The sequence below is a fragment of the Oncorhynchus kisutch genome, linkage group LG28 (assembly GCF_002021735.2).
Source record: "Oncorhynchus kisutch isolate 150728-3 linkage group LG28, Okis_V2, whole genome shotgun sequence".
In the NCBI taxonomy this organism is placed as follows: domain Eukaryota; kingdom Metazoa; phylum Chordata; class Actinopteri; order Salmoniformes; family Salmonidae; genus Oncorhynchus; species Oncorhynchus kisutch.
The window spans coordinates 16,818,892-16,962,578 of record NC_034201.2 but is presented as its reverse complement, the minus strand read 5'-3'; the positions used below and the strand labels follow the sequence as shown (position 1 = coordinate 16,962,578).

The following is a 143,687-nucleotide window of genomic DNA, read 5'->3' as shown; positions in this document are numbered from 1 at the left end:
AGGTTAATTAAATAACAAACATTACAATGGTAAGGGCCAAATAAAGTAACAGGGCTGACTGTAACAGGGTTGGAGATTTCATGTTAATTCAGCCATAAAGCCCCTCGTGACAGGAGGAATGGAAGCTTGTGTGCAACACTGAGTGGCAATTGAATGCAAGTTTCAACCCCCCCCCAAAATATTGCTAAAACATCTCTAGTCTATCTAATGTTAACAGGGTTGACGTGCTCGACCCACTCAGTTTTCCACCACAAAACATCAGAAAATGACCAAAAAGAGTAGAACCAGCTCACCTGCTTTTACACTGTGATTATTAGACGTTCAATGTTTCTTTAAACATTTTTCTTTAGGTAATAGTTTCACCATATTAAAACAAGAGTTCAGTTCATGTAACAGGGTTCACCTTAAATGAATCACTGGGACTTTATAAAGCAACAGAAATAACTAGGGCTGATGGTGAAACTTGTTGAAATGTTTGGATTCCATGGGTTGAAATATTCCTAGACGTGGCACAGGGTGGACGGAGGGACGTGTCAAAATGTATCATTTTGTCACTTTAGCAAGCCTTTATTCAGATTTATTGAACTATCCATGTGGTCTTTCTACTTTTAAACTCGGACAAAACAGAGATGCTTGTTCTAGGTCCCAAGAAACAAAGAGATCTTCTGTTGAATCTGACAATTAATCTTAATGGTTGTACAGTCGTCTCAAATAAAACTGTGAAGGACCTCGGCGTTACTCTGGACCCTGATCTCTCTTTTGAAGAACATATCAAGACCATTTCAAGGACAGCTTTTTTCCATCTACGTAACATTGCAAAAATCAGAAACTTTCTGTCCAAAAATGATGCAGAAAAATGAATCCATGCTTTTGTCACTTCTAGGTTAGACTACTGCAATGCTCTACTTTCCGGCTACCCGGATAAAGCACAAAATAAACCTCAGTTAGTGCTAAATACGGCTGCTAGAATCCTGACTAGAACCAAAAAATTTGATCATATTACTCCAGTGCTAGCCTCCCTACACTGGCTTCCTGTCAAAGCAAGGGCTGATTTCAAGGTTTTTACTGCTAACCTACAAAGCATTACATGGGCTTGCTCCTACCTATCTCTCTGATTTGGTCCTGCCGTACATACCTACACGTACGCTACGGTCACAAGACGCAGGCCTCCTAATTGTCCCTAGAATTTCTAAGCAAACAGCTGGAGGCAGGGCTTTCTCCTATAGAGCTCAATTTTTATGGAACGGTCTGTCTATCCATGTGAAAGACGCAAACTGGGTCTCAACCTTTAAGTCTTTACTGAAGACTTATCTCTTCAGTGAGTCATATGATTGAGTGTAGTCTGGCCCAGGAGTGGGAAGGTGAACGGAAAGGCTCTGGAGCAACGAACCGCCCTTGCTGTCTCTGCCTGGCCGGTTCCCCTCTTTCCGGCCAGGCAAGAGGGGGCTGAGTCACTGGCTTACTGGGGCTCTCTCATACCGTCCCTGGGAGGGGTGCGTCACCTGAGTGGGTTGAGTCTCTAATGTGATCATCCTGTCTGGGTTGGCACCCCCCCTTGGGTTGTGCCGTGGTGGAGATCTTTGTGGGCTATACTCAGCCTTGTCTCAGGATGGTAAGTTGGTGGTTGAAGATATCCCTCTGTGGTGTGGGGGCTGTGCTTTGGCAAAGTGGGTGGGGTTATATCCTTCCTGTTTGGCCCTGTCCGGGGGTGTCCTCGGATGGGGCCACAGTGTCTCCTGACCCCTCCTGTCTCAGCCTCCAGTATTTATGCTGCAGTAGTTTATGTGTCGGGGGGCTAGGGTCAGTTTGTTATATCTGGAGTACTTCTCCTGTCCTATTCGGTGTCCTGTGTGAATTTAAGTGTGCTCTCTCTAATTCTCTCTTTCTTTCTCTCTCTCGGAGGACCTGAGCCCTAGGACCATGCCTCAGGACTACCTGACATGATGACTCCTTGCTGTCCCCAGTCCACCTGGCCGTGCTGCTGCTCCAGTTTCAACTGTTCTGCCTTATTATTATTGGACCATGCTGGTCATTTATGAACATTTGAACATCTTGGCCATGTTCTGTTATAATCTCCACCCGGCACAGCCAGAAGAGGACTGGCCACCCCACATAGCCTGGTTCCTCTCTAGGTTTCTTCCTAGGTTTTGGCCTTTCTAGGGAGTTTTTCCTAGCCACCGTGCTTCTACACCTGCATTGCTTGCTGTTTGGGGTTTTAGGCTGGGTTTCTGTACAGCACTTTGAGATATCAGCTGATGTATGAAGGGCTATATAAATACATTTGATCTGATTTGGTCTATATTAAAGGGCATTTCATTTAATATAACAGGCTTTTAAAATGTAATATTCGTGCACAATTTCTACTTAAAATATCAAAGGGACGCAAAAGGCACCCATTTCGTGGAACGACCCAGCTCTCTTTCCCACTGAGAGAGGAGCTGAGAACAGTAGTGTGTACTTAGGCTGGAATGTGAACCATTAATTTCCCCTAATATCTCCAACCTTGAGTTTAGTCTCCAGTAGCTCTGCGCTGGTGATCAGGTGTGTGGCCCCACACTCATTAAGCCCAAAGGCCACCGCTTCCTCCCCCAGGGTGGCATACAGAGTGACCACTGCAACACAACCAAACATGTTGTTTATATGCAAACACACAGCACAATGTTATCAGAAATATTACTGTTCTATTACTCTATATGCTAGTGTTACATCATTAAACAGGGAGATGTGTTGCAGTCAATGCCTACATGGAAAGTTGCGTCTGAAGCAGGCCTGTGCAGTGATCATCCACTCTGCCCGTGTCTCACAGAAGATGGCGATGGTACTCTTGGGCTGCTGGCCCAGGGCTGCCAGTCCACTACCTAGATGGCTGATGATCTGGTCCACCTCGTCATAGGACAGCCACCTGTACTCCCCCAGGATCAGCTGCAGTAGAGGAGAGAGCACAGGAACAGGATATTAGGGTTAGTTCTACTAAGGGCCTTCAGTTCACTGGGGAAAATATCCCACTGGAGAGTCAAATCAAGTTATTTCCTGTGAAAACGTTTATGACATTCGATTCAATTACTTCACAAGAGGGGATTTAATCTAGGACAGTTAGATGTTATATGAAGTTATACAAACCTGCTTCAGGTCGCATAACCGAAGTAACTTATTTCACAGAACCTTCACTGCACTCTAATTCCTTTCTGGTGCGATGGAGTGTGTGTGATCACTCTACCTTCTTAAAGATCTTGCCGCTGGTTTGCATCTCGTTCTCCTCATTTAGGAGCTCCCTGGTACCCAGGCAGTCTGTGTTGCCGAAGCGCTGCACTGCATGCTCAAACAGCTTGTCTAGAGTGTCCTTTCCCTCAAAGTCCTCCCGGGCCAGGTTGTCAAAGTTCTCCACACAACGATAGGGGCCATCTGCTTTGCCTGTGGTGGACTTGGCTTTCTCTCTCTTGGCCATGGCTTTCTTCTTCCCAGCATCAGTGAGGAAATACCATGGGATAAACGTGATGAGAGTGTACAGCCACATCAATAGGTACACAGGCAAGAAGACTATGTAATGCATGTCAACTTTGAACATCATGGTTGAAGGTGAGGCAGAAGTGGAGAGAAAGAGAGACTTGAGGGAGAAGTGTCTGTGTCAAGGAGAGTTCAGACGGTTCAGCTCTCAGGTCGTGGAAAGATTGCCACGGCAGGTGGCAGTAATTACAGATGGGACAGGTAGCAGCACATGCACCCAGACGACTCAATGGAAAGGCTTGACACAAGAGGTCTGTGATGCTAGCTCTATAGACAGCAGGGTGATTGGTCGAGAATTGTTCAGCATAGGGGAAGAAGAAAAAAAATGGATAGAAAGAGAGAGTTGGAGAGAGAGAGAGAGAAGCATGTTAGTCATATTGAAGCACTACAGCTAGGAGCTAGCCAGTAGCCACAAGTATGCACTGTGCATAATGCAAAATCTAATTTATAGACAAGCCACACTGAATGACTATTTGTTTTCAGAGGCTTTTTGAATGTGTTTCATGTCAAAGCATATATTCCAATGCATCAAACCTAGCTGCATTTTATATATATCATTATAGTTTTTATATTGCTGGACAAAATAGCTGAGTTTCAATGGAGTACTGCAATGGCTGATGCAGCTGTACACAAACATCTAGGCCCATGTTTGGTCAATGTTACTTAAGATTTGACAATCTTTTATCTTATCTATAATTGATGCTTGCAGTGTGCAATCATTTCCTAGCACTGGAAGAATGTTAGGTCAGTGTTTTAAAAAGCTGAATGAACACCTGTATTTATTTATTTATATATATATATATATATATATATATATATATATATATATATATATATATATATATAAATAAATAAATACAGGTGTTCATTCAGCTTTTTAAAACACTGACCTAACATTCTTCCAGTGCTAGGAAATTCGTCCTGTATTTATTTATTTATATATATATATATATATATATATATATATATGGGGCGGCAGCGTAGCCTAGTGGTTAGAGCGTTGGACTAGTAACCGGAAGGTTGCGAGTTCAAACCCCCGAGCTGACAAGGTACAAATCTGTCGTTCTGCCCCTGAACAGGCAGTTAACCCACTGTTCCCAGGCCGTCATTGAAAATAAGAATGTGTTCTTAACTGACTTGCCTGGTTAAATAAAGGTAAAATTAAATTTTAAAAAATGATATGCCAATTGGTGGTGCCTTGGCTAAGACAGAAAACAATTATATGGTAGAATAATCAGAATGAGCAACAAGTTGTTAATAAATAAATAATAATATGAATAACCATTTGGGTGCTTATATTTGCCCTATCATACACGTGTGAATTGGAAATGTGTTTTTGCATATCCCAACTCTCCCTGAGAGGTTGGGGCCACTGCCAGGGTATGCCATTATCAACGGTGACCCTGGAGCAATTAGGGTTAGGTGCCTTGTTCAAAGGCATATCGACAGATTTTCCACCTTATCGGATGTGGGATTTGAAATAGCAACCTTTCGGTTACTGGCACAACGCGTTAACCACTAGGCCTACCCTAGGAAAATACCCCTTGAGAATGACTTAGGCCTAAATGAAAAGACTGAAATACAAAGAAGACAGAGCTCAGCAGAATGGTTATAAAGCCAAAGAGGTTAGGCTAGGTTAAGTTAAATGGGAGATCGACAGCATAGCCTACATGAAACCTTACCGTTTACTAGTAAAATATTTTAAACATGTAAGTAATATCAGTAACGCATTCATTTACTTTCTTATTTCGCTTTTACTTTCACCAAATTTCTGGTGCCACTTGGCAACCCTTTGGACCTAAAGGTAACTGCCAAAATAAAGGAAATACAAGTATATCGAAAGCACCATGTAAGCCAAAGTATTTTTATTGCGCAATTATTTCATTGCGCAAGATTCTAAGATGGCAACTGGCAAGAGCAATACCAGCACACTAGAAAGTGTAAAAGTGTCACAGAATGTTATTCAGGACTTTATCCAAGCCTAAACAAAAATTGTATTTTAAGCCCTGAACAAAGAAAATAAAGAGTTGAGCCCTATCCTCAAGTCCATCTTCTTCTTTATATCCACTATTCAGTAAAACATTCAGACCAAACCATATCAAACCATGTAATACCATATAATACAATGAGAGCCACAATGTAGCCTAATGGAGGTCAGCTTGACATCAGAGGAACACAGTGTCAAAAGACCTACATTCCATTGAAAAGTTAATCGAATTGATCTTACTGCTGCTACTGTAACTAGTAGCTGAGCATGCCTCGACAGAATCAGAACTTGTACAATTTTTCATGTTGGAATGCTTGCATCATGATCTGCTATGTTGCCCTGATGATGAAATGCTTGTCACTTGACATCCCTCCAGACAGTCCCTGTTGATGTACTAATGAAGGCTCAAGTGCTTATCGTGCTCATATGCCACTGATCTGCCTAATTCCATTTACTACATAGGCACAACAACACTCAGGCATAACAACTCCGAAAGGAATCAGCCAGGACAAATTCCTTCTTCAATCAATATTTTTATTCAGTGAGAGAAAAAACATCTTCCTACCACTTTCAAATATCCATTATAAAAAGGCAGGTATCAGGTATATCAGCCCTTGAAACAGAATCAGAATTGTGGGAGAGCATCATGCATTTGGCAGAGGAAAGACCACATGCACACACTTCTGAAAAACACTACACCGGTGAAGAGCAGCCCGAAACAATGCAACCCTTTTGAGAGAATGAACAAGAGAAGAAATTGGTTACCTTACCTACTGTTCTAAGGCAAGCTAACAAAACAAAGGTCTTCCTCTTTTCCTGAACAAATAGCCTAGTCCAGGCAATGTTTATTGTACACAAGACGACTGTAGATTATTCACCCCTAGTTTCAGCTCTTTGGTAAACTCAGCTGCAATCACAGAGCTAACATACATTCTCCTGCTACCACCCACAACTGCTCTAATCCAATAGGAGATTGTATTGGACAGGAAGTGATGAGATTCCTCTCTACAGTCATAGAGGGGACAACAGGACAAGACTTAATTAGGTACTTTACACCACTGCGTAAAAGCATGTCATTGGTAAATATATTCACCTTGAGGTGATGTCAATGACCTTTCACACACTGAAGAATACTGTGTGACGCATGAAACGTGTGACCAAGACTCATAGCAAGGCTGTGTTGTAAGAAAGGATAATCAATGCTACTGCTGTGTCTATAAAAACACATGCCAGAAATAGACAAAACTAGCAATACAAGCCTTGTACTGTAGCTCAAGCCTTTAAACACAAGTCTACATCAAACATCAGTACGGATTGTAACACAAACACCCGATCAAAACAATTTAGGGTGATGACTGATTTAAAGTGTGCCCACCAGACTTTGCATTCATTTTCTCTCCTGTTATTAGGACTGGTACTGCAAATTCATTTATCGATATCACATTTTGTTCTTGGTGAATAAACCATATCACCATCACGTGTGGTGTATATATAACACATATATAAACTTGTATATAACCCACATCAAATAGTTTGTTCAAACGTTAATTAGTTGTATACAATTGGGAAATGTTACATGCCTTTGAGATGGACATCTATAAAATATACATTTTTTTTTTATCCAGTGAGTGAAGCCATATCCGTGTCTGACCGAGAGTAATCTCACATAGTTTCGTATCTGAAAGTCGTGCTATTAATCCCAACAAATGTACGATCATTGTTCACATAAGGGAAGAAAAAAAAAACGGGCAACTGTTATACTCCAATATACATATAATAATGTTTGAAAACTGAGACCCACGCGGCACTGTGCAAGACACCCATGATGTGCTTCATGTATTTGACATGAATAGGTGTCGTTGCTGAACAAAAATGTAAACCACATGTCGTAGAAAATTACTATGACGTTTTGTCGGATGCCTAGCAAATAAAACATACTAGCAACAAAAATGTCACATTGTGGCTTCTAGCGAGGCAGCGTGCGCTGGCCAGATACCATAGGCGCATCATCATAAACAAATATATGAATGAAGTTGGCATAGATGGCTTTCTTACATTGGATATAAAAAATATATATAAAATATTGCCACATGTATGTAAATAAGATGATGATAACAGATTATCTAGCAGTTTACTGAGCCATTTCCCTAGCTAGTATACTTACCTCAGAAACCCAGACGTCAGCGGGACCGCGTCAGGATGAATGACCGACAGTAACCTCCAACGAAGAGACTAACCCGGAAACTTTACGTCATATGAGTCCATCTTTCGGAGCCAATGAGAATGGGTCTGAAGACCATACCTATTTGATGCTTTGGTTTATTTTAGGTTTGATAATATTGTCACAATTTATATGCATAAGCATTTCAACCAGTTATAAGTAATTAATCTCATCTGACTCTAGTTTACACTTGTGAATGAGGTGAGTCATAATGTAATACAAGATCCCTGTAGACTAAGCAATACATTTTACTGTATGAAATATACATTGCCGTTAAATCGATATTCAGACATTACACTCTGCTGCATTGTGAATGAAAATACTGGTAATGGAGGATATTTCTCTCCCTCAAATGTTCAACATAGGAAAAGCTGCTTGAATGATCAATCTCCCACATATATTGAAAGCAGCCAACTTAAGTGTGTAAATTACTGAAAGAAATAGTCAATACTGGCAGAAGAGAGAAGTTGTATCAGTAGTCATTTTAACTTAAAGTTGTGAATGTTATGGTATCTGAAGACACCTTTGTGTAGTGTGCTAAAGATGACAACAGTAGTAGGCCTGAAGACCAACAATGACGAGACAGCCTACATGGAGGTGAGAGCCTTGGCATAGTGGTAGCAGGGAAATAACCACTCCCTCAAGAGCAACAAAACAAAGGAGCTGATAGTGGACTACAGGAGACAGAGAGCACGCCCCCATTGAAGGAGCTGATCATGGACAACAGGAGACAGCAGAGAGAGCACGCCCCCATCCACAGACAGGGCGCAGTTGAGTGGCTCAAAAGCTTCAAGTTCCTCTGTGTGCACATCCCTTGCGACCTGAAATGGTGCCTTCACACAGTGTGGTGAAGGCGGCGGAAGAAATTCAATTTGGCCCCTAAGACCCTCACAAACTTCTGCAGATGCACCATTGAGAGCATCATATTGGGCTGTAGCACTGCCTGGTACGGCAATTGCACCATCCAAAACCGCAGGGCTCTCCAGAGGGTGGTGCAGTCATCCCAACGCATCACCGGTGTCTCAGGAAGGCCAAGACGATCATCAATGACCTCAGCCTGTTCACCAACTACCATCTAGGTCTAGGAGACAGTACAGGTGCATCAAAGCTGGGACCAAGAGACTGATAAACAGCTTCTATCTCCAGGCCATCAGAATGTTAAAGAGTCGTCACTAGCCGGCCTTCGCCCAGTACCCTGCCCGTAGTCACGGTTAATAGCCGGCTACCACCAGGTATTTTACCCTGCACCGTAGAGACGGCTTTGCCCAATGTACATAGAGTAATTGATCGCTGGGTCACTTTAATAATGTTTACATACGGTTTACCCACTTTATATGTATATACTGTATTCTAGTCATGACTCATCCATTATAAACTAATGCTGGCCTCCCGAGTGACGCAGTGGTCTAAGCTGTCCCACTAGAGATTCTGGGTTCGAGTTCAGGCTTTGTCACAGCCGGCCGCAACTGGGAGACCCAATGGGTGCACAATTGGGGGTAAAAACAAAAATATATATTTTTTATATATATATATATATATATATATATATATATACATACACACACACAATACATTTGGAAAGTAGTCAGACCCCTTAACTTTATCCACATTATAGCCTTATTTTAAAATGTATTAAATAAAAAATTATCCTGAATCTACACGTAATGACAAAGCAAGTTAGACATTTTTACAATTACCTTATTTACATAACTATTCAGAGGTTTGCTATGAAACTCAGAATTGAGCTCAGGTACATCCTGTTTCCATTGATCATCCTTGTAATGTTTCTACAACTTGGAGTCCACTTGTGGTAAATTCAATTGATTGGGCATGATTTGGAAAGGCATACACTTGTTTATATAAGGTCCCACAGACAATACCAGTCAAAAGTTTGGACACACCTACTTATTCAATGGTCTGTTAATTAGTAAAAAAAATTACATTGTGAAGATGTCAAAAATATGAAATAACACATGTGAAATCATATAGTAACCAAAAGTGTTATATCAAAATATATTTTAGTAGCTTCAAAGTAACCACCATTTGTCTTGATGACAGCTTTGCACACTCCTGGAATGAGTAGATGTGTTCAAACTTTTGACTGGTACTTTAGTATATAAATAAAATGGACATTGCTCGTTCTAATATTGCTTAATTTATTGGAAACCGAACATGCTGTTTTATGGTGTGATATTGTCATCATTATACAATATATGGCTCACATAAGAGCTCAAGTAATAAGAGTTTTTAGCATCACAAAACATGTACATCAAACCAAAATAGCAAGCACTAAATGCCATTTTCCTTTGAATATTTAATGGGCTGAGTAATGATTGAAACCTCCACAGTGAAACTACACAATGAAACTTTAAAACAAATGAGATTTGTACATTATTTTTTACTTGCATTTATGAATTATATACACATTACAAAAGCATGCAAAAATACAAGAAAATAATTGATCAAAAAACATTTCTAACTAGCCTATTATTTTAACCATTTGTTTCAACATAGTTTTACAAGACAAACCTTTAAAAGGACACCCCTATCAGTGAGTGATACATTGTGTGTACATGTAGATGACAGCAATGAGTTCACACTTTTCAAAAATACTTCACTTTTTTTTTTCCCCCTCACCGAGCCGACGGTACAATTTAATTGTCATTAACTGAATTTCAGGATCACCACTTTTAATGTCAATTGCTTTCAAAAAGAAGTTCAAGGCATCATCAAGTTTCCCCTCAGAGAAAGATTGTTTTCCATTTTCCACATGGTTTTCATACATCTTTTCTTCAGTCATAGCTGAGGAATCACGGCTGTTGTTGACACATTCCACAGTCTGTAATGTGGCATCTTTTCCACTGGCACATTGGTCCATTCTTTCACTAGAAACAAGTTCATGATCACCGGTAGATTCCTCCAAAGAACTTTCTTCCTCCTCTCCCATTTCAGATTCTTCAACATGCATTGGCTCACTTCCACCTTCCTCACTTTCCTCTTCATTCTCAGTGTTTAAGGTTTCCCCTGTGGGTTCCTCTTCCATGAGAGACTCATGAAATCCAGTCACCTCACAAGATCCAGTCACCTCACTTTCCTCACTTGCATCATCAGTGTGCACCTGTAAAACCTCAGCTTCCATGTCCTCATCAAGGTCCTCTACATGCTCAATCACGGAATCCACAAAGGAACGTCTTGAGGCCACAGAGGTGTTCACTCCCAAGCTTTTCCTGGTTTTAAAGGAACTGGATCCAGATTTAGCAGATTTTGGTGTGGAGGAACCAATACCATGGAATTCTTCATCCAATTTCCTGTTCATCAAATGAGGCCTCTCATCTTCGTCAATGTCATCCTCCTCACTACTGTAAATTAAAGCTTCCCTTTTCTTTTTCTTGAAAGAAGTAATGAATGATTTTTCAGAAACAGGGGAATTGACATGAACATCTGCTCCATTCTGTTCAACAGCTCCAGTCACAGAAGGCTTGTCATCTGCATTGAAGCCAACATCCATCTCTAACTGGAAACCTGAATTTCCCACAATGGACTCGGATTCCTCTTCTGGGAACATATCACTAGCGCTGTCCTCTAACTGTAGATTGAAATTTCCTCCAAAAGACTCAAGTTCATCAACTTTGGAAGATGTTTCTGCATGACTTTCTAGGCTCTTGTTGGACATCTGTAGTAGCATAGAAAGTCTTTGATTCTTCTGGGATTTGACAGGTGAGATCTTCTGGTCCATTGTCAAGTCTTTGTAAAGTGACAAGTTCTGCCATTGTGGGGAACCATTGCCATTTGGCTGGTTGTCTTGTTCAACTTCAGAGGTAACATGTCCTACGGCAACAACATCATCCTTTGCTTCTGATGACACATCCAAATTCTCTTGAGCGGAAGTGTAAATTGGCTCACCATCCAACACCTCAAGAGACGTGTCTATGGGAGAAAGATGGTTGCGCTTTATGAACTGTTCCTCAGTCGCAAATGTCACAGTGGGCCCTATAATCTCAATGCTTTCATCTACAGCTAGATCAATGAATTTGTTACTCAGATTGTGGATATCTTCCTCATCACCAGACCCAGAATGGGTAAGATCCACCAACACAGGGGAGTTGAAGTTGTGGTTATGGCTAGGATAAGAGGGGCTGGGTTTTTCATTCTTTGGCTTCTTCTCAGTTGACCCCACTGTATAGTGTTGAGGGGGTTTCCGCAGATGTGCCGGCTCAGTGTTTGACTCAATGCGGTCAGCAAACTGCTGTTGCAACTCAGATTCCACCTTCATCAGCTCCTGAGCTTTCTGCACCCTGTTCTCTATGTACTTGTGAGCTTCCTGATCCCCAGGGTCATCTTCGTTGTTTGCTACTTCATGCGAGAACATGAGGTCATGATCAGATATTCCAAACATCTCCATGGAGTGAAGGTGGGCGATGTGTTCATCCAATTTAGGATCTGTGAGTCTTTGTCTCGAGTGCAGTGACTGCAGCTGCAGCTGTGTTGATGAGGATCGAGTGTCTTGTAGTGTGAAGAGTTCTTTCAGGTCTTGTTTGCTGAAGTACCGGAATGGATTTTTCTTGTCCCCGGTGGTCTGTCTGATCAAGGAGTCTTTGAACACCTGCCGTCTGTAGATCTTCTCCTCCACTGTGCCACAAGTGATCAGTCTATAGATGACAACGTTCTCCATTTGTCCAATGCGGTAGGCCCGGTCAACAGCCTGGGCATCAGTGGCTGGATTCCAGCTGGGGTCAAAAATAACTACTCGGTTTGCTGCGGTCAATGTGATGCCAACTCCTCCCACTTGGGTGGTTAGGAGAAAGACTGAGTATTGCTTGTTGGTCTGGAACATTTGGATGCGCCGCTCTCTTTCTGCGAGGTGTGTTACTGTGCCATCAAGTCTCACAATCTTGAAACGCTTGTTCACTAGAACCCGTTCAAGAATGTCCAACATCTTCCTTGACTGAGAGAAAACAAGTGTGCGATGGCCTTCTTCCTTAAGCCTTTCCAAAAGTGCAATGAGAAACATCATCTTTCCAGATTCTGATATTAGTGTTTCATCAGATATGTTGTCGATTCTGTGTGCAGCAGATTCATTTTCATCATCATGATAGTTTGCACTTGTTCCTTCTTCTAGGCCTAACTGAGCGACAGCCCTGGCGGAAAGAAGTCTTGGGTGGTCACACAATTTCTTCAGGATATTCAGTTCAGCCAACGGTGACCTGGTGGTCATGAGCAGCTCCTTGATGTTATCTAGGGATAAGAACTGATTGTAGATTTCCTCCTGAACTGAGCTCAGATACGTCCAGATAATTAGATCATTCTTCCTGGTGAGGTTCGGCATTTCTGCACCACCACCACCACCACCACTACTACTACTACTTGGGACTTCGTTTTCAAGGTCCTTTTCATAGGCTTTCACACGGTTTTGTGTTTTTCTCTGTACTTCTGCCTTTGTCCTCCTTAGGAAGTATGGATTTATGATGGCCATGAGGTTCTCCGACATCTTGAGCCCCAGGGCTTTCTCACCTGGGGTGGCATCCTTCTCTCTTGCACGGGTGATGGGACTTTCATACTGTGTTTTGAAGGTTTTAGAAGTACCAAGAAGTGCCCCTTGACAAGCAAAATCAAAAAGAGCCCACATTTCTCTCAGGTTATTCTGTACAGGTGTGCCTGTAAGAAGTACACGATTCCTGGCAGGAATCGCATGTGCACTTTTGGCTGTCTTGGTTGAGGAGGTTTTGATCTTGTGTGCCTCATCTAGGATTACATAATCCCATTTGAATTCTCTACCATTGTAAGACGAGAGAAGTTCCCAGTTAGTGATCAGCATTTGGTATGTAGTGATGATGACACCACCTCTTCTTTGAATCTTCTCCAAGTTCCTGTTGCGTTCCACTTTGCTTGTGCCATGAAACTCTTTGACTCTCATTCCAGGAGTCCATTTGGCAAATTCCTTGGTCCAGTTCTTGATGAGTGAGGTTGGCATGATGAGCAGGGTATGCTTTACCAAGTCAGCATCATACATACCAGAGAGAAACGATATGACCTGAATTGTCTTCCCTAAGCCCATGTCATCTGCTAGGATTCCTCCTTGACGACCATCTCTGTGGAGACCATACAAAAAAGCAACCCCCTCTTGCTGATGATCATACAGTTTGTCATACATTTCTTTGAAAAGCATTAGACCACTGTTGTTGACATTGACAAAATCTTCATCCTCACTCTCTGAGCCTTGCTGTGTCATCTCTTTTATAGCCTCCTGAAGTTTCTTTATCCTGCTCCAAAGTTTATCACCAGGGTGGATGTCATGGGCCAGCTTGAACAGTTCCAATGATTTTGACATATTGCCTTGTCTGGCAGCATCTTTTCCATCCCTGATGTACCTTTAAAAGAAAGAAAACACTTGTAAATGTTTGTTTTTTAAAGTAATAGAATTAGACAAGTCAGTAATCTATATCATAATAGGATATCGTGTATGATACAGCTGTTGAAAAACAACACAAAAAGCATTGCTCCGCAGCAGTTAAAATCTTGGTATGAAAGAATGTATGACAAAATGTCTGCAGTGCAGACATTTCCATCTCGTCATTAAGACCAGTTTCCACTTCTCAGCCTAGAGCCGGAAGGATATACCGTAAATTACCGACATTGCCTTCCTCTTACCTAAGCAAAATGGTTCTGATCTATAATTTTCGTTGATTATGCTATAGAAAGCTCTTGCAGGTTTGTTTGCTCAAAAACCATTATTTGGTCACCAGTAGCCTTGTGCATCATATTGATTCCTGCTATGAAATTATCTGCCTGTCGAAGGCTAAATTAGAATTTACATTGAAATCGCAATATTGACATGTAATATCTATATAGCAAGAGATTCAAATTCCATGCAATATTTTGAAACACCACCAAGCAACGTGTGACAGTATAGTTTACTCCGTATGTCAGCCCTCTCCTCTTGAGGCTGCTTTCCACACACACACCAAGCCCCGCCCCCTGTCAATCAAGCAGCGCAGTTCCTTCTCCTTGCTATTAGATTCACTATAAATGTGCATGCTGTTAGGTCAAATCCAGTCAAAAGATTGTTCCAAACAAGAACAATGCTGCATTCCACCTAGCTTCCTAATATAAATCATTCCATTTCAATGATTCCAACAGTGCACCCAAGTGTTTTGATCTATATCGCAAATAAAAATCTCAATATATTTTGCCCTTATCATGCCCTAAGCTGGTCCCTGTTCCACTGCTGTGTGAGCGAGGTGCTGTGCGCACAGGGAGGGAGAGATACAACTACTGTTGTTTTTGTTAGAGGTACATATATGCCTTCGGTGAGTATATTATTTATTTCTCAACATTAAGAAAATGGCACCACCTTACAATCTGAGTAGGCTTGTTTTGCAGGACATTTACGGTGACTACATCTAGTAACACAGACCTAGCGCTGGAAAGTTTTTGTAGGATATTAGAGATTAATTAATTACATGGTTCGTATTTAAAGTTAGCAAAAGTTCCCACTTCCTCAGGCGGTTAATTATGTAGCATAGCCCTACACCTGATTTGCACAAAAAGCAATCTGACCATTCTGGATACTATTTTGACAGGTTGACAAACAAAATATCAATCATGCATTCCCTGGATTATGTTAGATGAAATAGCCATATTTTTCAGTTGTCTTACCTAGCAATGGTGGAAAAATTGTCTGGAGCACTGCAGCAAAACCTTGAGCAAGGCACGTAACCCCAATTGCTCCTTTAAGTTGCTATGGATAAGAACACCCGCTAAATGACTCAATTGCATTCCATGAAAAACATCTAAATTCCTCTACAAAGCCTTATACTGTATTGTCTCTCTTCCCCCTAATATATATATATATATATATTTTTTTGTATTATCTCCCTCTTACGACTGAAAATGTCCTCCGAAATGCTGCGTTCTTTTTAAAATTATAATGCAAAAATATTCTAAGTAGTAAAAATATATAAATGCATATTCACTTCCAGTTCAGGGCTGACCCTATTTAGTCCACTGGTCGATTGTTTGGTCGCACGAGACACCTTTATTTGATTACCCTTATTTTATCAGGTAAGTTGACTAAACACATTCTGATTTACATCAATGACCTGGGGAATAGTTCAAGAGGGGGGATAAAAGAGCCAATTGGAAGCTGGGGATGATTAGGTGGCCATGATTGTATGAGGGCCAGATTGGGAATTGAGCCAGGACACCGGGGTTAACACCCCTACTCTTACGATAAGTGCCATGGGATCTTTAGTGACCACAGAGAGTCAAGGCACCCGTTTAACGTCCCATCCAAAAGACTGAACACTACACAGGGCAATGTCCCAATCCCGGGACCAACCAGGAACAACCCTGCTTAGCTTCAGAGGAAAGCTAGCAGTGGGATGCAGGGTGGTATGCTGCTGGCTCACCTGTCTGCTGGCTCACCTGTCTGATTCACACCTGTGACTAATCCATTACGTAAGCCATGACACAGTCAATCATTCTAAGACGTGTTATACTGAAATTATATATGGTTATATGTCAAAATAATTGTGCAAGACTAACAAATATAACACTATTTTAAAACCAACGCGCTTTCTCCCGCATTAGATAGTAGTCGCTGTCCTCTGTTCTGAAACAATCTTCAGTGTACCGTTGAATTGGCACCTTTCCCTATTTTGCCATGCGCAAAATAGCAAAGTTAAGCCGCATATTGGTGTTAAGAACAATGCGGGAGAGGCAGCAGCAGAGTGAGGAGACGAGGAAACCAACTTAAATCAGGTCTATAATCAAATCAAAGTTTGTCACGTGCGGTGTAGACAGGTGTAGACCTTACAGTGAAATGCTTACTTACAGGCTCAAACCAATAGTGCAAAAAAGGTGTTAGGTAAGTATAGAAATAAAACAGGCTATTTACAGTAGCGAGGCTACATACAGACACTGGTTAGTCAGGCTGATTGAGGTAGTATGCACATGTAGATATGGTTAAAGTGACTATGCATATATGATGAACAGAGAGTAGCAGTAGCGTAAAAGAGGGGTTGATGGGTGGTGGGACAATGCAGATAGCCCGGTTAGCCAATGTGCGGGAGCACTGGTTGGTCTGTTTAAAAATTCTGATGCTCCAGATACTCAACTAGTCTAAAGAAGGCCAATAGTCTAACTGTTAAATGTGCCTGGCTTTATAAATAATCTATATACAGTACCAGTCAAAAGTTTGGACACACCTACTCATTCAAGGGTTTTTATTTTTTACATTGTAGAATAATAGTGAAGACATCAAAACTATGAAATAACACGTTTGGAATCATGTAGTAAGCAATAACAAAAAAATAAGTGTTAAACAAATCAAAACATACACTACCTTTCAAAAGTTTGGGGTCACTTAGAAATGTCCTTGTTTTTGAAAGCAGCATAGTTTTGGTCCATTAAAATGCAGGGTAGACATAGTTAATGTTGTAAATGACTATTGTAGCTGGAAACGGCAGATTTTTGAAATGGAATATCTACACATGAGTGATGGTTGCTGATAATGGGCCTGTGTTCCAATGGCAAGTTGTGTTAGCTAATCCAAGTTTATAATTTTAAAAGGCTAATTGACCATTAGAACCCCCTTTTGCAATTATGTTAGCACAGCTGAAAACTGTTGTGCTGATGTTAAAAAAGCAATACAACTGGCCTTCTAGAATGATTGAGTATCTGGAGCATCAGCATTTGTGGGTTCGATTACAGGCTCAAAATGGGCAGAAACTAAGCATTTTCTTTTGAAACTCGTCAGTCTATTCTTCTTCTGAGAAATGAAGGCTATTCCATGCGAGAAATTGCTAAGAAACTGAAGATCTCATACAACGCTGTATACTACTCCCTTCACAGAACAGCGCAAACTGTCTCTAACCAGAATAGAAAGAGGAGTGGGAGACCCTGGTGCACAAGTACATTAGAGTGTCTAGTTTGAGAAACAGACACCTCATAAGTCCTCAACTGACAGCTTCATTAAATAGTACCCGCAAAACACCAGTCTCAATGTCAACAGTGAAGAGGGGACTCTGGGATTTTATTTTACCTTTATTTAACCAGGCAAATCAGTTAAGAACAAATTCTTATTTTCAATGATGGCCTAGGAACAGTGGGCTAACTGCCTGTTCAGGGGCAGAACGACAGATTTGTACCTTGTCAGCTCGGGGGTTTGAACTTGCAACCTTCCGGTTACTAGTCCAACGCTCTAATCACTAGGCTACGCTGCCGCTGGTCTTCTAGGCAGAGTTACAAAGAAAAAGCCACGCACCATTGGAACACAGGAGTGATGGTTGCTGATAGTGGGCCTCTGTACGCCTGTGTAGCTACAATAGTCATGTTCAAAATTCGCAGTGTCTACACTGCATTTCGGATCAATTTTATGTTATTTTAAAATGAACATTTTTTTTGTTGCTTTTCTTTCAAAAACAAGGACATTTCTAAGTGACCCCAAAATTCTGAACGGTAGTGTATAACCATAATAAGCCAGTTAGCAGATGCTTTCATCCATGCGTGCATACATTTTACCCATTGGTGGTCCCAGGAATTAAACCCACCATCCTGGCCTTGCAAGTGCCATGCTCTTCCAACTGAGCTACAGAGGACCACTATCTTTGTTGCTTAAAAAAAATGTCCAACAGCCATTTTTATCTCAATATCAAATAAATTCTGCTAGGACTGTCTGGGTCTGGTTTGAGTGAGGGGAAAACTGAAACCTAGCCTCGATTGGCAGAGAGGTTTAGAACTCTTTCTTATTGGTCTGTTAACTAATTTACCGCCGGGTGATATCATCAGGCAGACCAGAACTCCATCCCACCACAACAGGCGGGTCTATTACTCAAAAATTGCATTATCATATTTTTCAGTATTATTCCAACCTCAGGAAATATATATAAAACACAGGAAACTCACATTTGACTGCACTGGGCCTTTAACCATGCCTTTTCTGTCTGTACCTGATTTGTTGCCCCTACCCTGGGTGTAGTTTACTTCAAAATCTTCACCACTGAGGAGGTATGAAGAACCCCGATGTGAAAAACATCAGTGATTCGTAAAAATAGTGGAATTAGCGGTTTGCCTTCAAAATAAGTCTGCCACTGAAACAAACAGATACAAATAGTGGAATCATGCCACAATTGGGCTCACTAGAAAATGCTAAACAGGGTCAGAATGGCGTTACATAATTAATGCACTAATTTTACAATAAAGCCATGCAAATCAAATCAAATTTATTTATATAGCCCTTCGTACATCAGCTGATATCTCAAAGTGCTGTACAGAAACCCAGCCTAAAACCCCAAACAGCAAGCAATGCAGGTGGAGAAGCACAGTGGCTAGGAAAAACTCCCTAGAAAGGCCAATACCTAGGAAGAAACCTAGAGAGGAACCAGGCTATGTGGGGTGGCCAGTCCTCTTCTGGCTGTGCCGGGTGGAGATTATAACAGAACATGGTCAAGATGTTCAATGTTCATAAATGACCAGCATGGTCGAATAATAATAAGGCAGAACAGTTGAAACTAGAGCAGCAGCACAGTCAGGTGGAAGTTGAAACTGGAGCAGCAGCATGGCCAGGTAGACTGGGGACAGCAAGGAGTCATCATGTCAGGTAGTCCTGGGGCATGGTCCTAGGGCTCAGGTCAGTTGAAACTGGAACAGCAGCATGGCCAGGTGGACTGGGGACAGCAAGGAGTCATCATGTCAGGTAGTCCTGGGGCATGGTCCTAGGGCTCAGGTCCTCCGAGAGAGGAGGATGTATTAACTGTAACCAATTTAAGGACTCCTGAGTGGTGCAGCGGTCTGAGGCATAACTACAGTCCCTGGTTCAAATCCAGGATGTATCACATCCAGCCGTGAATGGGAGTCCCATAAGGCGGTGCACAATTGGTCCAGCGTCAGCCAAGTTTGGTCGTCATTGTAAATAAGAAATTGGCCTAAACTGACTTGCCTAGTAAAATAAATTTCATTTTTGAGCTGTGGGGCAAGCAAAAATACTAATTATAGCATAATAAATTAAGTTGGACCCTTTGTAAGAATACTAAACCTTAGTAAAACATCTAGAGACCACACCAACAAATGTTTGCCTTTTGGTATTGAAGCAAACGGCAGGACAGGGAAGGGAATAAAACCCAAGACACCGGTACGAAAGGCAAACACCCTCCACATCGCACCAATAGTGTTGACATACTTGGTGGGAATAGTAACGGTGGCTCAGAATGGTCCCATTATCCCAACGGTTACACCAAGAAGATTTAACGACCGCTAGTTAAGTAACCTGTCATTTTCGTCCTCATGCTAACATGTTGTGTTGAGCAACAAAGGAGCTGATTGGAATCGCAGTTTCAGTCAAAATGGCTGCTGTGGCTTCTGCTACCTAGCATGAGGACGAAAATGACAGTTTTTCGGAGAAACAGACAGCTGTGGTTTGAGATGTCCGTCTTGCCGGTTCGTTTTGTGTACATTATTTCACTTATGTGTTGCCTGGATGTTGCATTGGGACTCAGCATTTCCTGTTCGTCTGTGCTTTGAATGCATAACAGTTCTCTACGCCACATATTTCAAACAAATCACGTTTTGATTTTGAACATGCGCTGTGTATTGTCAAATGGAAAGAACAACCTGCCAATGGAAAGGAACTTCCCGAAAATCAGCCAAGAGACAAAGAGGCAAAGCAAACTCCCACTACCATACAAAGGCTTCAACAGGTGAAGCAAGCCCACATTTTCTTCAGGAAATGTGCATATTCTATTTTAGCCAATTATAGGGCCAAAATAGATTATCAACCAAATTCAGTTTGATTTGACCAGGTTTGGCATTTTTCTTAGTATTTTCAGATTCACTTATTTAACAATAGACAAAGTAAGAGCTACGACACTAATACGTGTTAACTCTTCAGAATTGTGTTCTGTGGGTGTCACTGAGTAGACTGACTCAATTTCATGTATCCACAATCCATAGGTAATGCTGTACAGTGCAATATGAATGTTCAATGCATATAAATTAAGACTAATCAGAGGTGATTTTCCAGTCATAGTCCCAAAATAAAGCACTACTACTAGACACACATTATTTAGCTTTTCAGAATAGTGTTCACGCTCAAAGTCCCGCAATAAAAGCTACCACAGTAATATCTGTGTACATTTTTCAGAATTGTGTTCTGAAGACATTAACATGATTATCTTCCTCCCACATACCTCTGGTAGGTCTCCATCTCCTCAGTGTCCATTGACAATGACCTATAAAATAAGCATAATATTAGCACCTTAGTAGGGATGTGCATCTTTCCATTTAAAAACGATTGGATACTTATCTATATACATGGACCCGATACAGGAACAATACGTTTTATTGCGATATGGTTTTATTTGAGAATGAATTGATGTGATTCGATGCACTAACATTTATTTCAGAAACATTTACTTTGTTTACGCTACCTAACTAATTCTACTAGGAATACAAAATGCCGCTCACATTTCCACATTTTTATTAGCTTTGGAAAGCGAATTCATGTCCAAATCGAGAAAATAAGACCTGTGCAATGGTATGCGCAATCATGATACTTATTTGGAGTCTGTGGCTCAAGTGGTTTGAAAGCTATTGAGGTTTGAAATCGCGAAAATCTGTCGAATATCCAACTTAAAACTGTCTTTACCTCGGTTAGTGAATCGGCGATTGAAACATTACATCCCAACACATTACTCTGGATTTAGCCAGCAAATCTGTCCTGCTTGCTTAAAACTGCACTAGGTTTCTACAGGCCTTCTTTGTAGATTAAGACAGTCTGGAAAACGTACCTCAATTCGGGAATAAGAAATGTGTTGTACTCGAATTGTGCCATTATCCCAACTGTTACACAGAGAAGATGTAATGACTTTTTTTGTTGTAAACTATAGTTTTCGTCCTCATGCTAGCTAGCAGTGGCCATTAAGGAAAGGCACCTGGTGTTGAACAACAAATGATCCAAAACGGCTGCTGTGGCTTCTACCTATAATGAGGACAACGAGGTCAGTTTTCGAGAATAAACTAGCAGTCGTTCAATCTTCCCAAATGACACAGTTGGGATAAATGGGAAAATTCGGAGCACAACACATTTCTTATCCCTGGATTGACGCATGTTTTCTGAGCCATACTCAGTTGTGCCGGGTTAGCAGTGATGTAGTTAAGCTACACAGGAAGCCGGTCTGATCCTAGTGCAGCTGTAAACAAGTGGGTCGGCCATGCTGGCAAATAGGTGGGTTGGTCAGCTTTACAGTACTATCCGGATATTTGACTTCATGTGGCTATAGTGTAAAAAAAATGATGTATACTGATTTCGCCTCTTCCTCCCTGGCTAACGTATATAGCTAGCTAAAGCAGCTAAAATTTACGTTACAAACCATTTGGCCGTACTGAATTATTCAATACTTAGGTTAAACCAAAAAAGTTAATTACCTAGTAACAACTACAGTAACTAACAAAAAAAGAAGTTATCTAGTAACAACTACAGTAGCTAACAAGTTAGCAACATAATTGCTAGTGAGGGTGAACTTCTCTAGCTAGCATTGTATTGGACGGGATGCTAAACGTGCAGTAGTTAGCATTCAGCAGGCTTTTTTCTTTAGAAACTTACTTCTCCAATTTCTCCGACATCTTCGCAATTAGGTGATTTGAGTTGTCCATTGTTTTGCCAGTTCGTTTTGTTGGGATTATTTCATTTGTGATGCATTGGGACTCGCTTGTGCTTCGCTTTGACTGCGCAACGCCAACGAATCTCCCCGCCACATATTTCAAACGAATCGCATGTTTCGATTTTGCACATGCGCAGTGTATTATCAAATGGAAAATATTTTAAGTGGGAGGAACCAGCCAATATAAAGGAATTTCTCTATGAAAAATCACAGTCAAAAGGTAGGTTTCCATTCAGTTGGCGAATTGATTTTCATGCGAATATTCTAGAAGCTGCATATAGAAAATATGCCAATATTCCCATTAGTGGCCAGGTCGCAATTGTAAATGAGAACTTGTTCTCAACTTGCCTACCTGGTTAAATAAAGGTGAAAAAAAATGGTGTTTCCACCAAATAAAAACCAGTGCCTGATGGCGTAGTGCACACAACTTTAACATTTTCGCTTAAATGTTCATTTACCAAATACAAATCTAAAGTTCGTGTTTCCATAGCATTTTCAACCCTACTGATTGTTTTGTCACAAAAACTGTTGCATTAAATAGCAGTGGTGCCTAATCTGGTCTTGGCATGTGAGCTAAAATATCTTAATAGCCAACAACTCACAGATACAGTGCTGGTATGGCAATGCTGGTGGGCTAGTCTACATGATCAGATTATTATGGATAAGAGCGATAATATTTTTATTTGTCAAACGGCAGTCAGGCATTGATCATCATGTCATTAGAATAAGACCCTAGATATTTATTGGAAAGCAGCATCAAGCTCATCGCTGTGCACTTTACCACCCTGTGAAAAGTATTTGGTTTTAAATATACCAAAGTATCAAAAGTAAATGTAATTGCTAAAATATACTTAACTTTCAAAAGTAAAAAAGTATCAATTATTTCAAATTACTTATATTAAGTAAACCAGGCGGCATAATGTTTATGCATTTTTTATTTACTGATAGCCAGGGGGACACTCATTAAGTATTTGTGCTTAGTGAGTCCACCAGATCAGAGGCAGTAGGGATGACCAGGGTTGTTTTCATTTTAATTTATTATTTCACCTTTATTTAACCAGGAAGGCTAGTTGAGAACAAGTTCTCATTTAAAACTGTGACCTGGCCAAGATAAAGCAAAGCAGTGTGACACAGGCAACAACACAGAGTTACACATGGAGTAAACAATAAACAAGCCAATAACACAATAAACAAGTGAATGACACAGTAGAAAATAAAGAAAGTCTATATACAGTGTGTGCAAAACGCATGAGGAGGTAGGCAATAAATAGGCCATAGGAGCGAATAATTACAATTTAGCAGATTAACACTGGAGTGATAAATTAGCAGATGATGATGTGCAAGTAGAGATACTCGTGTGCTAAAGAGCAGAAAAGTAAATAAAATAAAAACAGTATGAGGATGAGGTAGGTAGATTGGGTGGGCTATTTACAGATGGACTATGTACAGCTGCAGCGATCGGTTAACTGCTCAGATAGTTGATGTATAAAGTTGGTGAGTGAAATAAAAGTCTCCAACTTCAGCGATTTTTGCAATTCGTTCCAGTCACTTGCAGCAGAGAACTGGAAGGAAAGGCGGCCAAATGAGGTGTTGGCTTTGGGGATGATCAGTGAGATATACCTGCTGGAACGGGTGCTACGCGTGGGTGTTGTTATCGTGACCAGTGAACTGAGATAAGGCGGAGCTTTACCTAGCATAGACTTATAGATGACCTGGAGCCAATGGGTCTGACGACGAATATGTAGCGAGGGCCAGCCGACTAGAGCATACAGGTCGCAGTGGTGGGTGTTGTTCTCTTGACAAGTACTTTTAGGTGTCAGGGAAAATGTATGGAGTAAAAAGTACATTATTTTCTTTAGGAATATAGTGAAGTAAAAGTAAAAGTAGTCAAAAATATAAATAGTAAAGTAAAGTACAGATACCCAAGAAAACACGCACAGTATTTTTACTTAAGTACTTTACACAACTGCAAATTAAGCATGTGTTTAGTGAGTCCGCCAGAGCAGAGGCAGTAGGGATGACTAGGGATGTTCTCTTGATAAGTGTGTGAATTAGTCAATTTTCCTGTCCTGCTAAGCATTCAAAATGTAACGAGTACTTTTGGGCGTCAGGGAAAATGCATGGAGTAAAGAGTACATCATTTTCTTTAGGAATGTAGTGAAGTAAAAGTAGTCAAAAATATAAATTGTAAAGATAATACAGATACTCAAAAAAAACGACTTAAGTAGTACTTTAAAGTATTTATACTTAAGTACTTTACACAACTGGTAAAATACTACTTGAGTAAAAGTCTAAAAGTATCTGGTTTTAGATTTACTGAAGTACAGTGATGAAAAAGTACTAAATTGACATACTTGAGTAAAAGTAAATGGTATACATCAAATTCCTTATATTATTTTTTATTTATTTTATTTCACCTTTATTTAACCAGGTAGGCTAGTTGAGAACAAGTTCTCATTTACAACTGCGACCTGGCCAAGATAAAGCACATTAAGCAAACCAGATTAAACAATTTTCTTGTTTTTTTATTTACAGACAGACGGATCACTCTAACACTTGGACATAATTTACAAATTCAGTATTGTGTGATTATTGAGTCCGCCAGATCAGACGCAGTAGGGATGAAGATGCATTATATTGATATGTGCGTGAATTGGACCAAATTGCTGTCCTGCCTGAGCATTCGAAATGTAATGAGTACTTTTGTGTGTCAGGGAAAATGTAATGGAGTAATAAGTACATATTTTCTTTAGGAATGTAGCGGAGTAAAAGTAAAAGTAGTTAAAAATATAAATATTAAAGTACAGACCCCCCCCCCCCCCCCAAATAGTCATGTAGTACTTCAAAGTATTTTTACTTAAGTACTTTACACCACTGATTTCATCTGTAGCCTAATAAACTGAATAGTTTCCCAATCCGACCACACACACCATATCACCATGTGACTCCAAGTTTACTTGGATATGATGGTTATTATATCAATTTCTGTGCATAAAAGCATTTCCAGCGCCATTTCTAGGATTTGCACAAGTTGCTTGAGGTGCTTAAAGTACTTGAATTTGGCACTCTGAAATGTAAATATAGAAATACCTATATTTGAAAAGTACTTACTTGAAAAGTACTTGAATTAAAACGAGGAGAACAGAAAATAATCAAATATGTTAATATGAAAAATATTAGAAAAATGGTCCAGGCAGACTACCAAGTTATATTTCCTCACGTGTTTCGCATGCTGGTTCCTAGGCAAGCTCACTCATTCTACCAGTGGTTTAGTGGTTCCTGGAAAAGTGGGTATACATCAAACAAAAAAATGTCATTCCAAACGCTCCGCCACGCTAAGGAAAGACGCCCTGTGTGAAGAATTATAAGAGAAACAAACTCTGCATGAACTAAATGACAAATCCGATATTGGTCTTTCACAGTCAGGCCAACCCAAGCTGTACTGTGTTGTACTGTGAAAGTTGTTTAAAAGCGAGTTTATGCTTGATCCGAAAATGTGGCCATATCACCGTAAATGCTGCACAGCCAATATACGTCAGATTGACCATGCAAGGGCCTTTAGGCCTACCATTGAAACAGATATATATTTTTTTAAATCACGGGTTTCAGATTTTCAGTCTCAAAGTCACACTTTTTAACAGAAAACCACGAAGGAAAATGGAAACCACACACTGCTCTTGATAGTATCACCGATATTTAATAAGCTTACGCATCCGCCACACGGCCTTCGTCAAAGCTTTTGTGATAAAAAAAAAAAGAAAAGTGCACCCCTATGTAGACCGGGCCCCACCCACATCCGTTCTACACATCGAAGGGGGTTGGAGGCAAAGGAAAAACAAATAAGTGCTACCAAATATAACAATATGCATTTCATAAATATTACAAAAGTGTATAAATAAGGCGTATTGAACACGTCTGTAAATCTCAATGAGGCCATAGTACATTTTCAAGTCCTTTAGGAAATAATGTCTGGAGGGTGAAAATCCCAAAACATTCTATTTTACTCAGAGTATTATCAAATGTCTCCTCCCCTGTCTGATATCTTAACTTTCTCTATGCCACAACATCTAAAAGTGGAAATGTCATGCTTCAGGTCATTGAAATGTACAGCGACTGGATAATCCCTGTCGTTTCTCCTGATTTAACTTTTATGTTCACTAATTCTCTGTTTGAGAGAACGGGTTCTTTTACCGAGATAACAGAGTCCACATGGACATTTAATAATGTAAATAACATGGGTGGTGTAACACGTAATAATGTCATTTATTTGGAACCGTTTTCCTGTGTGTGGCAGAAATATGGCAGAAATATTCACACTTCATCATATTGTTGCACTGTGCGCTTCCTCTGCATTTATAGCTACCATTTGGTAGAGGGCGTAAAAGAGCTGGCAGTTGGCATGAACCAATTTATCGCGTAAATTGCGACTTCTCCTATACACAATACGTGGTGGATATTTAAATTCAGCCGGCAAAGCTGGGTCCGATGATAAAATATGCCAGTGTTTCTTGACCACACCTCCCACTTCAAAAAGACCCATAGAGGTTAGCATAGCTCGGAGCAAATGTAGAGCATCGATGTTCCATTCGTTTGGAGGTAGTATTCATCATCAAACCATAAATAGTTATACGTCAAAACATATTCAGCCAACTCTAGAATTAAGTTTGTTGGTGGATATTCATTAGCATCTCTGTCTCCCAAATAGTGTGCTAGTGCTGCCAGCCCCCCTAGCACTGTTGTTTGGTTAGCAGTTTTTCTGTAGCACACGAGTTGGAGTTTGAAATATAAATGGCTACTGGATTGATGCAAATTATTATGATATCATTCTGACAGGTTGCTAGGCTGCTTTGTAGCTACTGTAGCTAACATTTAATAGAGAACATTTTTGGGAAAGCCTTTCCATCTACCAGAAGATGGTTAGGCCTACCATTATCATAGCTGTATTTTTATATTGCTTAATTATTTGAAACCTGGACGTTTTACTTCATATTATGAGGCATGTCTTTCCTTACCTGAATGCAGCCTATAGCAAGAATCTCACCATAGAAGCAAGGATTTTTTATGAAGACTTACTCATATGCTTTCTCCTGGTCTATTGATCATCTTTCAACTTTCTTTCATTGTCTAGCAGCCAAAGGCATTATCGTAGTCATATTAGCAACCCATGATAGTTGTTGCATATTTAAATCTCCCCTCTTCCTAAATTTCTAACGGATATTTCCATCTCTGTTCATGAAACCGCTCGTATGTGCCGTGCACATTTTAAAACAGCGTTTTCCCGCAAATTGCATTTTGGAACATTCCCTCGAAGTTCTACCGCCGCTGCTACGTTGCTGCGCCGAATAGTTTATAAAAATTACAAGCTAAACATTCTGATCTGTTCCAACAAACAGCCTTATTAATTGAAACTGCGTATACCTCCACTACACTACTTTGGTACGTATCAGTGTGTATTAAGAAGTGAGTATACGCAATGCCCACGGAAAAATATGCCCTGAATAGTTATAATGCCGGGAAAATATATATGTTTTTGTTTATTTGTGTTTAATAAACAAAAATAAACAAATATTTGTGTGTGTGTGTGTATATATATATATATACTGTGAGGAAACTCACATGTGGTTTTACTACCCCAAGGAGAAGAAGCTAGTAGGGACAGATCTGTCTACTGCTCACTGGGTTTGAAAATGTTTTATTGAAATGAGAAAGAAGTCTTATACCAGTATATATATATATATATATATATATATACAAAGATCCAATACTGTCTGGCAGATTATTGATGTTTATGAATGGTTTTACCAGACACATTCTGGGATGTAGTGGAGGGTAAACGCTGTTTACGCCCCTTTTTATTTGTGAAATGGCGTTTACTCGCCTTTTTGTTTAGTTAATGATCGTTTAGACAGTTATTGTTGCATTCCCAGCGTTGTTCAACGTTCTGAAGGCTTCTTGATCTGAGTTCTAATCGCGCCTACCTCTGCGAACGAGTGGAATCATGAACAATTCATGTGTGCTCGTTATGTTCGCCTGTTACAGCGGATTTGCACGGTTAGCAGCGCGTTCATTACAACACTGGGAAACTCCGACCACGACAAAGACGGAGAGGTGAAACGAACTCAGTCTAGAATAATGTCTAGGACATTTTAAAGTCAACTAAGGGCCTTTTACACTGTCAGAATTTACTTTCATGTGTTGGGACAGACTGTGGGACCTAAAATGTTGTGAAATATAAATACAATTTAATAATATTACCATGTACACTGAACAAAAAGATAAACACAACAATAAAAAAAATGTTACTGAGTTACAGTTCATAAAGGAAATCAGTCAACATCATCAGTACTGACATACCACTCGTGTATGTAGTGAAACATGTATTATTGACTATAACTTACTTGTAAGGTATTGATGAATATAAACTCAGCAAGAAAATAAACGTCCTCTCACTGTCAATTGCGTTTATTTTCAGCAAACTTAACATGTGTAAATATTTGTATGAACATAACAAGATTCAACAACTGAGACATAAACTGAACAAGTTCCACAGACATGTGACTAAAAGAAATGGAATAATGTGTCCCTGAACAAAGGGGTGGTCAAAATCAAAAGTAACAGTCAGTTTCTGGAGTGGCCACCAGCTGCATTAAGTACTGCAGTGCATCTCCTCCTCATGGATTGCACCAGATTTACCAGTTCTTGCTGTGAGATGTTACCCCACTCTTCCACCAAGGAACCTGCAAGTTCCCGGACATTTCTGTGGGGGAATGGCCCTAGCCCTCACCCTCTGATCCAACAGGTTCCAGACGTGCTCAATGGGATTGAGATCCGGGCTCTTTGCTGGCCATGGCAGAACACTGACATTCCTGTCTTGCAGGAAATCACATACAGAACGAGCAGTATGGCTGGTGGCATTGTCATGCTGGAGGGTCATGTCAGAATGAGCCTGCAGGAAGGGTACCACATGAGGGAGGAGGATGTCTTCCCTATAACACACAGCGTTGAGATTGCCTGCAATGACAACAAGCTCAGTCCGATGATGCTGTGACACACCGCCCTAGACCATGACGGACCCTCCACCTCCAAATCGATCCCGCTCAAGAGTACCGTCCTTGGTGTCACGCTCATTCCTTTTACGATAAACGCAAATCCAATCATCACCCCAGGTGAGCTAAAACTCGTCAGTGAAGAACACTTTTTGCCAGTCCTGTCTGGCCCAGCGACGGTGGGTTTGGGCCTACAAGCCCTCAGTCCAGCCTCTCTCAGCTGATTGCGGACAGTCTGAGCACTGATGGAGGGATTATGCATTCCTGGTGTAACTCGGGCAGTTGTTGTTGCCATCCTTTACCTGTCCCGCAGGTGTGATGTTGGGATGTACCGATCCTGTGCAGGTGTTGTTACATGTCGTCTGCCACTGCGAGGACGATCAGCTGTCCGTCCTGTCTCCCTGTAGCACTGTCTTAGGTGTCTCACAGTACGGACATTGCAATTTATTGCTCTGGTCACATCTGCAGTCCTCATGCCTCCTTGCAGCATGCCGAATGCACATTCACGCAGATGAGCAGGGGCCCGGGGCATCTTTCTTTTTGTGTTTTTCAGAGTCAGTAGAAAGGCCTCTTTAGTGTCCTACGTTTTCATAACTGTGACCTTAATTGCCTACCATCTGTAAGCTGTTAGTGTCTTAACGACCGTTCCATAGGTGCATGTTCATTAATTCTTTATGGTTCATTGAACACACATGGGAAACAGTGTTTAAACCCTTTACAATGAAGATCTGTGAAGTTATTTACATTTTTACAAATTATCTTTGGAAGACAGGGTCCTGAAAAAGGGATGTTTCTTTTTTTGCCGAGTTTAGAATTCGTTTTTTTCTTCTCATGAGTTTGTGGCGATATTCTACCATCTGGTGGCGACTAGAAACACTTGCATTATAGGAACTAAAGTATTACAAATTCAGGGTCCTTGAAAATAAATATTAGTGCTTAAACATGTACTTGAAGGTCCTTGAATTTGATTGCGAACCCTGGATTTTGTGCCTAATTATTCTTACCGACACAAAAAGATCCCACAAACAAATGATCAGTCGGCATTTATAAAATTGTACTGAAACGTCCTGTTTCTATCACAGCTGTAGTGATTTTTAAAAATACGATGTGACTTTACTCGCATACAAACTGGATGGAAATGTGGTTAGTGACCCACTCAACAAGAAATCAAACAAACATTTGACAAAGTCTTTGTTACACAGTACACATTCCACCTCTTGGCTAACATCAGAGAGGATACTTCCCATATAGGTATTAATTATAGTACTTCCAGGAATCACTGGCTAATCTAGCTAACTGCTTACTGGTAAACACAATGTTTTGACTTTGGAACATCTGGCCAGCTATCTGACCGCAAGATGACTCTATTATTTATTGTTATGGTATGACACTGATTTCTCTCTCTCTCTCTCTCTCTCTCTCTCTCTCTCTCGCTCTCGCTCTCGCTCTCGCTCTCGCTCTCTCTCTCTCTCTCTCTCTCTCTCTCTCTCTCTCTCTCTCTCTCTCTCTCTCTCTCTCTCTCTCTCTCTCTCTCTCTCGCTCTCGCTCTCGCTCTCTCTCTCTCTCTCTCTCTCACACACACACACCCTCTTCCTCAATACAGTACCATAATTTCCTAATTTAGACAGAGAGGAATGTTCTCAACTCTCTCATGTCACTCACCAGAGAAGAGGGAAGAATACTATTAAGGTTGGTGAGTCTAAACTTCACTATTGCAAAGGAAAATTACTTTTTTGGGTATATATTATCACTCCAGTACATTGATATTACTGAGCATTTGTCATTGCATCGCCAACATCTTATGTACAAAGGTAGCAGTTCAGCAGAGAGTTACAAGAGTCTAAGAGCTACAGGTAAGGTCACAGATTGCCCCTCGCTGCTATGCTTTACCTGCCTGCTGTATTCGCAAATCTGCTTCTATAATAATCATATATTTTCTGATGAAAATTGACTGTCATGAATGCACTTTCAAAAACAAGTGGTATTCTTCATAGAATTCAAATGAGTTATATTTCTTATAATATACGGTAGAATTTACAGAAGATACAGTACAGGTCAGACTGTACAGGTTCACCTGTCTCAATATGTCAATTATTATACTTTATACTTTCAATTATTACTCCTATGCCTGTGGTCCTGTGCCATGACATGAATTAGGAGTCATGGAGAAGCTGCTGTAAATGTCAAATAAAGTCTGTTTGTTCAGGGTTATTGCAGTTTCATGAGGAAGATTAGTCTCTCTGATGCCAGTTTCTTAAGCACACTTCCTGTTATAGCTGCTGTGATGAGAGGGCCATTGTCACAGGGATGAGGCTCACCATCCCAAGCAGGTGGCCAGATTACAGTACCCATTTCTTACTCAAACCTGTTAGTTCATCTATTTGAACTATTCTCAGACTTTGGGAATAATTATTGAGTTATTGTATAAAGTTACTGTATTAATTTACTTCCTTTACCAGCAGTTGTGAGGTAACAACACATGTTCATAGTTCTGACTTTATGTTTGATTATTTGGTTAGAGTCAACATGCAGGGGTAATACGTGTCAAGCAGCCATTGTCTTTTGTAAAATGTAAACAATCGACTCTAGCTGACATGTGATGTATGTAATACAGTTTATTCAGTATCATCAGGTAAACCTGTCCGGGCACATTTTTTCATTGGGACCTGTGACGCAGCATAACAGAGAAACGATTCCTTTACTGTAATCCTTTGGCTTCAGTTGTTTGTCTCCACCTCTTTGTCACAGCTAACCTGTATAGCTGTTCTGGAGTTAAGAGAGGCCAGACACAGATGTCATGGCAGACAATGTAAGTTATACTGTACATCTGTATGTGTGGGTGTGTATGTACTACTTGAATGTACTATTTGCCTCTTCTTGTGTGTGATTACAGATGTTTAGAGCGATTGAGTGTTGGGCGTTTATGTTAGCGATTGTACACATGCCAGAGTTATTTTTGTACACAAGTTATTCAAGTGTGAAGGATGATATTTTGATCCATTGTTTGCATTTTGTATTCTGCACCATAGGAGGATGCATTGCGGGCCATGCAGAACTGTTTCCACAGTCAGTTTAGTGTGGATGAGGCTGAGTACGAGGACATTGAGGAAAACAGGTGTGTTTCTGTTTAACTGTTTTACATGCGAGTTTGTGTGTGAAGCCTTCGTCGACATGTTTTTGTTATTGCAAACATGATGAGACAAGGGGAACATTCATGTCCTTGCTGCTTATGTGGGTGTATAATATCTCAGGAGAACATCTGTTGATGAAGACAGTATCTATCTTGGCTGCACACTGTCACAATCCTTCAACCCTGATTTTCACCACTCACCTGTTATCAAGATGGGCTGGCTGCACAAGACTCCGCCTCAGGGGTAAGAGAGAAGGGTTTGTGTGCTTGTACATGCATGTGTGTGTGTATGCACGAGAGTGTAAGTCATCTCTGTTTTATCTGCAGGACCCTTGTTTTCCAGAAGCGTTGGGTGATGTTGGATGCACAGTACCTTCGATACTTTCAAAATGAGAAGGTCCGGACGTCATTCCATAGAGCCACACATAGGTTCACAGATCACACTGTCTACTGTTTAATACCTTACTTATTACAGCCCCTCCTCTTCTTCCTTGTCCTCTCTTCTTTTCATCAGGAGGTCTACTCAAAGCGGATCATAGCCATACTGTCTGTCACTAAAGTGCTTAATGTTGGAGGACAGAAGTTTGAGGTGGTGACAAGGAACAGGACTTTCTTGTTCCGTGCTGAGAACAACAGTAAGTGTTCAGCCTAAAGTAACAATGGTCACAATGAGGAAATATGAGTAATTTGTGGGCGTTATTGATGTAAAGTCGACACCAGTTGTATTGTGATTGCATGTGATAAATACAATTTGATTTGATGTGTGTGTGTGTTTTCAGCCGTCAGGGAGGAATGGGTGTCAGTACTGAAAGAGACTATTCAGCAGCATTGTAACAGCATGGAGAAGTCCCTTATGAACTCCAGTGATACGCGTGGACAGCGTGCTAGTAGAGTCTCGCTCATTAGTAAGCAAGGATACCTGGAGATGAGTGGACTGCGCTCCAAGCTCTATGTAGTCATCTGTGCCGACAGTGTTTTCCTCTATAGGAACGCTGAGGTGTGTATCCATGGTGCATGTGTGCATGCATTTGTTCTGAAATATATATTTTTTAAACGTGCATGAAAGTCCTTTATGTATTCTTAAAGGTGACAGGCAAAGGTCTCCATATAAATCATAACACTTAATAATAATGCTAATTTAGGCTTAACTAAAATAGCCTCAACAACATTTTTGTTTATCACAACATTTTGTCTGTCATTTCTACTTTTTGATGAAGATGTCATCTTCTGTCTGTACAATTCAAGGATGACTTAGCTACAGATATGGCTTTTATGAGTAATTTTCTGGATCAGAAATTAAACAAATTATACTGTGAGGAGACACTTATATATTTGGGGAATAAACATTGATATCAATAATGATTACTCATGCAGATAAGGATATAGATGATCTAGCTATAGCCAGTCAGTGAATTCACAATTTATGTGATGAGGCTGCCATTCAAACAGCTAAGACTAGCTACATTTTTGAGTTGATAAGAAATTTTAAAAAACTGTGATGTTCATGTCATCAGGAGCACAGCCAGGGTGTTGGCATCACCTCCATTGAGATGAATTTGGGTACTGTGAAGGGCACAGACAAACGGTCCTTCAACCTCACCACCATCTACAGGACATTCAGGTGAGTGAGACTGACCTATGACCCTTTAATGACATCCCACAGTGAAATCCCTGTGACCTCTTTTCTGTGTGGTTAGTTTTGTGGCCGAGTCGGAGCAGCAGAGGGAGCAGTGGGTTGAGGTCCTGCAGGCCTGTGTCAGTCACTCTCTGTCCAGCAACGCGGTGGCCCAGAAGATCTGGTCTGAGGAGGCTAACCAGCGCTGTGCAGATTGTGGCGCCCCCCACCCAGACTGGGCCTCTGTCAACCTGTGTGTGGTCCTCTGCAAATGCTGTGCAGGTACAGAACCATTTCCAGAGGTCAGTCCAGCCTCGGAAACTAATGGATCAAGACTCAAAAGCTTTGATTAGATTCTATAATGATCATATTCAAATATGTCAGGTTAACAAAAATTGTATCACATTGGTATGTTAGATAACAGTGCCTGGTAGAGGATATTGAAATCTAACTCTCTTTAATCCATTTCTCTGTGGTTTAGGGGTGCACAGGGGCCTGGGCCAGAGTGTGTCCAAAGTCCGCAGTCTGAAGATGGATGAAAATGCGTGGACTGAAAATCAGGTAGGTACAGTTTCTCATTTGTATTCTATTATATTATTACATGGATTAGTAACATTGCATTCTTACCACCCATATGACTGGCTTCCTCTGTTTATGTTCCTCACACTATGCTTTCTATCTTATTTGTATAATTGTATTATACACGTATGTTGTCTTTGAAAATTAGATTTTGTCATTGTTCACCCTGTTAATAAAATAACTAGTCTTTCAGGTCAAGGTTCTAATGTTACTCCCTGTTCACCAGCTGTTCCTGTTGCTAGGTAACGACAAAGTAAACCTTTTCTGGGCAGCTAACATTCCACCAAGTGAGATGCTCTGTCCATCAAGTGACAGTGAGGAGCGCCAGCGCTTTGTTACTGCCAAGTACTGCCAGGGGAAATACCGCTGCTACCATGCACTATTTGGCCAACAGGAAGCCCTCAACAAGGTGAGGCACTCAGATTTTCTCTAATTTGCTCTCTCTCTCCATCTGTTGCTCTCAAAAGTTCAGACTTGTCTTCTCTGCTCCTTGATTCTCTCTCTACCTCCCCCTCTATCTCTCGCTCGCTCTCTCTCTCTCTCACTTCCTCCTCTCTCTCCCCTCTCTGTCCTTTTCCCTATCTCTCAGGCTCTGTGCAACACCATTCAGACAGGTGATGTATTGGAGACTCTGTCGCTGGTGTTCTGTGGAGCAGATGTGAACTGTTATACAGGTGATCCAGAGCTGCCCAGCCCTGTGTCCGTGGCCCAGCACTATGGACAGACTCTTCAGGTGGAGTTCCTCACTCACAACCACAACACAGGTAGGAGCAATGAAACCAGCCTCATTCATCAAATTCTCTGTAATCCATGCCTGCAATGTTACATCAATCATATAGTTGTGTTGAACACAAATGTATGGGTTGTATTTCATTGTTCAGTAGAGGTGACATCATCAGTATTATATGTTTTTCCTCTCTCCAGAGCTCCCAGGGTCAAGGGCTGGAGATCACACAATCTTAGAGGCTGCTCTCCCCATCTCACACACTGGTTATCTGTTCAAGACTGCCTCCTCAACACGAGCAGTTACAGAGCGCAAATCTAAAGGAGGTGGGTCATTCTTGATATTCTGTTTGTAAACTACATTTTTTGTGAATTGTTTGGACATGCTTTAGATCTGAATTTCAGATGAACTAGTGAGCAACTTGCACATTTTGAACTTGATATTCCTTTTTGGTAAGTGACATTGTTTTAATGTAAATTCAGTTACCGTAAGCTAATTGTAGCATTTTGGAACATGTAGATTTTAGTCGTCGCTGGTGCTCTTTGAACCAAGGTAACTTCAGCTACTATGAGAGTGAGAAGAGCTCCAGCCAGAGTGGACAGATGAAGATGAGTGATGTCCTTTGTCTGGTGGTCAATCCCCAAGGGAAACATGGGTAAGACAACACGATAGATAGTGTTTTAATCCAAAACATTGTGAGCTTCAGAAGAATGTTTATATTTGCACAGTATATATTCTATTTGTGTTTCCTGCTGAGTCAGTTATGGTCATTCCTTTGAGCTGTACCATGACTCTGGGAGAGTCTACCTGTTTGGAGAGGATTCCCCTGACACGGTGAGGGAGTGGATCAAGGTCATTGGCAAGGTAACCATACCTCTTTAAAACTAGATTTCAATTAGTATTATGATAGATTGGTAAATGGTAGTTTTATGTATAGCTGCTGCCTTGTCGTGTTGTGTGTCAGGCCCTGGTCCCCCCTGTAGCAGAGGACCTGGTGGGCTGGTCCTTTGAGCGGGTGGGCCGGCTGCGCTACACTGTGGGCCAGAGCTTCCATTGTCCTTGCCTGGGCTGGTTCTCCCTGGGGGGCTCCAGACTGCTCCTCCTCCTCCACGGAGAAGACCAAGTGGATAACATCGACCTGCGAAAACTACAGGAGCTCTGTGAGTCACACCTTAACCTGGCACAGTGGGGCATACGGTGCATTCAGAAAGTATTCAGACTCCTTGACTTTTTCCACATTTTGTTACTTTATAGCCTTATTCTAAAATGGACTGAATAGTTTTTCCCCTCATCAATCAATACCCCATAATGACAAAGCAAAAACCTTTTTTTAGACATGTTTGCAAATGTATAAAAAATGAAACTGAAATATCACATTTATGTACAGTACCAGTCAAAAGTTTGGACACACCGAATCATTCCAGGGTTTTTCTTGAATTTTACCATTTTCTACATTGAAAAATACATCAAAAGACTTCGAAACTATGAAATAACACATATGGAATCATGTAGTAACCAAAAAAGTGTTAAACAAATCAAAATATATTTTATATTTGAGATTCTTCAAAGTAAACACCCTTTGCCTTGACAGCTTTGCACACTCTTGGCATTCTCTTAACCAGCTTCACCTGGAATGCTTTTCCAACAGTCTTGAAAGAGTTCCCACATATGCTGAGCATTTGTTGGCTGCTTTTCCTTCACTCTGCGGTCCAACTCATCCCAAACCATCTCAAATTTTTGGGGTTGACACTTTTTTGGTTACTACGTGATTCCATATGTGTTATTTCATAGTTTTGATGTCTTCACAATTTTTTTACAATGTAGAAAAAAGTGAAAATAAAGAAAAACCCTTACGTGAGTAGGTGTGAGTAGGTGTCTCCAAACTTTTGACTGTTACTGTAAGTATTCAGACCCTGTACTCAGTACTTTGCTGAAGCACCTTTGGCAGCGATTACAGCCTCGAGTCTACTTGGGTATCACGCTACAAGCTTGGCACACCTGTATTTGGTGAGTTTCTCCCATTCTTCTTTGCAGATCCTCTCAAGCTCTGTCAGGTTGAATGGGGATCATCGCTGCACAGCTATTTTCAGGTCTCTCCAGAGAAGTTTGATCGGGTTCAAGTCCGGGCTCTGGCGCAGTCACTCAAGGATATTCAGAGACTTGTCCCGAAGCCACTCCTGCGTTGTCTTGGTTGTGTGGGTCGTTTTCCTGTTGGAAGGTGAACCTTCGCCCCCGCCTGAGGTCCTGAGCGCTCTGGAGCAGGTTTTCATCAAGGATCTCTCTGAGAGTGTTTAGGTGCCTTTTGGCAAACTCTAAGCGGGCTGTCATGTGCCTTTTACTGAGGGGTGGCTTCCATCTGGCCACTCTATCATAAAGACCTGATTGATGGAGTGCTGCAGAGATGGTTGTCCTTCTGGAAGGTTCTCCCATCTCCACAGAGGAACTCTGGACTCTGTCAGAGTGACCATTGATTTCTTGTCACCTCTCTGACCAAGGCCCTTCTTCCCAGATTGCTCAGTTTGGCGCGGGCGGCCAGCTCTAGGAAGAGTCTTGGTGGTTCCAAACTTCATCAATTTAAGAATGATGGAGACCACTGTGCTTGGGGACCTTCAAAGCTGCAGAAATGTTTTGGTACCCTTCCACAGATCTGTGCCTTGACACAATCCTGTCTCAGAGCTCAACGAACAATTCCTTCGACCTCATTGCTTGGTTTTTGCTCTGAGATGCACTGTCAACTGTGGGACCTTATATAGACAGGTGTGTGCCTTTCCAAATCATATCCAATCGATTTAATTTACCACAGGTCGACTTTTATCAAGTTGTAGAAACATTTCAAGGATGATCAATGGAAACCGGATGCATCTGAGCTCCATTTAAAAATTTTAAAAATAGCTATAAAAAATTAAACGATTTTTGCTTTGTCATTATGGGTTATTGTGTGTTGATTGACAGAAAAACATTTATTTAATACATTTTAGAATAAGGCTGTAACATAAGAAAATATGGAAAAAGTCAAGAGGTCTGAATACTTTCCCTAACTGTAGGTTAAGGAAGTACTGCAGAGGGAGAAGTGTTTTTATTTTGGTGTACCAAGAATGTTAGTGACATTTACATAACTTTTTAATAGAGCTACTTTGGTTGACAATTGATGTAGACAGTGTGTGATGTAATGTGATGTGCTGTCCCAGCCGTGGAGCAAGAAGCTGGTGCTGTGGTGCTGGTGGACAGAGGCAGGAGGCTGCGTTTGGAGGGGGACAGGAGGCCTGACTACCAGGGCTGGCTGAGTGGCATCCAGCAGGGCTTAGGGAGAGGAGACGGCCCCCTGGACCAGCAGCAGCTTACTGAGACAGAAGTCCCTGTCATCGTGGACCGCTGCATTAGCTACATCACACAGCATGGTAAGTGGACCTAGCATGGCATCGGTTGGGACAGATACCTAACAAAAGATGTGCTCTTACCAGCTCCATTATTTGATTCTATCAGTGTCTTTGTAAGCCTGTGTTAATGATATAGTGGTTATGTGTTTGTTTATGGGGGGGTGGGTTTCCTCCCCCTTTCCAGGTTTGAAGTCAGAGGGCATCTATCGGAGGTGTGGTGTGAACTCTAAGATCGCCGCCCTGCTCCTCTCTCTCCGCCATGACGCCCGTCAGGTTCGTCTGAGTGAAGGGGTGTGCCAGGTGGATAATGTGGCCAACGTCCTGAAGAGATTCCTCAGGGAAGTTGGAGAGGGGGTTTTCAATGGCCATCAGGCCTCTCTGCCATGGCTCCATACCACTAGTGAGTCTGGCCTACCCTCATTCTAATACAGGTGGACCACAATGACCACAACACCGCTTTTCACTGCTCGTTTTGGTAGTCGTATCATTGGTAGCCCCATGACAAGGAGTTTTGTGCTGTAATGTGTAGGTGTTTTTCTTTTTTGTCCACCAGCTGTCAGTGAGAGAAGAGAGAGAGTGTCCCAGTACAAGGCCCTTCTCCACAGCCTCCCCCCAGTCAACAGAGCCACTCTGGGGGCTGTCATCAACCACCTCTACTGGTTAGCCTCAACTCTCCACCTCTGTCCGCCTGTCCTCTTCTCTTTTCTCTCTTTCTCTTCCCTCCATTCTGGTTTGTCTCTTTTATAGAATTTGTATTATTTATATATAGATAATTGACTAATTTGTCTTTGAAAGTTCAAGACATGCATCGCTGTTGAGAAATCTCTTGTACAAATCTGTCGATTCTGTTCCCAAAGCGTTCAGTGCTTTGCAGATGAGAATCAGATGAACATGCACAACCTGGCCATTGTGTTTGGTCCCACGCTCTTCCAGACGGACGGCACTGATAACAGTGCAGGACAGGTGGTAGAGGAGCTCATCCAGAACTACCAGGATATCTTCAATGTGAGTGGGTCTGTCTCACACTGATGACATCACTGATTTATAGGAGATAAATGGAGGGAAATGTACTGTGTTGTCACAAGAAGCAAAATTAAATGTTCTGATCAATTGGATGGATGTGTCTGTCTGTGTGGCAGGTGAATGCTGAGCAGCTTCAGAGGCAGCTGGACATGATCTCTCATGTCATCAAAGCACAGGAGGAACACGCCGAGGAGGTGAGCATACACCTATGGCATGATGACATTTTCAGAACCCCTTGCAGCAGTTGTTTCCCACCCAACTGAAATTATTAAATCCTTCCATGACCTGTCTATCTCTTACTATTTGCTGGATTGAGGATGGCTGTTAGCCTGATGTGTCTTTCTCTTCAATCTGCTCTGTAGGGGACCCCCTCACCTCTCACCATCTGTGGGATTTACCTGGAGAGGAAGGAGGAGGGCTCTGAGCTGCTGGTTCAGGTCAGCTCCATGTGCACTCTCACCTTTCACCTTAGAATCCAAATGCGACAGTATGGGGTGTTCTTCTGCAATGCTTTGTGCCCAGATGATCATATAAGTTCACTTGCTTGCTAAAGCTAACCCTGTCCGCTCCTAACGCTAACCCTGTCCGCTCCTAACGCTAACCCTGCCCGCTCCTAACGCTAACCCTGCCCGCTCCTAACGCTAACCCTGTCCGCTCCTAACGCTAACCCTGTCCGCTCCTAACGCTAACCCTGCCCGCTCCTAACGCTAACCCTGCCCGCTCCTAACGCTAACCCTGCCCGCCCCTAACGCTAACCCTGCCCGCCCCTAACGCTAACCCTGCCCGCCCCTAACGCTAACCCTGCCCGCCCCTAACGCTAACCCTGCCCGCCCCTAACGCTAACCCTGCCCGCCCCTAACGTTAACCCTCTCCGCCCCTAACGCTAACCCTGTCCGCCCCTAACGCTAACCCTGTCCGCCCCTAACGCTAACCCTGTCCGCCCCTAACGCTAACCCTGTCCGCCCCTAACGCTAACCCTGTCCGCTCCTAACGCTAACCCTGCCCGCTCCTAACGCTAACCCTGCCCGCTCCTAACGCTAACGCTGCCCGCTCCTAACGCTAACCCTGCCCGCTCCTAACGCTAACCCTGCCCGCTCCTAACGCTAACCCTGCCCGCTCCTAACGCTAACCCTGCCCGCTCCTAACGCTAACCCTGCCCGCCCCTAACGCTAACCCTGCCCGCCCCTAACGCTAACCCTGCCCGCCCCTAACGTTAACCCTCTCCGCCCCCTAACGCTAACCCTGTCCGCCCCTAACGCTAACCCTGTCCGCTCCCAACGCTAACCCTGCCCGCTCCTAACGCTAACCCTGCCCGCTCCTAACGCTAACGCTGCCCGCTCCTAACGCTAACCCTGCCCGCTCCTAACGCTAACCCTGCCCGCTCCTAACGCTAACCCTGCCCGCTCCTAACGCTAACCCTGCCCGCTCCTAACGCTAACCCTGCCCGCTCCTAACGCTAACCCTGCCCGCTCCTAACGCTAACCCTGCCCGCTCCTAACGCTAACCCTGCCCGCTCCTAATGCTAACGCTGCCCGCTCCTAACGCTGCCCGCTCCTAACGCTGCCCGCTCCTAACGCTAACCCTGCCCGCTCCTAACGCTAACCCTGCCCGCTCCTAACGCTAACCCAGCCCGCTCCTAACGCTAACCATGCCCGCTCCTAACGGTAACCCTGTTCGCTCCTAACGCTGCCCGCTCCTAACGCTAACCCTGCCCGCTCCTAATGCTAACCCTGCCCGCTCCTAACGCTAACCCTGCCCGCTCCTAACGTTAACCCTGCCCGCTCCTAACGCTAACCCTGCCCGCTCCTAACGCTAACCCTGTCCGCTCCTAACGCTAACCCTGCCCGCTCCTAATGCTAACGCTGCCCGCTGCCCGCTCCTAACCCTGCCCGCTCCTAACGCTAACCCTGCCCGCTCCTAACGCTAACCCTGCCCGCTCCTAACGCTAACCCTGCCCGCTCCTAACGCTGCCCGCTCCTAACGCTAACCCTGCCCGCTCCTAACGCTAACCCTGCCCGCTCCTAACGCTAACCCTGCCCGCTCCTAACGCTAACCCTGCCCGCTCCTAACGCTAACCCTGCCCGCTCCTAACGCTAACCCTGCCCGCTCCTAACGCTAACCCTGCCCGCTCCTAACGCTAACCCTGCCCGCTCCTAACGCTAACCCTGCCCGCTCCTAACGCTAACCCTGCCTGCTCCTAACGCTAACCCTGCCCGCTGCCCGCTCCTAACGCTAACGCTGCCCGCTGCCCGCTCCTAACGCTAACGCTGCCCGCTCCTAACGCTAACCCTGCCTGTTCTTCTCCCTCAGATCTCCCAGGCAGTGAGTGCTGAGGAGCTAGTGTGTGAGGTCCTGAGACGCGGGAACATCCCTCCACAGCAGGGGGACTATTGGAGCTGCTTCCTGGTCAACGACAACCAGGAGATGGGTATTTAGAACACCTCAGTTACAGTTGCCAAGTCCCTTTTTAAATGTATAAGCTGAAGTAGGACAGCAGTTGTTAATGAAGTGTGATATCTTTATATTGATGATGAACGCTAATGCTCAACTGCAAACTAGTGGTAAAATACAATGTGTCTTCTCTGATTCCCCCAACAGAGCGTCCATTGCACTACCAGGAACGAGCGCTGGCCATCTATTTCTCTCTGGGTAAAGACTGTCACCTGGTGGTCAAGCGGAACTGCTACATGGAGGCCATGTTAATCTACATAGGTAAATGCATGATTACCGTTGTATATATTATTATTCCAGTCGAGCACTTTTGAATAAATTACATATTGTAGATACTTTCTGTGAAGAATAGTATTAACAACAGAAAAGGAATCCGAAGGGAGGGAAGGGGGAAGGCAACGTGCTAATTAATGATATGGTCAAAAATCAGCACAGTGAAGTGAATTAGAGTTGTATGTCCCCTCTCACAGCTGCCATGGTAGACGTGTCCAGAAACAGCATGATTAAGTTCAGTGATGAGAAGGGTCAAAGGGGGAAGAGAACCTTCAGCAGACGCCTCTGTGTACTCGATGGCACCTCTCTCAGGCTCTACAAAGAAGTAAAGGTAACAGAGGATGGAAGGAGGATGTGTAGGCCTATTCTGTGACTATGAAGTACCTACAGTATGTGGCAGTATAGCTACAATTGTCCATTTTTACTCTTTACTAGAGTACTCAGCCTGAGAGGGAATGTCAAGTCCATGCTCTGAAAGTCTACTATGGCATCAAGAAGAGGCTACAGCCACCATCATGGTGAGAGTCAACCAGCAACCCTCCAATGACTCCTGGTCTATTTTCTTAACCATTTGGCTATTTGTTGTTCCATATCAGCTGTCAATACAATGTAAGTTCCCTCCTCTTCTTCTAGCTGGGGGATGACTGTAGTGTGTGAGCAGGCAGAACGAGACAAACAGCAGTGGTGAGTATCTTTAGTAGCAACTAAAGATGGGTAAACCGTAGGTACTAGTGCACTGAGGATCATGGTAAAGGTATAGCCTCTCTAACCCCGCCTTCTTCCCTCTCGCAATCTTCTTAGGTACCTGTGCTGTGAATCAAAGAACGAATTGATCAAGTGGCTGGCCACTTTTATGAACCTCCAGGTAGTGTCCTTTTGTGTGACTGAAACATATTCTACTTTCCTCAGCTCTTTATTTGATTTCTTTTTTTCATTTTCTTTTTTCATATAGCACAATAGTGACCTGTGTCCTGCAGCTTCCAGGCCAGATTCCTGATCTAAGGCAGAAGGGGAAATAACCTAATCCTGGTTTTCCATCACAGAAGTATCTTCCAGATACTTTTTCGCATCTTCAATTCTTCTCAAAAATATTTTTCAACAAGTTATTTTAAGTTAATAACCACAAATAATGTCTTTCTCTGTTATAATGGTTGATTTGACCCTATTTCTAACCCACAGCTACAGTATAGCCCTCACCCACACTCATTATACCTAGCAAGAGCAGAGACAGTTTCATTCTACAGTATAGCCCTCACCCACACCCATTATACCCAACAAGAGCAGAGACAGTTTCATTCTACAGTATATTGAAATGAAAACATACAGACCTGAGGGTAATAGTAGGGGAAGCAGTATAGAACTACACTACAACAACAAACTCAAACAAAAATATTAGAGGCACGTGAGAAAAATAATCTAAATGTCATGTTGACTTTGAAGCTCCTTTGATTGGGACATAATGACAAGGTTGGAGAGCTGCAGTCGTAAAACCATCTAAGTTTAGACACCGAGCATTCTGTTCATGTCATTATGGTAACAGTGGTGGTCAGTAATTATTGGAGAGCAGGATTTCAACCCTGTCATTACTCAAGACCACAGCTTGTTGCATTACAGTGATGTGCAGTTTATCACTTTTATTAATGGACTAATCCTTTAACAGTACCTTAACATAAAAATGAATCTGAGGGAAGGTTAGCTAGACACCGCCCTTAGAGCAGGGAAAGAAGACTGATCTTGTTGCTGTTGTCCAGTGCCTGGTTGGTCGAAGCCCAAGAGGTTTCTCTCTCTAGGCTGATTATGAATTGGTATCTGAAAACCTTATTGTGATTAAGCAATGTTGATATCATTGTATGTCATTCAACATTTAAACTGTCTTTTGAATACAATGTGTATAGTTTTTATATTTCTTAAAATCATTATCCTACCATTCCTTTGATGTCTGAAGTCAGGATGCTTTGGCACTTCAAACCTGCTCGACTTGTTTGGTTGATTTTTCTATTGTGTACTGTATGTTTATTCCATGTGTAACTCTGTGTTGTTTTTGTCGCACTGATTTGCTTTATCTTGGCCAGGTTGCAATTGTAAATGAGAACTTGTTCTCAACTGGCCTACCTGGTGAAATAATAAAAAGCCAAAGCATTGACGATTTAATATATCCAGTCCTACTGTAGAAGATGCTCAGAAATAAAAGGGCTGTCAGATGGAGAAATCCTCAAAAACTTTCAGAGCTATATCACCATAGAAACACAAAATTAGATTATTGGCACACCCGAGATCTCTGTTGGCAAATAGTTTGTTTTAGCCTTTGATATGTCTATGTGTGGAAATATGGCTTGCCTAAAACACTGTACTAGATAGTCATTATAATATTATTCTCTTAGGTTATATTGTAATGTTAATGTACCTTAAAGGGTTTAAGACTGGATCTCTGGCATGTTGCTACAGCACATTAAACCCCCCCACCACCACCATTCTCAATCGCCCATAAAGGTTTATTGGTGCTCTTGTGGGGCTAAGTGCCTTTCGCTCAGTAAAAGGGCTTTCTAATATCCTTTTATTTTTCAGCTGTATGTCGTTAGACATGAGGCTGTGTGGGTAATGGCTTTACATTAGGAACTCAGGGCTGGTGAAGTGGCTCAGTCACCCCTGGTAACAACCGTGCACTCCCATTCACCCCCAGTTCTTACATCACCACCCCCATTAAGCTTCAACGTTACCATAACCTGCACATACTTGACACACAAATGCTACGTTCATTATGTAATCTTAGATTTTAGAGAAACTTTTCTCACTTCCTCATCCTGCAGACATGTAGATCTTGCTGACTGGTCTGTCATTTAATTACCTGACATTGATTTAAAAATGTCTATGTTTAATAGAAGCCCCGCATGCCAATTGCAGGTCCAAAATGTTTTAGAATAACTTTTTCAGTGGTCATTCATGGGGCTAGATTAGAAACCAAAGAAGGAATATATCTCTCTGGTGGTGTTCTGGTGTCATGAATCTTTTAAGGCTATCTGAAGGACAAAATACGAGTGAGGTGTTTATCTAATGGCATGTTAACCATTTCCGTTACAATACTGACATATTCCACTCATAAATAACAACGTACTGTCCAGAATAGAGAGACAGTTAAATGTAATTTATAAAATGTTTTCTTAGCTTTAATCATTTGTATTGCTTGTCTAAATCTCATGTTTGGTCATGTCAATAAATTGCTTATTGCTCAAGTGAATATTTGTATTAACTCTCTGCTAGTCAGCTCTCATTCAGGGGTAATTGGTTTATTTTATTCATGCACATAATTTTCACTAAACCATTTAGAGATATGGGCCTTTCTATAAACAATGGGGCTAATGTGTGACATTGAGATAAACATTTCAAAATGGTTTGAATAAAAAAATCAAATGATTTTCATGCAGTTCCACATGTGTACCCAGAGGAATAAATGTGAGTATATACAAATTGGCCTCACCTATATAAACAACATATACAATGACTTATATACAGTAATCACCCCCCTTGGCATTTTTCCTATTTTGTTGCCTTACAACCTGGAATTAAAATCGATTTTACAGGGGTTTGTATCATTTGATTTACACAACATGCCTACCACTTTGAAGATGCAAAATATGTTTTCTTATGTAACAAACAAGAAATAAGACAACAAAACAGAAAACTTGAGCATTCATAACTATCCACCCCCCTATCGCAATACTTTGTAGAGCCACCTTTTACAGCAATTATAGCTGCAAGTCTCTTGGGGTATGTCTGTAAGCTTGGCACATCTAGCCACTGGGATTTTTGCACATTCTTCAAGGCAAAACTGCTCCAGCTCCCTCAAGTTGGATGGGTTCCTGCTGGTGTACAGCAATCTTTAAGTCATACCACAGATTCTGAATTGGAGGCCATTCCAAGACATTTAAATGTTTCCCCTTAAACCACTCGAGTGTTGCTTTAGCAGTATGCTTTGGGTCATTGTCCTGCTGGAAGGTGATCTCTGTCCCAGTCTCAAATCTCTGGAAGACTGAAACAGGTTTCCCTCAATAATTTCCCTGTATTTAGTGCCAACCATTATTCTTTCAATTCTGACCAGTTTCCCAGTGCCTGCTGATGAAAAACATCCCCACAGCATGATGCTGGGGATGGTATTCTCGGGGTGATGAGAAGTGTTAGGTTTGCGCCAGACATAGTCTCCCACATGCCTTTTTCTTTAAGCAGTGGCTTTTTTCTGGCCACTCTTCCATAAAGCCCAGCTCTGTGGAGTGATTTATTTGCCTGTCATCCAGGCAAAGGGTGGCTACTTTGAAGAATCTCAAATATAAAATACATTTTGATTTGTTTAACACTTCTTTGGTTACTACAAAAATGGTTTTATGTCACATGATTTTGGACAAATCCGCCAAGACACCAACCATGATAAATTGTTAAACAGGTTTTAAATCAACTTGTGAATTTCATTGAATATAGCTATGATCCCCCCCCCCTTATGTCTTAATGTAATGACAAGAAAAAAATTGTCAGATTGTTATCAATTACTTATCAACAGCCGTAAAAAGTTGTCCAGTGTAGGAAATCCTCACTGATACCCTAGTTTATAGAAAGACCCATATACTGTAATTCAGTTTTTATGCTTGATGGGAGATTGAGTTTATTTTATTCAGAGCTAATAGAATCACACGAGGCTATAAAGTTTTATTTGTCTTATTATTATTCCCCCTTTTTCTCACAATTTCAATTATGATCTTGTCTCATCACTACAACCTCCAAAAGGGCTCGGCGAAGGTTGAGTCAAGCGTGCTCCGAAGCATTACCCGCCAAACCATGCTCCTTAACACCCGCCCACTTAACCAGGAAGCCAGCTGGACTAATGTGTCAGGGGAAAAACTGTTCTACTGATGACTGAAGTCAGCCTGCACCCGCCCGGCCCACCACAAGGAGTCGCTTGAGCTCAATGAGCTACATAATGCCCCCCCCGGCCAAACCCTCCCCTAACCCAGACGACGCTGGGCCAATTGTGGACCTCCCTATAGAAATCCTGGTCATGGCCGGTTGTGACACAGCATGGGATCGAACACAGGTCCGTAGTTACGCCTCAAGCACTGCAATACAGTGCTTTAGAACGCTGCACCACTCAGGAGGCCCTTCTTAGTCTTATTATCTGTGTCTCATTTCAAAGTTATGCAATTGCACATGCTGGTGGATTTTTGGTTGTTTTCTTTGCTGTGCTTTTCAGTAGGTAACTGAAAATCGTTTCAGTAACTCTTGACAGGGGACAGGCCCGTTATGATATCAGGGTCTTTGTTATTTGCCCTCATTATCATATAAAGGACATTGTGTTGCATATTATTCCCCCAATGTTCTGTGTTCAGCCTTTGCCTATCATTAACCAAACCTTTTATCTGGAAAGTCATATGATGCTACCACCTCTTGACTGTTTTGTTGCTAATATGACTCAGAGTCAAATGGATCTTGTGTCAATAGAGATGCCTCATCATGGGACCAAACATCATCATTGATGACACATTGATGTAACAATCATCCTCCTGGATTATTAAAACTTATTTAATACCTTAATTTAATTACATTTAAAACCAACTAGTTATCATAGGCTACCTACGGTACTCTACAGACCAACCTGACAGTGCTATTGTAAGCTAATAGACTTGTGTGTGTGATAGAATGTTGCTCCATGAAGCCTTCTGTTACAGGAGCTTGCACAAAGGCAACCCCCACTGAGCCAGCAAGCCTCTCTGACCCTGGTCTGAAACAATATCTCTCTCACTCACCGGCACTTAAAGATCAATATCACTGTGTGTGTGTGTGTGTGTGTGTGTGTGTGTGTGTGTGTGTGTGTGTGTGTGTGAGCGTGCATGTGAGTGAGTGAGTGAGCGAGCGAAAGAGAGGGGGGAGAGTGAGATACTTCTGAAGGTATTTCCTCTTTGCTCCTCTGTCTGTTTTTGGAACCCTGCAGTTGTTCTGGAGCAGGTGGGGATGACATTGGGGATATTCACAGACATTCACACAAACATGCAGTTTCCATACAAGTGTGCACATACGGATTGCCTAAACCACATACACACACAACATAATAACCCCACTCACAGTATTATTATGACAGACAAGGGGGTGGGGCTGAGTGGAGAGAATGTTGGAGGGGAGGAGATTTGAAGAGAGTCTTGAGAGAGAGACAGAGTGTTAGACCGAGAGAGAAGCCTGGAGCATGCACAGAAATGTGTAGGCTTGTTTATGTACTGAGACTGTCTCCACTTACTCTGACAACCAGGAGAGTAATAGATGAAGAGAGCCAAAGAGACTGATAGAAAGATATTATTAGTGGCTGAAGGACAGAGACAAATAGAAAACGAAACACAGAGATAAAGAAAAAGGGACAGAGAGATAGGAGGAAGCAATAGAAACACAGGCATTATGCTGCGGTGGGTTCTTATTGCCCTGTTTCGCTTCTTCAGGGGAGCAGGACGGCAGGTGTTCCCGCCAGTGGAGGAGAAAGGGGCGTACTCAAACTCCGTACAGGTAAGACTCCTTATCTGTCCCAGCCTCACACCGTCTGTCTCCTGCCACAAGTATCTGTACTCCACAAACTTAAAGACTGGCTTATATCTGTCTCTTAGAGATATGATCAGTCACCATAGTGACAGCTGTCTGTCAAGAGCAGTGTGCTGGTTTCTTATTTTTTATAATGTTTCAACTAAAATCCGTTGCATGCAGTAGTGAGTAAATCTATGTCAGAGAAAGATGATTCCCACCAGCTCAGAGTTGGAAGTGTTTATAATTTCCATGCTCAGCTGATTGGTAGAGGCCTCTGGTATGGCTGTGCTGTTTAGACTTGTCAAATGCAGGTGGACTTTCCGATTCAACCAAATGGTTCATGTTTTATTGGTGGCAATGTGGAGCGTTTGTGTATTTGTGTCTTAGTCTGTGTGCCAGAGGTACGATAGCCCCCCCCCCCCTAAAATTCTACACATTTTGCCATCGGGTAAGGATAACAATTTGCAGTTTTATAGTTAATCTCATGCTATTCTACATGTTTTGCAATGATTCTAAAAGAGTTGTGCATTTTTAAGCTAATTTCCTGCAATTCTACATATATTGCCATGGGGCAGAGAGGAACACGTGCCGTTTTATAGCTAATCCCATGCTATTCTACACATTTTGCAATGAGGCAAAGATAATTGAGCATTTCTAAAGTTATTTTCCTGCTATTCTACATGTTGCCATGATGCTGAGAGAACATTTTGCAGTGTTACAGCAATTGTTATTATATTTTTATGACTGTTCGGGGAGGGGGCCTACCATAGAAGTCCTATTCAAATACTAGAGAGGCTATGTCATAAACCCTCAAAATTCCAGAATGGGGTGAAAATGGCAGCCATATTGGTCAGGGAGAAATCCAACCCAGTCTAATTGGAAAAAATGGCAGTAGAGGCATAATCCGGATTTGACTTATGCAGGAAAGTAAAACAAAGACCATTAATGTCCACATTTTTGTATTCTTGGAAAGCTGAGAGTTATTATATGATACAATATCAGTACTTGTCTAAGTCCTGTCATCTACTGATTCCAGCCAGTGTATGACTGTGGATTGATTGCATTGTTTTAATGGAATGTTGTCATAATGGCACAATATCTTATCACAGCACTGGCAAACCATGGTTGAACAACTCCCTGACCAAAATGGCTGACCTTTATCCCATCATTAGAAGTTTCATTGCCATTCTAGTATTCTAATTCCTAAATCTATGGGGGAGACCTTCAGGGGGACCCCAACACCAAATGTACAGAACCAATCAAAAGTTTGGACACACCTAATCATTGCAGGGGTTTTCTTTATGTTCTACATTGTAGAATAATAGTGAAGACATCAAACTATGAAATAGCACATATGAAATCATGCAGTAACCAAAAAAAGTGTTAAACAAATCAAAATATATTTTATATTTGAGATTGTTCAAAGTAGCCACCCTTTGCCTTGATGACAGCTTTGCACACTCTTGGCATTCTCTCAACCAGCTTCACCTGGAATGCTTTTCCAACAGTCTTGAAGGAGTTCCCACATATGCTGAGCAATTGTTGACTGCTTTTCCTTTACTCTGTGGTCCGACTCATGCCAAACCATCTTAATTGGGTTGAGGTCAGGTGATGCAAAACCATCATTCTCCTTCTTGGTCAAATAGCCCTTACACAGCCTGGAGGTGTGTTTTTGTTCATTGTCCTGTTGAAAAACAAATGAGTCCCACTAAGCGCAAACCAGATGGGATGGCGTATCGCTGCAGTATGCAGCAGTATGCAGCAGTAGCCATGCTGGTTAAGTGTGCCTTGAATTCTAAGTAAATTACTGACAGTGTTACCAGCAAAGCACTCCAACACCATCACACCTCCTCCATGAAACACGGTGGGAACCACACATGCGGAGATCATCCGTTCACCTACTCCGCGTCTCACAAAGACACGGTGGTTGGAAACAAAAATCTCACATTTGGACTCATCAGACCAAAGGACAGATTCCACCAGTTCCACATGTCCATTGCTCGTGTTTCTTGGCCCAAGCAAGTCTCTTCTTCTTATTGGTGTCCTTTCGTAGTGGTTTCTTTGCAGCAATTCGACCATGAAGGCCTGATTCACTCAGTCTCCTCAGAACAGTTGATGTTGAGATGTGTCTGTTACTTGAACTCTGTGAAGCATTTATTTGAGCTGCAATTTCTGAGGCTGGTAACTCTAATGAACTTATCCTCTGCAGCAGAGGTAACTCTGGGTCTTCCTTTCTTATGGCAGGCCTCATGAGAGCCAGTTTCATCATAGCTCTTCATGGTTTTTGCGACTGCACTTGAAGAAACTTCCAAGTTCTTTACATTTTCCGTATTGACTGAACTTCATGTCTTAAAGCAATGATAGACTGTCAATTATTTTTGCTTATTTGAGCTGTTCTTGCCATACTATGGACTTGGTCTTTTACCAAACAGGGGTAACTTCGGTATACCACCCCTTCCTTGTCACAACACAACTGATTGGCTCAAATGTATTAAGAAGGAAAGAAATTCCACAAATTGCCTTTTAACATCGCACACCTGTTAATTGAAATGCATTCCAGGTAACTACATCATGAAGCTGGTTAAGAGAATGCCAAGAATGTGCAAAGCTGTCATCAAGGTATTGGGTGGCTACATTGAAGAATCTCATATATGAAAGGTGTGTTCAAACTTTTTACTGGTACTGTATCTATTTTTTTTCTTATTTTAACCCCAAAGACTAGATCCAGCTCTTTTACAGCCACAGAAAAGTATTTAAAAAAAGTTACATTTTTGTTAACTTTCAGTGTTGGTAATGTTTTTCGTAATTTATTTCAGCTTTTTAAAACTTGTTTAATGTCGTCCTTCTCTCTTTCTGGTACATTTAGTGTAGAAGCTGCCCCTCCTCTTCCATATTGACTGTCTGCATCATTAGCCTGGTCCTTATTGCTGTGCTGAGGAAACTTGTTTGGCTAGAGGGCGTTCATAGCGGTCAGATAAGAAAGCAGCATTGGCTCAGTGTTTATGTGTGTCTGCATGGGCGATTGTGTTTATTTTAGCTTTATTCATGGTAAACAGTGGCTGGTTGAAATGCAGCGGTCAGTGTGATGAGGGATATTATTAGTTTTATAAACAGTGATAGTCAGACGGTGATAGCATCCTCAGTCCCTGGGGTCCCACCAGGCAAGGTGAAATCAACACTTAATTATCCATGACTGGCTGACAGGCTGTTATTATGACTCTCCCTACAGGATAGAGCTCATTGTCTAGGGAAGGACCGTTTGTATACCACAGAAGCAAGGATATTAGCATGAGGGCCACTTACACATGAGATATCTATTTGTGATTGAACTGGGTATCAAACCCTGAGAGCAAACATGTATTTACTCATGAAAGGGCTTACTATATATTGATTATGTTTTGAAGTATCCCAGTAAGTCAACAGAGCAATGGATTCATCTGTTCTCAGCCTCATTTCTAGCCTCGCAAACCTCTCAATCTCACAAGCTTACATGAATGTTCACTGCACAGTCTTGTAATTACAAGGCTACCTCATTTGGGCAATTATAATCATAACCTTTCCAACCCACCCTTGTATTACAATCTTTTAACTGGTCTGTCTGTTTTCTTGTTTTGGGAGTGTACACTGTTAAAATAGAAAGACTCACAACACCTACACACATTGTGTAGTAAAACCATAAAAAGTAGTGCGCCTATGGTGAGATCTGCTGTTTTAATGTAAATGTTATGATACACTGAATGTATTTAAAAATAGACTGGAAGTACTCTGAAACACCCAAATTGGTTCTTTAATCTGAATAGTTGTGTTCTTAAGTGAGTGTTGGGAAAACCCTTTTGGTGTTTCAGTGCATTTAAAAGGCAACATTAAAACATTAAAATTATGTTTTGGCAGACTGTCTCCCATACAATCAAATGACCAAATACTTATTTTCCACCATCATTTGCAAATAAATTCATTAAAAATCCTTCAATCTGATTTTTGGGATTTTTTTCCTTCTCATTTTGTCTGTCATAGTTGAAGTGTACCTATTATGAAAATTACAGGCCTCTCTCATCTTTTTAAGTGGGAGAACTTGCACAATTGGTGGCTGACTAAATACTTTTTTGCCCCACTGTATTTGAAATTTTACCCACAACCACACAGCCACATACCGTATGAGAAACTTGGTCCACCATATCAGAATACAAATGTTTAGATTAAGGGAAACATGTCAATTTCAACCATTGTGCTGCCATGCTGTTCAGAATTCAACACACAACAGCTTATTATGAAAAAGACACAAATTACTTTTTGAAATTCATGACAAGCAAACAAAAAAGTCCATTGTGTATTACACGATTTTCTTTCTTCATGACGTATTTGTGTACATTACATTAGCTAAACTAGCTAGGTGGCTAACGTTAGCTAGGCTAAGGGTTAAGATTAGGGTTAGGGGTGAAAGTTAGGGTTAGGTTTAGGGATTAGGGTTAGTGGTTAAAGTTAGGGTTAGGTAACATGCTACAGTAGCAAAGTAGTTAAAGGGTTAAGGTTAGGGTTAGGAGTTAGGTTAGGTTAGCTAACATGCTAAGTAGTTGCAAAGTAGATTTTTTTAAAGTAGTTGCAAAGTTGCTAAATCTGCCCATGATGATATTTGAACACCCAACCTTTGGGTTGCTAGACATTCACGGTATGCGCTCGACCAACCTCCCTCCCTCCAAAATCTGTCCACGAAAATAATAATACGAAAATAATAATAATAATAATTTTTGTATGGAGGTCAATGAGAGAGTGTTTTGGTCTGTTTTTGGGGGGACTTGTTAACTTGCTTCGTGAAGCTTATTTAATCGAATATAAGTTTTGTAATGGTTAGGTTGTTACAAATGCACTGACATAAGAGGACGCATGTAGCATTTTGTCAACTTACCCCAAAGCAACTTTATATCGGAATTGTGCTTGTTGTCATAGATAGACTCATCATTGCTCATTTTAGCATGGACATTGTCATTCAGGGCTTCCACCATTTTATAGTAGTCAACTGGGTGGGGATTCCTATGAGTTGGGAGCAATCAGCCAATGAAGGAATTGACTACTTTAAAATGGAGATAGAGGACTCATCTTTATGTCTGTGCCATTGAGGCTATCTCAATTGCCTGTTGTGGACATACATATCTGCCCTCTCATTGACTAGAATGGTCCCACCTGATCTTGCCTCCCGCCTTCCATCTTCGAGGACATGTTTTTCCATTGTTAATAGTAACACGACTATCTTGTCAATATAATAGAAAATCTTCGATGCTCAGATAAAACTGTCCACAAAAATCCATGTATGTGTCAATGAAAACGTGAGTACAATGTTATCAAATTGAGAAAGGAAACGGTAAAGGAATTCACTCAATAAGAATATTTGATTTGTGTAGCATTTCAGCCACCAAAGCTAATAATCCAAGTCAAACAGCCATTTTAATTCATTGATCAGTTTTCATGATGCTACATGTAGTTGTTAATTGCCAAATCCTTGCTTGCACCTTTTGTGCACCTGTTTTAAATTAAGGCCTGCTTTTTAGTTAATACTGCCGGCTTGTTTGCCTACTAACTTTATGAGCTGTATCTATTGTTTGATGTATGTATGTAAATAACCACTGCCAATTTAGCCTGCTCTAGCATTGGCCTACCATACCACACCATGTTATTGCGTCATACTATTGACAATTCATATTGTTATCTTGTTGCTATATTTGCATAGCTTAATCATGTATGCATTTTGCATATTTCTATTGATATGTTTCATAATTGTACATTCATATTGCAATTTATTAATATTACAATATTGAGAACCTAATTATGTATTTATGTCCTATCATTATTAATTGTTATTGTTAGTAATTTATGTCTCCCTGCAGAAAAACATACTGAGTGAGGTGCGTACTGGCGGCAGAGAAGTGAGGCGCAGTAGTGCGATAACTGATTTACAACGGTGTGGTTTAATATCCATAAACCACCATCAACAGAACAATACAATAAATGGGTCAAACAAAACCCGGTAAATACCAGCATACCATGCATAAGCACTACAAGAAACAATTACCAACAAACCCCGGCCCCAGCTTCCGGCTGCGCAGGCGGAGGGGCAGGTTTCGGGTTGAGAGCCAGACCCGGTCCCCCTGTGCGAACACCAGGGCCTTTTGGCGCATCACGGCCTGCTGAAGGTGAACATGGACAGCTTCCCATGTCTCCTCTGCACGCCTGAACCAGTCGTCCACCGCAGGAACCTCGGTCTGACTCTGATGCCAAGGCGCCAGAACCGGCTGGTACCCCAGTACACACTGGAAGGGAGAGAGGTTAGTGGAGGAGTGGCGAAGCGAGTTCTGTGCCTTCTCGGCCCAGGGCACGAATGCCGCCCACTCCCCCAGCCGGTCCTGGCAATAGGACCGCAGAAACCTGCCCACATCCTGGTTCACTCTCTCCACCTGCCCATTACTCTCGGGGTGAAACCCTGAAGTAAGGCCGATCGAGACCCCCAGACATTCCATGAACGCCTTCCAGACCCTAGATGTGAACTGGGGACCCCGATCAGACATTATATCCTCAGGCACCCCCGTAGTGCTGGAAGACGTGTGTAAACAAGGCCTCCGCGTAGGGAGACCGGGCATTGGGAGGAGATGACACGATCCACAACAACCAGGATCACGGTGTTACCCTGTGAGTGTGGAATATCAGTCAGAAAATCCACCGACAGGTGCGACCAAGGCCGCTGTGGAACGGGTAAGGGGTGTAGCTTACCTCTGGGCAGGTGCCTAGGAGCCTTACACTGGGCGCACACCGAGCAGGAGGAAACCCTCACGTCCTTAGCCAGGGTGGGCCACCAGTACCTCCCGCTCAAACAGCACACTGTCTGACCGATCCCAGGATGACCAGAGGAGGGTGACTTGTGGGCCCAATAGATCAACCGGTCACGAACAGCAGACGGGACGTACAGATGCCCAGCAGGACACTGAACGGGAGCTGGCTCTGCACGTAAAGTCTGCTCAATGTCCGTGTCCAGCTCCCACACTACCAGTGCCACCAGGCAGGAGGCGGGGAGTATGAGAGTGGGATACATGGGCCGCTCCTCTGTGTCATACAGCCGGGACAATGCTTCTTCCTTCACGTTCTGGGAGCCTGGTCTGTAGGAAAGGTTAAACACAAACGGGTGAAAAACATGGCCCACCTTGCCTGGAGAGGGTTCAGTATCATCGCTGCTCGGATGTACTCCAGATTGCGGTGGTCAGTCCAGATGAGAAAAGGGTGTCTAGCCCCCTCTAGCCAATGTCTCCACGCCTTCAAGGCCTTGACGACAGCCAACAGCTCCCGGTCCCCCACTTCATAGTTTCACTGAGCTTCTTCGAGATGTAGGCACAGGGGCGGAGTTTCGGTGGCGTACCCGAGTGCTGAGAGAGCACGGCTCCTATTCCAGCCTTGGACGTGTCCACCTCCACTGTTACGGATACAGTTATCCTGTGTGTGTGTGTGTATCCTGTGTGTGTGTTTCTTTTCTCTCCTCCCCTCACAGGTGAAAATCATCACTCCCCAATCAGTCAACAATCAATCATCAATCAGAAGACACACCTCCTCCTATTTCCTACCCTATCACAGTTCCTTCCCCATGGTTTAAAAACCCCATCATTTGTTTGCTCAGTAGCTCAATCTCTCTGTAAATGCCATGTCTGTAGGTCTCTGTGTTTCACTCTCGCTTTGTGTCTTAACCTCTCTTTTGTTTGAGCACCTCCATAGCACTTTGTCATCACCTGTGAGTATTGTTTTTGGTTATGGTGTTTGTTTGTTGCTGGTGGGAAAAGGGGGAAACCAAGACAAGTCGCCCATGGGCATACACTACCCGTAGGTGAACTTTGTTACTAACACTAGTTAGAACTGGGCGGACCACCCACTGTATTTTTGGTTAGTTAGTTAGCTGTTGTTAAAGTAGGCTAGTCTAGCTTAGGGGTGTTTTTGGTTAGTTAGTTAGCTGTTGTTAAAGTAGGCTAGTCTAGCTTAGGGGTGTTTTTGGTTAGTTAGTTAGCTGTTGTTAAAGTAGGCTAGTCTAGCTTAGGGGTGTTTTTGGTTAGTTAGTTAGCTGTTGTTAAAGTAGGCTAGTCTAGCTTAGGGGTATTTTTGGTTAGTTAGTTAGCTGTTGTTAAAGTAGGCTAGTCTAGCTTAGGGGTGTTTTTGGTTAGTTAGTTAGCTGTTGTTAAAGTAGGCTAGTCTAGCTTAGGGGTGTTTTTGGTTAGTTAGTTAGCTGTTGTTAAAGTAGGCTAGTCTAGCTTAGGGGTGTTTTTGGTTAGTTAGTTAGCTGTTGTTAAAGTAGGCTAGTCTAGCTTAGGGGTGTTTTTGGTTAGTTAGTTAGCTGTTGTTAAAGTAGGCTAGTCTAGCTTAGGGGTGTTTTTGGTTAGTTAGTTAGCTGTTGTTAAAGTAGGCTAGTCTAGCTTAGGGGTGTTTTTGGTTAGTTAGTTAGCTGTTGTTAAAGTAGGCTAGTCTAGCTTAGGGGTGTTTTTGGTTAGTTAGCTGTTGTTAAAGTAGGCTAGTCTAGCTTAGGGGTGTTTTTGGTTAGTTAGTTAGCTGTTGTTAAAGTAGGCTAGTCTAGCTTAGGGGTGTTTTTGGTTAGTTAGTTAGCTGTTGTTAAAGTAGGCTAGTCTAGCTTAGGGGTGTTTTTGGTTAGTTAGTTAGCTGTTGTTAAAGTAGGCTAGTCTAGCTTAGGGGTGTTTTTGGTTAGTTAGTTAGCTGTTGTTAAAGTAGGCTAGTCTAGCTTAGGGGTGTTTTTGGTTAGTTAGTTAGCTGTTGTTAAAGTAGGCTAGTCTAGCTTAGGGGTGTTTTTTGTATATTTATTGTTTCTTTCCTTGGGACCAGCTCAGCCCCTTTTCCTGCTCCCCCATTACCGTGTGTTTATAAATAAACTTTGAGTTTGACGGTAGATTTCAGTTGTCCTGGTTATTTCGTTCACACTTTTACTTTGTCACAATTATAATTTGCATGAGTTATGTTACGGGTCTCATTACCATCCCCCCTAGACTGTCGGGCCAAAAGGGATTCGTAACATCCACTATGAATGCCAAAGAGGGATCCGATGGGCCAGCACGGGAGCCGAGGTAAACAGAGCCCTCAGGTGAATAAAAGCCCTGTCCGCCTCAGCTGACCACTGCAAGCGTACCGGGCCCCCCTTCAGCAGTGAAGTAATGGGAGCCGCTACCTGACCAAAACCCCGGATAAACCTCCGGTAGTAGTTGGCAAACCCTAAGAACCACTGCACCTCCTTTACCGTGGTGGGAGTCGGCCAATTACGCACGGCTGAAATGCGGTCACTCTCCATCTCCACCCCTGAGGTGGAAATGCGATATACTAGGAAGGAGATGGACTGTTGGAAGAACAGGCATTTCTCAGCCTTGACCTACAGGTCATGCTCCAACAGGCAACCAAGCACCCTACGCACCAGGGACACATGCTCGTCGCATGCAACGGAGTATATCAAAATGTCCTCAATATACACCACTACACCCTGCCCGTGCAGGTCACTGAACATTTCGTCTACAAAGGCTTGGAAGACTGATGGCGCATTCATCAACCCGTACGGCATGATGAGGTACTCATAGTGCCCTGAGGTGGTACTAAAAGCTGTCTTCCACTCGTCTCCCTCCCGGATACGCACCAGGTTGTAAGCGCACCTGAGATCTAGTTTAGCGAAGAAGCGCGCCATGTGCATTGACTCAATCGCTGTGGCGATGAGTGGTAGTGGGTAACTATACCTCACAGTGATCTGATTCAGACCCCGATAGTCAATACATGGGTGCAGACCTCCCTCCTTCTTCTTCACAAAAAAGAAACTCGAGGAGGCGGGTGAAGTGGAGGACCGAATGTTCCCCTGACGCAGGGAGACATATGTTTCCATAGCCTCCGTCTGTGAGAGGGGATACACGTGACTCCTGGGAAGTCACCTTCTTTTTGGAGAAGGCGAGAGCCAAATCGTGAACAGGGAAGGGCACAGCCACGGGAACAATGGGGATCCCTAAACTATGGGCTAACGCTTTCTCAATAAAATTCTTAGCCGAGCCTGAATCGACGTGCGCCTTATGCTGGGAATGCGGGAAAAAGTGACATTCACAAACATATGTGCAACAGAGGGCTCTGGGTGAGATTGGTGCCGGCTCACCTGGGCTGACACCAGAGCGCCCTACCTGTTTCCTCGATCCCCAGAGGAACCAACCCGGCACCGACCGGCAGTCCTCCAGTCTCCCTGCATACCGTCCCTCCCAGCTCCATGGGTATTGGAGTTGGGGTGCGGGAGGATGGAACCACCAGACCCCGATCTGAACGTCCGCGGGTAGCCAGCAGGTTGTCCAGCTGGATGGACAGGTCCACCAGCTGGTCGAATGTCAGGGTGGTGTCTCTGCAGGCCAACTTCCTAAGGATGTCCTCACGCAGACTGCAGGGGTAATGGTCGGGCCCTGTTCCATCCTGGACATCATCTGAATATAAAGACTCAGGTCAATACATTAGCATAAAGTGTCACTGGTCACTTTAATAATGGAACACTAGTCACTTTAATAATGTTTACATATTTTGCATTACTCATCTCTTATGTACAGTACATACTGTATTCTATCCTATTCTACTGTATCTTAGTCTATGCCAATGTCAGAACATTGCTCATCCACATATTTATATATTCTCAATTCCCTTTACTTAGATTTGTGTGTATTGGGTATATGTTGTGAAGGTGTTAGATATTACTGCACTGTCAGAGCTAGAAACACAAGCATTTCGCTACACAATAACATCTGCTCAACATATGTATGTGACCAATACGATTTGATTTGGTGGATTGTATTGAGCGATCGTATTGAGCCCTGGGCTGAAGTTATGTACAACTTTTGTATAAGTGTTACATCTAGCAGTCATTGCCTGTATTTTTTTAAGGATGTTAATATGATAAATACATCACAGACCTTTGAACTGTCTTACTTTATCAATATAAACATTTTAGACTTGTTAATGTTTTCATTTGATCATTGATGAAATATAAAGCATTTGAAGCTTCAAAATGATTTATTGAAAAGTAATTTTGTACTCATTAGTTATTATTCTGGACAAACTGAGTTTTGTGAAAATCAATTAATAAATTTTCTGGTGTCCTTTGTTTGAGCATAATAATTAACATTTTTGACCTTTTGGAATTACTGATGAGTTTGTAAATGCACCATATAAGGTCAGGGAATATACACTGAGAAAGGGACTCCCATTTACAGTATTTGGAAACTCCAGAAGACAGGATCTGACTGCACTAGACAGGATGTAAAACACCACAATAGTTTTTAGAAGCTTTAGAAAGAGGAAACAGCACCAAAAGAGAAGGGATCTAGTTCTGCACTAAACAGAACTCAAAACTCAAATAGTGTTTTCAACCTTCTCAGTGTTCGTGCTCCCAGTCTCTGACAAGGTGCTGCACATGTTTGGATTATTTGGTGTTACAAAACACCATGTCATGTTTCAGAACACCTCAGGATGAATGTTTCAGTACACCTTAAATCTGTCCCTATACCCTTACAACCATGTGTTTAAATACTCCAGCAAAGTTTATGTTTAAGGTGGTGGTAGCTCATTTGCCACTAATTTTAGTGTTACAAAACACTTCATTTTATTTGTGTAGAACTTATATCAGCGACTTCTCTTCTTCCCACTCAGCACTGTAATTGCTGAATATGTCCACAGCATCTTCCCATGAGTCCTCTGACAGTTCCAGTTGATCTTCTATGCAAACTGACAGACAGACAGGCAGGCAGGCCTGTGTCTGTGCAAGGCATCAAGGCAGCTCAGCTTCAGAGATAGTCAGGGATGTTGTTGACCACAGAGCCCCATGATGTCTCTGCCCATTAGTGATGCCACAGTGGACTCTTATCTCTGTGATGCGTAGCTGTCTCTACACAGCACTTGTCAGTGGGGTGCCTTTCTACGTGGGTGATGCTCAGCTCTAACTATGATCCTCCAGAGCCTTGTTTGCTGATGGAGACAGGCCTGCTGGGAGGCTGGCGTTGGCATTTGAGCTGCTCGTCAAAGCACAGTTAGGGTGAGGACAGCGCTCAGTGTTTTTGACTGTCACTGTCAGTTCTCTGACGTACTGTGTGCGCATGCAATGGGGTAAAAATAGGGAAGGTATTTCTGGGTCACAACTAGCATGCTGCAAATCAATATGGACCAATTTACATCAGCAACCATCTGTCAGACCCCTGGTCTTTACCATCAAACCCCTCTGCTGTTTACAGACAGCAACAAACAATGTTTTTCTGACCACAGTGGAGGCTAGAGGCACTCTAATGTCCTGTCTCACTGTGTACATGTCACACCCTGACCATAGAGAGCCATTTTATTTCTCTATTTGGTTAGGTCAGGGTGTGATGTGGGGTGGGCATTCTATGTTTTGTATTTCTGTGTGTTTGGCCGAGTGTGGATCCCAATCAGAGGCAGCTGTCTATCTTTGTCTCTGATTGGGAATCATACTTAGGCAGCCTGTTTTGCCACCTTAGATGTGGGTAGTTGACTTTGTTAGTGGTCTGTATAGCCCTAGTAAGCTTCATGGTTGTTTTTGTTGGTGACATTCAAAATAAAAAGAAATGTACGCTTACCACGCTGCACCTTGGTCCGGTAATTTCCCTGACGACGTTCGTGACAGTACACCTCTCTTCTGTCTTCCCATTAAGCCTTCTACAACGTTGTTTACATACATTCAGACTTCCCTGTTAAGATAAAGTTCCTAACTCTGCATTGCTTGAGCACTGATATTTACAGTATACTGGACCAGTCAAAGGTCAGGACACACCGAAACATTCCAGGGTTTTTATTTATTTTTACTATTTTCTACATTGTAGAATAATAGTGAAGACATCAAAACTATGAAATATCACATATGGAATCATGTAGTACCCCAAAAAGTGTTAAACAAATCAAAATATGCTTTATATTTCAGATTCTTCTAAGTAGTCACCTTTTGCCTTGATGACAGCCTTGCACACATGTGGCACACTCTTCTCTCAACCAGCTTCACAAGGTAGTCACCTGGAATCCATTTTAATTAGCAGGTGTGCCTTGTTAAAAGGTCATTTGTGGTATTGCTTTACTTATTAATGTGTTTGAGCCAATCACTTATGTTGTGATAAGGTAGGGGTGGTATAAAGAAGATAGCCCTATTTTGGTAAAAGATCAAGTCCATATATTGGAAAAGAAACAGCTCAAATAAGCAAAGAGAAATTACAGTCCATCATTACATTAAGACATGAAGGTCAATCAATCCGGAAAATTTCAAGAACTTTTAAAGTTTCTTCAAGTGCAGTCGCAAAAACCATCAAGCGCTATGATGAAACTTGTTCTCATGAGGACCGTCACAGGAGAGGAAGACCCAGAGTTACCTCTGCTGCAGAGGATAAGATCATTAGAGCTACCAGCCTCAGAAATTGCAGCCCAAATAAATGCTTCATAGAGTTCAAGTAACAGACACATCTCAACATCAACTGTTCGGAGGAGACTGAGTGAATTAAGCCTTCATGGTCGAATTGCTGCAAAGAACCCACTATTAAAGGACACCAATAAGGAGAAAAGACTTGCTGGGGCCAAGAAACACGAGCAATGGACATTAGACTGGTGGAAATCTGTCCTTTGGTCTGAAGAGTCCAAACTTGAGATTTTTGTTCCCAACCACCATGTCTTTGAGACGCGGAGTAGGTGAATTGATGTTCTCTGCAGATGTGGTTCCCACTGTAAAGAATGGAGGAGGGGGTGTGATGGTGTGGGGGTGCTTTGCTGGTGACACTGTCAGTGATTTATTTAGAATTCAAGACACACTTAACCAGCATGGTTACCACAGCATTCTGCAGCGATACGCCATCCCATCTGTTTTGCGCTTAGTGGGACTATAATTTGTTTTTCAACAGGACAATGACCCAACACACCTTCAGGCTGTGAAGGGCTATTTGACCAAGAAGGAGAGTGATGGAGTGCTGCATCAGATTACCTGGTCTCCGCAATCACCCGACCTCAACCCAAATGAGATGGTTTGGGATGAGTTGGACCGCAGAATGAAGGAAAAGCAGCCAACAAGTGCTCAGCATATGTGGGAACTCCTTTAAGACGGTTGGAAAAGCATTCCAGATGAAGCTGGTTGAGAGAATGCCAAGAGTGTGCAAAGCTGTCATCAAGGCAAAGGGTGGCTATTTTGAAGAATCAAAATGTATTTGATTTGTTTAACACTTTTTGGTTACTACATGATTCCATATGTTTTGATGTCTCCACTATTATTCTACAATGTAGAAATTTGTAAAAATATAGAAAAATCCTTGAAGGAGTAGGTGTGTCCAAACTTTTGACTGGTTCTGTATGTATCCACAGTACATTCTCTCACAATGATATTTTATTCACATGGAATGAGGCTGAAAACCATTCAAATGAGCTACTTATGCTTTTACTACTATGCTATTTCTATAGGAACACCCTCAGATTACTCAGCCCCAGTGCTTTCAGGCAGTCCTCCAATGGCCTAATGCTGCACTCATCCCTGGACGTTTTTGATGTCCAGGGATGAGTGCATCTGGCAAGCAAATGAATACAGGCCAGAGTCATAGTGTTGACATTCCCAATGAGGATGGTGGTGAGGTTTTGGCATGTCTGTGTGCCACTGTTATTGTCTGTATGTGATGGAAGAGGTCTTTCACCACGTATACACTATACATCTGGTTTACAACTTCCCAGTGGATTAAGCTAGTATCCTACGTAGGCAGACTGTGGTATGGTGAATTTCCCCTTGTTTATCCTCCTGATGGCGTATTTAGATATAGGTGTAATGCACTCAAATAACTGTAAAATGATATTATCATAGCCATGTATATAATACTGGACAGTGTCGTGTCTTTGGCTATGCCGGATTAAGTGATATGACATGCTATTCTATAAAATAATTTATCCGTAATTAATATTACCTGATTGAGCTAATCATGTAAATGTAATTAACTAGAGAGTCGTGGCACCACAAAATAATATTTATAGAGCTGTTATCTTCCGAATAAACTCTTAAAGACCTAGTAATATTTTACATCAATAGCAGTCAATATTAATCATCACCTTTAATTCAGTCTCATCTGAAAGTTGTAAATTCTTGGTTCTCTTCACGAACCCTGGCTAACAAGTTGAATCAGCAATGCAAAATTGGGTTTAATTATTTATTCAGTGAATACCTAACTAATCACACAGAATTACACATACACATAATTAATCATAACTTGATTACAAATTACGTCATAAAGGAAAACATCCCTAGCGGGCGGAACAGATATCAAATCAAATCAAATGTATTTATATAGCCCTTCGTACATCAGCTGATATCTCAAAGTGCTGTACAGAAACCCAGCCTAAAACCCCAAACAGCAAGCAATGCAGGTGTAGAAGCACGGTGGCTAGGAAAAACTCCCTAGAAAGGCCAATACCTAGGAAGAAACCTAGAGAGGAACCAGGCTATGTGGGGTGGCCAGTCCTCTTCTGGCTGTGCCGGGTGGAGATTATAACAGAACATGGCCAAGATGTTCAAATGTTCATAAATGACCAGCATGGTCGAATAATAATAAGGCAGAACAGTTGAAACTAGAGCAGCAGCACAGTCAGGTGGAAGTTGAAACTGGAGCAGCAGCATGGCCAGGTGGACTGGGGACAGCAAGGAGTCATCATGTCAGGTAGTCCTGGGGCATGGTCCTAGGGCTCAGGTCCTCCGAGAGAGAGAAAGAAAGAGAGAAGGAGAGAATTAGAGAACGCACACTTAGATTCACACAGGACACCGAATAGGACAGGAGAAGTACTCCAGATATAACAAACTGACCCCAGCCCCCCGACACATAAACTACTGCAGCATAAATACTGGAGGCTGAGACATGACAGCTTGTTACACAAAAGAACAGGATCTGGGTTTGAGTGAAAGAGCGGGAAGACTGAGGAACAAAGAGCAAAGCCATGCTATCGTAAATACAGTATCTTATGCATTCTAAATTACTGCCCATTTGGAAAAGGAAAATGCAATAAATATTTACTCTGAGCTGCGCTTCGGTAGGTTGGTGGTAGATGGAAGGCCGTGTTGCCAAACCGAGTCCTTTGTCCTTTGAAGAATGTCTCTCAATTGAATACGTTGTAGTAACGTCGTTGTGTGATAGACGGGATACTCTGTCTGTTCCTTCCTAACCCTCGTTTGCAGCTGCTGTTGCTAACTCAACGGCTAGGAGGTATCACTGTAGTGAATAAGAGTTCAAAGTTCTTACCATTCGCATCCAAAGCTCACGCTGATGTTGGCTTCGTTCTGTAGTTATTATCTGAAGCATTCTGACATCAGACCGTCGTCCTCACATCCTCGGAACAGGAGGTTATATTGTCGTCAAGGCTTTATATAGGAAGGGAGAGGAGGGCGTGTTTGAAAAGTTTTATAGCCCATGTCCCTCCACAGGGGCGGGCCACTGATTGAGCAGAGCCCTATCTTATGAAAACCCAAATCTCACAATTCAGAAGCTAAAATCACATTTCATCCCATCACAAATAATTTCATATTCAAACATTTAAATTGAACAACAATTCCATGTGAATCCGATAACTCTGATGTGTCGACTTTTCACTGTAGAGTTTATGCCATCTTATCATTGATGAGAATGTCTCAGATGACAACCGAACTGACATCATATTCATTAAGTACCACCGCATATGTTCAATTGGTCGGATTACCAGAATATAGTTCATTTCTCCCCACCTTCTGATGTTCCCAGAATCTCTATGTTAACCAAGGGGTTTGCAAATGTAACATCAGTAGGGTAGAGAGAGGAAAAAGGGGGAAAGAGGTATTTATGACTGTCATAAACCTACCCCCAGGCCAACGTCATGACAACAGGCTCTCTCTCTCTCTTTCTCTCTCATCCTAACTTAGTTTTTTAGAACAAATGGGATCCCTCTCTGTCACCGCATTGTCTTGTGTTAAAATTGTTTCATCCGACACCTCTACCATCCAACTCAGTCTCTAGTAGCAGCAGTCAATAAATATGATTAGGCTTTGATGTGAATGTGTTGAGATGAAAGGAGTTTTTTTCTTCGCTCTACCTCTTTCATGAATGATTTGAAATTTGTTTTCCAGCAATGATAGTGTTTATGCTACCTATGAGAGACTTCAATTCTGCTCAAACTCGGACAGAGGTAACCTCCAGGCTGGCCTGCCGTAGCCACAGGTCGAAAGTCAGACATCAATTACCTCAGACGAGGCAGCTCAGGAGTTGAAGCAGGACTGTATTGTAAAGCAGAGAGGCCTGCCATATAGTGTAGGTGGAGTCCTATTCTTTCCAGGTGATGTGATTACTCAGTGCTTATATTCTCCGTAAGGTTACTGTGACCTTTAGCATAGATCAATTCACCCAGCAGACACATGACTCCAGATGCAATGGGTGCTCCGCTCCACATCCTCCCTCCCTCCACACACCCACCCTACTGGGGTAGCTCTAGGAAGAGTCGGGGTGGTTCCAAACATCTTCCATTTAAGAATGATGCAGGCCACTGTGTTCTTGGGGACCTTCAATGCTGCAAATTTCAACTGTGGGACCTTATATAGATAGGTGTGTGACTTTTCAAATCATGTCCAATCAATTGAATTTACCACAGGTGGGCTCCAATAAAGTTGTAGAAACAGGATGCACCTGAGCTCAATTTCAGATCTCATAGTAAAGGGTCTGAATACTTATGTAAATAATGTTTTTGCTTTGTCATTATGGGGTATTGTGTGTAGATTGATGTGCCTTAACTCACTCTGGTTTAGGGTTGCAAAGCTACCGGTCATTTACTAAAGTTACTGGAATCTTCAGTCATTTTGGTAATTAACAGGTAATCTATGGTAACTTTGGAAATGTATACTTGAATCACTCATATATAGTATTTATGTGTCCATAATTTTACTGAATTGACCATATGGTTCAAGAGAAAATAACCTAATTAATGAAAATAGCATCTAATTAACAATGGCATTATTTTCAATTAACTTTGGCAAATATAAACTTTTTTCACAACTGCCACCAGTTTGGCGCCAAAACATTTACAACAAAGAAATATTGAGTGTGTAAAAATGTATTATATATACACTACCAGTCAAAGGTTTGGATACACCTACTCACTCAAGGGTTTTTCTTTATTTTTACTATTTTCTACATTGTAGAATAATAGGGTGATTGTGGAGGTCAGGTCATTTGATGCAGCACTCCATCACTCTCCTTGGTCAAATAGCCCTTACACAGCCTGGAGGTGTGTTGGGTTATTGTCCTGTTGAAAAACAAATGATAGTCCCACTAAGCGCAAAACAGATGGGATGACGTAATGCTGCAGAATGCTGTGATAGCCATGCTGGTTAAGTGTGCCTTGAATTCTAAATAAATCACTGACAGTGTCCCCAGCAAAGCACCCCACGCCATCACACCTCCTTCTCCATGCTTCACAGTGGGAACCACACATTTATTTATTTATTTATTTTACCTTTATTTAACCAGGTAGGCAAGTTGAGAACAAGTTCTCATTTACAATTGCGACCTGGCCAAGATAAAGCAAAGCAGTTCGACAGATAAAACGACACAGAGTTACACATGGAGTAAAAACAAACATACAGTCAATAATGCAGTATAAACAAGTCTATATACAATGTGAGGTGAGAAGGGAGGTAAAGGCAAAAAAGGCCATGATGGCAAAGTAAATACAATATAGCAAGTAAAATACTGGAATGGTAGTTTTGCAATGGAAGAATGTGCAAAGTAGAAATAAAAAATAATGGGGTGCAAAGGAGCAAAATAAATAAATAAATTAAAATTAAATACAGTTGGGAAAGAGGTAGTTGTTTGGGCTAAATTATAGGTGGGCTATGTACAGGTGCAGTAATCTGTGAGCTGCTCTGACAGTTGGTGCTTAAAGCTAGTGAGGGAGATAAGTGTTTCCAGTTTCAGAGATTTTTGTAGTTCGTTCCAGTCATTGGCAGCAGAGAACTGGAAGGAGAGGCGGCCAAAGAAAGAATTGGTTTTGGGGGTGACTAGAGAGATATACCTGCTGGAGCGTGTGCTACAGGTGGGAGATGCTATGGTGACCAGCGAGCTGAGATAAGGGGGGACTTTACCTAGCAGGGTCTTGTAGATGACATGGAGCCAGTGGGTTTGGCGACGAGTATGAAGCGAGGGCCAGCCAACGAGAGCGTACAGGTCGCAATGGTGGGTAGTATATGGGGCTTTGGTGATAAAACGGATTGCACTGTGATAGACTGCATCCAATTTGTTGAGTAGGGTATTGGAGGCTATTTTGTAAATGACATCGCCAAAGTCGAGGATTGGTAGGATGGTCAGTTTTACAAGGGTATGTTTGGCAGCATGAGTGAAGGATGCTTTGTTGCGAAATAGGAAGCCAATTCTAGATTTAACTTTGGATTGGAGATGTTTGATATGGGTCTGGAAGGAGAGTTTACAGTCTAACCAGACACCTAAGTATTTGTAGTTGTCCACGTATTCTAAGTCAGAGCCGTCCAGAGTAGTGATGTTGGACAGGCGGGTAGGTGCAGGTAGCGATCGGTTGAAGAGCATGCATTTAGTTTTACTTGTATTTAAGAGCAATTGGAGGCCACGGAAGGAGAGTTGTATGGCATTGAAGCTTGCCTGGAGGGTTGTTAACACAGTGTCCAAAGAAGGGCCGGAAGTATACAGAATGGTGTCGTCTGCGTAGAGGTGGATCAGGGACTCACCAGCAGCAAGAGCGACCTCATTGATGTATACAGAGAAGAGAGTCGGTCCAAGAATTGAACCCTGTGGCACCCCCATAGAGACTGCCAGAGGTCCGGACAGCAGACCCTCCGATTTGACACACTGAACTCTATCAGAGAAGTAGTTGGTGAACCAGGCGAGGCAATCATTTGAGAAACCAAGGCTGTCGAGTCTGCCGATGAGGATATGGTGATTGACAGAGTCGAAAGCCTTGGCCAGATCAATGAATACGGCTGCACAGTAATGTTTCTTATCGATGGCGGTTAAGATATCGTTTAAGACCTTGAGCGTGGCTGAGGTGCACCCATGACCAGCTCTGAAACCGGATTGCATAGCAGAGAAGGTATGGTGAGATTCGAAATGGTCGGTAATCTGTTTGTTGACTTGGCTTTCGAAGACCTTAGAAAGGCACGGTAGGATAGATATAGGTCTGTAGCAGTTTGGGTCAAGAGTGTCCCCCCCTTTGAAGAGGGGGATGACCGCAGCTGCTTTCCAATCTTTGGGAATCTCAGACGACACGAAAGAGAGGTTGAACAGGCTAGTAATAGGGGTGGCAACAATTTCGGCAGATAATTTTAGGAAGAAAGGGTCCAGATTGTCTAGCCCGGCTGATTTGTAGGGGTCCAGATTTTGCAGCTCTTTCAGAACATCAGCTGAATAGATTTGGGAGAAGGAGAAATGGGGAAGGCTTGGGCGAGTTGCTGTTGGGGGTGCAGTGCTGTTGTCCGGGGTAGGAGTAGCCAGGTGGAAAGCATGGCCAGCCGTAGAAAAATGCTTATTGAAATTCTCAATTATGGTGGATTTATCAGTGGTGACAGTGTTTCCTATCTTCAGTGCAGTGGGCAGCTGGGAGGAGGTGTTCTTATTCTCCATGGACTTTACAGTGTCCCAGAACTTTTTTGAGTTAGTGTTGCAGGAAGCAAATTTCTGCTTGAAAAAGCTAGCCTTGGCTTTTCTAACTGCCTGTGTATAATGATTTCTAGCTTCCCTGAACAGCTGCATATCACGGGGGCTGTTCGATGCTAATGCAGAACGCCATAGGATGTTTTTGTGTTGGTTAAGGGCAGTCAGGTCTGGGGAGAACCAAGGGCTATATCTGTTCCTGGTTCTAAATTTCTTAAATGGGGCATGTTTATTTAAGATGGTTAGGAAGGCATTTTTAAAAAATATCCAGGCATCCTCTACTGACGGGATGAGATCAATATCCTTCCAGGATACCCCGGCCAGGTCGATTAGAAAGGCCTGCTCGCAGAAGTGTTTCAGGGAGCGTTTTACAGTGATGAGTGGAGGTCGTTTGACCGCTGACCCATTACGGATGCAGGCAATGAGGCAGTGATCGCTGAGATCTTGGTTGAAGACAGCAGAGGTGTATTTAGAGGGGAAGTTGGTTAGGATGATATCTATGAGGGTGCCCGTGTTTAAGGTTTTGGGGAGGTACCTGGTAGGTTCATTGATTATTTGTGTGAGATTGAGGGCATCAAGTTTAGATTGTAGGATGGCTGGGGTGTTAAGCATGTTCCAGTTTAGGTCGCCTAGCAGCACGAACTCTGAAGATAGATGGGGGGCAATCAGTTCACATATGGTGTCCAGAGCACAGCTGGGGGCAGAGGGTGGTCTATAGCAGGCGGCAACGGTGAGAGACTTGTTTTTAGAGAGGTGGATTTTTAAAAGTAGAAGTTCGAATTGTTTGGGTACAGACCTGGATAGTAGGACAGAACTCTGCAGGCTATCTTTGCAGTAGATTGCAACACCGCCCCCTTTGGCAGTTCTATCTTGTCTGAAAATGTTGTAGTTTGGAATTAAAATGTCTGAGTTTTTGGTGGTCTTCCTAAGCCAGGATTCAGACACAGCTAGAACATCCGGGTTGGCAGAGTGTGCTAAAGCAGTGAATAGAACAAACTTAGGGAGGAGGCTTCTAATGTTAACATGCATGAAACCAAGGCTATTACGGTTACAGAAGTCGTCAAAAGAGAGCGCCTGGGGAATAGGAGTGGAGCTAGGCACTGCAGGGCCTGGATTCACCTCTACATCGCCAGAGGAACATAGGAGGAGTAGAATAAGGGTACGGCTAAAAGCTATGAGAATTGGTCGTCTAGAACGTCTGGAACATAGAGTAAAAGGAGGTTTCTGGGGGCGATAAAATAGCATCAAGGTATAATGTACAGACAAATGTATGGTAGGATGTGAATACAGTGGAGGTAAACCTAGGTATTGAGTGATGAAGAGAGAGATATTGTCTCTAGAAACATCGTTGAAACCAGGAGATGTCATTGCATGTGTGGGTGGTGGAACTAATAGGTTGGATAAGGTATAGTGAGCAGGACTATAGGCTCTACAGTGAAATAAGCCAATAAACACTAACCAGAACAGAAATGGACAAGACATATTGACATTAAGGAGAGGCATGCTTAGTCGAGTGATCAAAAGGGTCCGGTGAGTGGAGAGGTTGGTTGGTGATTTAGACAGCTAGCCAGGGCATCGGTAGCAAGCTAGCATAGGATGGAGGTCTGTTGTTAGCCACCTCCTGCGCTCCGTCAGTAGATTAGTGGGGTTCCGTGTGGTAGAGGGGATCAATCCAAATCACACAACAACAACAAAAATAAAAACAATAGATATAGTTATAGAGGCCCAAGAAAAAAACATAATAATAATAATAAAAAATAAAAAAAATTGTCCGATTGTCTATTCAGATAGCAGCCGGTAAGACAGCTAACGGTTAGCAGGCCGCAGATGGGCGTTCAGGTAACGTCGCGACGGAGGAGCCAGCCGAATAACCCCTTCGGGTAGATAACGTCGGCAGTCCAGTTGTGAAGGCCCGGTGGGGCTCCGCGAAGGCAGCAAAACGGGTCCGGATAGGCGACTGCAGCCCAGGTGCGATTGATGGAACTCAGGAGTGATTGACGGAGCTTGCTAGCTCCGGAACAATTGATGTTTGCTCCGGAATCGACGAAGGCCGATAGTCACACGGATAGCAGCTAGCTAGCTGTGAGATCCGGGCATGAATGTCCAGAGAGCAGTCGAAATCCAGGGACATGGAGAGAAAAATTGGTCCGGTATGCTCCGCTCCGAGCCGCGCTGCGCCGTACAGAACTGGCGATAGACTTTCGAGCCAAAGGATAGCCGATGACCACAAACCGTGGTTAGCTGAACACCAACGACTTACCAGTAAAGGAGCCAACTAGCTTCTGAACTAGCTTCTGGATTAGCTTCTGGCTAGTTGCAGGCTAGCTTCTTGGAGTTTCTGGCTAGCTTCTTGGAGGATTACAGATCTGAGGTAAATAATACTTTTTTATAAATATACATTGGTGAGGCGGGTTGCAGGAGAGTGTTTTGAAGATGAGTTGATGAAAAATAAAATGTATGTGAAAAAGTTGTAAATATATATATATATACAGGACACGACAAGACGAGGACAAAAGACGTCTGAACTGCTATGCCACCTTGGGATGCGTTAGTATCCAACTATCTACTACATGCAGAGATCATCCATTCACCTACTCTGCGTCTCACAAAGACACAGTGGTTGGAACCAAAAATCGCAAATTTTGACTCATCAGTCCAAAGGACAGATTTCCACCAGTCTATTGTCCATTGCTCATGTTTCTTGGCCCAAGAAAGTATATTCTTATTATTGGTGTCCTCTAGTAGTGGTTCCTTTACAGCAATTCGACAATGAAGGCCTGATTCACTCAGTCACCTCCGAACAGTTGATGTTGAGATATGTCTGTTACTTGAACTCTGTGAAGCATTTATTTGGGCTGCAATCTGAAGTGCAGTTAACTCTAATGAACTTATCCTCTGCAGCAGAAGCAACTCTGGGTCTTCCTTTCCTGTGGCGGTCCTCATGAGAGCCAGTTTCATCATAGTGCTTGATGGTTTTTACGACTGCACTTGAAGAAACTTTAAAAGTTTTAGAAATGTTCCGTATTGACTGACCTTCATGTTTTAAAGTAATGATGGGCTGTCATTTCCCTTTGCTTATTTGAGCTGTTCTTGCCATAATATGGACTTGGTCTTTTACCAAATAGGGCTATCTTCTGTATACCACCCCTATCTTGTCACAACTGGTTCAAACGCATTAAGATGTAAAGAAATTCCACAAATTGCCTTTTAACATCGCACACCTGTTAATTGAAATGCATTCCAGGTGACTACCTCATGAATCTGGTTGAGAAAATCTGGCCAAGTGTGTGCAAAGCTGGCTACTTTGAAGAATCTGAAATATAAAATATATTTTGGTTTGTTTAACACTTTTTTGGTTACTACATGATTCCATATGTTATTTCATAGTTTTGATGTCTTCGCTATTATTCTACAATGTAGAAAATAGTTTTAAAAAATTAAGAAAAACCCTTGAATGAATAGGTGTGTCCAAACTTTTGACTGGTACTGTATATATATTTATATATATATATATATATATATATATATAAAAATAGATATATGATCACACCGGTAATAGATACTTTGTTGCATTACTTGCTGAATCAAGTGCACCTACAGTACCACCAACCTCCTGAAACGAATAAAACAAAATAGGAACGCAAGGTTTTTTTTTTTACAGAAATGTTAGGTGGTAGTCTAGGAATGTCTTGGAGATCCGGATTGACCGGTTGGTGACCACTGTTTTGCATCTTTCTCCTTCTATTATTTTAAAATAATCTTTGTCATGGTGGAACAGCAGTTCAAGACAAGTTGAAGTTGCCATCTAGTGAAAGATTTAATCACATACGGGTTAGTTATATATATTTGATGTATTAATGTGTTTATTTTCACACTGTATTGTTGAGTTCATTTTCTATTGGTTAAAAAAAAGGAAGTGATATTTTCATTTAGATCGTTCTTATTTAGATTTCCCATCTGCTCCTGTTTTGGCCTTGGAAAGATATGTCTGTAAGTTGGTACATGTTGTTTTCAAGTGTTTAGCACATGCTTTCCTTAATACAAACTGTGATTTCTGTCAGCTTCATGTATTCACATCTTTGTTAAAGATTTTAAGTTCGCAAATGTGCTAAGCGAATTGAGCTAACAAATCGCCATACACTTTATAAAAAAATTCTAAAATTGTATTGGTCACATACACATGGTTAGTAGGCATTATTGCGAGTGTAGCGAAATGCTTATGCTTCTAGACCCGACAGACAGTGCAGCAGTATCTAACAGGTAATATCTAACAAATTCCACAACAAAACCAAATACACACAATCTAGTAAAGGAATGGGATGAGAATATATTACAATGCAAGTATTAAATATATGCATGACCAGTGACAGAGCGGCTAAGATGCAATAGATAGTGAATGATACAGTAAACAGTATATACATATGAGATGAGTAATGTGAGATATGTAAACATTCTTAAAGTGGCATTAATAAAGTGACTAGTGTTCCATTTATTAAAGTGGCCAATGATATCAAGTCTGTAGGTAGGCTGCCGCCTCTCTGTGCTAGTGGTGGCTGTTTAGCAGTCTGATGGCCTTGAGATAGAAGCTGTTTTTCAGTCTCTCGGTCCCCGCTTTGATGCACCTGTTCTGACCTCGCCTTCTGGATGATAGCGGGGTGAACAGGCAGTGGTTGTTGTCCTTGATGATCTTTTTGGCCTTCCTGTGACATCGGGTGGTGTAGGTGTCCTGGAGGGCAGGTAGTTTGCCCCCGGTGATGCATTGTGCAGACCTCATTACCCTCTGGAGAGCCTTACGGTTGTGGGCGGAGCAGTTGCCGTACCAGGTGGTGATACAGCCTGACAGGATGCTCTCGATTCTGCATCTGTAGAAGTTGGTTAATGTTTTTGGTGACAAGCCAGAGTTTCTTCAGCCTTCTGAGGTTAAAGAAGCACTGCTGTGCCTTCTTCACCATGCAGTCTGTGTGGGTGGACCATTTCAGTTTGTCAGTGATGTGTACGCCGAGGAACTTAAAACTTTCCACCTTCTCCACTACTGTCCCATCAATGTGGATAGGGGACTGCTCCCTCTGCTGTTTCCTGCAGTCCATGATCATCTCCTTTGTTTTGTTGACATTGAGTGTGAGGTTGTTTTCCTGGCACCACACTCCGAGGGCCCTCACCTCCTCCCTGAAGGCCGTCTCGTCGTTGTTGGTAATCAAACCTACCACTGTAGTGTCGTCTGCAAACTTGATGATTGAGTTGGAGGCGTGCATGGCCATGCAGTCATGGGTGAACAGGGAGTACAGGAGAGGGCTGAGAACGCACCCTTGTGGGGCCCCAGTGTTGAGGATCAGCGGGGTGGAGATGTTGTTTCCTTCCTACCCTCACCACCTGGGGGCGGCCCATCAGGAAGTCCAGGACCCAGTTGCACAGTGCGGGGTCGAGACCCAGGGTCTTGAGCTTAATGACGAGTTTGGAGGGTACTATGGTGTTAAATGCTGTAGTCGATGAACAGCATTCTTACATAGGTATTCCTCTTGTCCAGATGGGTTAGGGCAGTGTGCAGTGTGATTGCGATTGCGTCGTCTGTGGACCTATTGGGGCGGTATGCAAATTGGAGTGAGTCTAGGGTGTCAGGTAGGGTGGAGGTGATATGGTCCCTGACTAGTCTCTCAAAGCACTTCATGATGACGGAAGTGAGTGCTGCGGGGCGATAGTCATTTAGCTCAGTTACCTTAGCTTTCTTCGGAACAGGAACAATGGTGGCCCTCTTGAAGCATGTGGGAACAGCAGACTGGGATAAGGATTGATAGAATATGTCCGTAAACACACCAGCCAGCTGCGCATGCTCTGAGGACGCGGCTGGGGATGCCGTCTGGGCCGGCAGCCTTGCGAGGTTTAACACGTTTAAATGTTTTACTCACATTAGCTGCAGTGAAGGAGAGCCTGCATGTTTTGGTAGCGGGCAGTAGTCAGTGGCACTGTGTTGTCCTCAAAGCGAGCAAAGAAGTTGTTTAGTTTGTCTGGGAGCAAGACATCGTTGTCCGCGATGGGGCTGGTTTTCCTTTTGTAGTCCGTGATTGACTGTAGACCCTGCCACATACCTCTCGTGTCTGAGCCGTTGAATTGCGACTCTACTTTGTCTCTATACTGACGCTTAGCTTGTTTGATTGCCTTGCGGAGGGAATAGCTACACTGTTTGTTGTTTGATTAAATGCGATGGTACGTACTTTCAGTTTTGCGCGAATGCTGCCATCAATCCACGGTTTCTGGTTAGGGAAGGTTTTAATAGCCACAGTGGGTACAACATCTCCTATACACTTCCATCAGCGTATACGTCAATGTTATTGTCTGAGGCTACCCAGAACATATCCCAGTCCACGTGATTGAAGCAATCTTGAAGCGTGGAATCTGATTGGTCAGACCAGCGTTGGACAGACCTAAGCATGGGTGCTTCCTGTTTTAGTTTCTGCCTATAGGAGTGGAGCAACAAGATGGAGTCATGGTCAGATTTGCCAAAAGGAGGGCGTGGGAGGGCCTTGTATGCTTCGCAGAAGTTAGAGTAGCAGTGTTGGAATGTGTTACTCGCTCGTGTAATCGATATGCTGATAGAATTTAGGTAGCCTTGTTCTCAGATTAGCTTTGTTAAAATCCCCAGCTACAATAAATGCAGCCTCAGGATAGTTTGCATAAAGTCCAGTGAAGTTCCCTGATGGCCGTCTTGGTATCCACTTGCGGGGGGATATACACAGCTGTGACGATAACCACTTAACATTGTGTGTTAGCATGCTAGCTCCCATTCCGTGATTAAATGTTGCTAGCTTCTTGTCTTTGTATGTATCTGGCTAATTGCAGTGCTTAGTATGTTACGAGATTGTATTATTTTAATTACATTGTATGTATTCATAGTTGTGTGTACTGGGTTTCAGTCATTTTATGCATATGTTCCTGTCATTAGAATTGTCATACTTTCTGCAAGTCATTTTATCCTTGCTAGCTAAGCTAGGCCCTATTCCTTGTTAGCTCGGGATGGTAAATTCACAGATTCATGCTATTCATTGGTGTATTTCATTATTTGTATGCCTTTGTTTGCTTGATGTGAATGGATGCAGATCATGTTGTGATACATATTTTCTCTTTTTTGTATTGCAGTTTTACTATCATCCTTACTAAAGAACCCAAATGGTATTCTTGCCTCCTGGATCTTCATTATTATTAGAGTTGTTAGCTATCTGTCGATTTGTGGAGGAGACACACACATTACTTTCCAGTAATATACCCTCCATTTGCAACCCTACTCTGGTTTCTGGGATTAAGGATGATCACTGTGTATGATGAAGTTGTTTCTCCAGACCTGTTTGTAACTTAGACTAAGGCAAGTGAAGGTTTCCTGTGTGGCAAGTATGTTTGTACCACAGGAGGCTGGTTGCACCTTAATTGGGGAGGACGGGCTCATAGTAATGGCTCAAACGGAATTAATGGAATGGTATCGAACACATCAAACACATAGTTTCCATGTGTTTGCTACCATTCCATTCACTCCATTCCAGACATTATTATGAGCCTTCCTCCCCTCAGCAGCCTCCTGTGGTGTGTATGTATGTGTGGAAGATTGAAATGAATGATCACTTAACTATAAATGTTAATCATTCTTGGTGTTCCATATTCTTCTTGCCCAGAGAGCTGATAAAAGTCCAAGTTTATGAACTTCAATAAATGATCATGCATTATAAAACAGGGACCCTCTCCAGGTGCATTCCCCATGCGTGTGAACATTAAAGTGTTGTTGATATTGCTAAAAACACAGCTATAAAACAATATTAAAACCAGCTACCATTTTAATTGTGAAAAATTATGAAGGCACGGATAAAGCCACATGTTCTTTGATAATGCAATGAAAAGGAAAATACAGCCACAACAGAAATTATTTGTCACACTTGTCGTAGTGAGGAGACCAAAGCGCAGCGTGATGTGAATACATACTTTTAATGTAAGACGAAATAACACGAAGTACACGAAACAAACAAAATAACAACACGACCGTGACCGCTATCAACACTGAGTGCAAATCATGCAACATCCATTAGACATAGATAATCACCCATGAAATACTCAAGGAATATGGCTGCCTAAATATGGTTCCCAATCAGAGACAACGATAAACAGCTGCCTCTAATTGAGAACCAATCTAGGCAACCATAGACATACAAAACCCCTAGACTGGTAACAAACCCATAAACATACAAAAACGTATAATCACCCATGTCACACCCTGACCTAACCAAAATAATAAAGAAAACTAAGGTCAGGGCGTGACATGATTGGCATAAATTTAGCAAAAAATACAAATAATACAAATACTGAGCTATATATCTGCTCAAACAAAATTATATTATACTAATAGAAAAGTAAAAAAATAAAATCTAAAAAAGATATGTTAAAATTATTGGCTCCCCTGTTTTCAATACTTTGTGCATCCTCCCCTTGGGAGGATAGCGGCACTTAGCCTTTTTCCATAATGTTTTATGAGATTGAAAAACACATTGGGAGGGATCTTAGACCATTCATACATAGTCTTTCCAGATCCTTGATATGCTTCATTCTGCGCTTACAGACTGCCCCCTGCAATTCAAATCACAGGTTTTCAACGGGGTTCAAGTCTGGAGACTGAGATGGCTATTTTGTGGTTCCATGGTGAATTTTGATGTGTGCTTGAGGTCATTGTCTTGCTAGAAAATCCACTCGTGACCAAGTTTCAGCCTCCTGATAGAGGCAACCAGGTTTTTTACTAAAATGTCCTGGTACTTGGTAGAGTTCATGATGCCGTTAACCTTAACAAGAGAAAAACAGCCCCATAATATCAAGGATCCACCACCATATTGTACAGTAGATATGAGATCATTTTCTTATATGCATCCTTCTTTCAAACCCACCACTGGTGTGTGTGGCCAAAGAGCTTTATTTTTGTCTCATCTGACCATAGCACCCGGTTCTAATCCAAGTGCCAGCGCCATTTAGCAAACTACACCACTGACTGTTAAACAGACATCTCCGGCACATCAGAGGCTGCTGCTATATAGACATAGATGAGGAATCACTGACCACTTTAAGGAAATGAAACACTAGCCACTTTAATAATGTCTCCGTATCTTGCATTACTCATCTCATACGTTTTCTATACTATGCCACTGTATCTTAGTTCAATGCCGCTCTGACATATATGTGTATATATTCTTAATACATTCCTTACTTAGATTTACGTGTATTTTGGGTATATGTTGTGAAACTGTTAGATAATAGATGTTACTGCATTGTCGGAGCTAGAAGCAGAAGAATTTCGCTACACCCGCAATAACATCTGCTAAACACGTGTATGTGACCAATACATTTGATTTGATTTGATTTTGACACGATTTCTTCCAAGGCCTCGGCTATGAAATCCCGAAGACCCCAAAAAAGGTTCAGCTGCATTCACAATGATTCCTATTTACTTCCACTTCTTCTCCACTTGTGGCTGTACAGATTATGAACACTGCAATAAATAATACAAAGTCCACTTTTTTAACATGTAGCATTTCACTATCCCTCGGTTCACTGGTCTTGGTGGCTCTACTACCATTGCTTCTTCCCCGCCACTCGTTCCTTCCAATCTTCTCACCGCCTCCAGATAGGAGACACACTGGACACTCCTTACCCTCGCCACCTCATTCTAACTCACCATAACAAGGCACCCCAGGAATTTAGGCGCATGTTCACCTCCACAGTTGCAGCATTTCCCTTCATCTGGCATACAATATTCTTCCCTTGACACATGACCAAATCGTTTACATTTATGACACTGAAGGCACTTGTGCACAAAAGCTCTTACAGGGTAAGAGCATTTTATAAGCATTTTGCTACACTCACAATAACATCTGCTAACCATGTGTATGTGACCAATAAAATGTGATTTGATTTGGTATCTCATGAATCTAACTTTATGTGAGAAGAAAGAGACTCTTCATCAAAGAACAGTAGCATGGATGAAGTGAATTTCTTTTCTCCGGCCACCATACAGGCCAGTCGACGTGCACCAACCACTCCATCAATGTCTTCAGTTACATCCTCAGCCTTTACTTCTTGCACCACCCCAGAAATAACACCCTTGATAGGCTCACTGCTACAATGGGTCCCACTCATTCTCACTTTCTGTACTATTAGCTTCATGGGTCACTAGCAGTTTCAAACAAAACCTCAGTTTCCTCCATCTTCCGTCACATTCCCCCAGGCAAATGTACCACTGTTCCAGTGGTTTTACATTTCTTAATTTGATCACTCTGTTGTGCAGAGAATTTTCCTGTGCAACAGGAAATGCAAAATGTAGTGTATTCAAGGTTTAAAAAGACTTGATTTGCCGTAATGAAAAATGTATCAACCCCTACAAAAAATGCCCATTAATTATAATCCACAAAATAATTCACATTTCCTCTTGATGCAGGATTATTTTCCTGCTGTAGCAAACTGGCTCAAATTAAGATCCTACATCTGTAATTGGTGCCCTAATAGTGGTAAGCAGTATTTGGTTTATCAGTTGTTTTTTTGTACCCATTGCCTGATTTATAAAAGTCAACAACAATTTCTCTCTTAATTTGTGAGTTCTTTACTTTTCCCCTTGGTGATGGATGACAAATTAATTTATATGCTTTATCTCGTTTTTGTACCCCAGTGAAACAGGAAGCTATACAAGGCCACAATTGAGAGATTAATTTAAAAACAAAGAATGTTAATTCAATTCTGTTTATTTATTCATAAGAATCTTTAGGGGTGCCAAAGATTTTGGCACGTATCTTTTTTAGATGTTTTAATTATTTCTCTCTAATACAATTGAATTAGTATAAAATTATGCATACAATATACACTGCATACAATATACACTGAGAATACAAAAAATTTGGAACATTTTCCTACTATTGAGTTGCACCCCCCTACTTTAGCACTCAGAACAGCCTCAATTGGATAGGGGGTATGGACTCTACAAAGTGTTTCGAAAGCATTCCACAGGGATGCTGGCCCATGTTGACTCTAATGCTTGGCTGAATGTCATTTGAGTGGTGGACCATTTTTGATACACATGGGAAACTGTTGAGCGTGAAAAGCCTATCAACTTTGCAGTTCTTGACACAAACCGGTGCGCCTGGCACATACTACCATACCCTGTTCAAAAGCAGCTACTTGCCCATTCACCCTCTGAATGGCACACATATACAATCCATGTCTCAGTGTTCTCAAGGCTTAAAAATCCTCTTTTAACCTGTCTCCTCCCCTTCTACACTAAATGACATCAATAAGGGATCATAACCTTCACCTCTGGATTCACCTGGTCAGTCTATGTCATGGAAAGAGCATGTGTTCTTAATGTTTTGTACACTCAGTGTAGTTCAGTATTTGTACTATTTATTTTATATAGTATTTTTTGTTCATCTTTATCAAGCGATCCAATAATTTTGGTTATGACTGTAACTTACTGTCATTTGGGGGGCAGGTAGCCTATCGGTTAAGAGTGTTGGGTCAGTAACTGAAAGGTCTCTGGTTAAAATCCCCTAGCCGACAAGGTGAAAAACCTGTCGATGTGCCCTTCAGCAAGGCACTTAACCCTAATTGCTCCTGTAAGTCGCTTTGGATAAGAGTTTCTGTTAAAAGACAAAAATGTCTATTCTGACTTACAGTTTTTGGAGGCTGAGTGTTTGGTTGCCAGTCACAGTTTGACAGTTAGAGAATTGACCCGGCTACATCCTTTGAGATATATCCTAATATTTAGCATTGATTGCTGTAATAGTGAGTGTGTTGTATGTGTCACCGGTCGGTCTGGCTGTATTCTACAGTGCATGTGTCTCCAGTGAATATGAGCTACTGGAGAGGCAGCTCTGTGTGAGTAACATCCAGAGCCCATTCCTGCTCCTTCTCCTCTGTGTACCTTTGCATCAAAGTCACCATGATATAAATGATTATTTCCCTTTACTTTATTTCCCAGGATGAATTGCTCCGACTGGCCACAGTCACAGACTCCTCTTCCCTGCGGGATGCCATCAGAAAGGCTCTCCAGGCTGTCCTTTCTGAAGTGGTGTGTTTCTACTGTCTCTGTCATGATTTATATCTAAAGTCTGTCTCCATCCTACTCACCAACATACTGTATTCTCCCTTGGGTAGAGCTTACAGAGAAACAGGAAACCAAGTGAATGACACAAAACAGGCCAAATACCATCCACTTGTACATGTTTGACCAAGTAATGAAGAAAATGTCAGAAATATTCCAACCATATTTTCTCCTGCTTGGTCTTAAAGAATACATAGACTCCCCTCCATATGTATTTGGACGGTGAAGCTATTTTTATTTTATTTTGGCTCTATACACCAGCATTTTGGAATTTAGATTAAATGTTTATATCAGACAACAGTACAGAATGTCACCTTTATTTCAGGGTATGTTCATATATCTGTTTCACTGTTTAGAAAGGAAAGCACTTTATGTACAGTATCTACTCCCCCCGTGTCATAAGTATTTGGAAAAAATAGCTTACAGGGTATTAAAGTAGTCAAAACTTTAGTATTTAGTCCCATGTTCCTTGCACACAATGACTACATCAAGCTTGTGACTACAAACTAGTTGGATGCATTTGCGGTTTGTTTTGGATTATGTTTTGCCCAATAGGAACTGAATGGTGAATGATGACTGGAGTCATTTTCTTTCTAAGTGAGTAGATGAGATGTTTCTGAACACTAAATTAATCATGATAATGCCATGCCATTAAGAATGAACAGTGAATAATGATGAGTGAGAATGTTACATGCTAACCTCTCACCATTACCACTAAAGGGTAGGTTAGTATTTTCTATCATACCCCCAAGACATGCTAACCTCTCACCATTAACACTAACAGGATAGGTTAGCATTTCATATCATACCCCCAAGATATGCTAACCTCTCACCATTAACACTAACAGGGTAGGTTAGCATTTCATATCATACCCCCAAGATATGCTATCCTCTCACCATTACCATTAACATGGTACGTTAGTATTTTTGGGGGGTATAATATGTGTGCCCCTGTAAAAAAATTCTCACTCATCATTATTGACAACCCATTTGTGATTATCCATACTCATGGTAGCATACACATGAAGGTAGAAGTGTTCAGAAACACATTTGATTCTACAAAATGACACAAGACATTATTCATCATTCAGTTCCTATTGGGCAAAACGTAATCGAAAATACAACCAAAACAAACCACAAATGCATCCAACAAGTTTGTAGAGCCACAAGCTTGATGTAGTCATTGAATGCTAGGAGTATGGGACTAAATACAAACTTTTGACAAAATGTAATACACTATAAGTGATTTGTCCCAAAAATTGTAGACTTGCTGAAATGGGGGCACTAGAAACAGAAAGTGCTTTCACAACAGATATGTATGAAAATACCCTCAAACAAAATCTGACATTCTTTACTGTCGTCTAATATGAAACATTATATCCTGAATGAGAATTCCCAGAGTTTTTAGCTTTACTGTCCAAAAATACATATGGAGGGGAATGCATGTGGTTTTTAATCCCCTTATTAACAGGCTGCCTTCCCCCCCCCTCTCTTATAGGACACTGTATACGTCTATCTATTAGATGCAGAGACAGGATGCTTGTGGTGTGAAGAACCACCTCATGAGCTACAGAAGGAGGGGAAACTCAGGTAATAGGCTGATGTGGTGCCCAGTTGACCTGTACTTCAGACAGTCATAATTTAGTCTTCATTTTCCCTCAAGTGACATTGTTTGTTATGTAATATATCAGCCAAATGCATTGTGTCTGTTTATAAAGACTACCTATCATTTATGACATACAAGCAATATTCTATAATATAAGAAATATCTCTAATAATATGTTATATTATCTAGATGGCTTTGGTTGTTACCTCACTGGCTAAAAGTGAATTAGCTAGCTAGCTTACCAATTGACCTAGATAGCCAGCCAAGTTTTGGTATACTAATTTGGCAGACAATATTGGCAGAACATTTTAGGTGCTCAACTTTTGGCGGACAACTTTTGGTATGCAATGCAATGATATTGACCAAATTTAGTGGGCAATTTTTGGCATTCAACTTTCAGGGGACAATCCAATGCAATGACATTGACCAACAGGACCATCGTCAAAAATAACTTTAGCTGAAGTTAATTAACTAGGCAAGCTGGCTCCCATGTCTCAATCCCAGCAATGTGTCAACATGTTTTTGGAACACAGTCACAAGTTGACAAGCTAGATAAGCTATATTAGAGGTTTACCACAATGAACTTACCCAGTTTATCTCCATCACTGCTGACACTCGGGATGTACCTGGAAGGTCGGTAGGAAACAGGTTGCAGGCTTCACATTCACGCTCGGTGCAGCACCTGGTTTCAGTCGGAGTCTCCTTACCGAATCATGTCTTCCACTGGTTATAGCCATCGAAATCCTCTAGGGTGAAATAAGTACAACATACAGTAGACATGCCCCTGGTTCCCTTACTCCAATACGCTCGCTTCAACCGGACAAACCAGTCCCACCTCAAAGTTAGCTTCTTGTTTTTGGGCCACAAATGAGTCGTAACCATGTCCTTGTGGGTATTACTGCACCCAACAACAACACACCTACTTGGAATATTTAGCTTCTAAAAAACCTGTTGGGTTGCACTTTAAAAAAAGCTGTTGGGTCTGAAATGAAAACGAGCACTAGCTACGGACAAAGGAAAAAACTACAACACTTACTAGCTCGCTCGTCTACTACTACCAAACGCACAGGAGAAGAGCAGATTGTTTTTTGCATTAATTTATATGTTTTCTTCTGCGTGGATGTACATAGTAGCTCACTAGCGCCAACACTTGGTTTGGAATGTAATTACATGCTAGCATGGCTAGTAGCTAACGTTAGCCAGATGGAACTAGCTAGGTAGCACCGGTTCTCCATATGACGTTGAGAAATAGTGCATTGTGGGTAGTTCTGAAGATATCCAGAAATAAGTTAATAAATATGTAAAAACGTAGTTATAGGTAACCAGATCGTGACTACAACTAAGTTACTAAGTCTTTGACCACTTTGTGTTGTTACTTTGGTGAGTAAAAGCTCATGCTTCCTACCCTTTAAATCAATTGGCAATACTTTATTTGACTATCAATAACATTTCAACGAACTATCTACTTACCCTAGCTCTAATCCTAACCTTAACCCTAAACCTAAACTTAACCTTAGCCGTAGCCCTTACCGTAACACTTATTCTAAACCTAACCGTAACATGATCAAGCAGTTGCTCATCAACAGATAGTTTTCTGATAGTATGACCATCTGTAGGGCATCTATAGATGGAAAATCCAGACTATCCAAATAAAGTGTGACCAATCAATAAAATCTTTGTCTCTCTCAGGAATGTGATTGTCCAGCAGAGGAGAGTACAGTGTGAGGGTCTTCCTTCCTCAGAGCTGCAGGGGAAACAGAGAGAGAGACTAACAGAACCACTGCAGCAGGACAAAAGAGGTGTGTTTGTTTTTGTCCATCTGTCATAATAATTTGGTGGGTGTTTATAATTGTCCTATTTCACACGTGTAAATTTAAAATATGTTTTTTTGCATATTCCAAATCTACCTGAGAGACCCTCTGAGAGGGTGACCCTGGAGCAATTAGGGTTAAGTGCCTTGCTAAAGGGCACATCTACAGATTTGTTCACATTATCGGCTTGGGGATTTGAACTAGCAAGCGTTCTGTTACTGGTCCAATGCTCTAAACTCTAGGCTGCCTGCCTCCCAGTATCAGTATCTGTGTGGGTTGCAGCGTGAACAACAGCAACTCTACTCTAAATGATTTGAGAGAGTTCAAGGAGAGTTCAAAAGAGTGCACAGTCCTCCTCCAGGCTAATATATCCCTCCTCTCCACCCTCTCATTTTCTATAATTTTCTCTCCATCTTCTCCACCTCCACCCCAGTGTTGATCATTCCAATTCTGGACCGGGACCAAGGAGTAGCTACCGCCCTCCTCTTGGTGAGCATGCTCCACTGAACCCTCTCACCTCTCTGCCTTACAGTGTGAAAGATAATACTTTCTAAAAGCTCTGTGTCTTCTCTATTCTAAAAGGTTTGCTGTACACTGCCCACTATAGCTCAGGAACAAAGCCTTGATGTCCTGGAGAAACATGTGAGTCTGAAATGCCTTCTCCAGACCCACCGGTCCTTTCATGGGATCATATTTGGGGACAGCAGGCCTGCACTGAATGTAGCTGACATTTGCTGGTATAACTCTGATTGTCTCTCACAGGTCACCATAGCCTGTAAGAGAGTCCAGGCTTTGCAGGGCCAAAGGCTCACCCAGGGGTCAGAGGTCAACAGGACACCATTTCTCTCCCTGAACAGGACAACACCTGATGTGGACTACAGTGCACTGGATCATCAGATCCTGAGGCTTTGCGGTATGATAGCGGGATGGGAGACATGCACCTGTATTTTGTTGTCGATACAGTGGCAAGAAAAAGTATGTGAAGCCTTTGGAATTACCGGTATTCCTGCATAAATTGGTCTAAGTCACAAAAATAGACAAACACAGTCTGCTTAAACTAATAACACACAAACAATTATACGTTTTCATGTCTTTATTGAACACATTCAGTGTAGGGTGGACCCTCCTTCGGCAGCACTAATCTCAACCAAACGTTTTCTGCAGTTGCGGATCAGACCTGCACAACGGTCAGGAGTAATTTTGGACCATTCATCTTTACAAAACTTTTTCAGTTCAGCAATATTCTTAGGATGTCTGGTGTGTACCGCTCTCGAGGTGATGCCACAGCAATTTAAATCGTGTTGAGGTCAAGACACATTTCCTTCTGTTGAAGCCATTCTGTTGTTGATTTACTTCTGTGCTTTGGGCCATTGTCCTGTTGCATCACCCAACTTCTGTTGAACTTCAATTGGTAGACAGATAGCCTTACATTCTCCTGCAAAATGTCTTGATAAACTTGGGAATTAATTTTTCCGTTGATGATAGCAAGCTGTCCAGGCCCCGAGGCAGTAAAGCAGCCCCAAACCATGATGCTCCCTCCACCATACTTTACAGTTGGGATGAGGTTTTGATGTTGGTGTGCTGTGCCTTTCTTTCTCCACACATAGTGCTGTGTGTTCCTTCCAAACAACTCAACTTTAGTTTAATCTGTCCACAGAATATTTTGCCAGAAGCACTGTGGAACATCTAGGTGCTCTTTTCCGAACTTCAGACGTGCAGCAGTGTTTTTCTTGGACAGCAGTGGATTCTTCCGTGATGTCCTCCCATAAACACTATTCTTGTTTAGTGTTTTACGTATCATAGACTCATCAGCAGAGATGTTAGCATTTTCAAGAGATTTCTGTAAGTCTATAGCTGACATTCCAGGATTCTTCTTAACCTCATTGAGCATTCTGCACTGTGCTTTTGCAGTCATCTTTGCAGACGGCCACTCCTAGAGAGTAGCAACAGTGCTGAACTTTCTCCATTTATAGACAATTTGTCTTACCGTGGACTGATGAACATAAAAAGCTTTCAGAGATACTTTTGCAACCCTTTCCAGCTTTATTCAAGTCAGCAATTCTTAATCTTCTGAAATCTCTTTTGTTCGAGGCATGGTTCACATCAGGCAAAGCTTCTTGTGAATAGCAAACTCAAATTTTGTGAGTGTTTTTTATAGGGCAGGGCAGCTCTAACCAACATCTCCAATCTCGTCTCATTGATTGGCATCCAGGTTAGCTGACTCCTGACTCCAATTAGCCTAGGGGTTCACATACTTTTTCCAACCTACACTGTGAATGTTTAAATGATGTATTCAATATAGACAAGAAAAATACAACAATTTGTGTATGATTAGTTTAAGCACACTGTGTTTGTCTTGTTGTGACTAAGATGAAGATCAGATCAAATACGATGACCAATTTATGCAGAAATCCAGGTAATTCCAAAGGGTTCACATACTTTTTCTTGCCAATGTAGATACATCAATGCTGAGTATTGGATAATGTTAGATAAGAATATATTATAAAATAATATAAAGTAATGATTTCATGTTGATTCTTTCACCTTCTTACTATAGGAGAGTTGTATGACCTGGATGCTGCCTCTCTCCAACTAAAAGTAATTCGTTATGTGAGTCTAGACCCAAAAATAAACTGTGAATTATCAGAGCTGGTTGATTGTTTGATTGATATACAGTGACTGTTTGACTGAATGGGTTGTATTGTTGTTTTCACAGCTGGAGGAGCAGACTCAATCATTGTGCTGCTGTTTACTTCTGGTATCAGAGGATAACCAACAGCTGTTCTGTCAGGTACACATACTGTACACACACAATATTCAATATTCTAAAACAAAGCAAAAGTTGCAAAAATAAACAAACAATAACATGTTTGTTGGATGTCTTTGTTATTCCTCAGGTAGTTGGAGACACGGTTCTGAAGGCAGAGATCAGTTTCCCAGTAAGTTACACAACACAGCCCTTCTTCCCCTCTGACATTACCACCTGTGCCCCTGCTGCTGCCCCTTACTCAGCCTGACCCTGTCTATCTGTCTGGGGTCCAGCTGACATTTGGCCACCTTGGTCAGGCTGTGGAGAAGAGGAAGAGCACCTCCCTGCAAGATGTCACTCCAGTAAGAACACTGAAATGTTCCTGATCAGTATTGTGGTGTTTTGTAGTCTTACAGTAAGTAGTAGGTTTGGATGTGTTTGATGCTCGTGTTCTCTACATCTCTGCCCCTTTCACTTCTTCTCTGGGCTGATACTGTAGGAGGAACACCAGCAGCTGAACAGCACTCTGGGATTTGAAGTTCTCTCTATGCTGTGTGTTCCTGTTGAGTGTCGGGCCACCACCAAGGTTGTGGCCCTCGCCTGTGCCTTCAACAAAAAAGGAGCAGACAGGTATTTATCTATTTGTGTTTGCGTAAGCATGCATACTGCTGCCTGTGAGTGTATGCCTGTGTGCATGGATAGCTGCATCTGTGTGTGTCTTACTGTAAAATACTGTGTGTGTGTGTTTGTCATCCTTCAGACACACAGAGCTGGATGAACACATAGTGCAGCACTGTTTCCGCTACACATCCTCAGTACTGACCAGCACACTGGCCTTCCAGAAGGAACAGAGACTGAAGTATGAATGTCAGGTAAGGAGACGCTACCTGACTGCATTCATTGACCACTGAGCCAATACTGTACTGTGCTAGCCTTGCTCTGCTCGACTTTGTCCATAACAATCCCTAACCTGGTGAGAATCTTTAGCTAACCCACAAATACACTGTGGTCTTCTCAACTGTTATCTGTGTCTGTTTGGGTTCATATAGGCACTGCTTCAGGTCGCCAAAAACCTCTTCACACATTTGGGTGAGTATCATACGTAGCCTATTTTTAGTGGCGCAATGTCAGTTGTTATAACAACAGTTATTTATTTCTGTCTCCAGATGATGTATCAGTCCTGCTGAAAGAGATTATTGCAGAAGCCAGGAGTCTCACCAGTGCAGAAATGTAAGTACTGTATTACCTTAAGGCTATCACAAAGATGCTAACAAAAGAGTTAGTAACATTGATTAATATGACCCTTCTATCTCTCCTCCAGTTGTTCTGTGTTCCTGTTGGACAGTGTCAGTCATGAACTAGTTGCCAAGGTGTTTAATGGAGGAGTGGTTATCGATGAGGAGGTGGGTCATCATCCTAAACTCACTCCCCCCAAATCTCTAATCCACAGACTTTTATCTTAGACAAAATGGTATTGTATATGACTGTTATTTCCATAGTGTAATGGCCTCTTTCTTGTCATCTCAGACAGAGCTGCGTATCCCTGCTGACCAGGGCATAGCAGGCCATGTGGCCACCACAGGGAAGATCCTCAACATCACAGATGCCTACTCCCACCCTCTCTTCTACCGTGCCGTGGACGACAGCACAGGCTTCAGAACACGCAACATCCTCTGCTTCCCCATAAAGGACGAACATGGAGGTCTGTCTCTCCGTCTCTCTTTTTTTCTGCCCGCTTTTCTTTCTTTCTCTCCATTTCCCCGTCTCCCTATTTCTGATCTATCTACTGATAATTATATATCTCTCATCTATCTATCTATCTCTCTTTCTCTCTCTCTCTCTCTCTCTCTCTCTCTCTGTTCAGAAGTGATTGGTGTGGCTGAGCTGGTCAACAAGACGAATGGACCATGGTTCACCCGTCTGGATGAGGACTTGGCCACAGCCTTCTCCATATACTGTGGCATCAGCATCGCTCATGTGAGTGCACAGGCATCCCCTTTGCTTATCCTATTGGCCTTATAACTGATTATTACCTGACATCATGTTTTTTGTATAGATTAAAGGGCCATCCACACCAACGACAAGAACTATAAAGATAACTATAATAATAAATTATACATAACTATATTTTGAGCATCCACACCAGTGGACCGCTAATCGTTCTGCAGTACACCTGTCGATCAGCTGATTAACGCATCCTACTGCACGCTGTAGGCCTTGTAATAAGGTAGTAACACAAGACCATTCAGTGGTTCAATGTACACTACCGTTTTAAAGTTTGGGGTCACTTAGAAATGTCCTTGTTATTGAAAGAAAAGCAATTTTTTTGTCCATATCTCTGACTAGAAGGCCAGCATCCCGGAGTCGCCTCTTCACTGCTGACGTTGAGACTGGTGTTTTGCGGGTATTATTTAATGAAGCTACCAGTTAAGGACTTGTGAGGCGTCTGTTTCTCAAACTAGACACTCTAACATACTTGTCCTCTTGCTCAGTTGTGCACCGGGGCCTCCCACTCCTTTTTCTATTCTGGTTAGAGACAGTTTGTGCTATTCTGTGAAGGGAGTAGTACACAGCGTTGTACGAGATTTTCAGTTTCTTGGCAATTTCTCGCATGGAATAGCCTTTATTTCTCAGAAGAAGAACAGACTGATGAGTAGCAGAAGAAAGTTCTTTGTTTCTGGCCATTTTGAGCCTGTAATAGAACCCACAAATGCTGATGCTCCAGATACTCAACTAGTCTAAAGAAGGCCAATTTTATTGCTTCTTTAATCAGAATAACAGTTTTCAGCTGTGCTAACATAATTGCAAAAGGGTTTTCTAATGATCAATTAGCCTTTTAAAATGATCAACTTGGATTAGCTAACACAACGTGCCATTGGAACACAGGAGTGATGGTTGCTGATAATGGGCCTCTGTACGCCTATGTAGATCTTCCATTATAAATCAGCCGTTTCCAGCTACAATAGTCATTAGTCTGATCAATAGTCTGATCAATTTTGTGTTATTTTAATGGACAAAAAAATGTGCTCTTCTTTCAAAAACAAGGAAATTTGTAAGTGACTCCAAACTTTTGAATGGTGGTGCACATGTAATATTGAAACTCATATTTAAATGTAGTAATTCAACAACAAACGCTGCACATCTTTTACATCATTTCATTGATTATGCAACCCTTGCGATTAGTTATTGGTCTATTCTCAACAGTTTACAAGGTCCAGAAAGGCATATTAGCAGGCCAGTCATAGTGTGTATTTTGTCAGAATGTATTGTAAAATATGGTACAAACTTGTAAAATATGGCCTTCTCATGCGCTGTTTGTCGTGGATCATCATTCTCCCAAGTCGTCCTATAATTAATGTGGCCACCAATATGCTCACACATGCCCAGTTTTTCAGGCAAGCTTACCATGCACTCAGCCGTCTCTCTTCCCCGAGCAGCCTCGCGCACCTAGAACCAAGAAAACTTCAAGAGAATGCTTTTTCGATTGGTTGTCAATTTTTTATCATCAAAGGGATATGGAAAAAAAATCGCTTTGAAAGTGATCCAAACGATAGCTCTTGTAATCGTTCCCCACTCTTTTTGTAGTTGTCGTTGTACTATGAAGGCTCCTGTTCACTTGAATTAGAACAATAATAAATACCAAAAAGTTAAAGTTATCGTCCTTACTGTGGATATTGATAAATTGTTTAACGATAATTTGTCATCAACAATATTGTCATCATGCTGAATGACTCCTGTGCTTTCTGTTCCTCAGTCCCTCCTGTATAAGAGGGTCGATGAAGCACAGTTTAGGAGTCAGCTGGCCAATGAGATGATGAAGTACCACATGATGGTAAAGCATCCAATCAGAGCTCTTCTTCAACCTATTCAACTTATCTCTTCAATCTATGAATGCAGATCCAGCCATTTTGTTATATTTGGCAGTTAATGTCCTGACCTTTGACCCTGTCCCTCAGGTGTCAGACGAGGAAGTGACCCGGCTACTGACTGTGGGCATCCAGGCTGTAGGGGAAATACACCCCAGCTTCTCCAGCTTCACCTACACACCTCGCTCCCTGTCAGACGATAGTACACCCACAGTGAGACAGTCAACACACAATCTTGGAGAAAGACACTGGTAGTGTGTATTATTTCTGTTTTCTCATGTCTCTCGATTATGCCTCCTGTTCCTAGGCCGTGATCAGCATGTTTGAGGACATGGGCTTCATAAACACCTACAAGATCAACATGAACACGCTGGCCAGGTTTTGTCTGATGGTGAAGAGAGGCTACAGGGATCCTCCATATCACAACTGGATGCACGCGTTTTCAGTCTCTCATTTCTGCTACCTCCTCTGCAAGAACCTGGAGCTATCCAACTACCTAGAGTAAGAACACACAGAGAAATGCATTTAAAAACGTTACGATAAAGTGACACACCCTCATGAACACTTCAACTCACACTGCAGCGTCCTCTTTCAGGGACATCGAGATGTTTGCTCTTTTTGTGTCCTGCATGTGTCATGACTTGGACCACAGAGGGACCAACAACTCCTTCCAGGTGGCATCGGTAAGATCCCTCATACCACAAACACACAGACAGACTGTTCTATTGCCCACTAAGCACAGTTTGACGCCGACATCTTTTGGATGTCTTTTTTTGGTCCTGTCCGGACCAACCGTCTTTATTTTGTATTGTTTTTGGTGCGGTCCCGACAAGCCTTGATTTCAACATCCACCAAAGTAGGTCATAGATGTCTATGTTTGGTTCAGATTTGTTCTGGTCCGGACTAGCCTTCAATTCAACATCCGGACACGTCCGGTCCGAACTGGCCTATATTTGGCCCAAACATAGATTTGGTCCGGTCCGGCACATTACAGTAGAGCACAGTAGAGTAGAGTACAGTAAAGTAAGGAAAAGTAAAGTATAGATAAGTACAGTAGAGTACAGTTTAGCACAGTATAATGTAGTGTATTGTACCCTACTTTACTCTACTAAACTGTACTCTATTCTACTGAATTAAACTGCACTGTACCGTAGTCTACTGTGCTCTTCTGTACTGAAGTGTGCCGTACTGTACTATGCTGTTCAACTTGTGAAACATGGCCTACATGTCTAGGATCTGTTCAGATTTGGTCTGGTCCAGACTGACCAAATTTGCACTTATTTGGGGACTGAGCTCATTATAATAATATCCAGGAGGTGTTTGTTTCGACATTTATGTCACGTTCTGACCTTTATTTCCTTTGTTTTGTCTTTATTTAGTATGGTCAGGGCGTGAGTTGGGGTGGGCAGTCTATGTGTGTTTTTCTATGTTCGGGTTTTGAGTTCAGTGGTTCTCAATCAGAGGCAGGTGTCGTTAGTTGTCTCTGATTGAGAATCATACTTAGGTAGCCTGGGTTTCACTTTTGGTTTGTGGGTGTTTGTTTCCGTGTGGGTGTTTGTTGCCACACGGTACTGTTTCGTTCACATTTATTGTTTTGTATTTCATAGTGTTCAGTTTATGGTCCTCCGATCCTTCTCGCTACTCCTCCTCAGAAGAGGAAGAATGCTGTTACAATTTACATTTTGTTCATTCATCAGACGTGCTTATCCAGAGTGACTTACAGTCAGTGCATTCAACTAAGGTAGATAAACAATAACATATCACAGTCAAAACAAAATTCTGTAACCGTTAATGACAGTTTTATTGTATTTGAAGTGGTCTGTTGGTTTATTTTGTAGCTTGAACATCATCGCTGCCACTTTTAGTTGGCTCCTCTTCAGTTGGCTCCTCTTTCCTATATTAAATTGATTTAAACATTTATTGTGATATAATTCTTACTTCATTGAGAATGTATTTGCAGTTTGAAGGACAATTCCACCACTTTATAACCAGTTATTGTGCTGTAAGTACCTGTATACACTGAGTGTATAAACATTAGGAACACCATTCTAATATTGAGTTGCACCCCCTTTTGCCCTCAGAACTGCCTCAGTTTGACAGGGCATGGACTATACAAGGTGTCGAAAGTGTTCCACAGGGATGCTGGCCCATGTGGACTCAAAGCCTCCCAAAGTTGTGTCAAGTTGGCTGGATGTCCTTCGGGTGGTGGACCATTCTTGATACACATGGGAAACTGTTCAGTGTGAAAAACATCAATAAGACATCAATAAGGGATCATAGCGTTCACCTGGATTCACCTGGTCAGTCTATGTTATGGAAAGAGCAGGTGTTCTTAATGTTTTTTAATGTAAGATGTGATACATGTTTTGACGTTTTTGTTAGTAATACTGCACGATTCCTTGTCATTTTTTAAGCTTCTGTTTTGCCCTCGTACCGTATACTACAATTCCCAGGGTGCATTTCACCTCCCAGGATACAATGCATTTCCCAGTCTGCAGTTAGTTTAGCTGGCTAGCAAACCCAGACTAAAAGGCTATGCATGGTCAATCCATCATCTGCAGTGGCCGTACAGCATTTACTGAGATGCGGCCTCCGCAGAAGTCAAAGCATTCATACTTCATACGCAGCCAATAAATTGGTCTGCACTGCACCACTCCTAGTGATTCAGGGCTAATCTCTCTAGCCATCCAGCTACAAGCCACTAGCTAAACGAAAAGACCAGACCTTACCTGTTGGAGTCCGTTTCCCAGTGCTTGACACAGGAGCTCAGCCAAGATAGCATGATGTAAAACGACTGCACCGTTTCCCCCCACGAATCTCCTCATTGTTTCACAGCAAAATTATTCTACATTTAGTCTATTGTTTATATGTGTATTCCACACTATGTTGGGGTCAGAATCTGTCAACCCCAATACATTGATGTCATCATCAATCAACTGCATTACGGGTAAAAACTACTTTAATTACCACTTTCTCTTTCTGTATGCTGATACGAATGAGTTCGTTTTTCTAAACCTGAAAAGGGACAACTTCTAAATGTTATGCAGTGAAAACAGACAAATATAATCCGATTTTAGAAACCAAATTGTGGGCCTGTTATACATCAATTGTGACGGATTTGACAAATTACCACAAATCCCCGATCTCTTTCCAGGAGTTCAAACTAATTTCTGTGTCTTTGAAATTCCTTACACGAGGTATCGGAAATGTTTTTTTATTTGTGAACTTGTTCTGATAGCCTTTGGTCAAAGTTCATGTTTGTTATCAAGGAAGTTGTCAGGAAGTGAATTTGTGTTTATACAGGATGTACCGCCCCCACCTACTGTCAACCAATCATGTAATTGTTACAACATATGGGCGGCGCATGGTGATGCTGTACGGAGCAATTTGGACTCCGCAACCTCCCAGAGGCCCCGCAATTGCACAACACCCTCCATATGGTGCCGCCAGATCACATTTTCAGATCAAGCATAAATCGGCTTTAAGCTTATGTCATAAATTATGAGTGCATTTCACATTACTTTTGTGTTGTAATCATATTATAATGCTTGCATGCATATCATGCCGAATATATGTTTATGTATTGTCACCAATCAACTGCAATCACAATAAAGAACCATTCAAATGTAGATGCAAACAAAAGCTAACAATTATGTTACTGTATCTGATGGTTAGCTAGCATGCTAGCTCGACTGCTACACCCAAAATAATAAGTGTTTGCAACAATAACAGCCAAGCTTAATCTTAGTGACTGTCTTAAACAACAGTCCAAACAACATTTAGGCCTGTTAGAACAACATTTATTATGACATTTACAGGCTAATCACTACAGAATCATAGTCTCTAATGATTGAAGCCTGAATCTTTGATGCTAACATTAGCAATGCTAGCTGGCTAAAAGTAAAGTAGCCAACCTTGCTGCATCTAAAGTATTTTCAACATTAACAGCCAAATACAACACTGTAGAACTAATAAAAAGTATGAAGTTAACAAGTAATTCACTACAAAAATATAGGCTATTTGGAAAGAATGCAATGGCCGGAGTTGCAACTTTATCTGTGGTGGTGGGAGTGGTCTTGCCAAATGGAGTCATGGGAGTTTGCTGGAGGAAGCTGACTATAAATATAATATCTATAGGTTTTTGGATGAAGACAACCAGAGCAACATATAGCAGGCTGTTCCAATATGATCAGAAAACTGCAGATGAGTTATATAGATAGCTGAAAATGACTGTCCATAAAAACTTTTATTAGTCATCTCAGAGATTCTACTTGAAAACTTCACAAACAATTTCCAATTTTGCTCATCATTAAACAGTCAATATACATGAAATCATAATACTGCACACTGTGTAAGACATGAATAAATACTTCTTAATAACAACCCAAATGTTAAAAGCGGCGGTGTTTCCCTTTAAATTTAGCAATAGAATCAATGACCAACAGATAAACATAATGTAGCTTACTGGAGTCACACAAACTGCCACAGAAGCATGCATTACAAAAACAATCAGTTTTGTCTTCTCTTCTCCAGAAATCTGTGTTGGCTGGCCTGTATAGTTCTGAGGGATCTGTGCTGGAGGTAAACACAAAGTATCATGAACATAAATGTATTACGTGTGTCCTTCATTTAAAGGTAAAAGGTAAAAACATGAGTTGATTGCGCACTGGGTATTTGCTGTCCTCTAGTGGATATAAAATGTAATTGCAGCCTCACCACTTACTATTGGCTTTCATTTCCAGAGACACCACTTTGCTCAGGCGATCGCCATCCTCAACACCCAGGGCTGCAATATCTTTGAGAAGTTCTCCAGAAAGGTAAGACAAAGGCAATGTAAGAACATTCCTCTTTTCTAGTTGGTTTTGTACTATTTTGACTCTGTTTCTGTGTTGTGTTTTTGGTTGCCAGGACTACCAGAGGATGCTTGACCTGATGAGGGACATCATCCTGGCCACAGACTTGGCTCATCACCTACGGATCCTGAAGGATCTACAGAAAATGGCAGATGGTAAGTCATCCCCCGGCCCATACATCCTGTCTGAGTGTCTTGTGAGCGGTAGGAAGGTAGATCTTCATTTCTACAGCTCTTCCATTTCTTATTAGAGCTCCTGAGTGGTGCAGTGGTCAAAGCATTACTACAGACCCTGGGTCGATTTCAGGCTGTATCACAGCCAGCCATGACTGAGAGTTCCATAGGGCGGGGCACAATTGGTCCGGGTTAGGGTTTGGCCAGGGTAGGCAGTCATTGTAAATAAGAATTTGTTCTTAACAGACTTGCCTAGTTTTAAAAAATGTAATTTTACCTTTATTTAACTAGGCAAGTCAGTTAAGAACAAATTCTAATTTACAATGACGGCCTAGGAACAGTGGGTTAACTGCCTTGTTCAGGAGCAGAACAACAGATTTTTACCTTGTCAGCTCGGGGATTCGATCTAGCAACCTTTCGGTTACTGGCCCAACACTCTAACCACTAGGCTACCTGCCACCCCACTGTTAAATAAAGGTTAAATAAAAATGTAATTAGATCATATTGTCTGTTTTGTCTTCCAGTGGGCTACAACACCAAAGAACCTCAGCACCATAACCTGCTACTGTGCCTGATCATGACCTCATGTGACCTCTCTGACCAGACCAAAGACTGGAAGACCACCTGGAAGATCGCAGTAAGTACCCACTCAGATCTGACTCCTCTAATAACAATTTTGGGGGTGCTTATATTTGTCCTTTTATACTCCTGTGTAATGGAAATGTTTTTTGGGGGGGATATTCAAATTCCCCCTGAGACACCTGCAGGAAGTGGGGTTGCACCCCTGGAGCCATTAGGGTTAAGTGCCTTGCTCAAGGGTACAGCGACAGATTAAAAAAATTCTTCACCTTGTTGGCTCCGGTATTCAAACCTGCAACCTTTCGGTTACTGGCCCAATGCTCTAACCTTGAGGCTACCTGCCGCCGCTAAACCAACTGTGTTCACCCCTCCTCCTTATTGCATTTACATCTATTTTATTATTGTTAGTAAGATGGTCTCCATGTAGTATGCTAACATGAAACTCATGTTTGTTTTTGTGACAGGGACTCATTTACAAGGAATTCTTTTCTCAAGGAGATCTGGTATGTATGTCATTTTTTATGAATGCCAAAAATGGTATCCATCATGTTGTTCTCTGTGTCCATGTAGTACAGGAACCTTTACAATGTCCTGTGTGTGTGTGTCCCTGTGCTTGTGGCTGCAGGAGAAGGCTATGGGGAACCGTCCCAGTGAGATGATGGACAGAGAGAAGGCCTACATCCCAGAGCTACAGACAGGCTTCATGGAGCACATAGCCATGCCCATCTACAAGTGAGCCTCTGACTGATCTGTAACCCCCATATCTAGGAGATGAGTGGTGTAATTGTTAACTCAGACAATAACAACTGTTGTGTGTTGTATATGCAAATTAGTGGTCCCTCCTTAGCTTGAGTCTGACTATACTTTCCTCCCGGCTTTGCTCCCTTCTCCTGCAGACTCCTCCAGGACCTGTTCCCCAGGTCGGTAGAGCTGTATGACACCGTGGCCAGCAATAGAGAACAGTGGGGCAGGGTCTCTCACAAGCCGGGAAACCATTCTCTGGATTATCTAGATGCAGAGTTTGAGCAGCTACAGGACGAGCAGAATGGATAGGACGGAAAGACAGAGCAGGGAAGGGACGATGAGACCAATGGTAGCCCTCCGGCCCAGCCCTAGGACACAGCAAGACAAACTAACAACTACATCATCAGTAATGTATTACCTCCCCCTGAAAATACACCTATTTTACAGGTTGTTGTGTGGTGTTGTTGCTGATACAGAAATCTAAATGATCATTAGAGTGTGTCACATTGCAGCAGGTATAGAGCTACACAATGCAGATAGCAGGGGGAGGCAGAAAAGGATTGATTGCACATCATTGTAGAAGACAATACTGATGGCTTTGATCTCATTTTTCAAATGATTTTTTTCCCCCTTTGCCTGGAGTTTCTATCAATGATATTTGAACTTAGTGTGAATCTTTACAGGCAAGTATTGAGTGTTACCAGGTCAAAACATGTACATAATAAGCAGAATGTTACAAGCTTGCCTTACTTTGTCTAAGTTGCCTTCAATGTGAGAAACTGCTGGATTGATAATATATACTTTGAGGTATTGTGTATATAACAATGTTAGTGATTGGAATACATAACACTGTAAAACTGTATATTTGTTGTTAGAAATGTACTAGTTGATAGTGCACAGATTTTTCTTAACATGTAAATGGTTGAATTGGCATTACCACCACTTTGGGGATTCCCTGTATTGCCTGTAGAACCCCAAACGTTGTTTTCAGGGTTTGGTCTAAATCTGGGACTGATCATCTCACCCTTTGGACATTGCTTTTTGAATGTGTGACAGGTACAAATGGCATAGGGTCTATATGTTTTTTGTTTTTGGAACAGCTATATTCAGTTATTATGTTGATGTACTGTACAGTATGTATGTTTGCATTTTCCTATTTCCAAATAATAGAGATAATTCTGTGAATTCTGAATCTACATGTTAACATCATGCACTGGATATTTGTTCTTAATTGATAGTTGTGGACAAGTAAAATATTGTTCACACAATGTATTGAGTACGTGTCCTTTCTCAATCCACATCTTCACCTTCTCTCCACATATTTATCTTTAAAAATCTCTAATCTGAAGCATGTTGCTGTTGTTAATGATGAAGATAGTGTTGGGCTACATGTAATAACCAGTAATGGCGGCAGGGGGCGCTACCCCCAACTCCAAACACCACTCCCTTGTTTATTATGGATTGGGGACTCTGGGAAAAGATGGCAGCTTCCTGTCTGTACCTGGGATTTACTTTTCACCAAGGACGGAATCAAAACAGTTGCATGTAGATATCTGCCCAATCGCCTCAAATTCATATATTTGAATACTTTACTAAGATTTACCATGGAGAAGAGTGGAAGCATCGACAGTCTGGGTTCGAAGCAATCCTCGTCAAGGCAGGCCAGCGTTGATTCATTGTCCAGGTGGGGCTCGTTCAACTAGCTCCCTGTATAGTCGATTGACAGGAGCTTTTATAGTTATCTAACTACATGCTATCTAAATATGGCGAAAAATTGTCGACAGTGAAGATATTGAATTATACTAGTGTATTTCAATGAAAGATGTTGAAGTCTCAGCTAAACCTTACTGGGAGATTCGGGTTACAAAAGTCGCTATAGCAGGCAGCCCGAGAAGGTAGACATCTGGCTCAAGATAGCAGCCATAGTTTATACGACTAACGTTATCTAGTTAGCTAGACATAATGTCAGATTCCATAGCCATCTAGTCTGGGTACAAATAGCCCAGGGGACTGGAAATCAGAGAGGGTCTGTAACATACAGAGTGTATCTATTCTCCAGTCCCCTGGGCTAGGTGCCAGCCATTTAGTTTCTGCTTTAGCGAACACGGCTGTCAAATGAACAAGCAATTTTGGTATGGTATTATTTCTCACTGGTCATTATCCTATAGTACACGTATTCTGCAATTCTGTTGACAGTACGTCCACGTCTCGTTCTGACCGGTCCACTCACGCTGCCAAGACCCCCTATGCGATGTCTTCTGACAATGTGTCCACCTCAACAGAGTTCTCCCCAGAACTACGGGTTGGTACATGGCTTTTCACCTACAACTTTACATAGATTCAGTTCTACTACTGTAGCAATAGCATCTTAAACATGTCTGCGGTTAACCCTCTCGCTTTTCTCCTAATGATTTCAGGGCAGACCTAAAGCTGCTGCCAAGGTATAGTCTTCCATCCCTCTTCCCTCAAAGATTTGCGTTGGTGTTTAAGTAAAAATAATCAACTTGATTTGTGCTGTTGGCTACTCTGTATGTTTTACCTAAACATTGGATATGGTTTTATATACAGGTGCTCAGGGATTCAAACAAAGAAGAACCACAGTTACTACCAAAGGAAAGTGTGCAAGACATGGGTAGGTCATCTCCCTCACCCCCCAGCTATGGGTTATTTTGGGTTTAACGGAATGACCTGCTTAAACTTTTGTTTGTATTTTCTAACAGCCAAAGACGTCACTTACATCTGTCCTTACATCGGTGCACTGAGGGGGACATTGACTGTCACCAACTATAGACTGTTCTTCAGATGCATGGACAGGGTATGCTTTTCAGTTTTCGATTTGTCTCCATTCCACTCTTCAGGATGTCAAATCAGTGTTGTTATTATTTCCTTTGTCTCCTAGGAACCAGCGTTTGTGCTGGACTTGCCCCTGGGGGTAGTGAGCCGTGTGGAGAAGATAGGAGGTGCATCTAGCCGTGGTGAGGTCTCCTACGGGCTGGTCTGCAAGGTGAGCAGTGACCACCAAAAAAATGTCTGGAACATCCCTTACCTGCTGTTTATACTAATATATAATCTCTTTGTTGCTCTCAAAGAGAACAGGCATTTTTCTTATTTTTCTTATACTTCAGACTCCAATCACTGCATTCTAGTGCTTCTTCTTTCTCTGAGTGTAAATTACAATGGTTACAGTGACCTGTCACTCTGTCTCCTCAGGATATCCGTAATCTGCGGTTTGCACACAAGCAGATGGAGGACTCACTCAGGAAGTCCATTTTTGAGATCCTGATGAAATTTGCCTTTCCTGTTTCCAATGGTTTGGTGAGTGAGTCACTAGGTCTGTTGCCCATGGTCTGCTACTGTGTACTATAAAGGCCCAGGGCCAACTAACCGACTATGTTTTTCCCTCTGTCATCCACAGCCAATCTTTGCCTTTGAGTATGGGCAGGTCTATCCTGAAAATGGCTGGAAAGTGTATGATGCTCAAGCGGAATACAAAAGACAGGTATTTGGAAGATTTCAAAAATCTGGGCTTTAGGTATAAGTTGTTTTTAAATGTTGTTATACACGTATGTGTGTGTAGGGAATACCCAACGAGAGCTGGAGGATAACTAAAGTGAATGATCACTACGAAGTGTGTGACACTTACCCATCAAACCTGGTGGTGCCTGTCAACATACCAGATGAGGAGTTGAAGAGAGTGGCTGCCTTCAGAGCCAAGGGCAGGATACCTGTGAGTTAGCATTTACACTTCACACTGTCCCCACTCTTTAACTGTCTGCGGTACCTCTGTAGTACCACGCTGATGTAGTACCACGCTGATGTAGTACCACGCTGATGTAGTACCTGCGGTCTTGTGCTACTGTCCGTGCCAATGCCTCTGCTGTGGCTCTGCAGGTGCTGTCGTGGATTCACCCAGAGAGCCAGGCCACAGTGACGCGCTGTAGTCAGCCCATGGTCGGGGTCAACGGCAAGCGTAGCAAAGACGATGAGAAGTACCTCCAGGCCATCATGGATGCCAACGCTCAGTCCCACAAGCTCTTCATCTTCGATGCCAGGCCTAGCGTCAATGCTGCCGCCAACAAGGTATGTAGTTAGTAATAATAATCATGTTTTATTTTGCGTCAAAGTGCATTTCCCACACACAGTGCCTATACAGTTCAATGCTCAACCCATAGTGTTGTTTTCTTTGGATTTGATTTTGATCTCCTCTCAAAGATAATTACATTCTGTAAGTATGAAAACTATTTAGTGTTATTCAAAGAGTATATTCAATTCCAAGAGATGACTACATTCCCTGCGTTCTCCTCAGATGAAAGGGGGTGGCTATGAGAGTGAGGATGCCTATCAGAATGCAGAGCTGGTGTTCTTGGACATCCACAACATCCATGTGATGAGAGAGTCACTGCGCAAGCTGAAGGAGGTGGTCTATCCCAACATCGAGGAGTCCCATTGGCTCTCCAACCTCGAGTCCACTCATTGGCTGGAGCACATCAAGGTGAGGACAGAAGGGAGAGAAAGAAATCAAGGTTGAGATTATTTGTTGAACCTGTCTGTCTGTTCCCTGTGTAGCTGATCCTAGCTGGGGCGCTGCGTATTGCAGACAAGGTGGAGTCTGGGAAGACTTCAGTGGTAGTTCACTGCAGTGATGGATGGGACCGTACTGCCCAGCTCACCTCCCTGGCCATGCTGATGCTGGACGGACACTACCGCACCATCCGTGGCTTCCAGGTGCTGCTGGAGAAAGAGTGGCTGAGCTTTGGCCACCGCTTCCAGCTAGTAAATAAGCCTTTACTCCCTCTCACTGTGTAGTGTTCCTTATACCAAGCTAAAACACTTGGGACACCTTCTCTTGATTATTCATTTACGTTTTGGAAATGCTCGGGACATTCTAATGTGGTAAGAGAAGTTAAAATGGTTTGAAACTTCCTCATTTCCTGACTCACATGGGTCAACCATCGCCATGGCACAGCTTTACCCTTCTTGTGTTTTGTTCAGCCATTACGGTCACTTGACTTTCTGTTCTTCTCCCTCCTTCCCCACTCTCCTTCCAGAGGATCGGTCATGGGGATAAGAATCACACAGACGCAGACCGCTCGCCTGTCTTCCTGCAGTTTATTGACTGTGTGTGGCAGATTGCCCGACAGGTGAGGGACATCACTGGTAAGGGGCATTGATGGGTAGTCATGTGACCTGAGCAGAAAAAATTCCAGGCATAGTAATAAAGTACACATTACACACGGGATGATTTACTGATGTACATAATCCCTCCGGATTCTCCTGATCGTATATGGATTATAATTTAACTGTTCCTGTCTAGTTTCCTGCAGCCTTTGAGTTCAACGAGTACTTCCTGGTCACCATCCTGGACCACATGTACAGCTGCCTGTTTGGGACATTCATGTGTAACAGTGAACAGCAAAGGGTGAAGGAGGTGAGAGTGCAGACTATGTTAGGTTTAAACACCACTTGGATGGAGTGCAATTCAGAAAACCTGAAACTAAACTCAATGTTTATTTGACTGTCTCTCATGGATGACATTTCATACACAGTTGTCATAACAGTGCGAATAGGAATATGCTAATGAGTATGTTTTATTTGCTAATTTTAAAACCAACATCTCATACATCTAATTGTTCTGCAGGAGCTGCCTAAGAAGACAGTTTCTTTGTGGGCCTACATCAACAGCCAGCTAGAGGAGTTCACCAACCCTCTTTATGTCAACTATTCCAACCATGTGCTGTTCCCAGTAGTCAGCATGCGCCACCTGGAGCTCTGGGTGGGATACTACATCCGCTGGAACCCTCGCATGAGGCCACAGGTCTGGGCAAACTACCTCACTTTCATAGTAGTGGCAATGATGTTGATAGTAGTAATGTTTATGCTATCTTGAATAATTGTCCCCCTGAATGAAATTGAGGAGGGGATTATGGATCTCTCTCTGCCCATTAGTATGTTAGTCACACGCAATATCTCCTACAGCACTGGCCCGATTTCAGGTCTGCGCTCTGGTCGGACCAGCGTTCAACAGACCTATCTAATTCCATGCTTCAAGATTGCTTCGATCACGTGGATTGGGATATGTTCCGCATTGCGTCAAACAACAACATTGACGAATACGCTGATTCGGTGAGCGAGTTTATTAGCAAGTGCATCGGCGATGTCGTACCCACAGCAACTATTAAAACATTCCCAAACCGGGCCTCCCGGGTGGCGCAGGGGTTAAGGGCTCTGTACTGCAGCGCCAGCTGTGCCACCAGAGACTCTGGGTTTGCGCCCAGGCTCTGTCGTAACCGGCCGCGACCGGGAGGTCCGTGGGGCGACGCACAATTGGCCTAGCGTCGTCCGGGTTAGGGAGGGTTTGGCCGGTAGGGATATCCTTGTCTCATCGCGCACCAGCGACTCCTGTGGTCGGGCCGGCGCTGTGCACGCTAACCAAGGTTGCCAGGTGCACGGTGTTTCCTCCGACACATTGGTGCAGCTGGCTTCCGGGTTGGATGCGCGCTGTGTTAGAAGCAGTGCGGCTTGGTTGGGTAGTGTATCGGAGGACGCATGACTTTCAATCTTTGTCTCTCCCGAGCCCGTACGGGCGTTGTAGCGATGAGACAAGATAGTAGCTACTAACAATTGGATACCACAGAATTGGGGAGAAAAAGGGGTAAAAAAAATAAAAAATAATTATAATATCCCAAACCAGAAACCATGGATTGATGGAAGCATTCGTGCGAAACTGAAAGCGTGAAACACTGCTTTTAACCAGGGCAAGTTGACCGGAAACATTACTGAATACAAACAGTGTAGCTATTCCCTCAGCAAGGCAATCAAACAAATCAGTATAGAGACAAAGTAGAGTCGCAATTCAACGGCTCAGACACGAGGTATGTGGCAGGGTCTACAGTCAATCACTGATTACAAAAATAACTGAACTTTGAACTAATGGGAGGGAAAATAGTCGGTGTCGCAACAGAATGCCATTTTGCTGTGGCGCATTTCTCTGAGTGCTACGGCTGTTCCAATCAGCCCCAGATGAAAACGAATGATCCGGTTGGAACGTTATTGGATATATATGATTATAACATCCTAAAGATTGATTCTGTACTTAGTTTGACCAGTTTATTTGACCTGGAATATATATTTTGGAAGTTTTCTTGCAAGTTCTCTTGGAACAGCAGTCCAGTTTTTGGGCACGTGAGCTGAAAGTGATAGCAAATGCAGCTTGGACACTAGTATTGGACATTATGGAACAAAACAACAATTTATTGTGGAACTAGGACTCCTTGCACTACATTCTGATGAAAGATCATCAAAGGTAAGGGATTATTTATGTTGTAATTTTGTATTTCTGTTGACTCCAACATGGCGGAGAGGGGAACACCTTTCCCCAACAGGTTTTAACCCTCGCCCCAACAGGTTTTAACCCTCGCAAGGCTGCAGGCCCAGACGGCATCCCCAGCCGCGTCCTCAGAGCATGCGCAGACCAGCTGGCTGGTGTGTTTACGGACATATTCTATCAATCCTTATCCCAGTCTGCTGTTCCCACATGCTTCAAGAGGGCCACCATTGTTTCTGTTCCCAAGAAAGCTACGGTACTGAGCTAAATGACTACTGCCCCGTAGCACTCACTTCCTTCATCATGAAGTGCTTTGAGAGACTAGTCAAGGACCATATCACCTCCACCCTACCTGACACCCTAGACCCACTCCAATTTGCTTACCGCCCCAATAGGTCCATAGACGACGCAATCGCAACCACACTGCACACTGCCCTAACCCATCTGGACAAGAGGAATACCTATGTGAGAATGCTGTTCATCGACTACAGCTCAGCATTTAACACCATAGTACCCTCCAAACTCGTCATCAAGCTCAAGACCCTGTGTCTAGACTCCGCCCTTTGCAACAGGGTACTGAACTTCCTGACGGGCCGCCCCCAGGGGGTGTGGGTAGGTAACAACATCTCCACCCCGCTGGTCCTCAACACTGGGGCCCCACAAGGGTGTGTTCTGAGCCCTCTCCTGTACTCCCTGTTCACCCACGACTGCGTGGCCATGCACGCCTCCAACTCAATCATCAAGTTTGCAGACGACACTACAGTGGTAGGCTTGATTACCAACAACGACGAGAAGGCATACAGGGAGGAGGTGGGGGCCCTCAGTGTTGGTGTCAGGAAAATAACCTCGCACTCAACGTCAACAAAACAAAGGAGATGATCGTGGACTTCAGGAAACAGCAGAGGGAGCACCCCCCTATCCACATTGACGGGACAGTAGTGGAGAGGGTAGTACGTTTTAAGTTCCTCGGCGTACACATCACTGACAAACTGAAATGGTCCACCCACACAGACAGCGTGGTGAAGAAGGCGCAGCAGCGCCTCTTCAACATCAGGAAGGCTGAAGAAATTCAGCTTGTCACCAAAAGCACTCACAAACTTTTACAGATGCACAATCGAGAGCATCTTGTCGGGCTGTATCACTGCCTGGTACGGCAACTGCTCCGCCCACAACCGCAAAGTTCTCCAGAGGGTAGTGTGGTCTGCACAACGCATCACCGGGGGCAAACTACCTGCCCTCCAGGACACCTACACCACCCAATGTCACAGGAAGGCCATAAAGATCATCAAGGACAACAACCACCTGAGCCACTGCCTGTTCACCCCGCTATCATCCAGAAGGCGAGGTCAGTACAGGTGCATCAAAGCGGGGACCGAGAGACTGAAAAACAGCTTTTATCTCAAGGCCATCAGAATGTTAAACAGCCATCACTAACTTTGAGTGGCTGCTGCCAACATACTGACTCAACTCCAGCCACTTTAATAATGGAAAAATTGATGTAAAAAATGTATCACTAGCCACTTTAAACAATGCTACTTAATATAATGTTTACATACCCTACATTACTCATCTCATATGTATATACTGTACTCGATACCATCTACTGCATCTTGCCTATGCCGTTCTCTACCATCACTCATTCATATATTTTCATGTACATATTCTTCATCCCTTTACACTTGTGTGTGTATAAGGTAGTTGTTGTGAAATTGTTAGGTTAGATCACTCGTTGGTTATTACTGCAATGTCGGAACTAGAAGCGCAAGCATTTCGCTACGCTCGCATTAACATCTGCTAACCATGTGTATGTGACAAATAAAATTAAATTTGATTTGCCATAAAGATCCGGCATTTACAAAATTACAATGATTGGCCCAAGGCGGTTTCTGTTAGTCACACACGGTATCTCAATTGGCCGGGGGTGGCTGCATAATTTGTGGGGGACTACATTTTTTACTGTTGCGTTGTTAGTATGAGTATAAATGGCAGTTTATATGCTTGTTTTAGCATAGTTATGTTCTAGTGTTGACCACTACTGTTTGTGTACCTTCTTCCCAGGAGCCTGTTCACCAGCGCTACAAGGAGCTTCTGGCCAAGCGGGCGGAGCTTCAGAAGAGGGTGGAGGAGCTACAGCGAGACGTGACCAATCGCTCTGCCTCCTCCACTGAGAGGGCTGGCTCGCCCACCCGCTCCATCACTCCCGTTCAGACCTTTGTTTGACAGGGGGCTTTTAGAGTAAGGCTAAGGACTGAGGCCTCACAACGATAAGGTGCCATGCCCATAACTAATAGACTGCACTGCAGGGGACTTGCTGTGTCACACATTCCTGCTTAACATGACACACTCCTGTAGAAAGCAACGCAACCACCAAGTGTCTGTAGAAACCATGTATTGGCCTTTGGATGTTCCATCTCACTGCTGCTCCAACAGCTGAGGTCGTACAGGGTCAGACCCATAGAAATAGAATAAGAATATGAATGTATATGTCTATGGTCAGAACCCTATGTTGTCTATGCACCAAAAAGACGTGCTGCCTCTGTTTAAGACCACCCATAGACAATAACAGAGGCCTCTAGTGGCCAAAAGGCTGTTTAGCATGGGCGGCATCATTAAGGGCTTCCACCATGCTTCTGCCATTTTAAAGTAATCAACGTTTTCAAAAGGGTGGGGCTTCCTATGGGTTGTAGCCTCAATGGCACTGCCCATGCTGTGACACATGCTATAATGGCACATATATAAATGAGTCCTCTATTTATCTCTGAGACCACCTCACTATAGCCATACTTTACTTCACTGACCTCTGCTACCAGGGTCAAGAGTACTGTAACATATAATGATCATCAAATAATCCCTCACAAGTATGCTATTGCATATCGGCTTAACTATATCCAGTATTAATGCATTAGTTTATTCTAAAGTAATAAGTACACTAAATTATTAATAGGATAAAACAAGTAGCTAATACGCTCAATGAATTTCTTCGTTGTGAAAGCGAGGTGGAGAATTGAAAAAGAAAAAAGACATGCTATTTAAGCAATTTTCTGTTTATTTCTACTTGACCTATTCCAAATAGGTTTTGAGGTCAGAAATGTCTGCAAATGGTTTTGAAGCTGAGAAAATAGTTACTGGATGGACACATATTTTGACCAAATAGGTATGAATGAATGTGGGTGTATAGTTATGTATGACATTCCATCTGATCAGTATGTTGATGTTTTTTTCTAAGCTGTTGAGTTCTTTTTACTAGCAAGTTAACTACATATTATTTCCATTCTCTTAGCCTAGGTTGTGTGTACAGTTTATACCATAGACTTTTAGGTTAATACTGAGCTCTGAGTCTCAGTTATAATTAGGTGATAACTTGAGGGCCTTGGTGATGATGTGTACGTCACGTTGCAGACTGTTTACCCAAAACAGATCAGTAAAATTGACAATGTGCATGACATGGTTTAGTTGAAAGGTCATACCCACAGGTTGTTAATAAATGCTGCATATGTATCAAATAACAAATTCTACAGAAACTAGAAACTGAATGCCACAGATGGCACTAACCATTCCTCCATGGAAAATGTTAAGACTCCAACAACATGCATCTCACAGGCACAGTGATGTAGAGCTTTGCACTGTTGTTTAAAATAAATAGTCACAACAGGGTTTTCTCTTTGAACAGTGATCTGATTACTAACCAGAGGAAAAGTAGTGAGGCTCATTCCCCACTAGTGCAATGATGAAGTGGCTTTTTTCATGGCCTCGCAAGGGCACATCCTTAATCAATATAAATCATTAACTGTTTAACTAATATTTACGTGTTAGTAGAATAATTAATTTGGTAAGAATGTTATGGTCAATGTAATTGCAGGCCATTAACTTAGTAGAACAAGCTGACTACCATGGACTGTAACCCATGCCTGTCAACAATACACGTTTGCCACAATATTTTGATAATTTATTTGTTTTTGTTTAAATGTTAATTTGCAAAATTGGAAATAAAACTATTTCTTGTCCTTATATATTATGATCACCAATATATTGTTAGTAGGTAGGTAGATACAACATGACAAAGTACTTTATATTGCCTGTTAGCATATGGCCCAGCACATCAGCAGTTTATCCAGCCTGGATTTACTTTGCTCTTTGATCCGGGATTGACCCTGGTTGCTGTTGACTTAATTTAATGATAAATAAAAGACCACCACAAATTAAATGTGTGTTGTGAACACAATCTCTAAACAGAATTCATAGTACCATTGCATTGCCTAATATTTTCAGAATGACTCTGACAATGTACACAACGGTATGAATATATTGTTCTCTTTTATCCCCAGCCACCTGACAGTGACATTTAATTACATGTAGCAGCTAGCTTTTAGAATTAAAAGATCTAACAGTAATACAGCATATGTACATTCTAGTTACTTTGCTTCCATATTCCTCTTATCACAGTGATACAAATTGAGGCAGCTTAATGGAACTTAATCGCTGTGTTGTTTTGCACTGTGATTGGCTTCTGTGTTTCAAAATACAAAGTCCCGCGCACTAATGATGTGTCATGATTGGCTTCTCTTTCTTTCTTCTGTCGTTGGCCGCATCCGGTTTGAATGACGACGCTGCGGATACAAAAAAAGAGAAAGGGAAAATACGAATAGCTAGCTAAGAACAGCGAAAAAACTATTTACATTTTACTCTTGTTTATACATTTTGCGGATGCTAGATAAGTATTTTTGACTAACTATGTCAAGTAACTTATGTTACGGAGAGAGATGATAGATATTTAAGAATATTTAGCTGTTTATTTAGCATTAGCTTAGCTATTATTGGCTAGCTACAGGCTTAGTTAGCTAACGTTAGCTACCAAGGAAATTGTTTGACAACACATTGTCTGGGTGACTAGCTATTTCACTCTCTTTGTTTTTATCTTTGACTTGATCTTGGTGATAATGGCAACATCGGCCCTGTACGCGTGTACGAAGTGTAACCAGCGGTATCCTTTCGAAGAACTGTCGCAGGGACAGCAACTGTGCAAGGTTTGGACTGGAAGTGTTTGGGTGATAGCTAGCTAGTTAACTAGCACCACATTTTGCAATATGAATAGATTACACAGCAATTGTTACAGGCTCATATGCATTTCGACTGCTCCCTGGATGTTTAATTATAAGGTCTCTGGCCACATTCAGCACTTATCGCAAGCGATGGCTTTGATAATAGATTATGTAACAACTAACTATTATCCTTGCAGCCTGTCTGGGACGCAAATGGCCACCTTGTTAGATAATGTCACACGCAGGACGATATAATTTATTCGCGAAATGTTTTTTCTATTCATGCAGTCTGCTGGATGTAGCAGACAAAATAACGTCAGATGTTTTCACATTGTAGATGTGTAGATCACATGTAGATCTTTTCACATTACGTCTCCCATGACCTGTTCATTTAGCATTTGTTTACACTTCATGCCCTTTACAGATAATACAAATTGGATTTATCATCGATGTAGCCACAGCGTCAGTGTCTTTAACCTACCGGCAGCTACGAAATTGAATTCGAGGAGGCACAGTGTAGCATCCCTCTTCGCCCAGTAGTGTAGGTTATGTTCCACATATATTCTTCATGCAATGTCAAAAATCAAGTAGAAATTTGTGACAAATTATCACATTTTTGTATTCATGCGGATGCGTTGGAAATGCATATTTCACATTGCCATAATAAGCATACCACACACACATACTGGGCAGAAGGCTTGAAAACCTGTGTCTGAATAAAAGGTAAGCACACTATTCCATGCATGGTTAATTATTGTAAACAAATGCATAACACTAAATAACGTCATACAAAGGGGTTTTGACATTTGGGACAAACCACTCTGATTTAACATTTTAAGAATTCACTCAAATCTATGTCCTACATTGTATCTGTTTGCATTTATTTTTAAGCAAATGGCCTTGAACTGCTTTGTTTCTTGTGTCAACAGGAGTGTCGCATCGCTCATCCCATCGTCAAGTGTACATACTGCAGATCAGAGTTTCAGCAGGAGAGGCGAGTTTTGCGCCATCACCTTTACTGTGTATGGTATTGTTATTCCAAAGGCATCACCATGTAATATAGTGATAACATTGGCTCCAGGATGTTGATGCGATTTCTTTTTCACGTTCTCTATTCCAGCAAAACAAACACAATTTGCAAGAAATGTGCCCAGAATGTAAAGCAGTTTGGGACGGTAAGTTTTGACTTGAATTGACGCCTCTGTTATAATTTTACAACGGGTATTGACTTCGTTATGGTTATGTTTGCCAAATCTTCTGTTCCCCACTCAGCCTAAACCCTGCCAGTATTGTAACATCATTGCTGCTTTCATTGGAACAAAGTGTCAGCGTTGCACTAACTCAGAGAAGAAGTATGGCCCTCCACAGACCTGTGAGCAGTGCAAACAACAGTGTGCATTTGACCGCAAGGAAGAGGGTAGGAGGAAGGTAGGCACGCACACCCGCTGCATTGATACCCTAACACACTTTGTCCAGCACTCATGAGATTGCGTATTTACCATTTTCCACTGTCCTGTGTATGTGTTGTCAGGTGGATGGGAAGCTGCTGTGCTGGCTATGCACTCTGTCCTACCGCCGTGTGCTGCAGAAGACCAAGGAGCAAAGGAAAGGCTTCAGCTCCTCCCACTCCAACTCCTCGCTCAATGAGAAGGACCACCACTCCAGGCAGCAGCAGCATCATCAACACCACCAGCAGCACAGACACAGCAGCTCACATAAGTAGGCCATGGTGCCACAGCCCTATCCTCTAACTGTTAGGCCATTACTTCCTCTGTGATGCGGGTCTTCTGCAGGTCTCTACTCTGTCACAATACTGTATATCTATTGTGCTGAACTGGCACTTTTTGGAAGGATGTTGTGGTCTCTGAGTAATGATGCATGTGTCAGATATTTGAAGGAACATGTTGAAAAAATCTCTGATAACTTGGTGTTTGTTCTTTATTGTCTTTTTGTAGACTCAGTGGGAGCCTAAGTCCAGAGCAGGAGCAGGGACTGTGGAAGCAGAGGTAAGACGTACCCCCTCCCGTCTTGATTGACTGTTATGACAAGTCTTTTTGCCTAGTTATACAACTTAGTTGAACTATGGTATACTCTGGGACACTTTACAGGTCTGATGGAGAGCCTCAGTGGCTAAGGTTGTGTGTTGGTTCTCCCCTCAGCCATAAATCGTCTTCGATCCAGAAGGAGACCCCAAAGAAGAAGCCAAAACTGGATGTGAAGCCATCCAACGGGGACAGGTACGAGAGGAGTTTCAATCACATGTAAGGAGTTACAAGCCAGCTCTAACTTTTGAAGTAAACATGGAAAACATCCAGTAGGTTCCTACTGACACTTTTTTGACCTCCATTGTTCTAACACACATCTCTGTGATAGATGCCATCAAGGTGTGTTGGAGCAGGTAATGGTACAAAGTGGGTCAGTGTGAAAGATCTGAGTTAAGGTACTTTCCTTTTTCTGACAACTTTTCTTCCCTGCTCTCTGTCCTCTCTCCCATCAGTAGTTCCATTACCCAATCTATGGATTCTGGAGGAACGGACAACTTTATTCTGATCAGCCAGCTGAAAGAGGAAGTGATGTCATTAAAGAGAATGCTTCAACAGAGGGATCAGACAATACTGGAGAAGGACCGAAAGGTACACACCTAATTGTATCGTCACAGTAATTCATGCCCCTAAACGACCACTGCTGAGACTGGCTGCTCCCAGTGGTAATGGTAGGCAACAACACATCTGCCACGCTGTTCGTCAACACTGGGAACCCTCAGAGGTGCGTGCTTAGTCCCCTCCTGTACTTCCTCTTTCACACACGACTGCGTGGCCAAGCATGACTCCAACATCATTAAGTTTGCTGACGACACAACTGTGGTAGGCCTGATCACTGACAATGATGAGACAGCCTATAGGAAGGAGGTCTAAGACCAGGCAGTGTGGTGCCAGGACAACAACCTCTCCCTCAATGTGAGCAAGACAAAGGAGCCAATTGTGGACTACAGGAAAAGGAGGGCCGAACACGCCCCCATTCGCATCAACGGGGCTGTAGTGGAGTGGGTCGAGAGCTTCAAGTTCCTTGGTGTCCACATCACCAACAAACTATCATGGTACTAAGAGAGTTGTGAAAAGGGCATGACAAAGCCTATTCCCCCTCAGGAGAAAAGATTTGGCATGGGTCCTCAAAAAGTTCTACAGCTGCACCATCGAGAGCATCTTGAACCGTTGCATTGCTGCCTGGTTGGCAACTGTTCTGCATTTGACCACAAGGCGCTACAGAGGGTAGTGCATACGGCCCACATCGCTGGGGCCAAGCTTCCTGCCATCCAGGACCTATATACTAGGCGGGTCAGAGGAAGGCCTCAAAATTGTCAGACTCCAGCCACCCAAGTCATTGACTATTGTCTCTGCTGCCGCACGGCAAGCGGTACTGGAGCGCCAAGTCTAGGACCAAAAGGCTCCTTAACAGCTTATACCCCCAAGCCATAAGACTGCTGAAAAATTATTCAAATGGCCACTCTGACTATTTGCATTGTTTTTACACTGCTGTTACTAACGGTTTATTATCTATGCATAGTCACTTTACCCCTACCTACATGTAGAAATGACCATGACTAACCTGTACCCCCGCACATTGACTCAGTATCCCATTTCATATTGCCTCGTTATTGTTACTTTAGTTGATTTAGTAAATATTTTCTCAACCAACAACGCAGTTAAGAAAATCTAGTTAATGGTTTGTCAGTAAGCATTTCACAGTAAGGTCTACTACACCTGTTGTGTTAGGCACATGTGACACACGATTTGATTTGACAAACTATCCATTTTGCTATGTTCAATGTGACTTCTGGTCATGTTGTATTCACCAGATCGTCTCCCTCTTTGTTTTGTACTTCCAGCTCACAGAACTCAAGGCAGACTTCCAGTACCAGGAATCCAACATGAGGGTTAAGATGAACAACATGGAGAAGGTGCACAAAGAGGCCATGGAACAGCAACAGGTAGAGTAAAAATTACCATACAGACATGAAAAAACAAGACATCTTGTGGACCCCTAGCTAGGTTTCCATCCAATTGGCAACACCGTTTCATGTGAATATTCTAAAATCTGCATAAAAGTAATACGCACAATTTCCCATCCAAGATGTTTCCATCAAATTGACTTGTCGGTCATAAAAGGCAGTGCGTGATGACGTAGTGCACGTAAAAATATATTTTGCGGTTAAATTCCCATGTACCGAATAAATGTACAAGTTAAATGGGTATCCATTGCATTTTTAACTCTACTGATCGTTTTCTCTCAACATTTTGCACTCTATAGTGAATGTGCCCACTCTGGTATTGGCACGTGCACTCTATCCAACAGCTTGCAGGTATAGCCTACATGATTTGTTATGGACAAAAGAGCAAGATCATTTTTATTTGTCAAATAGTTAGACTCTTGACATTTTATTGGAGAGGAGCATGAAGCTCATCACCGTGCACTTTCACCACCCTGTGAAGTTCATCATAACTTATTTAATCTGTAGCCTAATAAACTGCATGCTTTCCTGAGTTGTCGTGGGAGGACCTCATATTGCAACATACCTGTTGCTTCTCAAGCACATGGGATTCAAACAACTTTCCTAACAAGTTAGACACAGTAGGATGAACCATACCTTCAGAAAGTATTCATACCCCTTATTCCACATTGTTGTTACAGCCTGAATTCAAAATGGATTAAATATATTTTCTACACACAATACCCCATAATGACAAAGTGAAAACATGTTTCTACATAAGTATTCATACCCCTGAGTCAATACTTTGTAAAAGCACCTTTGGCAGCAATTACAGCTTTGAGTATCTGGGTAAGTCTGTAAGAGCTTTGCAGACCTGGATTGTGCAACATTTGCCCATTATTTTCAATATTCTACAAGCGCTGTTAAATTGGCTGTTGATAATTGCTAGACAACCATTTTCAGTTCTTGCCGCAGATTTAAGTCAACTGTTACTCGGACACTCAGTCTTCTGGGTAAGAAACTCCAGTGTAGAATTTGGCGTTGTGTTTTAGGTTTTTGTCCTTCTGGAAGGTGAATTCATCTCCCAGTGTCTGGTGGAAAGCAGACTAAACCAGGTTTTCCTCTAGGATATTTCCTGTGCTTACCTCCATTTTGTAAAAATATTTTCCTGAAACTCCCCAGTCCTTAACGATTACAAGCATACCTATAACATGATCCAGCCACCACTATGCTTAAAAATATGAGTGGTACTCAGTGATGTGTTATATTCAGACAATGTCAAAGACGATAGACTCACCTTCATGGCATACAGCTTCCATTCATCGTGACCACTGTTCTTTCTAACCAGAAACACTTTCCCATAGGCTAGACAGAAAATAAAGATTGGGAAAGTTTATCACATTTGATTGTAGCCCCTACCACCCATTCTACCACCCACCACATTTACAATCTTAACTTTTCATTCTAAATGTTCCACACACAAAAATAGACAGAAATATAGTTACCCAGGTCTCCAATAATACTATGGCGCTATCCCGAGTGGTGCAGTGGTCTAAGGCACTGCATCTCAGTACGAGGCGTCCCTACACTCCCTAGTTTAGAATCCAGGCTGTATCACATCCGGCTGTGATTGGGTGGTGCATGATTGGGCCCAGCTTCGTCCAGGTTTTGCCAGAGTATGCAGTCATTGTAAAAAATAAAAATATTTGACCTTTTATTTAGCTAGGCAAGTCAGTTAAGAACAAATTATTATTTTCAATGACGGCCTAGGAACAGTGGGCAGAACGATAGATTTGTACCTTGTCAGCTCAGGGGTTTGAACTTGCAACTTTCCGGTTACTAGTCCAACACTCTAACCACTAGGCTACCCTGCCGCCCCAGGGTAGCCTTAACAATTTGTTCTTAACTGACTTGCCTAGTTAAATAAAGGTTCAATAAAAAGTGTGGAGTGGATATTCTCTGCTGCTGGTGGTCACAAAAATAGATGGGTGTTGGTTAAATTGTGATTTGAATGTAGGGAATTTGGAGCGGCGGTTTGTTTTTCTGTGAGCGCGGCGTGGTTTTTAGGGAAAGACCTGGAGCACCGGCGTGGTGCACCACTCAATGAGTGGGATTTCCAATCGCTCAACTCCCCTCACATGCTCTGGTGGGGAACAGAGAGTAGTAGTCATTTAATAAAAATGTGAAACACATATTGCACACAGTGAGCCCATGTGACTTGTTAAGAACATTTTGCCATATCAAAAGGGTTGAATACTTTTTGACTAAAGACTAAATTTAATCCCTTTTTTTAAATTCAGGCTGTAACACAACAAAAATGTGGAGAAAGTCGAAGGGTGTGAATACTTTCTGAAGGCACTAAAATCAAACGCTCCTAGCTTGTGGTAAAGGCTTTCATTAAAAATAGATGGTCACATACTCATTTTCTTTTACTACAGGCCAAAAACCGGGAGCTGCTGAAACAAGTGGCCGCCCTCTCAAAGGGCAAGAAGTTTGACAGGACGGGGAGTTCACTGCTGTTACCGTAACGACAAGCCCACCCAACCACGGCTCAGTGGCTTCATTGTTTTAACACTGTGAAAGCCTGATGCCATTCTACCTTTCCCTCCCTCCTTCCTGTGTTTTCTCAATCATTTTGATCTTTTCAGTTATGTTATTCGTTGGAAAACAGGTGACCATGCTATACATGGAAATCCTCTTTCATGTTGGCATGACAATAAGGACACATCCTCAATTTCAACATGTTTTAAATGTTCTAACCCTGAGTTTTACTCTGCCACTGGATGTGATGTGACTGTGGATGAGGAGAGAGCCTCGTTAACACTGCCCGGGTCCAGCAGCATGTTTTGTGCAAGGTGGATACGATTCTGTCAACATCACAGATCCCACTTGATTTTTTACGGATGTCATGCAATCTTATTTATTCAATTACATTTTGTAGCTTTTGGTCTTTTTCTCACCACATACTCAGAGCATTGCCCAGGTTTGGGAAATGTTTTTTCTTCAACAGCAACTTTCTCGTAACATATTAATTATATTTTTCTAAATGGACGTAATTATGGAAGAGAAACTCCTCCTTATTGGAGACCCTTCTCAACTTACTATGTATGCAAATGTCAAAAGGATCACTGACAACAGCATTGCTGGCCAGTAGCAGAGACCTTTAGACGTTAAAGTCCAAAAACCATCAACTCTATGAGAGATTTTTAAACTTTGTTTTGTAGAGACACTTCCCGGCTGCCCTCTTTCTCACTGTGACAGCTGTAGTGCTTTGCTGTTTTTCTGTAGTGGAAAGATTTGTAATACTGCATGACTTACTGACATACAAGTTAGCATTGTGGTCTCCTGTACTATAATGTAGGGTTTCTCAAATTGGGTTTCACGGGCCCCTGGGGAGGTAATGCAGGAGGTCTGCAGCCAGATCTCAAAATAACAGTTTTTGTTTTAAATTTGAAAAGAAAATCATGAATATTACTAACAGATGAATTATTAAATTAGGTGTGTTGAAGGGATCTGTGGATTAAGTTTAGAGGGTATAATTCAATGTAATATTATTCATCTACGGTTTGTTCTTAACTTTGGGCAGAATGGCCCTGGGAGGCTCACAGGGATATTGGTATCCACAGTACTCCACCAGTTATCTATTTTTCAACTCATTACTTGTCCCCCTCTCACCCAAGAAAATGCAGAACATGAATGCACTGTAATTAAAGTTCTCTCTGCCTCGTAGAAAAATGTGTAGAATTGCAGGACATTAGCTTGTAGGGTATTAGCTTGTATGCTACTTCTTCTCACTCGAGTTGTGTTCTGGTTAAGAGGGGGTCCCTGATGAATTTGGTATGACAAGAGTCCCCGGCCCCAAAAAGTTGAGAACCCCTGCTGTAATGTACTTTTTCAGCCTTTAAAAAACTGTTTTTTTATACGTGTAAAGGTATTACAGGGATCAGCCTATGTATTTAAAATGTGTAACTTGTATCGGTTTTAGTGAGTGTGTGTGTGTCAGGTAAGGCTGGTTAATTATATAAATACATCTGTAGAATACGCTTTTTAAAGGAACGTACCATTTCAGCTCTGCACCAAACTGAGCTGGTTTCATACTGTGGCGTTCTGATCACTTTTGTACTTTTTCCAAACCCAATGTTTCAAAAATATTAAATCTGGTTAAACATACGTAGTGTTTTCATTTTACTACCATTATCTCAAGGAGTGGCTCTTTACTATTGGGCCTTTGTAGCAATCCTTTATAATAGTGTCAACCCCACACAAACCTCATTCTAGCCTGGATTTTGCGTGTACTTTTTCCTCTTCCACCAGAGTTTATTATTATTTTTTGTCAATGGCTATTCCATGTTTAACCACTAGGTAGCACTCGTTAATTTGCTTTACTCTATAAGATCTGACATGCTGACTCAAGGGGCTCGTTTGAGTGGTAAGGATGAAGCATCTGACTAGATAAATGTCGGGGGCGGTGCATCTGCGACAGCCGAGCGTCAGACACTGGTATTTCAACAGCAAGGGTCAGATCAACATGGCAATGTTTTCTTTAGAATGTCAGAATAAACATGCCTCTAACCCCCATATCACATTCAAACTGAAATCAAATGTGTGTACGTTGCACAGTCAATTAGTGAGTATCTCATATCACATTAATTTGGGTATGTATACATAAATGGCGGCAAAGTTGGTTCCAGTCAAGTCTTAGGTCACGTTTGTATACAGTACCAGTCAAAAGTTTGGACACACTCATTCAAGGGTTTTTCTAGATTTTTTAAAACATTTTCTACATTGTAGAATAATAGTGAAAACATCAAAACTATGAAATAACATGGAATTATGTAGTAACCTAAAAAGTGTTAAACAAATCAAAATATATTTGAGAATTTTCAAAGTAGCCACCCTTTGCCTTGATGACAGTTTGCACCCTTGGTATTCTATCAACCAGCTTCACCTGACATGCTTTTCCAACAGTCTTGAAGGAGTTCCCACATATGCTGAGCACTTGTTGGCTGCTTTTCCTTCACTCTGCGGTCCAACTCATCCCAAACCATCTCAATTGGGTTGAGGTGGTTTGATTGTGGAGGCCAGGTCATCTGATGCAGCACTCCTTCACTCTCCTTCCTGGTCAAATAGCCCTTACACAGCCTGGAGGTGTGTTGGGTCATTGTCCTGTTGAAAATCAAATGATTGTCCCACTAAGCGCAAACCAGATGTGATGGCATATTGTGGCAGAATGCTGTGGTAGCCATGCTGGTTAAGTGTGCTTTGAATTCTAAATAAATCACCAACAGTGTCACCAGCAAAGCACCATCACACCAACTCCATGCTTCACGGTGGGAAAAACACTTGTGGAGATCATCCGTTAACTTGCTCTGCGTTACACAAACAGCGGTTAGAACCAAAAATCTCAAATTTGGACTACAGACCAAAGGGCAGATTTCCACCAGTCTAATGTGCATTGCTCGTGCTATTTAGCCCAAGCCAGTCTCTTCTTAATGGTGTCATTTTAGTAGGGGTCTCTTTGCAGCAATTTGACCATGAAGTCCTGATTTTGAGACGTGTCTGTTACTTGAACTCTGAAGCATTTATTTGGGCTGCAATTTCTGAGGCTGGTAACGCTAATGTACATATCCTCTGCAGCAGAGGGAACTCTGGGTCTTCCTTTCCTGTGGCGGTCCTCATGAGATCGTTTCATCACAGCGCTTGATGGTTTTTGTGACTGCACTTGAAGACACTTACAAAGTTCTTGAAATGTTCCGTATTGACTGACCTTCATGTCTTAAAGTAATGATGGACTGTCGTTTCTCTTTGCTTATTTGAGCTGTTCTTGCCATAATATGGACTTGGTCTTTTAAAAAATAGGGCTGTCTTCTGTATACCCCCCTACCTTTTCACAACACAACTGATTGCCTCAAACGCATTAAGAAGGAAAGAAATTCCACAAATTAATTTTTCAGAAGGCACACCTGTTAACTGAAATGCATTCCAGGTGACTACCTCATGGAGCCGGTTGAGAGACTGCCAAGAGGGTGCAAAGCTGTCATCAAGGCAAAGCGTGGCTATTTGAATGATCTCAAAAGTAACACATTTTGATTTAACACTTTTGGTTACTACATTCCATGTGTTATTTCATAGTTTTGATGTCTTCACTATTCTACAATATAGAAAATAGTACAAATAAAAACGCTTGAATGAGTTGGTGTTCTAAAACTTTTGACCTGTAGTGTACATATGTTATCTTTTAGTCATTAAAAATGGTATGTGCAAACCAGTGGTGGTCGGTGCCATTTAGTAAGGATCGGTGTTCTGCTAGCGGGACAACTTCCGGTGAAACTGGAGGGCTCGCAATTAAAATAAATTCTAATAAATATTATGGTTTTTAAACATTTAGGTACATATAAGTGTCTTATATTGACTGAAAGCTTAAATTCTTGTTAATCTAACTGCACTCTCCGATTTACAGTAGCTATTACAGCGAAAACATGCCATGCAATTGTTTTAGGACGGCGCCCCAGAACAAAATATATTTTTGCCGGGACAGGTTTCATACATTCCCATATAAAGATTAAATATTCACTTACTTTTTGAATATCTTCCTCTGATTTTTCATCCAAAGGGTCCCAGCTATAACGTAGTTTTGTTAGATAAAATCCTTCTTTATATCCCAAAAGGTCTGTTTAGTTGGCGCCATAGATTTGAGTAATCCACATGTTCAACTTGCAGAGAATGGAATCCAAAAATCTACCCCTAAACTTTGTTTCAACAAGTCAAAATATGTTTCTATTTACTCAGCAGATCCCCTAAAATGTAATTAAACTATATTTATTTCGGAAAGAAGTATGTTCAATAGGAAACCGATTTTAGCTGGTGCGTAATTTCTTCATGGCATTCGCAAACACGGATTTCCAAGGCTGTCCTTCTACTAAAACTGTTATTTCTTATTTGTTTTTGAAGTTACAAGCCTGAAACCTTGAACATAGACGGCTGATACCCTGTGGAAGCTATAGGAATTGCATCAAGGGAGAATTTACAATATGACCTTTCTCTTGCATTTCTAAGAGGATGGTCTCTCTCAAAAACAAAATTCTGGTTGTTTTTCCTTTGGTTTTTCTCCTACCATATCTATTGTGTTATATTCTCCTACATTATTTTAACATTTCTACAAACTTCAAAGTGGCCTGAGCTACAGGCAGTTTACTTCGGGCATGTCATTCAGGCGGAAATTGAGAAAAAAAGGGGCCTAGCCCTAAGAAGTTAACCTCTTGAAGCTAGGGGGCACTATTTTTATGTTTGGAAAAATAACGTTCCCAAAGTAAACAGCCTATTTCTCAGGACCAGATGCTAGAATATGCATATAATTGACAGATTAGGATAGAAAACACTCTAAAGTTTCCAAAACTGTCAAAATATTGTCTGTGAGTATAACAGAACTGATATTGCAGGCGAAACCCTGAGAAATCAAACCAGGAAGTGGCTTCTATTTTGAAAACTCCATATTCCATAGCCTCCCATTGCTCCATTTAAAGGGATATCAACCAGATTCCTTTTCCTATCGCTTCCTCAAGGTGTCAACAGTTTTCAGACATAGTTTCAGGCTTTTATTTTGAAGAATGAGCGTGAACATTGCATAAGTGGATAGGTGGGGGCTCTCAGAGTGAATTATTACTCCCGGTCCTAGTGAAAAGCCAACTGTCCCGGTTGATATATTATCGAATACATATTTGAAAAACACCCTGAGGATTGATTATAAAAAATGACATGTTTCTGTGGACATTATGGATATAATTTGGATTTTTTTTGTCTGCGTTGTCGTGACCGCTCTTTCCGGTGGATTCCTGGGCATAACGCACCAAACTAACGGAGGTATTTGTATATAAAAAATATCTTTATGGAACAAAACATTTGTTGTCTAACTGGGAGTCTCGTGAGTGAAAACATCCGAAGATCAAAGGTAAACAATTCATTTGATTGCTTTTCTGATTTTCGTGACCAAGTTACCTGATGCTAAGTGTACTTATTGTTTTGTCGAGCGATCGATAAACTTACACAAACGCTTGTATTGCTTTTGCTGTAAAGCATCATTTCAAAATCTGAGACAACAGGTGGATTCGCAATATTGCACTTGTGATTTCATGAATATGAATATTTTCTAGTAATATTATTTGACTGTGGCGCTATGCTATTCAGCGTTGCTGATGACAATTATCCCGAATCCGGTATGGGTGGTTCAGAGGTTAACTACTAAACCGCTTGCTGACTGTAGACTGTACTGCATGATTGTAGTGGGTTTACTAATGCATTAATTCTAGTAGCTATGTTGATTATGACTTTAGCTAATATGGTGACAACGATGTAGTCTGTGTGTACGGTTAGAGGTTATGATATGAAGGTTTGGCCTGGAAAGGTTTTTTCGTCTGGTCACAGACATCTGATGTGGTGCACTGAAGTCCACAAGCAATGGAAAAAGGTCAGAGGAGGAGAATGCATAGTTGCGAAAAGGAATTATACAACAATCAAAGGGATCATGCTGTTTGCATGTGGCTGCTATGAAACTGTGTTTGCATGTGATCAGGGATCACACGCAACAGAACAAAATGGGGATAAACATAATTGAATTTGTCCACTAGAAACTCTGGTTTGACAACTGTTGGACTAATGACTACGCCCTAGCACAGCTAGATGCAGGCAAGAGCGTGTGAGACGGTATTAAATGTGTCAATGTCGGTCACCTTGATTACTCAAATGTCTCTCGACCTGTTCACCTACGTTGTAAACGTTCATTCAAAAGCTAGGTTGTAGCAACCTCATGATGGGGTATAGGGAACATTTGAGAATCAAGTAGTAGCATAAACTAATCAATGTTACATTTAACTGGGTGAATGGAATATAAATGACAGTCATCCAATATGCTGTAATAGAAATAAGGCCATACTCATTAAAAAAAACATCCTCGCTCATCTTAAACCGTCGGCCCCGGTGTTAATAAATTAATAAAACAAAAAGCTTACCTTGACTTAAAAGAGTTCCAGTGTTGAAGAGCCATAGCCAGCTAGCTAACATAGCAGCCCTCTCTGTTTGAGCTCTGTGTTTGAGTTGGCTAAACTAGCTAGATGTGAGGGGAGGACTTTTCATAATAATGGCTGGATCAGAGCAAATGGAATGGCATTAAACATAGGGAAACCATGTATTTGATACCATTCCACTTAAGGTACCACCAACCTCCTGCGCTAGATGCATTTGCTAGTTAAGTAAGTGAAAGTGAAAAACACAACAAAATATAGCTAGCTATCTCTCTTTCTCTTGCACTTCATTTTTTAAGAAATTAATTTGTTCAAAACCTTAACTATTGTCTTTCTCTCACTTTGAGTCAACTACTCATCACATTTGATGCACTTCACTGATAGCTAGCTGTAGTTTATGCTTTCAGTACTAGATTCATTCTCTGATCCTTTGATTGGGTGAACAACAAGTCAGTTCCTGCTTCAAAAGCTCTGATAAGTTGGAGGACATCCTCTGGAAGTTGTCATAATTACTGGTTAAGTCTATGGAAGGGGGTGAGAACCACAAACCTCCTAGGTTTTGTATTGAAGTCAATGTACCCAGATTAGGACAGAAACTAGCTGTCCTCTGGCTACAACATGGTGCTACCCCATAGAGTGTTGTTGAGGCTACTGTAGACCTTCATTGCAAAACAGTGTGTTTTAATCTATTATTTGCCTGGTTGAAGGACATGAAGGCTTCAGGAGGGTCAGCGGGGCTGAAATAAGGGTCAACAGCCCAGAATGTTGCTCAATGCAGGTATGAATGTGGACCAATGCATAATGGTTTGCACCTGGGTCCTCTTGTATGCGGTAGTATTATCTCTATGGATGGTTCTCTTCTCCCCTCTTTCCTATTCCTCCTGTCAGAATTTATTGGTGATGTCAATGGCACATTCTGTGATGAACATGATAATATCATCTCAATACATTGGATTTTAGGAGGTCTTTTTTTTCTTCTTTGGGCGTCTTAAAATAAAATAAGTTACATTTTATATAAAGTATATGTATATAGTGGGGGGGGGGGAGTATTTGATCCCCTGCTGATTTTGTATGTTTGCCCACTAACAAAGAAATGATCAGTCTATAATTTTAATGGTAGGTTTATTTGAACAGTGAGAGACAGAACAACAACAAAAAAATCCTGAAAAACACATGTCAAAAATATTATAAATTGATTTGCATTTTAATGAGGGAAATGAGTATTTGACCCCCTCTCAATCAGAAAGATTTCTGGCTCACAGGTGTCTTTTATACAGTTAATGAGCTGAGATTAAGAGCACACTCTGAAATGGAGTGCTCCTAATCTCAGTTTGTTACTTGTATAAAAGACACCTGTCCACAGAAGCAATCAATCAAACTCTCCACCATGGCCAAGACCAAAGAGCCATGGCCAAGACCAAAGAGCTCTCCAAGGTTGTCAGGGACAAGATTGTAGACCTACACAAGGCTGGAATGGGCTACAAGACCATCTCCAAGCAGCTTGGTGAGAAGGTGACAACAGTTGGTGCGATTATTCGCAAATGGAAGAAACACAAAAGAACTGTCAATCTCCCTCGGCCTGGGGCTCCATGCAAGATCTCACCTCGTGGAGTTGCAATGATCATGAGAACGGTGATGAATCAGCTCAGACCTACACGGGAGGATCTTGTCAATGATCTCAAGGCAGCTGGGACCATAGAGTCACCAAGAAAACAATTGGTAACACACTACGCCGTGAAGGACTGAAATCCTGCAGCGCCCGCAAGGTCCCTCCTGCTCAAGAAAGCACATATACATGCCCGTCTGAAGTTTGCCAATGAACATCTGAATGATTCAGAGGACAACTGGGTGAAAGTGTTGTGGTCAGATGAGACCAAAATGGAGCTCTTTGGCCTCAACTCGCTGTGTTTGGAGGAGGAGGAATGCTGCCTATGACCCCAAGAATACCATCCCCACCGTCAAACATGGAGGTGGAAACATTATGCTTTGGGGGTGTTTTTCTGCTAAAGGGACAGGACAACTTCACCATATCAAAGGGACGATGGATGGGCCATGTACCGTCAGCCAGGGCATTGAAAATGGGTCGTGGATGGGTATTCCAGCATGACAATGACCCAAAGCACACGGCCAAGGCAAACAAAGGAGTGGCTCAAGAAGAAGCACATTAAGGTCCCATAGAAATCCCATAGAAAATAATCCCATAGAAAATCTGTGGAGGGAGCTGAAGGTTCGAGTTGCCAAACATCAGCCTCAAAACCTTAATGACTTGGAGAAGATCTGCAAAGAGGCGTGGGACAAAATCCCTCCTGAGATGTGTGCAAACCTGGTGGCCAACTAAAAGAAATGTCTGACCTCTGATTGCCAACAAGGGTTTTGCCACCAAGTACTAAGTCATGTTTTGCAGAGGTGTCAAATACTTATTTTGCACATTAAAATGCATATCAATTTATAACATTTTTGACATGTGTTTTTCTGGATTTTTTTGTTGTTATTCTGTCTCTCACTGTTCAAATAAACCTACCATTAAAATGATAGACTGATAATTTCTTTGTCAGAGGGCAAACATACAAAATCAGCAGGGGATCAAATACTTTTTTCCCTCACTGTATGACTTAGACCTGATCAATAGATGTGGTCCCACATTTATGGTTTTAGATGCTGTTTTATAATGCCCTTTACAATTCCAGAAATCCCCCCTTCCCCCTGTGACATTTCACACTTTTACAATGGTGCTTGTGCAATTTACTGTTGATAAGATCATACACTATTTTCTCTTTCAGCCTTCTAATAATGTAAGAATAATAAGATAATTACTGGCAAGGAATTCACATAATCACGTTGACAAAAGCTATAATGTTTTGGAAGATTCTAAACACAGCTTGAACAAGAGAGCCTGTCAGGGGAGGTTCTCTTCTGCACTGTTCAACCAATCCAGTAAATATGGAGGAGGAGTTAAGATGGAGTGTCTCATTGTTTACATCCAAAAGTGGAAGTCGCGTCTGGGGACTGGCCACTGAGGTATAATAAGACCTGCAACCAATCTGAACTTCCTCTCTGTGTCACTGTCAAGCAATGGGGGAAAAATATTATTTTAGTTTAAAAAGTTATCTTAATCAGCGGTTAGGTATGGTCACTGTACTACACATCTGTGGGGCAGACTGTAAAATGCATAAAAGCGAATTGCAATATCGCCAAGCCATTTCCATATAACCTCAGAACACCTAGTTAGAGGGGACTGGGAATCAGTCTGTGGCTTTAGTCACAGCCAGGAAAGTAAATCAGCTACAAAGGAACTGGAAGAAAGGTGGACAGATAATACCGACCTTTTAGAACCAAATGGAGAAGCACATGTGTGCTATAGGGACAGGGTAAAAGGACACAAAGGCACAAACTAGATTCAATGCCAGAGGGATTACATACATTTTTTTTTAAATTTCCATCAACTCATCTTCAAAACACTCTCCTGCAACCGCCTCACCAATTTATATTTATAAAAAAGTATTATTTACCTAAAATCTGTAATACTCCAAGAAGCTAGCCAGAAACTCCAAGAAGCTAGCCAGAAACTAGCCAGGAGCTAGCCCAGAAGCTAACCAGAAGCTAGTTAGCTTCTTTACTGGCAAATCGTTAGTATTCAGCTAACCACGGTTTGTGGTCATCAGCTATCCTTTAGCTCGAAAATCTATCGGCAGTTTTGTACGGCGCAGCGCAGCGCGGCTCGGAACGGAACATACTGGACCAATTTTTCTCTCCATGTCCCTGGATTTCAACCGCTCTCTGGACATTCATACCTGGATCTCACAGCTAGCTAGCTGCTATCCGTGTGACTATCGGCTTTCGTCGATTCCGGAGCAAACATCAATTATTCCGGAGCTAGCCAGCTCCGTCAATCACTCCTGAGTTCCATCAATCACTCCTGGGCTGCAGTCACCTATCCGGACCCGTTTTACTGCCTACGCGGAGCCCCACCGGGCCTTCACAACTGGACTGCCGACGTTATCTACCCGAAGGAGTTATCCGGCTGGCTCCTCCGTCGCAACGTTACCTGAACGCCCATCTGCGGCCTGCTACCCGTTAGCTGTCTTATCGGCTGCTATCTGAATAGACAATCGGACAATTTATTTATTTTTATTATTATTATGTTTTCTTCTTGGGCCTCTATAACTATATCTATTGTTTTTATTTTTGTTGTTGTTGTGTGATTTGGATTAATCCCCTCTACCACACGGAATCCCACTAATCTACTGACGGAACGCAAGAGGTGGCTAATAACAGACCTCCATCCTATGCTAGCTTGCTACCGATGGCCTGGCTAGCTGTCTAAATCGCAGTGACCCCCAACCAACCTCTCCACTCACCGGACCCTTCTGATCACTCGACTAAGCATGCCTCTCCTTAATGTCAATATGCATTGTCCATTGCTGTTCTGGTTAGTGTTTATTGGCTTATTTCACTGTAGAGCCTCTAGTCCTGCTCACTATACCTTATCCAACCTATTAGTTCCACCACCCACACATGCAATGACATCTCCTGGTTTCAATGATGTTTCTAGAGACAATACCTCTCTCTTCATCACTCAATACCTAGGTTTACCTCCACTGTATTCACACCCTACCATACCTTTGTCTGTACATTATACCTTGATGCTATTTTATCGCCCCCAGAAACCTCCTTTTACTCTCTGTTCCAGACGTTCTAGAAGACCAATTCTTATTGCTTTTAGCCGCACCCTTATTCTACTCCTATGTTCCTCTGGCGATGTAGAGGTGAATACAGGCCCTGCAGTGCCTAGCTCCACTCCTATTCCCCAGGCGCTCTCTTTTGACGACTTCTGTAACCGTAATAGCCTTGGTTTCATGCATGTTAACATTAGAAGCCTCCTCCCTAAGTTTGTTCTATTCACTGCTTTAGCACACTCTGCCAACCCGGATGTTCTAGCTGTGTCTGAATCCTGGCTTAGGAAGACCACCAAAAATTCAGAAATTTTAATTCCAAACGACAACATTTTCAGACAAGATAGAACTGCCAAAGGGGGCGGTGTTGCAATCTACTGCAAAGATAGCCTGCAGAGTTCTGTCCTACTATCCAGGTCTGTACCCAAACAATTTGAACTTCTACTTTTAAAAATCCACCTCTCTAAAAACAAGTCTCTCACCGTTGCCGCCTGCTATAGACCAACCTCTGCCCCCAACTGTGCTCTGGACACCATATGTGAACTGATTGCCCCCCATCTATCTTCAGAGCTCGTGCTGCTAGGCGACCTAAACTGGAACATGCTTAAAACCCCAGCCATCCTACAATCTAAACTTGATGCCCTCAATCTCACACAAATTATCAATGAACCTACCAGGTACCTCCCCAAAGCCTTAAACACGGGCACCCTCATAGATATCATCCTAACCAACTTGCCCTCTAAATACACCTCTGCTGTCTTCAACCAAGATCTCAGCGATCACTGCCTCATTGCCTGCATCCGTAATGGGTCAGCGGTCAAACGACCTCCACTCATCACTGTAAAACGCTCCCTGAAACACTTCAGCGAGCAGGCCTTTCTAATCGACCTGGCCGGGGTATCCTGGAAGGATATTGATCTCATCCCGTCAGTAGAGGATGCCTGGATATTTTTTTTAACTGCCTTCCTAACCATCTTAAATAAACATGCCCCATTCAAGAAATTTAGAACCAGGAACAGATATAGCCCTTGGTTCTCCCCAGACCTGACTGCCCTTAACCAACACAAAAACATCCTATGGCGTTCTGCATTAGCATCGAACAGCCCCCGTGATATGCAGCTGTTCAGGGAAGCTAGAAACCATTATACACAGGCAGTTAGAAAAGCCAAGGCTAGCTTTTTCAAGCAGAAATTTGCTTCCTGCAACACTAACTCAAAAAAGTTCTGGGACACTGTAAAGTCCATGGAGAATGTGAACACCTCCACCCAGCTGCCCACTGCACTGAAGATAGGAAACACTGTCACCACTGATAAATCCACCATAATTGAGAATTATGAGCATATTTCTACGGCTGGCAATGCTTTCCACCTGGCTACTCCTACCCCGGTCAACAGCACTGCACCCCCAACAGCAACTCGCCCAAGCCTTCCCCATTTCTCCTTCTCCCAAATCCGTTCAGCTGATGTTCTGAAAGAGCTGCAAAATCTGGACCCCTACAAATCAGCCGGGCTAGACATTCTGTACCCTTTCTTTCTAAAATTATCTGCCGAAATTGTTGCCACCCCTATTACTAGCCTGTTCAACCTCTCTTTCGTGTCGTCTGAGATTCCCAAAGATTGGAAAGCAGCTGCGGTCATCCCTCTCTTCAAAGGGGGGGACACTCTTGACCCGAACTGCTACAGACCTATATCTATCCTACCATGCCTTTCTAAGGTCTTCGAAAGCCAAGTCAACAAACAGATTACCGACCATTTCGAATCTCACCATACCTTCTCTGCTATGCAATCTGGTTTCAGAGCTGGTCATGGGTGCACCTCAGCCACGCTCAAGGTCCTAAACGATATCTTAACCGCCATCGATAAGAAACATTACTGTGCAGCCGTATTCATTGATCTGGCCAAGGCTTTCGACTCTGTCAATCACCACATCCTCATCGGCAGACTCGAGAGCCTTAGTTTCTCAAATGATTGCCTCGCCTGGTTCACCAACTACTTCTCTGATAGAGTTCAGTGTGTCAAATCAGAGGGTCTGCTGTAAGGACCTCTGGCAGTCTCTATGGGGGTGCCACAGGGTTCAATTCTTGGACCGACTCTCTTCTCTGTATACATCAATGAGGTCTCTCTTGCTGCTGGTGAGTCTCTGATCCACCTCTACGCAGACGACACCATTCTGTATACTTCTGGCCCTTCTTTGGACACTGTGTTAACAACCCTCCAGGCAAGCTTCAATGCCATACAACTCTCCTTCCGTGGCCTCCAATTGCTCTTAAATACAAGTAAAACTAAATGCATGCTCTTCAACCGATCGCTACCTGCACCTACCCGCCTGTCCAACATCACTACTCTGGACGGCTCTGACTTAGAATACGTGGACAACTACAAATACTTAGGTGTCTGGTTAGACTGTAAACTCTCCTTCCAGACCCATATCAAACATCTCCAATCCAAAGTTAAATTTAGAATTGGCTTCCTATTTCGCAACAAAGCATCCTTCACTCATGCTGCCAAACATACCCTTGTAAAACTGACCATCCTACCAATCCTCGACTTTGGCGATGTCATTTACAAAATAGCCTCCAATACCCTACTCAACAAATTGGATGCAGTCTATCACAGTGCAATCCGTTTTGTCACCAAAGCCCCATATACTACCCACCATTGCGACCTGTACGCTCTCGTTGGCTGGCCCTCGCTTCATACTCGTCACCAAACCCACTGGCTCCATGTCATCTACAAGACCCTGCTAGGTAAAGTCCCCCCTTATCTCAGCTCGCTGGTCACCATAGCATCTCCCACCTGTAGCACACGCTCCAGCAGGTATATCTCTCTAGTCACCCCCAAAACCAATTATTTCTTTGGCCGCCTCTCCTTCCAGTTCTCTGCTGCCAATGACTGGAACGAACTACAAAAATCTCTGAAACTGGAAACACTTATCTCCCTCACTAGCTTTAAGCACCAACTGTCAGAGCAGCTCACAGATTACTGCACCTGTACATAGCCCACCTATAATTTAGCCCAAACAACTACCTCTTTCCCAACTGTATATAATTTATTTTGCTCCTTTGCACCCCATTATTTTTATTTCTACTTTGCACATTCTTCCATTGCAAAACTACCATTCCAGTGTTTTACTTGCTATATTGTATTTACTTTGCCACCATGGCCTTTTTTGCCTTTACCTCCCTTCTCACCTCATTTGCTCACATTGTATATAGACTTGTTAATACTGTATTATTGACTGTATGTTTGTTTTACTCCATGTGTAACTCTGTGTCGTTGTATCTGTCGAACTGCTTTGCTTTATCTTGGCCAGGTCGCAATTGTAAATGAGAACTTGTTCTCAACTTGCCTACCTGGTTAAATAAAGGTTAAATAAAATAAATAAATAAATAAAATATTAGACAGACAGCCGTATTGACCGTATAGAGGGGTTATATAGTGTTGCACACATCTTAAACACCAGACAGGTTTATATTGGAGTCTTGAGGTAAAGATAGAAATAATCTGGATGTTTCATTTCTGGAAGATAAGTACAGATACAAGGTACACTCAATTGCAAAACTGTGGAAGACAGTACTGTGTATGTAATACTCTATTGGAGGAATGCGACATCATTCTTCCACAAGAAATTCCATAATTTGGTGTTTTGTTGATGGTGGTGGAAAATGCTGTCTCGGGCACCGCTTCAGAATCTCCCATAAGTGTTCAGTTGTGCTCAGATCTGGTGATAGACGGTCATGGCATGTGGTTTACATTGTTTTCATGATCATTAATTAAACCATTCAGTAGAAAATTAGTGCTGAGAATAAAGACATTTACTACTATAATTAAAGCTAGCAGTGGTGGAAAAAGTACTCAATTGTCATACTTGAGAAAAAGTAAAGATACCTTAAGGTACATTTTTCATAGTTTTACATTTCAATAGCTCCTTGGTCATGTCAATTACACACCTAATAAGCGTGCAGGGGATATACACCCATATTGCATAACCTCTAGTTATGTATCTTCTATAGTGTTGTACATTAATATTAGTTTGACAATTAGGGGGTTCAGTCCATTGTGTTTACCCTTTTCTTTAATATTTATCTATAATAATTGGTATTTCTAAGTGCTTATTTTCCCTGTTGTTTATTTTTCCACAGTATTTAACAGCGGTACACAATAGGAGAGAGACAGATAATATCTCCTTTCATCGTTAATATCAACCATAAAGGAAAAGGGCAAAGTACGAGAGTCATGCTATTAATTGTCCAAAGCAGGGATGGAGAGTGAGCTAGTGAGGTAGGCTGGTCAATATATATACTGAACATGTAACCACAGCAATGGTGGCCAGTAAATCAATGAATAAACATTTTATATTGACAAATTAAACAGAAATTGTAGACCTTTAATATTTTCCAACATGTCAGACACTTAACTTCAAATAAGTATGAAACATTTCAGTGTTAACTTTCTCTTTATCCCTGGTTGATGTACATTTCAGAGCCTCTTCAGTGTGGATGAGAAATAGCATACATTCTCAACAACAAAGAGAGCACTTCCAGTTTGTGTTCTTCACTCTGTTGAACTCTTTTGTCTTCATTCCTAGTTAAATAAATAAATACTATCAAATATCAATGTAGTATGACGAATGATGAATTAGCCTTCCATTGTGTTATGTAATAAATTGTCTTACATCACTGTTGTCAAAATATTATAAATATGTCAGTCTTTGGGCCACATCCAGGTTCTTTATCAGTGGCACACATGAAGCAGTTGTGGCTTTGTTGAACTCTGAAATCATAGGCATGAACTGAGCATATGGCTGTCCCACACAACTACCTAAAATTAAGAATTTACATTTACTTTGAATTAAATGTCATTACATACCAGACATTTTTAGTATATCCTCAGCCATTTCTTTTCACAGTTGCTCTATGTGTTTTTGAAGGTCCCATATCAATTTGGGAGGGGATGTTGGGGAAGTTCTGTGCAACTTCCTTGGCCATCTACACCAAAAAATAAAATAGAGCTTTTGACCTAATTGTCACACAACAGCTACCCATTCATTATTGAAAGTGTAACTATCAAACCTGCATTACAAAGACCCCGCAGCTGAAGGTGTCCTGCTGCATGGTGAGTTATTTCCCCTCCTTTCCACTTTATGTCCACCCAGTTGTCTTTTCCATGGCAGGATCTTCTCCTTTTGAAGTATTCTCTTTTTTATGTAAACATAATGGAATTCTGATTAGTTATAGGCAAATGAATACACAAGCCACATTTTTATGCTGTTTTCCTTATCACTATAATCTAGTAGTAGAGGTCATTTCCTTTATGCCCCATTCTACACACTGCCTAAATTATAGGTACTTAACCATTTACAGGACAATAATAAAAGTAACATATAGGATCCAACCCTATCACAGAGTGAATAAATGTAGAGCGTTTGTAGACTTTAAGAAAGAAAAAGAAAAAGAAGTGACAGTGATCAGTACGTGCTTAAAGAAAGTCATATCACAAAGATCACAGATGACAGTGCCCACCAAATCTATGACAATAGAGAATGAATTGTAAGCATCAAAGTGTGATGTCAAAATAATATCGGAAAATGTCAGTTGTTGAACATAAATTGCTATTGCAAATAGAAGTATTATGATATATGCAGTTGAGGAATATTCCATGTACCAACACTACATGTAGGACGGACATAAGACATTCCCACATACAGTATAAAAAACACCTTTATTTAACCAGACAGGCCATTTGAGAACAAGTTCTCATTTACAACTGCAACCTGGCCAAGATAAAGCAAAGCAGTGTGACACAAACAACAGCACAGAGTTACACAAATGGAATAAACAAACGTACAGTCAATAACACAATAGAAAAGTCTATATACAGTGTGTGCAAATGAAGTAAGATTAGGGAGTAAGGCAATAAATAGGCCGTAGTGGCGAAATAATTACAATTTTGCAAATAAACACTGGAGTGATAGATGTGTAGTAGATGAATGTCCAAGTAGAGATACTGGGGTGCAAAGGAGCAATATATATATATATATATATAAATAAATAACAATATGGGGATGAGGTAGTTGGATGGGCTATTTACAGATGGGCTATGTACAGGTGCAATGATCTGTAAGCTGCTCTGATAGCTGATGCTTAAAGATAGAGAGGACGATATGAGTCTCCAGCTTCAGTGATTTTTGCAATTCGTTACAGTCATTGGCAGCAGAGAACTGGAAGGAAAGGCTGCCAAAGGAGGAATTGGTTTTGGGGGTGACCAGTGAAATATACCTGCAGGAAATCAAATCAAATTTATTTATATAGCCCTTCATACATCAGTTGATAACTCAAAGTGCTGTACAGAAACGAGTGCTACGGGTGGGTGCTGCTATGGTGACCAGTGAGCTGAGATAAGGTGGGGCTTTACTTAGCAAAGAGTTATAGATGACCTTGAGCCAGTGGGTTTGGTGACGAATATGAAGTGAGGGCCAGCCAACGAGAGCATACAGGTCGCAGTGGTGAGTAGCATATGGGGCTTTGGTGACGAAACGGATGGCACTGTGATAGACTGCATCCAATTTGTTTAGTAGAGTGTTGGAGGCTATTTTGTAAATGACATCGCCGAAGTCAAGGATCGGTAGGATAGTCAGTTTTACGAGGGTATGTTTGGCAGCATGAGTGAAGGATGCTTTGTTGCGAAACAGGAAGCCGATTCTAGATTTAATTTTGGATTGAAGATGCTTAATGTGAGTCTGGAAGGAGAGTTTACAGTCTAACCAGACACCTAGATATTTGTAGTTGTCCACATATTCTAAGTCAGAACTGTCCAGAGTAGTGATGCTAGGCGGGCGGGCAGGTGCTGGCAGCGATCAGTTGAAGAGCATGCATTTAGTTTTACTTGCAATTAAGAGCAGTTGTAGGCCACGGAAGGAGAGTTGTATGGTTACTAGAGATTCTGGGTTCGAGTCCAGGCTCTGTCAGAGCCGGCCACGACCTGGCCGGCATGGGGTGGCGCACAATTGGCCCAGCGTTGTCCGGGTTAGGGGAGGGTTTGGCCCGGCAGGGATATCCATGTCTCATCGCGCGCTAGCGACTCCTGTGGCGGGCCGGGCGCAGTGCACAATGACATGGTTTCCAGGTGTACGGTGTTTCCTCCGACACATTGGTGCGGCTGGCTTCCGGGTTGGATGGGCATTGTGTCAAAGAAGCAGTTGTTGTGTTGTGATTCGGAGGACGCATGGCTCTCAACCTTCGCCTCTCCCGAGTCTGTACGGGAGTTGCAGCGATGAGACAAGACTGTATGGTCAAGAGCAGTCAGGTCTGGAGTGAACCAAGGGCTATATCTGTTCCTGGTTCTAAATTCTTTGAACGGGGCATGCTTATTTAAGATGGTGAGGAAAGCACTTTTAAAGAATAACCAGGCATCCTCTACTGACGGAATGAGGTCAATATCTTTCCAGGATACCCGGGCCAGGTTGATTAGAAAGGCCTGCTCGCTGAATTGTTTTAGGGAGCGTTTGACTATGATGAGGGGTGGTATGATGAGGGGTGGTATGATGAGGGGTGGTCGTTTGACCGCGGACCCATTACGGACGCAGGCAATGAGGCAGTGATCTCTGAGATCCTGGTTGAAGACAGCAGAGGTGTATTTAGAGGGCAGGTTGGTCAGGATGATATCTATGAGGGTGCCCGAGTTTACGGATTTGGGGTTGTACCTGGTAGGTTCCATGATCATTTGGGTGAGATTGAGGGCATCTAGCTTAGATTGTAGGATGGCCGAGGTGTTAAGCATATCCCAGTTTATGTCACCTAACAGTACAAACTCTGAAGATAAATGGGGGGCAATTAATTCACATATGGTGTCCAGGGCGCAGCTGGGGGCTGAGGGGGGTCTGTAACAAGCAGCAGCAGTGAGAGACTTGTTTCTGGAAAGGTGGACTTTTAAAAGTAGAAGCTCGAACTGTTTGGGCACAGACCTGGATAGCATGACAGAACTCTGCAGTAGATTGCAACTCCACCCCCTTTGGCAGTTCTGTCTTGGGGGAAAATGTATACACATACATAGAGGCATTTTTCAGCTATGATTTTACCACTCAGAATCCATAATGTATATGACAATGGGGCAGCACAGGATGTTATACACCCATACAACAATCTACTTTTTGATCTTCTTGACTTCTAATCTGGTAAACTGCTACTATGTGTCAAGAAAAGAGCCCCGATTAGGGGTTAGTGTACTCCAGTAAAAAAAAGGCTGGTTTAGATGAAAAACTATTGCCCTGAGTCCCTGTTCATAGGGGCATGAGAGACTCGTCACTGGTATTGTCCCAAACACCCACAGACCCACAAGGTTGAGGTTACTCATGGACAGTAATTCGTCTTTCTTTTTTTTTTTTTTGCATTGATGCATTGTGTCTTCTAACTGTCCAAAAATAGGATCCAAAGTGTTAGGAAATATTTGTTCCCATAAATCCAAAGGAGGATGTCTCTCCTCATACCTCTGGCACTTTAGTCAGACTGAACCCCTGTGGTTCAAGTCAAGAGCTTCCCCTTTCAGTCTGCTCTGTGCATGTCTGAAAGTGACAGAGCCAGCAGTCAAGAGAGTTTTTCACAGTATGTCATAAATAATTATTACACTTATGAATGTATGTAAAATGCTAATATATATTGGAATCCAGTACAATGGAATAACTAAGACCTGAATTTGAATGCAGCGTGTTCCGATTCTTCCTTCTCTTTCTGTCCAGCAGGGTCAACCAAAAACACTTGGCCTGATGGTTCATGCAGAAACTGGGGAAGCAATATAGAAATGTATTGATCCCTTAAATGATTTTACTATTAAATGACCCATATCAGGCCTCCCGAGTGGCGCAGTGGTCCAAGGCACTGCATCGCAGTGCTAGCTGTGCCACTAGAGATTCTGGGTTCGAGTCCAGGCTCTGTCAGAGCCGGCCACGACCTGGCCGGCATGGGGTGGCGCACAATTGGCCCAGCGTTGTCCGGGTTAGGGGAGGGTTTGGCCCGGCAGGGATATCCATGTCTCATCGCGCGCTAGCGACTCCTGTGGCGGGCCGGGCGCAGTGCACAATGACATGGTTTCCAGGTGTACGGTGTTTCCTCCGACACATTGGTGCGGCTGGCTTCCGGGTTGGATGGGCATTGTGTCAAAGAAGCAGTTGTTGTGTTGTGATTCGGAGGACGCATGGCTCTCAACCTTCGCCTCTCCCGAGTCTGTACGGGAGTTGCAGCGATGAGACAAGACTGTAACTACCAATTGGATACCACGAAACTGGGGTGAAAATACAAAAAAAAATGAACCATATCACACCCCTCATACCTCTAAACAAAAAAGTACCTAAATCAAATTTTGGAAAAAAGGATTTTACTCACAAAAGACTTAATTGTTCCAGTTAGAAATAGTAGGCCATGCATCAAATAATTATTTTCATCAGAAAAACCAACCCTCAAATGCACTATCGTAAGTTGTCTGTCCATGTGAAAGATAGTTATTGCGAGGCTGGAACATTTGTTAACTTCAATTTTTTGAACACCCATGTGAACCAAAGGCCTGCAAAGCTTACAGATTTAAGTCTAAAAGCATGAGATGAAAGTAGACCAACATCAGAGTGTGCGATATGATGGTATAGACAGTGGACATTCTGAACCTTGTTTGAAGTCCCTAGGTCACATCAATAGGAGCTATTGAAATTTAAAATGTAGAGAAATTCATGTAAAATCATGTGAGATGAAAATGGACTACACTAAAGAGTGTGCAATGGGTAGGCCCACTGAGTGGACATTCTGAACCTTGTTTGAAGTCAGTAGGTCACATGACCAAGGAGCTATTGAAGTTTTACATTTAGAAAAATTCATGTAAAATCTTGTGAGATGAAAATGGACAAACTAAAGGGTGTGCAATATAGAAGGGTAGTCAGTGGACATTCTGGACCTTGTTTGAGTCCAGTAGGTCACATGACCAATGAGCTATTGATATTTGAATGTAAAAAAAAGGTTTGTACTTTGTTTACGCTCCCTAACTAATTCAACTAGGAATACAAAATGCTGCTCACATTTCCACATGTTTATTAGCTTTGGAAAGCGAATTAATGAAAATAAGACCTGTGCAATGTTGTGCGCAATTTTTCCAACATAATGACACTTATTTGGAGTCTATGGCTCAAGTGGTTTGAAAGCTATTGAGGTTTGAAAGTGCAAATATCCATCTTGAAACTGTCTTTACCTCGGTGTTGATATATCGGTAATATTGTAAAAATTCTGCTTTTAACAACTGTCATGACGTTGGCCTGGGGGTTGGTTTATCACAGTCATAAATACCTCTTCCCCCCCTTTTTCCTCTCTCTACCCTACTAAGGTTACATTTGCAAAACCCCTTGGTTAACATAGAGATTCTGGGAATGTCAGAATGTGGGGGGAATTCACTATATTCTGGTAATCCGAACAATTGAACATATGCAGTGGTACTTAATGAATATGATGTCAGTTTGGTTGTCATCTGAGACATTCTCATCAATGATAAGATGACATAAACTCCACAGTGGAAAGTCTATACATCAGAGGTATCAGATTCACATGGAATTGTTGTTCAATTGAAATGTTTGAATATGAAATTATTTGTGATGGGATGAAATGTGATTTTAGCATCTAAAATGTGAGATTTGGATTTTCATAAAATAGGGCTGCTCAATCAGTGGCCCTTCCCTGCGAAGGGACAAAGGCTATAAAACTTTTCAAACACACCCTCCTCTTCCTTCCTATATAAGCTCTTGACTACAACATAACTATCTGTTCCATGTGAGGATGACGATCCCATGTCAGAATGGTTCAGAAAAAAACTACAGAACGAAGCCAACATCAGCATGAGCTTTGGTTGCGAATGGTATGAACTTTGAACTCTTATTCATGACAGAAGTGATACCTCCTAGCCGTTGAGTTAGCGACCGCAGCTGCAAACGCAGGTTAGGAAGGAACAGACAGACATAGTATCCCATCTACCACACAACGACGTTACCACAACGTATCAAATTTACCAGCAGAGACATTCTTCAAAGGACAGAGGACTCGGTTTGGCAACACGGCCTTCCATCTACCACCAACCTACTGAAGCGCAGCTCAGAGTAAATGTTTATTGCATTTTCCTTTTCCAAATGGGCGGTAATTTAGAATGCTTAAGATACTGTATTTACGATAGCACAGCTTCGCCTCTGTTCCAGTGTCCCGCTCTTTCACTCAAACCCAGCCCCTTTTCCTTTTGTGTAACAAGCTGTCATATCTGTTCTGCCCGCTAGGAACGTTTCCTATGACGTAAAGAATTATCCAGGTATAATTAATTCTTTGTATATGTTATTCTGTGTGATTAGTTAGGTATTTAGTAAATACATAATTAAACCCAATGTTGTATTGCTGATTCAACTCGTTAGCCAGGATTTTCTTGCAGATAACCACGAATTTACAATTTACAGATTATGAGACTGAAGTAAAATGACGATTAATGTTGACTGCTATGGATGTAAAACAATTACTAATCTTTCAGAGTTTATTCGGAAGATAACGGCTCTATAAATATTCTTTCTTGGTGCCCGACTCTCTAGTTAATTGCATTTACATGATTAACTCAATCAGGTGATATTAATTACGGATAAATTATTTTATAGAATAGCATGTCATAGCAATGAATCCGGCATAGCCAAAGACACGACACAACCATACAAATTGGCTCTATTAGGCGATAATTTAATAAAAGGCAAACTGTCCGTGTTAGGCAAAATTATATCAAACGTTTTACCGTTGCATCGTTTGATGGAGAGGCACATGGTTGTCTGAAGCTTGCTTATTTATTTATTTTCTTTTGGAAAAGTTTTATTAACACATTTCCTTTAAAAACAGCTCATACATTTTTTTTACATCATTTCATACACATAAAAACGGCAACAAAGCATAAAACACAGCATTTGAAAGTTACATTTAAATTAGTTAAAAAGTACATGTTGTTAAAACCAATGAAAACAACCATGAATAAAAAAGTACTTTCCTTGTAAAAACATCAAATCTGTAAAAGCCATTTAAAATGTGTACTAATGGTCTAACAAAGGTAAAACATTTTTAAGACATGAAAAGCATGTTAAAAAGTAACTTTGTTAAAAGGCTGTCTTCAGGTCCCTTGTACAGGAGCAGGGTGAGTCCTTATCAAACTCGCCTCATCCTGCTCCTCTGAATAAATTACCGTCCCTTCCTTCGGGGCCCAGAGGAGATCATATATGCCAGGTTCACGTGCTAGTTGGAACTAGGAATCTCTGACATTTCCAACTTAATAACTGGTTGTAGTTATAGGCTACACGCGCCACATTGAACCAGTTAGCAAGTCGGACATTTCTGAGTTTCTGAGTTCCGACTAGCATTTAAAGACAACAATTTAGTTCACAGCTGAGAAATTCCGACTAGCATTTGAAAACAGCAATATAGTTCACACCTGAGAAGGGTGTAATTGCAGAACTCAGTGAGGGGCGTTTTCTGATGTAGGCGACATCCATTGATGATCTCCATTTGTCCGTGGCCGTTTATTTCTTTACAGGACAACAGTTGTTGACAATTGTAGCTAAACCTAACCATAAACCTATTCCTAATCTTAACCTGCCACACTAATTAACCTAACCTGCCACATTAGTTATCCTAACCTGCTTTGTAAACAAGTCATCTGTGTCCAGAAACCATCAGTTCATAACACCGGAACAGACCAATGGCAGGTATCAATGGGTGTTTTCTGATATAATTTTTTTTGAATCTTTATTTAACTCAGGGAACACTCATCAAGTAACACCCGGTCTGCAATTACACCATATTCTCACAGCTGGCAATGCTTCATGGCAATTGGTTATTCCCCATAATTTGCAACAATGTCAATGAGCATCATCACCTAGCTTTCCTTTGCAGTAGGCTACCTCAAACTGTTGTGATTACCAGCTGAGATAAACTATTATGAGTTGATTTTATTCCTGGCTTAGAGTTTGTCTGGGCAGAGGAGTTTTTTTAATCTTAAAAATAAACAGTGTCGATTCTTGATATGACGTGAGAAATAGTGCATTGTGGGTAATACGTTAAGAAGTATGTAAAACCCCAACAACATAACTATGTTTGTAGTTATAGGTAACCAGACTGTGTCTACAACTAGGTTACTAAGTCTTTTTCCACACTGTGTTATTACTTGCTTGCTACCCTAGGACCTATTCTGAGATGCTTTGTTGATACGGGACCTGGTATTGCCTGCTGAGACTCCGTGGTACTGAGGTGGAGGAGATTGTCCCTAGCTACCTTTTGACCTGTCTGCTTTTTAGTTAAGTAAAAAAAAACAATGTAGATAGTTCCAAAAAATATACAGTAATTTCAAAAGAGAATGTGAGGGAGAAGCTGATTTTTTAGCTTATTTCTTATTCTTATTTACAATGATGGCCTGCCACAACGCTAAAGGCCTCCTGCGGGGACTGAAGCTGGGATTACAAATAAAAATATAGGACAAAACACACATCACGACAAGAGAGACAACACTACATAAAGAGACCTAAGACAACAACACAGAATGGCAGCAACACATGACAACACAGCATGGTAGTAACACCACATGACAACAACATGGTAGCAACACAACATGGTAGCAGCACAAAACATGGTACAAACATTATTGGGCACAGACAACAGCACAAAGGCAAGGTAGAGACATCAATACATCACTGGAAGCAGCCACAACTGTCAGTAAGAGTGTACAGTGCCACTCATTATAAGATAACTAGTGTCAACTAGTAATTAAGCTACATTTTGCAGAAGCTTGGTGGTAGTTGAATTAAATTCTGATTCAATAATTTCCTTTCTTTTTTGGTATCAGATCTGCCTAATTCTCACTTGAAACATTGTTTTTGTGTTTAAGAGGATACATTACACATTCTGTTCATTGGCAATTTTAGCATGTAAATCTTGGTGGGGCAAAAAAATAAATAAGTGTGATGCATGCCAGCAAAGCCTCTACACAACACAACACTAAACAATACATTAATTGCACTATAACGGTGATAAACAGTGCCCACAAACTGTTAGGGTCTACATAAAGCTGTCCCAACAGCAGTCCCAACATCTTACCACTGCTACACCTGGCTATCAGCGGAGCCTTGTCTGGCAGCGAGACAGTTCATTCAGCCTCATTTACTGCCTTTAAAAAAACATAGCTCATTTGACTGACTTGCTGAAACAAATGGGGTTTCTAATGACAATTGAGATGTACAAACTATGGCATAAGGGGACGACAAGCGGATGAGGCAATCCGTTATTTTAATTAAGACATTAAGGAGCAAGCTAGGACGGACGTAGTCAATATAACTATTTGTTTAGCACTTTTGAAATGTACAGTGACAGAATGGGCTGTTCTTACAGTGTTCTCCCTGTACACCAAGTCAGAACCATAAGATAACTAACAGAGGCATATAAGTAGACAATTTGATGATTACATTTCTCTAAAACAGGTTATAGGCTACATTTGCACACCCAAGTCAGAACAGTAGGCAAAATTAAGAGTTAAAAATAGACCAAATTATTAGGGTGAGGCACATGGGCTACTAACAGCTTACTACACAACATACACTTAGTATTACTTTTTTATCTACAGTATACACATCTCCCTGGCATATTATATCATTTAATATGCCAGGGAGCAGCAGCATACAAGACATTTTTGGACTCACCTTGTTGTGCTGTGCTCACTTGAACAGGAAGGTGGCACGGGGGTCCTTCTGGATTTATGGTGCTTTCAAGAGAACTGGGAACTCAGTAAAAAACAAGGTTAAATGATGATGACATCATTGATCTTCAGGTCGTAGCTCTAGAAAGAGGCCCGAGTTCCAGACTTACAATTCCGAGTTGGATGACCGTTCAAAACTTATTTCCCAGTCGGAGCTCGTTTTTTTCTAAATTCCCAGTTGTCTTGAACTCACTGAAGTGAAGTTTTCACAGTTCCGAGTTAACAGTTGTTTTGAGCGCTACACAAATCATGCTTCATTGACAGCGTGGCCAATGTTGAATGTTTATCATTTTAAACTTGGAAATGAGACCCTTAATCCCAGATTTGGGACCACACAGCCACTTCACTGAATAGCATCTAGTGATTGCTTTGCAATGCTTGCAGTTAGCCCTGTCACTGATTCCTTCCAAACAACTCATTGTTGAATTTGCCATTTCCATCTTGTTGTGCAATGTTTATGTCCAATGGCCGATGAGCACCGATACGTTTTATCCATAATTTCTCTATTATTTATCTTCATTATGACAAGGACTAAAAA

The 143,687-nt window shown here is 42.0% G+C and overlaps 6 protein-coding genes and 1 long non-coding RNA gene across 17 annotated transcripts in view; 4 read left to right on the top strand and 3 right to left on the bottom strand.

Moving 5' to 3' along the window:
- Positions 1-7,720, bottom strand: part of LOC109875652 (long-chain-fatty-acid--CoA ligase 4-like) — a 20,242-nt gene extending 12,522 nt beyond the window's left edge. Inside the window, exons 1-4 of one of the 4 annotated variants that reach the window (XM_020468051.2) lie at positions 7,656-7,720; positions 3,218-3,451; positions 2,745-2,922; positions 2,503-2,612 (exon numbers count right to left, since the gene is read on the bottom strand). In XM_020468051.2, coding sequence (XP_020323640.1) covers positions 2,503-2,612; positions 2,745-2,922; positions 3,218-3,445 — 516 coding nt within the window. In that variant the 5' untranslated portion in view covers positions 3,446-3,451; positions 7,656-7,720. Of the gene's footprint in view, positions 1-2,502; positions 2,613-2,744; positions 2,923-3,217; positions 4,270-7,655 lie in introns of those variants that run through there. The other 3 variants (XM_020468053.2, XM_020468050.2, XM_020468049.2) reach the window with 3 other exon arrangements.
- A 2,134-nt stretch (positions 7,721-9,854) lies between these two features.
- Positions 9,855-22,520, bottom strand: ercc6l (excision repair cross-complementation group 6-like). Of its 2 annotated transcripts, XM_020468036.2 has the most exons (3): positions 22,312-22,520; positions 20,897-20,938; positions 9,855-14,080 (listed from the first exon to the last, which is right to left on the bottom strand). In XM_020468036.2, the coding sequence occupies exons 1-3, from the start codon at positions 22,359-22,361 to the stop codon at positions 10,327-10,329; spliced, it is 3,846 nt and encodes a 1,281-aa protein (XP_020323625.1). In that variant the 5' UTR covers positions 22,362-22,520; the 3' UTR covers positions 9,855-10,326. The 2 variants fall into 2 exon arrangements, with proteins under 2 accessions (XP_020323625.1, XP_031664089.1); XM_031808229.1 differs by lacking the exon at positions 20,897-20,938 and having other exon boundaries at positions 22,312-22,495.
- An 8,509-nt stretch (positions 22,521-31,029) lies between these two features.
- On the top strand, positions 31,030-45,822 carry LOC109875624 (arf-GAP with Rho-GAP domain, ANK repeat and PH domain-containing protein 1). Of its 2 annotated transcripts, XM_031807738.1 has the most exons (30): positions 31,030-31,104; positions 31,227-31,268; positions 32,164-32,224; positions 32,445-32,530; positions 32,667-32,789; positions 32,873-32,942; positions 33,060-33,180; positions 33,325-33,542; positions 34,060-34,166; positions 34,243-34,442; positions 34,642-34,721; positions 34,966-35,148; positions 35,329-35,503; positions 35,664-35,789; positions 35,983-36,118; positions 36,225-36,327; positions 36,428-36,623; positions 38,652-38,861; positions 39,025-39,240; positions 39,394-39,499; positions 39,698-39,845; positions 39,980-40,057; positions 40,226-40,300; positions 42,174-42,291; positions 42,462-42,575; positions 42,785-42,918; positions 43,023-43,105; positions 43,221-43,271; positions 43,389-43,452; positions 43,540-45,822. In XM_031807738.1, exons 3-30 carry the CDS (start codon positions 32,213-32,215, stop codon positions 43,582-43,584), a joined length of 3,378 nt encoding a protein of 1,125 aa, XP_031663598.1. In that variant the 5' UTR covers positions 31,030-31,104; positions 31,227-31,268; positions 32,164-32,212; the 3' UTR covers positions 43,585-45,822. The 2 variants fall into 2 exon arrangements, with proteins under 2 accessions (XP_031663598.1, XP_031663597.1); XM_031807737.1 differs by lacking the exons at positions 31,030-31,104; positions 31,227-31,268 and having other exon boundaries at positions 32,094-32,224.
- A 2,965-nt stretch (positions 45,823-48,787) lies between these two features.
- On the top strand, positions 48,788-99,590 carry LOC109875655 (cGMP-dependent 3',5'-cyclic phosphodiesterase). Its single transcript, XM_020468057.2, has 29 exons — positions 48,788-49,121; positions 81,819-81,908; positions 83,440-83,531; positions 85,237-85,346; positions 85,792-85,847; positions 85,941-86,000; positions 86,121-86,271; positions 87,916-87,968; positions 88,075-88,149; positions 88,256-88,297; positions 88,401-88,469; positions 88,607-88,737; positions 88,868-88,979; positions 89,157-89,196; positions 89,274-89,337; positions 89,429-89,510; positions 89,635-89,809; positions 89,972-90,084; positions 91,862-91,939; positions 92,064-92,186; positions 92,281-92,474; positions 92,569-92,656; positions 96,507-96,554; positions 96,716-96,790; positions 96,882-96,981; positions 97,524-97,636; positions 98,043-98,081; positions 98,204-98,310; positions 98,475-99,590. The coding sequence occupies exons 1-29, from the start codon at positions 49,017-49,019 to the stop codon at positions 98,629-98,631; spliced, it is 2,742 nt and encodes a 913-aa protein (XP_020323646.1). The 5' UTR covers positions 48,788-49,016; the 3' UTR covers positions 98,632-99,590.
- LOC116358108 (uncharacterized) lies at positions 88,093-95,261 on the bottom strand. The gene is made up of 3 exons (XR_004205947.1): positions 94,703-95,261; positions 91,513-92,469; positions 88,093-88,713 (listed from the first exon to the last, which is right to left on the bottom strand). It is a non-coding gene; the product is annotated as an uncharacterized LOC116358108 (long non-coding RNA).
- A 135-nt stretch (positions 99,591-99,725) lies between the features above and the next one.
- Positions 99,726-118,843, top strand: LOC109875668 (myotubularin-related protein 2). Its single transcript, XM_020468081.2, has 25 exons — positions 99,726-100,006; positions 100,519-100,624; positions 100,740-100,763; positions 100,891-100,954; positions 101,043-101,137; positions 101,222-101,326; positions 101,533-101,637; positions 101,738-101,821; positions 101,900-102,049; positions 102,214-102,402; positions 102,629-102,814; positions 102,889-103,095; positions 103,371-103,463; positions 103,637-103,750; positions 103,961-104,137; positions 107,705-110,670; positions 111,615-111,707; positions 111,806-111,860; positions 111,958-112,113; positions 112,217-112,404; positions 112,641-112,691; positions 112,794-112,922; positions 113,183-113,318; positions 114,572-114,673; positions 117,112-118,843. Exons 1-16 carry the CDS (start codon positions 99,927-99,929, stop codon positions 107,864-107,866), a joined length of 1,941 nt encoding a protein of 646 aa, XP_020323670.1. The 5' UTR covers positions 99,726-99,926; the 3' UTR covers positions 107,867-110,670; positions 111,615-111,707; positions 111,806-111,860; positions 111,958-112,113; positions 112,217-112,404; positions 112,641-112,691; positions 112,794-112,922; positions 113,183-113,318; positions 114,572-114,673; positions 117,112-118,843.
- Positions 110,226-118,843, top strand: LOC109875669 (protein FAM76B). 6 transcript variants are annotated; one of them, XM_020468084.2, is made up of 10 exons: positions 110,226-110,670; positions 111,615-111,679; positions 111,806-111,860; positions 111,958-112,113; positions 112,217-112,404; positions 112,641-112,691; positions 112,845-112,922; positions 113,183-113,318; positions 114,572-114,673; positions 117,112-118,843. In XM_020468084.2, the coding sequence occupies exons 1-10, from the start codon at positions 110,584-110,586 to the stop codon at positions 117,199-117,201; spliced, it is 1,008 nt and encodes a 335-aa protein (XP_020323673.1). In that variant the 5' UTR covers positions 110,226-110,583; the 3' UTR covers positions 117,202-118,843. The 6 variants fall into 6 exon arrangements, with proteins under 6 accessions (XP_020323673.1, XP_031663594.1, XP_020323674.1 ...); XM_031807734.1 differs by having other exon boundaries at positions 110,237-110,670; positions 112,794-112,922; XM_020468085.2 differs by having other exon boundaries at positions 110,248-110,670; positions 113,186-113,318.
- Positions 118,844-143,687: the final 24,844 nt, after the last annotated feature.

What these genes read in the sequence shown, in the direction of transcription:
- ercc6l (XM_020468036.2), bottom strand. Translation starts at nt 22,361, where the DNA reads ATGGACAACTCAAATCACCTAATTGCGAAGATGTCGGAGAAATTGGAG. An exon ending in ATGTCGGAGAAATTGGAGAA is followed by an intron (nt 20,939 to 22,311) that starts GTAAGTTTCTAA and finishes CTTATTTTATAG; the next exon opens with GTCATTGTCAATGGACACTG. An exon ending in GAGATGGAGACCTACCAGAG is followed by an intron (nt 14,081 to 20,896) that starts GTATGTGGGAGG and finishes TTTCTTTTAAAG; the next exon opens with GTACATCAGGGATGGAAAAG.
- LOC109875624 (XM_031807738.1), top strand. An exon ending in ACCATCTACAGGACATTCAG is followed by an intron (nt 34,167 to 34,242) that starts GTGAGTGAGACT and finishes CTGTGTGGTTAG; the next exon opens with TTTTGTGGCCGAGTCGGAGC. An exon ending in GCCATGGCTCCATACCACTA is followed by an intron (nt 39,241 to 39,393) that starts GTGAGTCTGGCC and finishes TTTGTCCACCAG; the next exon opens with CTGTCAGTGAGAGAAGAGAG.
- LOC109875655 (XM_020468057.2), top strand. Translation starts at nt 49,017, where the DNA reads ATGCTGCGGTGGGTTCTTATTGCCCTGTTTCGCTTCTTCAGGGGAGCA. An exon ending in GAGTGGTTATCGATGAGGAG is followed by an intron (nt 89,511 to 89,634) that starts GTGGGTCATCAT and finishes TTGTCATCTCAG; the next exon opens with ACAGAGCTGCGTATCCCTGC. An exon ending in GAGCTATCCAACTACCTAGA is followed by an intron (nt 92,475 to 92,568) that starts GTAAGAACACAC and finishes GTCCTCTTTCAG; the next exon opens with GGACATCGAGATGTTTGCTC.
- LOC109875668 (XM_020468081.2), top strand. Translation starts at nt 99,927, where the DNA reads ATGGAGAAGAGTGGAAGCATCGACAGTCTGGGTTCGAAGCAATCCTCG. An exon ending in AGTTCTCCCCAGAACTACGG is followed by an intron (nt 100,625 to 100,739) that starts GTTGGTACATGG and finishes TAATGATTTCAG; the next exon opens with GGCAGACCTAAAGCTGCTGC. An exon ending in CCTACGGGCTGGTCTGCAAG is followed by an intron (nt 101,327 to 101,532) that starts GTGAGCAGTGAC and finishes CTGTCTCCTCAG; the next exon opens with GATATCCGTAATCTGCGGTT.
- LOC109875669 (XM_020468083.2), top strand. Translation starts at nt 110,584, where the DNA reads ATGGCAACATCGGCCCTGTACGCGTGTACGAAGTGTAACCAGCGGTAT. An exon ending in AGGGACAGCAACTGTGCAAG is followed by an intron (nt 110,671 to 111,614) that starts GTTTGGACTGGA and finishes TTGTGTCAACAG; the next exon opens with GAGTGTCGCATCGCTCATCC. An exon ending in ATGTAAAGCAGTTTGGGACG is followed by an intron (nt 111,861 to 111,957) that starts GTAAGTTTTGAC and finishes TTCCCCACTCAG; the next exon opens with CCTAAACCCTGCCAGTATTG.